Source organism: Panthera leo, chromosome D2 (genome assembly GCF_018350215.1).
Source record: "Panthera leo isolate Ple1 chromosome D2, P.leo_Ple1_pat1.1, whole genome shotgun sequence".
NCBI lineage: Eukaryota > Metazoa > Chordata > Mammalia > Carnivora > Felidae > Panthera > Panthera leo.
The window spans coordinates 30,935,709-31,057,604 of NC_056689.1; the positions used below are offsets into that span (position 1 = coordinate 30,935,709).

General features: G+C 53.6%; 2 protein-coding genes across 3 annotated transcripts; one reads left to right on the forward strand and one right to left on the reverse strand.

Annotated features, from left to right (window-relative positions):
• Window positions 1–2,445: 2,445 nt before the first annotated feature.
• PRF1 (perforin 1) lies at window positions 2,446–8,130 on the reverse strand. Of its 2 annotated transcripts, none has more exons than XM_042908807.1 (3): window positions 7,564–8,130; window positions 5,467–6,042; window positions 2,446–4,574 (listed from the first exon to the last, which is right to left on the reverse strand). In XM_042908807.1, the coding sequence occupies exons 1-3, from the start codon at window positions 7,572–7,574 to the stop codon at window positions 3,446–3,448; spliced, it is 1,716 nt and encodes a 571-aa protein (XP_042764741.1). In that variant the 5' UTR covers window positions 7,575–8,130; the 3' UTR covers window positions 2,446–3,445. The 2 variants fall into 2 exon arrangements, with proteins under 2 accessions (XP_042764741.1, XP_042764742.1); XM_042908808.1 differs by lacking the exon at window positions 7,564–8,130 and adding an exon at window positions 7,364–7,518.
• A 32,848-nt stretch (window positions 8,131–40,978) lies between these two features.
• Window positions 40,979–121,631, forward strand: ADAMTS14 (ADAM metallopeptidase with thrombospondin type 1 motif 14). Its single transcript, XM_042907790.1, has 22 exons — window positions 40,979–40,982; window positions 41,934–42,412; window positions 63,861–64,017; window positions 71,441–71,631; window positions 86,385–86,468; window positions 87,179–87,326; window positions 89,609–89,714; window positions 91,442–91,585; window positions 92,078–92,210; window positions 93,633–93,746; window positions 96,027–96,175; window positions 98,020–98,195; window positions 100,722–100,855; window positions 101,233–101,356; window positions 102,355–102,435; window positions 107,850–108,013; window positions 109,421–109,589; window positions 110,085–110,217; window positions 111,940–112,147; window positions 116,433–116,562; window positions 116,690–116,800; window positions 119,369–121,631. Exons 1-22 carry the CDS (start codon window positions 40,979–40,981, stop codon window positions 119,848–119,850), a joined length of 3,621 nt encoding a protein of 1,206 aa, XP_042763724.1. The 3' UTR covers window positions 119,851–121,631.
• Window positions 121,632–121,896: the final 265 nt, after the last annotated feature.

Here is a 121,896-nt window from a genome sequence, read left to right on the forward strand (position 1 = left end):
ACCAGGGTTTTTATTGGCCAAAAAGAGATGCTGGGTCTGGGTGAAATTAGTAGAAAAGGAATTTAGCTCTAACCAATGACCGATGGGAGGTGGTGTCCTGATGTCCACCTCCCTCCACCCTGAGCTGGGATGACCCTGAGGTGTATGTTCATTGGCCACTTGCTGAATGTGGGCCGCCCTCCCCTCCCCTCCCCCCTACCCGGGCCAGGCTTCCTGAGATTGCCTGTCACATAAATCACCTGGTTGCAAATCCTAGGCTCACTTCTGCTTCTGCCAGGACCCCACACGGGGGGCGGGTGCATCCCACAAGTCCCGTCATGTGTCCTTTCCTAGCTGCAGAGGACGATGGGGAAGCAAGAATCAGGCATTTTCAGCCGCAGGCAGTGGGAGTGGCTCGCTTCTCTGCGATCAAATCCCACAGACCGGGTGGCTTACAAACAGGAGAAATCTACGTCTCATGGTTCCGGAGTCTGGAAGTCTCAGCTCAAGGTGCTGGTGGATTCGGTTGGACCCGTTTTCTGTTTGTAGACAGCACGTTCTCATGTGCCCTCAGAAGGTAGAAGGGCCTGGGATCTTGGGGCCTCTTTGGTAGGGGCTCTATTTCCACTCATGTTCCCTCCCAAAGCCCCCCCCCCCCCCCCAAATCACCTCAGGGACTATGATTTCAGCATATGAACTTTGAGGGGACACAAACATTTAGACCATAGCAGAAGCCGATGGCAAATTCAAATTATAATAATTTCCGGAAGGTCTGTTCATAAAGGGCCCGTTTACAAAGGTGTGGGGAGCTGTGGAGAAGCACAAGCCTAGTGTGACAACTCAGGATTAGTCCGGTGGGGGTCTGAAGGATGAGAGAGGGTGCGGTTGCTGGAGCCCGGAAAGAGGGGGACAGGCAGAGGCCTCCTGGGGAGGAGTAGTGACCCGGCTAGCCCATGGCCACCTCACGGGGGAGGGGAGCAAACGCACTCTCCGTGCCCGCATCTCCTGCCCACTGACAGACGGTGCAGACAGATCGGCGTCCCGGGCCAGAGCAGGGTGACAGCGTGGGGACAGAACCTCAGAAGGACAAATGGAAGCTTTCTGGCACGGCACAGAATCTCCGGAACGAACAAGTGGCCTCAGGTGTGACAGTCTCCCATTGTCTGCGTGGGGATAGAGGTGAACAATGTCATACTGGGTCTTGAATTAGGGCTGAGGGTGCCAGAGCCGCCCCTCAACAACATCGGGCCGTTCCTCATCCTTGGTCATCCCACACCTTTTCACCAGTCTCTCCAAAGCTGTGCGTGCCTGGGACCCAGAGCCCCGGCTCTGCCAGGAACTTCCGTAACCACGGTTCCGTCCCTCCCTCTGGGTCTCAGCTTCCCTATGTGCAAAACCAGGAGGGTTAGCAAGATAACCGCTCAGTACCCTTTATGTGGCACCGACCTTCTAGAAAGGCTCGTGGCCCCCTGCCAAAGCATCCTAAGATGGGAGTCAAATGAAGAGTGTCCTTTTGGGGAAACCCAGGCCCAGGGAACAAAGGGATTGCTGGAGGTCAGTGATCATGTGGGCACGTAAACAAGTCTCCCCTCTTTGGTTGGGGCTGTCCCCTGGGCCGGGCCTGCCCTGCCCCGGCTCTCCCCAAGGGGTACGGCCCACACCCGTGTTTATTTTCAATTAGTGCAGCAGCCAGCATGACGTTTCAAGGTTTTTCTGGTGCTCTTGTTTGTGTGTGTGGCTGTGAACAGAAAGGTGTAAAAATGTTGGCTTCCACCAGGCTTTCAGAGCCAGCCAGTCCCTCCTGCCCTACTCGGGGATCCAGGGTGAGAGTGATATCACTGCTGAGCTTTTGAGAGTACAGGTCCACCCAAACCTCAAAGGGCTTCATTTGTAGGGAGTTTCAAAGACAGTCAGGAGGCCGTGCCAGCAAATCTGAGCCCCTCTGACGGCCGCCCCGCACAGCCAAATCCTGCTAATTCTGGGAGGCAGGGATCTTGCCACCCACCCCCGAGGGCCCGTGTTCTATAAGGCCTGTGTCCCAGGCGCCCGAAACAAAGACCACTTCATTCGACGGTGCAACCGGAGACTCTGGGGCTTACCGGACGCCAAGGCCAGGAAGCCTCAGCCACCACCTTGTTGGAACCACCGCCTTCTCCCCTCGAACTGTGCGACAGGGGAGAGAGAGCCCTCCGCCTTTCAAATGGGTTCTGTTGAAATTACAGTTTTCAAACCGACGGCTCTGGGTCAATCATGGCCCGCACACACGTTCTCTTTGGCTTGGGCCATGTTTGGCCCTGTAGGTTTATTTTTATTTTTATTGCTTCTTTATTTTTGAAGGAGACAGAGAGAGAGAGAGAGAGAGACAGAGCATGAGCGGGGGGAGGAGCAGAGAGAGAGGGAGACACAGAATCTGAAACAGGCTCCAGGCTCCGAGCTGTCGGCACAGAGCCCGACGCGGGGCTCGAACTCACGGATTGCGAGATCATGACCTGGGCCGAAGTCGGACGCTCAACCGACTGAGCAACGCGGGCGCCCCTGGGTTTATTTTTACAAAGGGAGATGCATTGCCAACAATCAAAGAAGTGAAGTTGGGGTTTCTGGTTGCTTTCAGAAACTGGAGGACCTGCCAGCCCCGGACTCACGTTGCTGCAAAGGGTTGCTTGGCGGGCACACAGCCTCCGGCCCCCTCTAGATAAAGCATTTGCTGTTCAACTCCACCTGGTCCTCGCCATTTCCCGATGCCTCCCGGCCGGGACCTGAGTGTCTGTTGCCTCTGATCACTGAGCTTGTGCTGCTGTTTCTTGAATTAAGAGTTATGAGGGAAGCAAACTCTTTGGGGTTCCCCCCCCATTTCCAACCAAAGTGGAAACCTGCCCCAGGGCGAGCCGCCTGTCCTAGCGGATTGCTGATGTGGAAGTTGGTCTCCAGGGCCACGTTCGGGCCCCTTCCTCCCCTCTGCCACAACCGTCACCGTCGTGGTCAACGTCACGTCATGTTTCTTAGTCCTCTGTCAGGCTGTGCGCGCATGAGGCAGGTCCAGATGGCCCTTGATTTGCCGGAGGGGCAAAGCTTGGTGCGTAAAGACGACAGACCAAGGAGAGCAGCTGGGGCGGGCAGGGTCAGACCCGACTAGATGAAGGACTCGGCCGCCAGCAAGGGCTGCGAAAGGAAGCCGTGCAATGATACCACGTAGCCTGGGAGGAAGAGTCTCCTAGCCAGCTCTTGGCCTGAGCGGTGGCCTGGCCCCGGCTCATTTCCAGGGCTCGAGAAAATCAGGAGGCTAAGGCAGTTTGGACAGCAGTCTCAGGGCTGGCCTGTGAATTCAGCCACTTCACTGGGGGGGAGCAGGGTGGGGGGGAAGTAAGCCTCAGTTTTCCATCTAATGGGTATATGAGCATCGGTCCTGGCTCCCTCTGTGAGAACCCCTTCAGGCCAGGCCCACGTGTCCTCTCAAGGCTGGCTCTTCTCACCACACCGGCCCACTCCGGTTTCCGGGAAGCTCCCCCAGAAGACCGTGAGGGGCATACTCCAGGCAGGTGGCCCCCTTCAGGTGAGGCAAGCACTTGGCATGGTAGGAGAATCTCAGGCGACCGTGGGACAGGCCACACTTCACCTCGTGCAAGCCAGACTGTGGGTTCTGGTCACAGGTGCCGAGGAGGTCATCGTCCCAGCCGTGGTCTTGGTCCCAGACCTGCACCCTCAGGGGCCCCCCCGTGGACAGGATCACGTCCCCGAAGTCCAGCCGCGTCATCCACTTGGGGTTGTTATCGTTCCACACTGTGCTCACTCTCAGCTCCTGGCCTCCAAAGAAGACCTTCAGGTAGGCGTCCGTCCTAGTGAAAGAGTCTCCCCACAGGCCTGACGCCTGGAAGTTCATGACCTCCAAGTGGGCCAGGCCCCTCTGCCGGGGACAGCAGTCCTGGTTGGTGACCGCTGAGCCGTGGCAGACACACTGGCAGGGGTTGTGGGGGCTCTTCTTCTGCCCCAGGGGGCAAGGCCTGCTACAGTCCTTCCAGCGGGCCCTGTCCATCACGTACTTGCTCACGGCCTGTCGCAGGGCCTCCCGCCGCGGGTCCTGGCTCTCCAGGAGCACATGCAGAGGCTCCAGGGTGTAGTCCACCAGGCTGGGTCTGTCCAGCAGCGAGGCCACCCAGGCGGAGAACTGCTCGGGCCCGGCCTGGTCCCCAAACAGCAGGTCACTTACGGAGGTGTGGTGGCCACCAACTATTTCGGAAAAGCGCTCCCGATAGGCCTGGTGGAAGGAGGTGGTTATCTTGTGGTGCTTCTTCTTCTCCTCGCAGGCCTTGAATTCCGATGAAGAGCTGGCACGGCCACTTATGCTGACCTGGGCCTCGACGGCCAGGCAGTCCTCCACCTCTTTGGCCCCGAGCCCGTCCAGGGCCAGCTCACAGGTGCGCAGGGCGGTGAGGGCCGAGATCCGGCCGCCCAGCTCCATGGACCGGATGAAGTGGGTGCCGTAGTTGGAGATGAGCCGGAGGTAGTCGGCCTCGGTGGAGGTGTTGAAGTCGGGGGGCAGGTCTCTGACGACCCTCTGGAAATTGGGGTGGAGTGGGGGAGAGTGTACCAGGTGAGAGCTAAAGGGAGAGAGAAACATCAGATGGCCAGCGGTGGTTAGTTTCCCCCTCGGCCATCCCTCACGGTTGCCCAAGGTCACGTGGAACTGGTAGAAAGAGAGCTGGAACCCAGGCGGCCTGGCTCCAAGCCCGAGCTCCGAACCAGTGAGCTGGCGGGGAAGCCCATCCTGTCTGTTGTCCCTTGGTAACCTAGGTATGCTGTACAGGTATTTCTGCGTGTCCTTTCCAAAATAAGGTTTTCTTCTTTCCTTTTTATTTTCTGGTTATAAAAGTGACGATGCTGCACCGATGATGACCCTCTAGCTTTGGAAACTAGTCCTGTGGCCTTTGTCCATCTGTCCCCTGCATTGGGTGCCTGACTACTCTGGCCACACGGGAAGATGGCACCCTGTCTCACTGTGAGAGGAACGAGGGTGGTTGGCTCGGGGCCTCCACGGAGACCATGCATTTCTGGGGTGTGGGACCTACGTCCCGGAGGGCTGGGGTTGTGACCGCTGTTGTTTGGTGCCGTGGCCCGAATTCCCAGCACAGAGCCCGACACATGACAGCCACGAATTGTGGCTGAACGTGCGAATGAGGCCCAGCGGTGGGGAGTCTCCTGCCAGGTCTCCTGCCCACAGGACAGAGGGGACTCAGTAGATCTGAATGGCACCGTGTTGGGCGTCTTAGCAGGGCCTTGCTTGCTTCTTCTCCGCCTGTTCTCTCCCGGGGCTCTTCCTGTTCAGGGTCACCGGGGAGGAGGCCCGAGGGCACCGTACCAGCCAGTGTGCAGGTTCCCCTGCCGAGTTCCCCCCGCCACCATTCCAGGGCTCCCAGACCACTCTGAGTTTCCCACACCGTTTCCCAAGCCCCTTCTCACCACCCCCCAGCCCCCACCCCCCGCGGCTCTCACCTGTAGAAGCGACATTCCACCAAGTCAGTGCTGAAGCTGTACTGGTCGTGGAAGGTCTTCTGGGCCGCGAAGTTGGCCATGTGGGAGTGCGAGCCAGCCACGGTCACATGCACATTGGCGCTGGGTTTGGGAGACACGTCCAGCCCCACCCGCCAGTCGTTGCGGATGTTGCTGGCTGCTTCCCTGGCCACGCCCTCGGTGGAACTGGCCTTGGCCCTGACCACTTGGCGCTGGCAGCCTGAGCCCTGGGCGCGCCAGTCAGTCAGTGCCAGAGGGAGGCGCTGAAGGGCGCCCCCCTTCAGGACGTTGTGGCAGAGAGTGCAGGTGCCGTCGGGCCGCAGGAAGCTCTCGGTGTCCACCGGGAAGGAGCCCGAGCGCCTGAGGCTGGTCACGTCCACGCCCTCCCCAGCCAGCATTGAGCCGGGCACAAACGGACGGTTGCGGCGGCACTCGGAACGGGCGGCCGTGTGGCAGGGGGCTGGGGCGGGGGGGGGCAGCAGCAGGAGGAGGAGGCCCGGGAGGAGCACACAGGCACCCATGGAGCTGCGGAGACGGGGGCGTCTGGGCCTCGGGAAGCTGTGGGCAGAGGTACGGAGGGTGAACTGTCAGGCCGTATGGGATGGAGAGGGAACGCGCTATCTCCGAAGTGACTGAGTGTCCGAGCCGCGATGACCTTTGCAGACCTGGCCCATCCCCCACATGTACGGATGGGGCCAGGATGGGAAGTGACGCGCCCGAGGTCACACAGCCGGGAGGAGCCCCTTGCTAGGATTTCATTATTTAATCCTAACGGGGGATCCAGATTGATGGCTTTGTCCCCAGGACCACAGCTGCTGCTTGTGGGGACGGGGCTCTGCACACAGAGGAGGGGACAGAGAGTAGATATAGCAAACTTGGGGAGGGACCTGGGACCCTAAAGAAGCCCGGATTCTGGAGAAGGGTCATGTGGGCCCCAGAACAAGCATGTTTTTCCCGCCCCACCTCTCCCACTCTCTGTCTGTCTGTCTGTCTGTCTCTCTCCCACGAGGCCCTTAATGGGATTGGATAAGAAAAAACGCACTGCCCTTATTCTCCCCACCTTCCCTTTGCGGTCCACTCTCGAGCTTCATGGGAGAGCGGCAGCCTGAATTCGGATGTGCCTGTGCCCTCGCATCCCGTGTGGGGAGGCCCGGCAAGTCCCCTCTCCAGATCTCCTGGCGTCCACACCTCCTTTGGCATCGCCTTGCCCTGTGGCACTCAGGCACTGTATGTGAGCTACCTATGTGTTGCCTCCTATCGGACAACCGTCAGCTAGAAGCTTCTTCCCTGTTTTGAGGTGGCTCGGGAGCCTCACGTGGACCTGTTTGTAATCCGGGGTCTCCAGGCCCTACCCCTATCCAAACTGGACGCCTCAGAGGCCTGTCCCTTCCAGCACCTGCCAGGGACCCCAGCTCCTCTGAAACATGGGGACTCACCCACAGGAGTCACTGGGATGGTGGGGTTCCGGCCCCAGAGAGATAAATGGGAGAAGGGCAATCTTTCAAAGGCCCTCGGGCCATCCCACTTAGGAGGCCAGTACGGTTCATAACCTTAATCCACGGAGCTCCATCTCCATCCCGGTCCTCCTCGTATTCTCTCCCAGGGAGCCTCTTTTCAGCTTTCTGAGCGGCTCTCCCCGTCAGCATTGGACGGGGCCTTACGGACGATGCCTTGTAACCTCTCCGTTTCCTATATGAGGCAACTGAGGCCCAGAGTGGGCGTGAGGACGCTCGGCGAGTCAGTGACAGAGCACAGTCTCGTGGGTCCCGGCACTTCCTGCTCCATCAGGCTCCTCCCCGGACAGAGTGGCCTCACTCCCGCGCCTCTCCATCCCCATCCGGGGGCTCCCAGCCTCCCTGCCACCCGCCTTCCTCCCTACCTGGAGTCCTGTGTTGAGACGCTCCCCCACGGACACTGTCTCCCCGACGAGAGGCTCCTGAAATGGTGGTGTCAGCCCCCGGGGAGGCTCACCACACAGCTCATCACCCAAGCCACCGCTCACATCACTTCTGCTTCCTGCCCCGCCCCTCCAGCTGTGGTCACGGGTCCCCTCTGCTCTCCCCTCCCATCAGCACCCACCTTGTGCTCATCTCCTCATCCGGCCTTTCTGACAACCCTCAGGAAATGAAGCCGCGACGGCCAGTGTCTCATCCAACAAGTTGAGCTGCCCGGGCCGTGGGGGGCCTGGGCAAACAGGCGAGGCTTGGTGTGGCACTAACACAAGGACTTTGAGCTTCAGCTCTGGGTTGCTGAGCAGGCCGGCAGGGCCCATTCCCCCGCTTCTGATCTACGGCATCACATAAGACACGTAAGGGGCGGTACAGGGGAGGAGCTCGCCGCCGAGGCTTAGGAGCCCACGGCCTGGGCCTGGGCCAGCTCAGTTATGCTCTCGCTGTGTGGCCTGGCAAGCTACTTTGGCCTCTCTGTGCCTCAGCTAGAAAGGGAGATCCTTGGAACCCAGACCCTACGGGTTGTGAACAACAGGGGGTTACTATGGGTGAAGTTCTTAGAACCGTGCCTGGCCCTGAGCAAGGGTGACCATTCCCTCCTCCCCAAACAGGGGGCGCTAAATAACCCCCCTGGCCCACTTCCTAGCCACACCTGCGTTCTAGCCCGGCCCCCGGCTCTGAACCCCAAACACTACTCCAGGAGACGGTTTCCTGTTCCCCCCTTTTGTGAGGCGAACTGGTGGCCACACCGGTCCCCAGCCCCTCCCCAGCCTTGGCCTGAGGTCGCAGCCACAGGGTGGGGGGTGGGCCGAGTGGGAGGGAGATGTGGGTGGGACCAGAGGCTTGGGGTCTTCTTCATCCTTTGTCCTACCTGAAGTCAGGGTGAGGTGAGGTTTCCATGGGTCGAGTGACTCACAGGGCAACTTCTGGGGGCCAAAATCACACTGGTCTGAGGTGAAGACAGCTGGGTAAGTGGGGGACTGTTCTCAAGAGTTCATCTTCCAACCGTGTACGTGACAGGAACAGATAGCCGCAGGCCCCAGACCACGTGTGACACCGTGGGGTTCATCCCTTGAGTTTGTTGTATCCCCCCCCCCCCCCCCCCCCCCACCACCGAATGCCTTGCTTTTACGGGAACAGCGGCTCACGCTGCCTTCTCGGAACTCGGCCCCATCTCCTCCCCTCCGTGCCCCCCTCCAGAAATCGCGGCCTCCTGACCCCCTTCTCTCGGCGCCTTGTTTCAGAACAAGGGCATAAACAGGAGCCAGGTAGTTGTTTGCATGACAGCATGAAGACATATATTACGATCTTTGGAACTTTTGAGAGACTGTTATCCGGTAAGTGCTATTGTGAATTAATATTTCTGGAGTGGTATTCAGAGAAATGTACGCCGTTTTTATAAATGTAACAGGAATCATGATTAAAACAGATTGACCCTTCTCAAAATCAGATATTCAGAGCGAAATTAAATTTAAACACGGGGGGAGAAGGCCCTCCATGTTGAATAATACCGATACTATCGCATGAATAAAATTATGTGTCAGCCTCTAAGGAACGGATCGGGACACGATCCATCGGGAACATAAGAAATGAAAAAGTATTTCGAATCTAGTCTGGTTCAAAACATATCTGTTGAATGCCCCCATGTTATTGCTGCTGTCATCTTCACATAAAAATAACATGCAAATAACTAAAAAAAAAAAGGGGGTCAGGCTGCTGAGGCTGTGAGTTTAGTCCTGTAGGAAGAGACAGTGAGGTAGAGGGAACAGATTCTAGTCTCCGCTTCGCGGGAAACTTGCCGCGTGACACTTGCCGGTAGTTTTAACCCCTTTCCAGGTTAGTTTGCTCATCTACAAAATCAATGGGAGGACTCTGGGATTTCTTTTTTTTTTTTTTAATTTTTTTTTTTAACGTTTATTTTATTTTTGAGACAGAGAGAGACAGAGCATGAACGGGGGAGGGGCAGAGAGAGAGGGAGACACAGAATCGGAAGCAGGCTCCGAGCCATCAGCCCAGAGCCCGACGCGGGGCTCGAACTCACGGACCGCGAGATCGTGACCTGAGCTGAAGTCGGACGCTTAACCGACTGAGCCACCCAGGCGCCCCAGGACTCTGGGATTTCTAAGAATCCTTAGATTCTTGATGACACAATGTGCATTTAGCACCTTTCTAGTGGCATGTGAAGTCGCTACTCTCCACGAGATCCTGGTGGGGTCGGTCCATCAAAGAGCAAGGATGTCGCGGAGGTCTACCGTGACCGTTTGGGCCTCTGTGACGGACGGCAGTTGTTCTCTCCAGATGACGCTTAGAATAAAAAGGGACTAAACACACTTTTGCGTCTGATGCCTAAGTCTTAATAAGAGCACAGTTTGTTCAATTGCCAGACTCCATCTATACGGTTTATATTAAAAAATGTAATTCATGGGGCACCTGGCTGGCTCAGTCGGTTGAGCGTCCAACTCTTGATTTCAGCTCAGGTCATGATCCCAGACCCATGGGATTGAGCCCCCCAATGGTTTTGAGCTCAAAACCACTGAGTTGTACATTTCATTTATTCTTTTTGGCAGCTTATTTATTTATTTTGAGAGAGACAGAGGCGGCGCAAGTAAGGGAAGGGCAGAGAGAGAGGGAGAGAGAGAGAATCCCAAGCAGGCTTCACGCTGTCAGCTCAGAGCCCGACGCGGGGCTTGAACTCACAAAACCGTGAGATCACGACCTAAGCCGAAACCAAGAGTCGGATGCTCAACCGACTGAGCCACCCAGGGGCCCCTGACCTGTACACTTTAAATGCTTGAGTTGTATGTGAATAATACATATATATGTATATGTGTATATGTATATTATTTGAATTGGGTTATTTGTCTTTTTGTTGTTGATTTCTAATAGTTCTTCATATATTTTGGATTTGAGACCCTTTTCAGATATATGATTTGCAAACATTTTCTATTCACTCCCTTCAGAGTGTCCTTGGAAGCACAAATCTTTCTAACTTTAACGAAGTCCAACATTTCTGTTTGTCCTTTTGTTGCTTATATTTTCAATGTCATACCTAAGAAGTCTTTGCCTAACCCAAGGTCATGGAGATACACTCCTATACTGTCTCCTAAGAGTCTTACAGTTTTAACTCTTACATTTAGGTCTATGATCCACTTAGAATTTATTTTTGTGTTTGGAAAAGTGTCCAGCTTCATTCTTTTGCGTGTTGGTATGATTTGGGGGTACATTTTCCTAGGGCTACAAAATATTTACCTTTGACAGAAAAGCTCCATGGATAGTCTACACAGAATGCATGAGGAAGCTCCTGACCCTGACTGCGTCCACTTACATAAACTCTACCTACTCCATGCTCTGTGCATATGAACCATAATCAGAGAGGTCCTTCGACAACACCAGTGTTTATACTGTAATTATCGTGCCTGTTTTAAAGATACCAAATGCAGTCCCAGTGGCATTCTTTTCCTCCTGTGATTATTCTCGGTTTCCTCTTCTTCCTGGGTTCTTCTTCCTCACCAGCCTGATGTGTTGCTATGGTTATGTCGGTTTTCCCCTCAGCCTCACGAAACGACCGGAGGGGTCTTTCCTCTGCTTCCATTCTGTGGAAGAGTCTCCAGAGATTGGCACCCAATTTTTGTACTTGGGCAGATTTTTAATACTGAGTCCGTATCTTCAGCAGTTATAGCTCTGTTTGAGTTTTCTGGCTTTTTTTTTTTTTTCTGATATCAGTTTTGGCAAGTTACATTTTTCTAGGAAAATGTCCCATCTGTCTGAAATTTCACCATTGTGGCCATGACATTATTTATAGTTGTCTCTCACACTCCTAGAAAAAATGTCTTTCTGAATCAGTAGTCATGCCCCCTATTTGATCACAATTTTTTTTTTATCATTGTTTCTCTCTCTCTGTTTTTAGATGAGTCTTGCTAAAAGTTTTTCTATTTTTTATTAATTTTTTCAAAGAACTTGCCCTTGGCTTCATTGATCCTCTCTATTGTATCATTATTTCCATTCGATCAGTTTCATTCTTACCTTTTCATTTCCCTCCTTTTCCCAGTATTCTTTGGGCTCCTTCTATTATTCTTTTACTAACTTCTTGAATTGAATCCTTAGCTTAATTTTCTTTTCTTTTTCTTTTTTAATGTAAATACTTAAGGCACTACATTTCCCCCAAAATCTTTTATACTGCCTCTTGATAGTTTTGGTGGGAAGTATTTTCATTATTGCCTGTTTTCTTAATATTTTCCAAATTTCCTTATGATTTTTCTTTACCTTGTAAGTTATTTAAAAGTATGCTCTAAGAGACTGTTAAAAACTGAGAACAAACTGAGGGTTGATGGGGGGTGGGAGGGAGGGCAGGGTGGGTGATGGGTATTGAGGAGGGCACCTTTTGGGATGAGCACTGGGTGTTGTATGGAAACCAATTTGACAATAAATTTCATATATTAAAAAAATAAATAAAATAAATAAATAAAAATAAAAAAATAAAAGTATGCTCTCTACATTTTCACGAAAATGGTTTTTTTTTTTAAATGCTTATTTATTTTTGAGAGAGAAAGCATAAGCAGGGGAGGGGCAGAGAGAGGGAGACACAGAATCTGAAGCAGGCTCCGGGCTCTGAGTTGTCAGCACAGAGCCTGATGTGGGGCTCGAACTCACAGACCGCGAGATCATGACCTGAGCCAAAGTCGGATGCTCGACCGACTGAACCACCCAGGAGCCCCAAGAAAATGGGGTTTTAAGTACTATCACTTGAGTAGTGATTTCTGATACAGTTGCACTGTAGCCGGACATGTCTGTCTGTATGACAGCCATTCTTGGATGCTGGCTGAGATTTTCTCCGTGGTTTAATAACTGTTTTTCGTAAATGTTCCTGCATACTTGAAAAAAATACCTGTTTGCTGATTTTTTGACGCAGGGTACTATGTTCAAATCTATGGTCTCTTCATATATTAATTACTGGGAGGATCAGGTTAAAATATCCCATTGTGAAGACAGATAGATTGTTCAAGAAAGACCTGTAGATTTCACCCTGCAGCGAGAGTTCTGTCAACTTTGGCTTTCCATGTTTTGAGGCTATCTTATCAAACAAGCTTAGTATCGCTTTGTCTTCCTGGTGAATTAAACCCTTTAAACTTTTTAAATCCCAAATTATGCTTTTCCCTGGGATATCAGTTTTGTCTGATGTTAACAGAGCTATCCCAACTTTTTTTTTTTTTTTTTAGTATAATTAGTTTTAGTTTTGGTAAAATACACATAACGTGAAATTTACCATCTTAACAATTTTTAAGTATGACAACCTTCTTTTGATTAGTACTCACGTGCATATCTTCTATCTTACTCTTAAATTCCTTTTGTTTTCGTGTTTTAGCTGGGTCTCTGTTAAACATAATTAGTTGGCTTTTGTGATGTCATCCAGTCTGAGTAACTGGCAGTGTAATTCTGCATTAAGTCCATTTATAATTACTGTTCCATGAGTTTGTTTCTATCACCGTTATGTTTGTTCGCTGTCCTGCCTTTCCATGCTCTCTCCCCTCTTTTCCTGCCTTCTTTGAGGCTGACTGAACTTTTAAAAAGTTACATTCTTTTCTCTCTAGTGGTTTACTCTTAGAGCCTTTCTGATTCTCTCGTGGTTGCCCCTAAAAAATGCTAACACGCATTCCTAGCAAGGTCTTAAGTTTCCTGTTTTTCTTTCTAGGGATTTCAGGATCTTAGAACGTTGTTAACTAGGGGCACCTGGGTGGCTCAGGCAGCGAAGCATCTGACTTTGGCTCTGGTCGTGATCTCATGGCTCATAAGTTCGAGCGCCAAGTCGGGCTGTGTGCTGACAGCTCAGAGCCTGGAGCCTGCTTCAGATTCTGTGTCTCCCCTCTCTCTTTGCTCCTCCCCTGCTTGCACTCTGTTTCTCTCTCTCTTTCAGAAATAACCCCCCCCCCCCCCCAAAAAAAAAGAATGCTATTTACTAAAATCACCTTTTCTCCTTCTCAGGGTTATTTTTGTCTGGTATTTTTGCTCAGTGTTACTTTTCCTGCACCGGCTTAGTCGTGGGTACTCTTGCGTGATACAGTCAACATTTGTTTACATTTACTCACATGCTGATCAATTTCTTTGCCTGTTATTTGCTCAGCTCCGAATTTCCCTTGAAGATAAGTTTCTTTTTCTTAAAGTAAACCCACAAGAAGCGCCTTCGGTGGCTGCCTCTGGCAGCCCATGCTCTCAGTTTCCGTGTGCCTGAAACATCTCTATTCTGCTCTTTGTTTTGAATCATAATTTTAGCAAGTTGGCCCTTTGAAGTCCCTGCCGGTTGACACCTCTCAACGCTTTGACATCACTTCGCTGCTCCTGGCTTTCATTGTTGCTGTTGTGTAACTGTTATTCCTGTACAGAGAATTTATTTGGGGGGGGGGGGTGTGGCGGAGGAGGAACTGGTTCAAAGATATTTTCGTTTTTGATTTTCTGAAATTTTACCGCAAAGTCTGTATCTCAATAGGAATTTCTTTCTAATTGAAGCTGTTTGGGATTTGTTCTTCTTGAATCTGAGGTTTCACATCTGTCGTTGAAAAATCTCACTGCTGCCCCATTCCAGCCTACCTCCACAGCTACAACCTTTTCTCCTCTTCCTATTTCTTTCTTGGTTTCTTTGGTGTCTTCTCAGAGTTTTCTTCCCAACACAAATATAAATAAATACTAGTATGAATGTCTTATTTTCTTCCTTCCTCACATCAAAGGAAGCATATTATACATCTTGCTTTGTGCCATTATGTTGTTTTAAAATCGTATACTTTGGAGATCTTTCCTTATTTGCATTAGAGAGCTTCCTCATTCTTTTATTTATTTTTAATTTAATTAAATTTAATTAAAAAAATTTTTTGAGCATATATTTATTTTTGGGAAAGAGGGAGAGAGAGAGAGAGCAGGGGGAGGGGCAGAGAGAGAGGCAGAGAGACTGAGAATCCCAAGCAGGCGCCACACTGTCAGCACAGAGCCCGACATGGGACTTGAACCCATGAACCCTGGGATCATGATCTGAGCCAAAACTAAGAGCCACTCAACCGACTGAGCCACCCAGGCACCCTTAATTTTATTTTTTTAAGCTTATTTCTTTTTTAGCAATGTCTTCACCCAATGTGGGTCTCAAACTCACGACCCCACGATCAAGAGTTGCATGCTCTTCTGACCGAGTGCCAGGTGCCCCTCCTCATTCTTTTATCTTTTAAAATGGTTGCACAGTATTTCATTATATAGATGAAACATAATTTGTTTGACCAGCCTCCCATTGACAGACATCTGAGTTATTTATAGTCTTTTGCTCTTACAAACAATGTTGCAATTGAATAACCCATTCATTTGCTGGATCAGAACATAATGTGTATTTCATTTTGTTATCTGGAAGTGTATATATATGTTCACACACACGAACATTGTCCATAGGGTTGGCACCAGTATTCACTCTATCAGCAATGCACGAGTGGCTTTTCTCTCAGTCTTACCTTCAGAACGTGTGGTCTTCCAGATTTTTCTTCCATTAATTTTTACTTTCAGTGATGTATTTTTTTTAATGTTTTATTTATTTTTTTGAGAGAGAGAGAAACAGAACACGAGCAGGAGAGGGGCAGAGAGAGAGGGAGACACACAGAGAGAGGGAGACAGGCTCCAGGCTCTGAGCTGTCAGCACAGAGCCTGACGCGGGGCTCGAACTCACAAACCACGAGATCGTGACCTGAACCGAAGTGGGCCGCTTAACTGACTGAGCCACCCAGGTGCCCCATCAGTGATTTACTTTTTCTTTATAAGATCTCTGTTTCATTCTGTTCCAAATTTGTGATTATGTTTTCATTCTGTTCCACATTCTGTGATTATGTTCTTTAAAAAGTTTTCTTTCTTTTATAATTTATTTAAAAAACATTTTGTAAATCTTTTTAATGTTTATTTATTTTTTGAGAGACAGAGCACAAGTGGGAAAGGGGCAGCGAGAGAGGGAGACACACAGAGAGAGGGAGACAGGCTCCAGGCTCTGAGTTGTCAGCACAGAGCCCGCCACGGGACTCGAACCCACAAACCACGAGATCGTGACCTCAGCCGAAGTCGGACACTTAACCGACTGAGCCACCCAGCCACTCCTTTATTCTTGAAAAACTTTTAAAGCATTCAAGCATACTTATTTGAACTTTTACATCTAGGCTTGCCAATACACAAAGACTTTGGTGCATCCGATTTTTTATCTTGTTACGTCAGTGGAATCTCCCCTCTTGGTGACTTGTATTCCCGGGTATTTCGCCTGCACTTTAGACCGTGATCATGCTTGGCTGCAACTTCTCTGTGGGAATCCTGCCTGGGTGAAGAATAGTGTCTCGAAGCAGGCTTGCACTTGCTTTTGTGAGGCATCTGTCAGTGTACTACCCTATTTATGTTTATTTGTTGACTTGGCATATTTCCCCCTACCGGTGGTATAAATTTGAACCACACATGTAGGGAAGGTAGGTCTGTGGTTATCATGCTTTAGGAGAGACTCTGTCCTTTTACTCAAAACAAGCGTCTTTCTTGATTCCTTTTCCTAGCAAATAGATCCTTTTTCTAGTGTACACTTTCATTGACATTATTAGCTCACGGAGAATGTATTTTAATTCTATGTGGGATGATCTCAGCTTCCATTCCGCCCCCCCTCCCCCCCAAGATATCATTGCCTTTGATGCCTGTGGTCATTGTAACTTGGGATCTGCTTTTCCTGGATCAGCATATGTCTCAGGGCATCCACGGTTGATCTGCCTGGTCTTTTCTCTAGTCACTTCTTTGGTTTTTGACCCCTTGGGATTTCTCTTACTTATCTTCAGTTTCATCCATGCTTTGTGATACATGTCATGATATTCAACTCAGCCTTTCTAGGTGTTTTTGCAGCAGTGTAGGTTTTAAGAATAACTATTCTGTATTATTGATTCAATAAATATTCCATTCAACAAGCATTCAATGAAATAAATGTTGGTTGATTGCCTACTATGTGCTAGACTAATCCATTCTATTCTATTTCATTCCAAAAGACTCAAAAGACTGTTAAGTGTAGCAACCGCAGTTAACTCACCCATCATTAGGTGAAGGGGAAATTTTTTCCTGCTTTAAGAAAGAAGTCTAAATCCATGGTGGATGATGGCTGTGACCAGGTTTTGGGTGGCTACGTACCGACAACATTTTTATATGAGATTGACGCATACTAAGAGGGCATTGGTAATTACCCTTGGTTTGCTGTTTATCCCACCATATTAATGTCTATTGATTAATAAGACAGGAATCTAGATTGCTAACGTACTTATCATGGAAATGAGTAGTAGAACTCGAGTCTCTTGCTTTTTTTAAATGGATGAAGATAATGAGGGCTGCTATAAGGATGGCCTACTATAGAAATCTCCCAGAAGGCTGGTACTTACGGAAACTGGAAAGACAGCAGCCTCCTCACTCGGTCTGTTCTTTCTTATTTATTTATTTATTTACGTTTATTATTTTTTTGAGACAGAACGAGACGGAGCATGAATGGGGGAGGGTCAGAGAGACAGGGAGACACAGAATCCGTAACAGGTTCCAGGCTCCGAGCTGTCGGCACAGAGCCCGACATGGGGCTTGAACCCACAGACCATGAGATCATGACCTGAGCTGAAGTCGGACGCTCAACCGACCGAGCCACCCGGGTGCCCCTGTTCTTTCTCTTTTAGACTACATAGTCCTCATCTCCTTTTCTTCCTCTGCTCTATTCTTCACTCTTCACCAGACTGCCTTCTTGGCCCGCTCATCTGCTTCAATGGTCCCATGATGCCTGTTGAAAGATGGCTGCCCACCCTTCCCAACTGGCTCCCCTGGCTTACCCTCTTGATTTTGTATAGCACAGCCTATAGCAAAGAACTTCACATACATTATTTCATCTATGCCTGACAATGGTGTGACATAAGCAGAACGTTGTTATCCGTGATTAATTTTTTAGTGAAAAAACAGAGAACCAGCAAGGAGAGGTACTTGCCCAACATTACTCAGCCAACAAGTGGCAGAGCAGGGACCAAGCCCTGGTTTTCTGGCTCAAGGCCAGTGCTTTCTTAAGAGCCCAGCTCACATACAGCTGCCTAGTAAATCCACATCCAAGTGAAATTCCAATGTCTGGAAAAATTGGATTTCTAACTCATCAGTGACCTTTCAATTTTCTGATATTTCTATTAAAGAACAGTAGGTCTGGGATTTCTCTGTGAGAGCGGTGGCCTCAGATTATAGAGCTTTAGAAAATTGGTGTGGGTTTTGTGAATGTTCTGAGGGCTGGGCCTGGCCATGTCTGGGAGTTTTGCGATGAGTTATTAGTGGCCAAGGGCTTGTGAAAACATAAACATCTCACTGAGCTCAAACCTGAATGGAAAAAAGAAAAAAAGAAGTTCTGAGTAAGAGTCTGACTAATGACTCTTTGGAAGGAATTGAGCAGTGTCTGAGACTTTTCCATTTGCCTTTCAGCTAGAAAAGTTTCTTCCTAAAATCCCACAGCCCCGTGCATTTAACCCACACAACGTCCTATGCACACCCATCTATTGTAGTTCATCGAGGAAGTCTTTGCTGAACCCTTACTCTGTGCCGGGTACTGCTAAGAACTGATGATCACAGAGAGAGTTACAAAGGCATGCAAGCCAGGGCTCCATCCTTGATGGAGACTACAATCCAGAGATGTAGCACCACGTTCAAACTCGACCAGACTGCCTGGTCAAAATTCCTGCTTTATCACAACCAACAATCAACCTTGGGATAAGTATCTAGTCTCTTTCCACCTCAGTGTCCATCTATGTAAAAGAAGGCCAATAATTGTATCTACCCAACTGGGCCTTTAATCAGAGTTTTGTTGTGGAGATTAAGAGGTAATATATGTAAAGGGCTTGGCATAGAATAAAAAAATCTAAATAAAAGTTATGCCACTGGGGTAAAATCTCAGAGGAGGTTTGGGATGTATGGCTTAAAAATGGGGAGCTGCGGTGGTCCAGGGTGTTGGTTGGGTCCAGTTAACCCACTGATATAACCAGAATAGGATGCTCTTAAAGGATCAGCGAGTGGCAGAGACTGTGCAGAGGTTTTTCAGGGAAAGGAGTAGCAGGCGCAGAGGTACGGAGGCAAGAAAGAGAGACTCACATCAAGGAAATAGCTTATGTTTACGGATAGGACTAGTATGTATGGTAAAAGGGGGTAGGCATTAATAAGCATCATAAGTATCCCATGTGTAATACTATCTGCCAGACACCTTGGGAAATGCTTTGTAATTATGATGTAAATTAATCCTTCCAAGAGCACATGACATCTCCCCATGAAATGGTGAAGCTCAGCAGCCAAACTAGGACAAAGCCCTACACTGAGGGGAAATGGCCAGAAGTAAGTAACAGAACAATGAGGAGCCAAGTAGAGAGAAGATCCACATAAAGATAAAGTAGGGGATCCTGGCTTCTGTGAATGCACGCATCACACACACACACACACACACACACATAGTGGGGGAGAGTAACAGAGGAAGCAGCTCTTAAACTTCTCTGAAGCTAATTTCAAAAACATTTTTCAGTACAACAGAAGATGGAGCCCTAGAGTCATGAATCTTGGCCAAGAAATCTTCACCTACTCATCCCACTCAGGAGTACAGGGAAGCCTGTCTCAAACATGGGCAATCGAAGGGTGCCTGGGTGGCTCAGTCGGTTAAGCAACTGACTTCGGCTCAGGTCATGATCTCGGGGTTCACAAGTTCCAGCCCCGCCTCAGGCTCTGTGCTGACAGCTTGGAGTCTGGAGACTGCTTTGGATTCTGTGTCTCCCTTTCTCTCTGCCCCTCCCCTGCTCTCACTCTGTTTCTCAAAAAGTGAATAAACATTAAAAAAAAATTAAAAAAACATGGGCAATAGAATAAGATTGCAGAGAAGGAATCCAGTTCCATTCAGGTGTCTTATAAGAAAAGAGACTAATGAGCATAACAGGCTATCAGACCATGAAGTTCTCTAGAAAGACTTGCCCACAATACAGATGCAAATTTTAATTAAATATTTGAAAATGAGCTAAAAGAATTTTTTAAAATGACTGAAACTATGAAACTAAAGCATAGCTCAGGATCATAAAAATGTATAAATGAGAAGATTGGACAAAAGGAAGACTTGAAAAGAGCTTACATAGAGTTAAGAAAAATGGTTTTTTTTTTTCTACAAAGAAAAACCATTTCAAAAACGAAAAAAAATATAGAACGAATACAAGAGTGAACAAATAACACAAATAATACCATAAGAGAAATAGATGAAAAGGAAGGAAATTAAAAAGAAATATAAATAAACTGGAGAGTGAAAAAGAAAAGATATGAGAGAAAGTGATAGGTATGGAAGACAGAGAAGATCCAACATCCATGTAAAAGAGAACCTAAAGAAGAAAACTCAAGCAGTGGGACAGAGTAGACACACAATCAGGTGAACAACTTTAACCTCCCTCTCTCTGTAACTAAGTAGACAACAATAAAATCAGTAGTGATATAGAAGATTTGAACAACACAATTGATAGGCTTGCCCCCACTGACCTGTATAGTACACTGCATCCATGTGCTAAAGAAATACAATTTCCTTTGTTGTTGTTGTATAAAACATTGTCTTTATATAGAAATCAACTGATTTATTCAGGGTCATTGTCTCCATTGTGATGCCTTCCTGAGAGATTTTTAAGAAAATTTGGATTATAAGGATGCCTGGGTGGCTCAGTCGGTTAAGCGTACAACTTTGGCTCAGGTCATAATCTCACAGTTTGTGAGTTTGAGCCCCAGGTCAGGCTCTGTGCTGACAGCTCAGAGCCTGGAGCCTGCTTCTGATTCTGTGTCTCCCTCTCTGTCTGCCCCTCCCCTGCTCATGCTGTCTCTCTCTGTCTCTCAAAAATAAATAAATGTAAAAAAAATAAAAATAAAAAAAAAAGAGATACATACCATAGAAGTCATTCTTTTAAAGTGTAAAGTTTAGTACATGCACAATATTGTGCGACCATCACCACCGTCTAGTGTCAGAACATTTTCATTACCCCAAAAAGAAATCTCATATCCATTAGCAGTCACTCCCCATTTTCTCTTCCCCTCCATGTGCCTGTCCCTAATCTACTTTCTCTCTCTATGGATTTACCTATTCTGGACATGTAAAGGGAATCAGATGACAAGTATATGAGGTCTTGTGTGTTTGGGTGCATTCTTTCAGCATAAGGCTTTCAAAGTTTGTCCATGTTGTAGCATTTAACAACGCTTTATTCTTTGTGTCTAAAAATATTCTATTCCATTGTCTGGTTATGCCACATTTTGTTTATTTAATTATCTGTTGATGGATTGTTTCCACTTTTTGATTGTTACGAACAATGGCACTATCAGCATTCCTGTACCAGTTTTTGCCGGGACCTATGTTTCCATTTCTCTTGGATAAATGCATAGGTGTGGAATTGCTGGGTCATAGGTTAACTCTAAGTTCAACTTTTTGAAGAATCGTCAAACCGTTTTCCGAAGTAGCCGCACTGGGTACTATGTTACGTTCCCACTGGTAGTGTATGAGGATTCCAATTTCTCTGCGACCTAGCTAACACTTGTGGTTATTTGTCGTTTGGATTATACCATCCCAGTGCACAGGAAGGAGCATCTCATCGTGCCTCTGATTTGCATTTTCCTAAGGACTAACAATGTTGAACATCTTTTCATGCATCTGTTGGTCACTGTGTGTATCTTCTTTGGAGAAATGTCTATTCAAATACTTTGCCCATTTTAAGAGTAAGTTATTTTTCTTATTGCTGAGTTGTAAAAGTTGTTTATATATTCTGGATGCTAGACCCTTTTCAGATACATGGAAAGGATTTGATACAATTCTAACACCCATTCGTGATAAAAACTCTTAATACTCTAAGAATAGATGAGAACTACAGCTAACATCATACTCAGTGGTGATATTGTAAAAGCTTTTCCTTGGAAAATGAGAACAAGACAAGTGTACTTCCTGTCACCAAGTTTATTCAACATTATATTGGAGGTTGTAGTCGGTACATTAAGCAAGAAAGAGAAATAAAGACATAATGATTGGAAAGAAAGAAATACAACTTTTTGAAGATGACATATGAAAAGAATCTAATAATAAACCATTGAATTAACAATAAATTAGCAATGTCCCTGGATCCCAAGTCAATGTATCAGCAGTGATTATAAAATAAAAAATTTTTTTAAATGTTTATTTATTTTTGAAGGAGAGAGAGACAGAGTGCGAGCAGGGGAGGGGCAGAGAGAGGGGGAGACACAGAATATGAAGCAGGCTTCAGGATCTGAGCTGTCAGCACAGAGCCCGACACAGGGACGCGGGGCTCAAACCCACGAGCTGTGAGACCATGACCTGAGCCGAAGTCAGATGCTTAACTGACTGAGCCGCCCAGGCACCTCAGATGATAAAATAGACTTTACAGAATGATTCAATTTATCATAACATCATAATACGTCAAATTCCTAGAAAAAATTAAAAAAAAATTTTTTTTTTCAACGTTTTTTATTTATTTTTGGGACAGAGAGAGACAGAGCATGAACGGGGGAGGGGCAGAGAGAGAGGGAGACACAGAATCGGAAACAGGCTCCAGGCTCCGAGCCATCAGCCCAGAGCCTGACGCGGGGCTCGAACTCACGGACCGCGAGATCGTGACCTGGCTGAAGTCGGACGCTTAACCGACTGCGCCACCCAGGCGCCCCCTAGAAAAAATTTTAACAAAGAATGATTGCTATACAAAAACCTACAAAACAGTACTGAGACCGATAATGTAATAGTGCATTGGAGATAAATAATATACCACGTTTATGAATTGGAAGAGTCAAGATTGTAGAAAAGTCATCGCTCCCCACTTTGATCCATAGATATAATGCAATTCTACAAAAGCCTGTTTTAATATGAAAATGTATAGGCCAATGCTAAAAATTATACGGAGGGGCATGTAGGTGGCTCAGTCGGTTAGGCATCCAGCTCTTGATTTCTGCTCAGGTCATGATCTCACGGTCGTGAGATGGAGTCCTGGTCAGGCTCCTCGCTGGATGTGGAATCTGCTTAAGATTCTCTCTCTCCCTGCCCCTCCCCCCTCAAAAAATATTAAAATTTGTTCTTTTTTTTTTTTATAATTTTTTTAACGTTTATTTATTTTTGAGACAGAGAGAGACAGAGCATGAACGGGGGAGGGTCAGAGAGAGAGGGAGACACAGAATCGGAAACAGGCTCCGGGCTCTGAGCTGTCAGCCCAGAGCCCGATGCGGGGCTCGAACTCACGGACCGTGAGATCATGACCTGAGCCGAAGTCGGATGCTTCACTGACTGAGCCACCCAGGCGCCCCCCAAAAATATTAAAATTTATATGGAAATGCGAAAGGCCAAGGATGGTCAAGAATACATAGATGCAAAACAAAGCCGGCATGGAGAACCTTTACCATCAAATATAAAGTCTTATTGTAAAGCTGTAGTAATTGAGTCAGTATGGTGTTGGCATGCATATGGAAAACTAGACCAATGGACAGAATAGGGTCCAGAAACAGACACCCATATATGGTTACCAGATTCCCGAGAAATGTGCCACTGAAATGCAATGAAAGAATGTTCTCTTCAATAAATAGTATATGAAATTTGGATATCCATATAGGAAAAACATGCATGTTGAACCTTACTATACCTTGGGTAGAGAAAAATTCTGGATGGATATAGAACCAAATGAAAAAATTAATAAAGCTTCTAAAAGATAACAGACGAGATTATCTTTAAGACCTTGGTGAGGTAAAGATTTATTAAGTAGGATTTCAAAAGGGATTACTAAAGGAAAAATGGATAAATTAGATTTTATGAAAATAAAGAACTTTTGTTCATGAAAAGATATGAAGAGTGAGGAGACTAAGCCACAGAGCAGGAGAAATCATTTTTAATAGAAATGTCCAACAAAGGATTAAAATCCAGGATATAAATAAACTCCCACAAATCTGTAAGAAAAATGCAGACAACCCAAGGTCAAATCATTCAGACAACTATTTAGTAGTATCTTTAAATTTTTTTTTAACATTTTATTTATTTTTGAGAGATAGGGACAGACACAGAGTGAGTGGGGGAGGGACAGAGAGAGACGGAGTCAGAATCCAAAGCAGGGTCCAGACTCTGAGCTGCTAGCACAGAGTCCGATGCGGGGCTCGAACCCACGAATCATGAGATCATGACCTGAGCTGAAGTCGGAGGCTTAACCGACTGAGCCACCCAGGTGCCCCTATTTAGCAGTATCTTTTTAAAAATGAACTTACGTGTATCCTATGATCAGGCAATCCCGATCCTGGGTGTAGAACCCCCAGAAATGATTGCTATGGCCAACAGATACTGTGCATAAGAATGATCATAGCAGTGCTATTTATAACAGCCCAAATGGAAACCACTCAAATGTCCATTTATAATAAGATGGGGGAATAAACGGTCGTGTATGCATGCAGTGAAATTCTACACAGCAACAAAAATTAGCACATAACCAATACAGGAAACAATTATGTAAAATATTGAGTGAAGGAAACCAGACACAATAGAATATAAACTGTATGATCCCATTTATATGAAGTTCAAAATAGGGAACACTAATCTATGGTGACAGGGGTCGAAATGGTGGTCATTTTGTGAAGGATTAGGGATGGGGAGACTACATGGAGGGGCTTCTAGGGAGCTCATGATGCTTTATTTCTTGTTCTGGGAAGTAGCTACATGAGTTAGGTGTATATATTTTTTTTGTATTTCTTGAGCACTTTTCAGTATATATGTTACACTTCAATAAAGAAGCTTACTTTCTTTAAAGAGATCTTATGGGGTGCCTGGGTGGCTCAGTCGGTAAGGCATCTGACTGTTGATCTTGGCTCAGGTTATGATCTCAGGTCTGTGAGTTCAAGCCCCACATTGGGTTCTGTGCTGACAGCACGGAGCCTGCTTGGAATTCTCTCTCCCTCTCTCTCTGCTCCTTCTCAACTTGTTCTCTCTCTCTCTCTCATTCTCTCAAAAAATAAATTACACTTAAAAAAAATAAAGAGATCTTATATTTTCGAGACATACCGAACTATTTATGATTTGCTTCAATATAATCCAGCACGGATGGGGTGTGTGTGTGTATAGGGGAGTGGGGAATGTATAAATGAAGGAGGTTAGCTACAAGTCAATTATTAAAGTTGGTTTTTGGGTGCATGAAAGTTTATTATCCTCTTTGCTTTCGTATATATTTGAAAATTTTCATCCCCAAAGTGAAAAGATAAGAGCAAAAAGCCCCAAACCACAGGGTTTATGGAGGGACATGGTAGAGATGAAATTTGCATATTCATCCACCTTGGAGAGGAAGGGAAGTCACTAGAATTGTCCTTTGCAGAAGGATCCAGAATCCCACTGGAAGAATATGTTTCAAGGATGGGAATTAAGTCCCTGGCACACAGTTGGCTGGAGAGTTATATATAAAAGGGGTTGAGGGGGGTGCCTGGGTGGCTCAGTTGGTTAAGCTCAGGTCAGGACCTGAAGGTTCAATTCGGTTTGCGAGTTTGAGCTCCCCGCTGACGGTGCTTTAGAGCCTGCTTTGGATTCTTTGTTTCCCTTTCTCTCTGCCTCTCGCTTGCACTTTCTCTCTCTCAAAAATAAATAAACGTAAAAGCAAACAGATAAATAAATGGGGTTGAAAATCAATCCCGTCCCAGTAAGACAGTTAGTGAATTGCCCAGGAGTCAGAAAACTCTCAGAGGACAAGACCTTCAGCTACCAGGAGTCAGTCTTGCTTTAATTCCACCCGCAAGCCTCTCTTTGGACTGCGCTCGCCCCCGCAGTCAGCTCACCAGCCTGTGTACCCAGAGGCTGACGATTCTCAGATCTTTTGTCTCCCAGGAACGCCAGGCCTGGGTGCTCACTGTATGCCAGGTGTGGGCTCCCTTGGTTGAGTCCCAGAAACTTCAGACTCACCTCGTTCCAAACCAGCTCTTCCCTTTCCCTTCCAAACTTCCCTTCTCCATTTCAGGGGATGCTTCGGGAAGAACCAGTGGGATCATCCTTATTTGCCCCTCCTCCTCCTCCTAGCCTCTTCCCCATCAACTGCTAGGAACTGCCTAGCATATTCACCCAACTTCTTCTTAGATAGCCCCCCACCCCCCCTTTTTTTTTTTTAATTTTTTTTTTTTAACGTTTATTTATTTTTGAGACAGAGAGAGACAGAGTATGAACGGGGGAGGGGCAGAGAGAGAGGGAGACACAGAATCGGAAGCAGGCTCCAGGCTCTGAGCCATCAGCCCAGAGCCCGACGCGGGGCTCGAACTCACGGACCATGAGATCGTGACCTGAGCTGAAGTCGGAGGCTTAACCAACTGAGTCACCCAGGCGCCCCCCCCCCCACCCCCTTTCTAAACCTGCGGCCAGCGTCCCGGATCAGACCTCCCCATCTCTCCCACCCCTGTCCAACCATCGTCCATGCCTCTAGAGGGTACGGGCTCACTGGGGCAAGGGAGCTGGCAGTGAGGGGAGGTACATATAGTAGACTTTGGGGGATTAAAGCCCCAATTAAAAAATACTGTGTTGAGATCTGTTGGGGGTGGACACTTCCGTAAGCATTTAATGTGCCCTCGTCAGCCATCCAGCAGCCCTCACCCCTGTGCCTGACAACCTCCATCAAGTTTGTGTTGAAGTTATACCGCTCCCGGCACATCTTCTGGCCTTGAAGTTGGCTGCCTTGGAGTGGGGGCCAGCCCCAGCTACAGTCACGTTGACCCCTGGACCCCGGGCCACGTCCAGCCTGACCTGCCAATCATTGTGGATGCTATCAGTCAAATCCCGGGGCCACTTCTTTGGGAAAGATGGAGCAGTGGAGCTTGGCTGGGGCTGAGGACGGCTCCGCTGAGGGCACTCGGGGGCCCTCAGGAAGGGAATAGGCACCATTCTGAAGCCAGTGGGTCACAAGTACAGGACCAACCATTCCAGTGTGCCCAGGGCAGGGCCTGTCCGTGCCCAAATCGGAGAAGCCTGGGCAAACCAGGATGAGCTGGTTACCCCAGCCATGCACCCAGCCAGTGCTTAGTCCGATCCGTGAGAAGTAGGTCCGAGGCCCTCTGGACGCTGCAGAGTCACCTGGCTCTGGCCCCACTGTGGCCCCAGCACCCACGGGACCTTGGGACCTCCGACAGATGGCTGTGGTCATCTTCACCCCCTTTCTCGTGCTGCTGGGGGACCCCAGAGGGCTGAGCGCAGCTGGCGGCCGCCATGTCCTTACCCCTCTGCGGCACTGTGTCCTTGCTTTGCTTCCAGGCCTTTCCGATGGCCAGCACCCTCTCACCCGCACACGTTTATACGGTGTGCAGAGAGCTTTCCTGCCTCCCCACAAGCTCATCTGCTGGCTTCTCAGTTCCTTACTTCTGGAGCACAGAACCTACCAAACCCCCCAGATCTGGGTGTGTCTTTTACAATCTTCATTCAGAATAATAACGCTAAATGCAGTCAGAGTAACAGCTGACATCTGTTGAGTCCTCACCACGTGCCAGGCACTCTGCCAAGCATCTAGGAATCCTCACCGCAGTCCCATAAGCCAGCTCTGCGGTTTTCCTACTTTACGGATGGGGAAACTGAGGCTCAAGGGGGTTAAGAAACGTTCCGCACATCACAGAGCTGGTAAGTGGCAAGCCAGCGTCACCGACTTTCCTGAAGCCCTTCTGGATTCTGCATTCGACAGGGACAAACCACGGACGGCGTGTGGAATCCCCTTGGCAAGGTAGCTACAGCCTAAGGTGGAGGGTGCCAGGCTGCCGAGGTTGGAGAGAAGTGGCAGAAAGAAGGGGGCGGGGTGGGTGGAGAGGGCAGATCCAGTTGGAATGGGCGTCCTGGGAAGGAGGTCGGGCAACCTGGGTTGGAATACCAGAGCTTATGTTCTCTGGCAGTGTCACCTTGCACGGTCCGTCACCACCAGAGCAGTCGCTGGGACATCAGTGGTCACCATTCACGGTGCTGCCACTGGGTGATAGCTTAGCACTTCCCGTGGATGGTTGGATTAATCTCTACAAGAGCCCTCGTGAGTAGGTACCTTTATTCTTTTGCATAGAAGGAAAGCGAGGCACTTGACAGGTGACGTGACTTACACCAGGTCACCAAGGCGGTTGGTCTGCATCAGCACTGGGCATGAACCTGGGCCAGTCTTATTCCAGGGCCCAAGGCCCTACCCTCTGGGCTAACTTTGTGGAGCCCTCAGGTTCCTACTAGCTGGATGAGATCTGGATTCTCCCGACGACTTCTCTTTGGCTGGGATCAGGGAAGTAATGTGCATCGAGCAGGGAAAGGAGTCCCAAGGGTGGGGGTCCTTTGGGGGTGGACACAAACAGGTCATCTAAGTCAGAGGCTGGACTCTCAGGACCCCCCTTATCAGTTTGATGTGGTTCTGGAAGTGCCTGCCCCTTTTGCGGCCTCCTGTCCTCTCTTGGGCCTCAGGTACCTGGCTCCCCCACCAGCCTGCACCTGGATTGTCTCAGACCCTGCTTCCCAATGATCTAGTCCAAGGCAGGGCTCGGCCAAGGGTAAAAAAGGACGTAGCTCCCCACTGCCCTTGCACTTATGGAGACAGATGCCCATTTTCTGCTCAGCTCACAGGCTTAGGTCACCTCCACAGTATCTGCTGGGAGATGATTCCAATGGGTCCCCGTCTGTCTCCTGAATAGCTTTGGTTCTGGGCTATATTTTTGAGGACTTTTGCATAACAAATGGCCCCGGAAGATAATGATCTTGCCTTTCTTCTTGCCTGTTTGCTAGCAGCCCCTTTAGAAGACTGGCATTGCCTAGACTCAAGGCTCCTCAGCTGTGGCACAAACCCATTGTGGTCACAGCACCCACCAGGGCCCGCCTCCGGCTTGGCCCCGCGGGACTTGGGGGTGAGGGAACAGGAAGCTCACGCTGCCCGCTGCGCCATGAACAACAAAGTCCTTGGTCTCTGACCCAGGCAGTTAGCATCTTCCTCTGGAAAAGTGGATTAGCCTCCAAGGAGGGTAACATCTCAGACCTTTACAGCTCTTTATAGTTGCCGTTGTGAGGGTGGGTGCTCCAGAGACATGGCTTTCTGGAAGAGAGAAGAACAAGGGCCCCATGGGGGATAGGAGACCCCAGGGATGCTGCCGCCCAAGTGGTGGTGGAGGGTTGAGGAGTAACGGTCCCTCACCATCCTTCCTGTTACTGAGGCAACGGGGCTGGAGGTAGAAGGGAAACAAGGTGCCTGAATGTCACTTCGGCTATTGCTCAGGGCAGGCAGGAGGAGGCACGGCCAAGGAGTCCCCAAAGCTGACAGCTGACCACTCTGGGCATTTCTAGTCGAGCCCAGACCCCTACAGGGCAGCTCGACACCCAAACACAGGATGGGCAGCGGCTACTGACATTTCTTCAGGTGACTGTAAACCCATGTGGCCCCACAGCTAAGCTGTGGCCTGTGTTTGGCTTTCTGGGCCATTTGTCCTTGGATAGAGGTGCTCCTTCTAGAAGCCACTCCCCAGGGCCTTCTGCCTCCTCCTGGTGCTCACAGCTCAGTAGTGAGCAGTGAGGTCACTGGGTGTGGCTGCCTCCAGGGAGGACTCATCTCTCAGCTGCCCTGCTCTCTGGGCCACGGGGCTGGGAGACGTATGTGGACCTATTTGGAACATTCGGTGGAGGTCAGTCGCGGCCAAGTGGGAGGAAGCTTCCTCCCGGCCGGCCAGCTGGAGGGGACTCGGGAAAGCACACAGCTTGTAACGTGCAATCTGCAGCCCTTTTATAGCTCATTCCGGATTTGGATCTTCATCGTGTGCTTTAATTCTCTGTGCATTTTGCTTTCTCTGTGACCTGGTCTTCCTGGTCTCCGTGACCAGGCTCAACTCCACTGGCCCTAAGTAGCTCTTTGGTGTCCGGGAGGGATTTCTGACCCGGTTCCCACCCCACAAACCTCCCAACTTCTCAGCACTGACTCGGCTAATTGACCTGGAGGTCTTGCCAAAAAGCAGATCTCGGAAGCCTGTGGAGCATAAATGTGGGGCAGGTGTAGGGCCCCAACTGCCTGGAGTTATAAAAAGAACAGAAGTGCCTGTGGCGGATGAGTGACTAATGGTGACCGCAAGGGTGTCACCATCAGCTGTTGGGTGAGATGATGTGTATCAAGCCTCAGTTAGTTCCCAAGGCCTGAGTATCCCTGGAGACCTATATCCTTTTTCACCTCCCGGCCTTCACGGTGAGGGGTTCAGACTCTTGCAAGAACGATTTAGCCCTTAGGAGAGCGACGCTCACCCAGGGTAGAGGGCGGAGGGAAGGGACCTCAGTGCTATCCAGTACAACACACTTTTATTGAGCACCTACTGTGTGCCGGGTCTTAATGAGACAACACCTGAGCCCTGCCCTTAAGACAATTTATAAGAAGGGGCGCCTGGGTAGCTCTGTTGGTTAAGCATCTAACTTCGGCTCAGGCCGTGATCTCGTAGTTCATGAGTTCGAGCCCCGCATCTGGCTCTGCACTGTCAGTTGCAGAGCCTGCTTGGGATTCTCTCTTTACTCTTCCTTTCTCTCTGCCCCTCCCCCACTCATGCTTTTTCTCTCCCTCTCAAAATAAATAAACTTAAAAAAAAAAGAAAAAAAGAAAGTGTATAAGAAATGCTTCCATAAGAAATATGTGTCGGGGCACCTGGGTGGCTCGGTCGCTTAGGCGGCCAGCTTCGGCTCAGGTCATGATGTCATGGTTCATGAGTTTGAGCCCCGCGTTGGGCTCCGGGCTGACAGCTCGGAGCCTGGAGCCTGCTTCAGAATCTGTGACTTCTCTCTCTGTGTCCCCTCCCCAGCTCATGCTCTGTCTCTGTCTCTCAAAAAATGAGTAAACATTAAAAAAAAAAAAAGTAATATGTGTCATAATGGGTCCAGGGAGGAAGTGCCTGCTGACAGAGAGTCTGAAGGAGGAGGCATAGCTTGCCAGGTGGAGGCATGGGAAAAGGCACCCAGCCTCAGGAAACAGTGTGTGCAAAGCCCTGGGGGCTGAGTCATGGGTGGTGGGGGCTCAGAGGCACCGCAGAGGTGATCTCATCCCTACACTCACGGTACAGGGCAGGAAGGGGACTGCCCAGAGCTCCTCAGCCTGTCAGCAGCAGAGTCTTGACCAGGACCCTGGCCTCCCGGCGTCCCAGCTGAGGTTTTTCTCTTGCTAGGCAAATGTTAGATGCCATACAAACCACCACCTTCACCATTGGAATCACCAGCAGGCATACATTCAGGTCACCCGAGGAGCTGACGTTTCCCGGGGCCCAGGCAATGCTTTCCACAGTGCCCCATACACAGTGCTCAATAAAAGTCTGTCCCTCTTTTGGAGAACACAGCTGACAACTGTCGACTCCTGACGATTTTGAAGGTGGGGCTTGTGAAAGCTCAGTGCCGATGGAAGGCAAGAATTCCATTGGCAAAGTGTGGGTGCCTGTGTGTCCCCCCCCCCACACCCCGCCCCTGTTTTAAAGAGGGTGGGTCATCCTGGAAATGAGCAAATGTAGGTTCAGCTCCCACCCACCTGAACTTTGAGTGGCAGGGGGTGAGGACTCTTAGTCACTCAGGGCATTCCGTTTTAAGGGCTAAGAAGGAAGCAAAATGCCAGTAACATTATGCCTCCTCTGCCCCGGCTCCCCAAAGGGCTTCCAGATATATGGCTGGCATTGTGTTTATCCATCATTGACGGGAGATAGATATTTCTAGTCTCATGTTCCACATTTAGAAACCAGCTCCAAGAGGGGCCATAGCCCAGCACAACCTATTGGAGCAAAGGTGGCTTTGGGTGAAGAGAGAAAAGGCACTACCTCCGAGGCATCATTTCAGAGACTCAATTCCATCGTTAGGAGGCTACCCTGTTATGTATCCCATTACACAGAAAATATATGGACCTAGAAGAATATTCCGCCTTTCTGAAATATGTCAAATACATATTAAGATATATGTCTGGGGGCGCCTGGGTGGCTCAGTCGGTTAAGCATCTGACTTCGGCTCAGGTCATGATCTCAGGGTTCGTGGGTTCGAGCCCCACACGGGGCTCTCTTCTGTCAGCGCAGAACTCGCTTTGGATCCTCTGTCTCCCTCTCACAGACCCTCCCCCGCAGCTTAAACAAAGCATCTGGCTTACACCCAGAAGATTTCATATCAAACTGACCATCCTGACGTGCACATGGGTGTGCACCCTGTCTCTCAAAAATTAACATGAAAAAGATATACGTCTATATTTTATATTGATACATAATTTAATAATTATATAACAATATATAAATAAAATTATATATTAAATATCGAATAAATTGTGCATTTAAAACTCATATCATTACATAATTTACTCAGTAATATATAATACACAAATTATACATTAAAACAGATTATATGATATGAAATACAATATAAAGATATACATTAAAAATATATATTTGATATATCTTGAAAAGACAAAACACTATTACAAGCACCCCTCACACTATATCTTGACCCTTTCACCCCCTGGGCTCGAAATAGCCCAGTGCACCACCATGGGTGACTCATGCCTCAGCGGGAGCGAGGAACTTGAGAGCAGATTTTACATCTCACTCGCTTTTTCAATCCTAATGCTGCTCCCGCCCCCTCATAGAAGCTTCCAGGGGCTGTGAGAGGCTTCTGGATGGGCCAGATCCCTTAACACAGCTTTTCGGCCCCTGTGAGGTTGGATCCCGCACCACCCTCCCCACAAGCCCCTGGGCACCCCCTCCAGGAAACGTTTTCCAACTGCACAAATGTAGGTTTGGCACGCCTTCTCTGTGCCCTCGTGGCCCCTGTGCCTCCCTCCCAGCTTGGGAGCACCCTCAGTAGATGAGGAGCTCAGAACCCACAGACTGGTCTGCCATGGTCACCTCTGGGTCCCTGGTGTCCAGCACAGAGCTGGGACAGGGGGCGTGCTTGTTAGATGCTGACCACGAGCTAGAAGATGGAGCGGGGAGGATCCGGGTCGGGGGCTGGGAGGGCATCTCGCGAGCAGCCATGTGCTTCCGAGGAGGGCCTCGGGCCTGGTCAGGGATTGGCTGTGAGGGATTCTGGGTATCAAGACTCAAAGGCAAAGTGGGTGATAGGCATTGAGGAGGGCACTTGTTGGGATGAGCACTGGGTGTTGTAGGTAAGCAATGCATCCCGGGAATCTACCCCTGAAACCAAGAGCACACTGTATACAATGTATGTTAGCTAACTTGACAATAAATCGTATTAAAAAAAAAGACTTGAAGGTAAATGCTCTGGGTGGGCTGGGGCGGGGGTTGCTCTGGAAACCTCTACCTTGCTCCTCAAAAGGGGCACCAGAAAATGCAGGATTCTGTGGGACAAATGTCCTCATTTCTTCAAACCAAAAACTGGAGAGGAAAAAAAAAAAAAAGATAGGGGAATTATTTAGATGAGGGGTCAACGAACCTTTTCTGTAAAGGCCAAGTAATAAATATTTTAGTCTTTGTGGCTCATCCTGGCTCTGTAGAAACAACTCCACTGTGCCTTTGTAGCATGAAATGGGGCCAAGAATGTGTAAACAAGTGAAGGTGGCAGGCTGTGTTTATAAAAACAGGCCGTGGGCTGGGTTTGGCCCCACGTGCAGGTTGCCCACCCATGGATTTGACTAAAGGAGTCTCCTGAGACCCGTCAGCCAAACACATTGTGGGAACTTATTTTGGACCCGGATTTGAACAATCCGTGCCTTCAAAACAAAACGAAAGAAGACGAAAATTTTTGTGGAGGAATTTAAGCAATAATCAGATATAAGATGACTTTAAGAAGTTGAGATTAATTTTGTCAGATGTGACTGAGGCACTATGTTTTTTGTTGTTGATGTTTTGTTTTTTTTGTTTTTAAAGACGAGTAAGTCTTTCTTAGCTACTGATACTAAACAGGAGGTGATGTCTGAGATTTGCTTTAAAATTTTTTTAATGTTTTATTTTATTTTTGAGAGAGAGAGAGAGACAGAGACAGAGCATGAGCAGGGGAGGGCCAGAGAGAGAGGGAGACACAGAATCCAAAGCAGGCTCCAGGCTCTGAGCTGTCAGCACAGAGCCCTATGTGGGGCTTGAACTCATGAACCTCGAGATCATGACCTGAGCCGAAGTTGGATGCTTAACCAACTGAGCCACCCAGGTACTCCTCTGAGATTTTCTTTAAAATAACCCAGAATGTTGGGAATGCAAGCTGGTGCAGCCACTCTGGAAAACAGTATGGAAGTTCCTCAAAAAACTAAGAATAGAACTACCCTACGACCCAGCAATTGCACTACTAGGCATTTATCCACGGGATATAGGTGTGCTGTTTCGAAGGGACACATGCACCCCATGTTTATAGCAGCACTATCGACAATAGCCAAAGTATGGAAAGAGCCCAAATGTCCATCGATGGATAAATGGATAAGGAAGATGTGGTATATATATACAATGGAGTATTATTCGGCAATCAAAAGAATGAAATCTTGCCATTTGCAGCTACGTGGATGGAACTGGAGGGTATTATGCCAAGTGAAATTAGTCAGTCAGAGAAAGACAAAAATCATATGACTTCACTCATATGAGGACTTTAAGAGACAAAACAGATGAACATATGGGAAGGGAAACAAAAATAATATAAAAACAGGGAGGGGGACAAAACAGAAGAGACTCATACATATGGAGAACAAACTGAGGGCTGCTGGAGGGGTTGTGGAAGGGGGGATGGGCTAAATGGGGAAGGGGCATTAAGGAATCTACTCCTGAAATCATTGTTTCACTGTATGCTAACTAATTTGGATGTAAAGTTTAAAAAATCCCACCAGGATGTGTGGTGGGAAGGGGGTAACAATGAAACAAGACCAGTCTTGTGCTAATAATGATCGAAGCTGAGTTGTGGGCAAATGTGGGCCAGAGGGGGATTTGGGGGTAGCTTCATGCTACTGTCTTCTTTCATGTTATGTTTGAAAATTTGCATAATAGAAATTTTTGAAAGAGGGGACAAGAAAGAACTCCCTTTTCCATTGCCTCTGGTCACCATTGCAGCTGGTGAATATACGCATTTGGCTGGCGCTGATGCAGCCATTTTGTGACTAAGAGGGGACAAGACTGAGGACAAGAGTAACTGCGAACATGGCAGAGCAGAAGGAGGAAGGAACTAGGGTACTGGGTGAGTCTGTTGGGCTGCCAAATTAACTGGGCATGCCCAGGTCTCTTTCAGTATTCTATATTATGTGGGGTAATAAATTAAGCCATATTTATTTATTTGGTTACATATAACCCAACTGATCTAGAGAAAGGACGGGAATGGAGGCCTGGCCCGTCTTTGCTGGCAGGATGCCACCATGGCATCTAAGAGGACACCAGGATTAGAAGACAGGCTGGTGAGAAATGAGTCCTTGCCAAATCTCTTTAAGACCTTCTATTACAACCAAGGGGCTCCAGGAAATAGGAGAGGGTCTCTGTTTTCTGCCTGCCTCTCTTGAGCCCCAAGGGGCCAATATCAGGGGCTGCGCTGGACTTTGATTTGCAATTATAAACCTACAGTTTCGGGAGAGTGAATGGCAGAAACAGAATTCCGGAAGGACAGCTGGCTTTTCTGGCAGCCCTCCTTACTAGGACAAGGAGACCTCCTCTCCCTGAACCCCTCACCATGCAGTAACCACAACCATACGACATCTACACACAGGGCACAAACAGCATTGTTTCTAACTGATCTCATGGTTCAGCCGGTCTCGGGGGTGTCAGCTGTTCTGTAATGTATGACAAATCACTGTGGTTAACTTAACCCGTCCGGGTCTCTTAGATACGGTCATTAGACACTCGCCAAGAAATGTGCAGAGGGAATGCGGGGGTGGGGAGGAGGAGGAGGAGAAGGGTGATGCGGAGAAGGACCACAAGGCATGGTCTCTGGTTGCTCTGGATGCTCCTGGAGCTGTGTCCAGACCCAGACTTCAGATGCGGCTCAAGCCCAAGCTTTAGAAACTGGGGATAGGAGGTGAGGGTGGCAGCCTTCAGTGAGGAGCAGGTCACAGATGAGTTTGTTCTCATCCTAATTGGGCCTTGATTTGCAAAGCTTTGCTTAGAATAGTGATTCTCATATTGAGCATGCACCAGAATCCATGGAGGGTTTGAAAAAGTTTGCTGGGCCTCACCCCCTATTCTGGTTGAATAGGTCTGGGGTAGGGCCTGAGAATTCTCATTTATAACACCTAAGTGATGCTGATTCTGCCGCTGGGGGACCGTGATTTCAGAACTATTGACGTAGAACTTTTTTTTTTTTTTAAGATTTTTTATTTTTAAGTAATCTCTACACCCAAGGTGGGGCTTGAACTCACAACCCTGAGATCAAGAGTTGCATGCTCTACCCACTGAGCCAGCCAGGCGCCCCTGGCCTAGGACTTCTTAGTGGGACTGTGGTTCTCAGGTGTCAGGAGGAAGAGATCCACACCTTTCTTTTTCCCTTAGGAATGAGGTGGGAGCCAACGATGAGTAGCCAAAGGGCCAAGGTCCTGTGGTGGGTGGGGGCGGGGAGTGGAGAAACCAACAGGGTGGTATTCTAGAATCATCTTACCAGGAGCAAGGAGTCTTGGGGTGTTATCTTGCCCCTGAACGAACCCACTCTGAGGTCTCATGGAAGTTACTTCTGCTTTCTGGGCCTCGGTTTACCCCTCTGTAAAAAAACAACCAGGTGGCACTTTTCTGTAAGTGTTCTAGTTTCCACAGCAGAAAGGTATTTATTTAATTTAAAATTCATGTATTTATTTTTTGAGAGAGAGCGAGAGAACGTGCACTTCTGCCAGTGAGGGAGAGGTAGGGATAGAGAACCCCAAGCAGGCTCTGCACCGTCAGCCAGGAGCGCAACTCAGGGCTCAATCCCACGAACCTCGAGATGATGACCTGAGCCGAAATCAAGAGGCAGATGCTTAACCAACTGAGCTACCCAGGAGCCCCTTTCTTTTATCTTTTTTTATGTTTATTTTTGAAAGAGAGAGAGAGAGAGAGAGAGAGATTGAGAGCACAAGCGGGGGAGGGGCAGAGAGAGAGGGAGACACAGAATCCGAACGAAGCAGGCTCCAGGCTCTGAGCCGTCAGCACAGAGCCCGATGCGGGGCTTGAACCCACAAACTGAGATCATGACCTGAGCTGAAATTAGTTGCTTAACCGACCGAGCCACCCAGGAGCCCCTTCCTTTTATCTTTTTAAAAACCTTTCCAGGAGTGCCTAGGTGTCTTGGCTGGTTAAGCGTCCAACTCTTGATTTTGGCTCAGGTCATGATCTCACGGTTCGTGAATCCGAACCCCTTGTCAGGCTCCGTGCTAACAGTGCAGAGCCTGCTTGGGATTCTCTCTCCGCACCCCTTCTCCCCCCTCCCGGCTCCTCCCCTGTGTGCACACGTGCGGTCTCAATCTCTCTCTCTGTCTCTCAATAAACATTTTAAAAAAAAGATGATGGAAGACAAACAGAACCATGTGTACTCTAAGGACTATGGGCTTTGGCTTGGACCCAACCCTTCCACTGAACTTGCCCTGAGCCCCTTTCCTTCTGGAATCCCCATAACGCTCACCCATGACTCCGCACCTTTATCCAGCCCACTCTCCTTTTTCCTGTCTTACCCGGTTTTCAGGCTTTCTCGTGCACCTGTCATATCTTCCAATTGGCTCCTGACTGTGCAGTGCAAGCTCTTTGCGTATCCCTCTCCGCTGCCAGCGCTTTGGACAGAAGGAGCGTTGGATAAATGTTGGAGAACCATCAGCGAGAGAAACACCCAAGCCGTATTCCACTGTGCGAGAATCCCAAGGTGAGAGTCAGGGAACCCAGAACTTCCCTCTCTAGCAGGATCCCCAGCTGATGCCTGTAGATTTCCTGGCTTTGGCCCTGTTCACCTACAGAAATGGGGCCTGCCACCCAGCCCTTTCCTCCACCTTCTGCCCAGACTCTGAGTTATGTTCCCTTGTCCGCTCTTCCTAACAAGGGTTCCTCAGTGGAAAAGAGCCTGGACATACAATACTGGCCAACAAAAGCAACCGTTATAGCCCCAGGGAAGGGGGCGGGGGGAGAGAACCGGGGTGAGGTTTTGCTCTCTGCTTGCCAGGACTGGCTCTGGGGGAGGCCCCAGCCCACTGCTCATGAGTCAGGCTGCTGGGGTCCCAGCTGCAATCTGTCCCTCTTGACTTACCAAGTCTAAGGCAGGAAGAATGGGGTGGGGCTCAGGGAGGGGGCTAGGCAAGCTTCTGGGATGGCAAGGGAGAAAGTCAGCCATCATACACCGTGACTCTTCCCTTCTGTCCCCATAGGGCCCCCACTCTGCAGCTGGGAAAACTGAGACCCTGAGAAGGGAAGGTCATTTTATCCTGAGCTCATTTAGTGGATTTGTGGGGGGCCAGAATGGAGACAGTTCCAGCCTGGTCACCTCACAGCCCCTCCTCCACATTCCCACGGACACACACACACACACACACACACACACACACACACATTCTTGCTCCATCTGTCCTCACACACAAAACCACAGTCTGGCTCTTGACTTAACAGAGCTTAAAGGACCCAAAAGAGTGAGAAAAAGGAACTCTGTTTTTCCTGAACTTAATACAGGTCAGTTTGTGATCCCAGGGTGGTGGGACAGGGCCCCAAATTGGGCTCTGTGCTGAGCGTGGAGCGTGCTTAAGATGCTTTCTCCAGGGGCACCTGGGTGGCTCCATGGGTTAAGCGTCCGACTTCGGCTCAGGTCGTGACCTCACAAGTTGTGGGATCTAGCCCCACGTCAGGATCCTGTGTCTCCCTTTCTCTCTGCCCCTCCTTCGCTCACGTTCTGTCTCTCTCTAACTCTCAAAAATCAACAAAACATTAAAAAAATACATAAACATTAAAAATTTTTTAAAAGATTCTTTCTCCCTCTCACCCCCTTGCTTGCATCTGTGCACGCACACAAAGTCTCTTTCAAATAAATATATATATGTGTGTGGATTTGCTGGTGCCATTTGCAAATAACTGGATGGTATTCCTTGGAATTCTTGGAATTCCTTGGAATTCTCTTGGTATTCCTTGGAATAGAAAATGCTCTGCATTTCCACAGGACGTCAGAGTTTGCCTTGACTCCCGTGAGCCTCGTGGTTACCCCTTTGACAGATGAGGTACCGCCGCCCAAAGAGGAAAATGACTTGCCCTTGGTCACAGACTGGGTTTGGCAAAGCTCAGCCTTGAATAGTCTACTGACCTTTCATCTTGTCTCTTTCTCTGGCTCAGCACTAGACTGGGATCCCAGCCCCACTGCAAATGAGCTATGTGACATGGGACACCACGTCAGCTCTCCGAACCTGCTTTCAGAAACCCACCGGCCCTCCAATACCGAGGATGAGGAATCCTGAGGAATCCGGGTCTCTGTCCACAAGGCAGGAAGGTATTCAGAGCCTAACCAGGGGGTAGACTGGGAAGAGTGCAGGAACCCAAGTCCTCTCTCAGGGGATCCAGGGATTCCCCAGAGAAGTGTGTTTAGAGAATTTCCACCCGCAAGCTGGCCTCCCTTTAAGAAAGCCCCACAACAAAATGTCTGGACTCAAAAGCAGAAAGATTGGGGGTCTTTATACACTGTATACAAAGATTCTTTATTCCACAGTTCTTAAAAAAAACAAAAAAAATCCTTTCTCCAATTCCCACCTCTGGCTTACTTGAAATACAGTTCATTTGCAAATTGTTAGGAACACATTTATACAGCGAAGCAGGGGTTGGGCTATTTGCCCCGACTACTGAACTGGTCTCAGCAACACTGCAAAACCGGCAATCCACACTCGTCCCTGCCTCTGGATTGTTCCCACCTCGGGCGGCGGAGAAGCTATTAGTGCCAGAGGTGGAGGGTGCCTTATTTATGGAACACCTAGTGCGTGCTATAGTTAACTCTCCCAGGGAGGCTCCCGGCTAGGATTCCAATCAGGTCTGTCTAAGCACAAAGCCAGGGAGGGCTCTCTCTCCTCACCTTGTTCAACCACACTCTTGACTCGGACTCAGGTCACTCCCTGCAATTGGGGGCCCAGAGGCGTGGTCTGCAAAACGTGTAGATAAAGTTAGTGGAGGGCATCCACTCCACTAGGAGAGAAAGGAGATAGAAACCCCCTCTAGGGAAGGAGAGGTGGTCACCGTCTCATCACCCAAACGGAGTTGGACATCCCTTCCGCCCGGTGGCTCTGGAGAGTGGGCCCTGCGGTCAAGTAAGGGGAGCAGAGGGGACAAGGAAAGCGGCTACGGACCGTCACTCCGGGGGAGCCCAGGCGGCTGGCTCCGCGTGGCACTTCCGATCAGGCAGGGCCGCTCGGCGCTGCACTCCCCAGCCCCGCGCTCCGCCCCGGCCGCGCAGCGCCCCCCGTCCGACCCGCGCCCGGCCCCGCCCCGCCAGCGTGCCCACCCCCGGCCCGCCCGCCCCGCCGCCCCCTTGGCCGGCTCGCGCCGCGTCCCCGAGCGTCACGGCGCGGGCGGACCGACCGGCCCGCGGCAGTTGGCACGGGGGGCGCTGGCGCGTCGGCCGCTCCGCTCTCCCGCCGGCAGCCTCGGGCGCGTGGAGCCAGCGGTCCGGGCGGTGGCGCGGGGGACCTGGAGCCGGCAGGCCGGCGGCGGCGGTGGAGCAGGCGGAGGGCGGTCGGCCCGCGCTCGGCAGTCCGGGGCGCGCTCCAGCCTCGTCGGCAGCCCGGAGCCCGGGGCTCGGGCGCCCTCGGGCCCGCGTCCGCGCGCGGCCACATGGCTCCGTTCCGCACGCTGCTGTCCTGCCTGCTGCCCCTGCACTGGGCGCTCTGCGCCGCCGCGGGCAGCCGGACCCCAGGTGCGTGCAGGTCGGGCGCACGGGGGCGCGAGGGGTCCGGGGTGCCCGGGAGTCAGGCTGGCCCCAGGGGGCCCGAGGGGCCGGCGGCATTCCGGGGAGCAGGAGGCGGTGCGCGCCCTGGGCTTGAGCTCTTTCTTCCCCTATGGCCCGGTCGCTGACCCGAGCTTGCTCTTCCTTTCTGGCACGAGAGGTGGAGAGACCCCGGAGAGGTTTTGGGAATCTGGAGTCTCTTCTTAGGGGCTATATATTTGTCTCTGTCTCTGTCTCTCTCTCTCTCACGCGCCCGCGCGCGCGTGCACACACACACACACACACACACACACACACACACACACACACACTCTCTCTCTCTCTCTCTTTCTCTCTCTCTCTCTCTCTCTCTCTCTCTCTCTCTCTCTCTATTGGTCTGTTTCTGTCCCGTGTGCCTTTAACTTTCAGTGCCTCCTGTCTCTCCAACTTGTGTGTGCGTGTCTCACTGCTTCATCCTCACGGAGTCAGGCTGGCAGGTGGTTGCCCACACCCAGTGAGCACCTGGCCCTTACACTCCTGCTGGGAAACACACTGATAGCTCTCTCCTCCATCATTCTCAGGCTCTGTGCAGACACCGTCTCACACACAGACCAGACGCCCCACACCCTCACCTGAGCATGGGGAGGGGGCTCTGGTCATTTCTAGGCGGGACATCTGCTTGTCTGTGAGCTCTATACTCATGTACTGAAGTGGGATCTCCCTAGCAGAAATCCTGGGGGTCTTAATGGGTAAAACCAGAGGAGAGTCAGTACTCCCCCACTGTTAACTGCCATGAGCATGGGGGGTTTTCGGGAGATGTCATTTTCTAGGTTTCATCGGTAGCGTGAAGGGGGCTAGGGAGGCAAAAGATGGAGCCATGTGGAAATGAAAATCCCTCCAAACTCCCGTCCCTGAATCACCAAGCCTGGAAGCCAGCGAGCTGTCATTCCTGCTGGGCCTGGCTGGGCTCAGGGAGAGCTGTGTGAGGACCGGGCTGCTGGCATGCAGCCTGGAGCATGGGGCCATGACCTCACACTTAATTCAGTCCGAGTGGGCAGGTCACCCCATGCGTCTCTTTTTTATTTTTGAAGATCTATATTTACCAGGCTTGGTGCTGGGCCGTGTCGAAATCTCAGCAGCCTCTGTTTACTTTAAAAAGTTTTCTTTCTAAACTTGGAAAAACATAGAACCTGTACTCCCTCCCTCCCTTCTCCAGCTCCTGTCTCCTTGACACGTGCCCAGGATCCCCTGGGTTTCTAGGTGTGTGTGTTTTGCTGGCTGGGCTCAAAGAGCTTGGCGAGGAGGGCCCTACCCCAGGCTGGGCTGGTGACTTCAGCACACTGAGGGAGTCTGGGCAGATCCCGCCATCCCTCTCCTTGCCCTGGGGGCTTTCGGGGAATTTCAGCCCTTTCCTTGGCAATGCCCAAAGTTGGAAGGCTCGTGGCTAGAGTGACAGACAGGACTCTGGCATCATTTCTTTTCTTCTGTTAAGTTTAACAGGGCCTTGGGGACTACAGAAAGCAAGTTATGTGCACAGAGTACTTGAACACCGTTCATCTAAGTACAGAGATCCAGAGGCTCAGGAAGCACTGGATGGCTATCGGATGAACTTGGGCTAAGAGGTCCCTCCGAGGTGACGCTGAGGGTTGCAGAGCTCTCTCCGCCCGTGGGATTGCCGGTCTCCCCTTACCTTTGCACAGACTACATTGATGTAACTCCTTGTTTACTTCCAGCAGAGCTGCGCCTCTCCGGAAAGCTCAGTGACTATGTTGTGACAGTGCCATGCAGCACAGATTTTCGGGGACGCTTCCTCTCCCACGTGCTGTCTGGGCCAGCAGCAGCCTCCTCAGGGAGTGCAATAGTGGATGAGCCACCCGCGCCACTGTCACGCTCAGGTCGCCTCCGGGTGGCCCGCAGCCCCCTGCGCCGCAAAGGAGCCACCCTGCAGCCTGGCCGGGCGGGGCGCTCCTCCCTCTACTTCAATGTTACTGTTTTCGGGGAGGAACTGCATTTGCGCCTACGGCCCAACCGACGGCTGGTGGTGCCCGGAGCCTCCGTGGAGTGGCAGGAGGATTTTCGGGAGCTGTTCCGACAGCCCTTGCGGCGGGAGTGTGTCTACACCGGGGACGTCACGGGCATGCCAGGGGCAGCTGTCGCCATCAGCAACTGCGACGGATTGGTAAGGGACAAGCCTGGCTACCCGAGCCAGGCTGGCGTGGTTTTCTCCTTGGCTCCCTGTGTTTGGGACTCCTGGGGGCACAATGTGTGGTTTGGGCCAGTCACAGGCCTCACTGCCTCCGGAGAGCTCTGCATGCCCCACTGGCCACCAGGTTCGCGCTCTGGCAGGTGCGGAAGATCTGGTTAGGATGATGCCTTGTCCATTCCCCCACCGGACGCGCTGGGACCACGGCTTAAGCTGGCAGGATTCTCTGAGCCCAGACACATGCAGCGGTAAGGAAGGCGGGCTCTGCTGGGGCTGAATCCTGGCTGGGCCACCCAGTAGCCCTGAGGCTTTGGAGATGTTAATTACTCTGCCCTGCCTTCCCTTCTGTGTGAAGCAAGGATTTACGCATAATGCACACATTTACTTTGTGCGTCCTATGTGGCCAGCCCTGTTCAGGCTCTGGGGGATGCCACAGACATGGTCCACGCCCTCCCGGGGCTGAGTGGCAGTGACGATAATAGGACCTACCTTACCGGGCAATGTGGTGGGTGGTCAGCACCTGCCTGGCATGGGGTCAAGGCTCTGTTGGTGTTAGCTGCTGTTATTTTTGTTATTGTTACGTCCTTCCTCATCCCCCACTGTCTTTGGTCTTAAAGTCAGCCTGCTCTTTCCCAGTGCTCCCCTCTGTGAGTGCTCCCCTTTTTAAAAAAAAAACAGATTTCTTGGGGTGCCTGGGTGGCTATGTGGTGACAGTGCCATGCAGCACAGATTTTCGGGGACGCCTCCTCTCCCGCGGTTGAGCGTCCGACTTCGGTTCAGGTCATGATCTCACGGCCCGTGAGGTCGGGCCCCGCGTCGGGCTCTGTGCTGACAGCTCGGAGCCTGGAGCCCGCTTCGGAGTCTGTGTCTCCCTCTCTCTCTGCCCCTAACCCACTCGCATTCTGTCTCTGTCTCTCTGAAAAATAAATAAACATTAAAAAAAAAAATGAAAAAAAAAACAGATTTCTTTTTTAAAGTTCATTTATTTTGAGAGAGAGAGGGAGGGAGAGCACACACGTGCGTGTGCGGATGAGGGGCAGGGAGAGAGGGCAAGAGAGAGAATCCCAAGCAGGCTCTGCACTGTCTGTGTGCAAACCCCAAAGCCGTGGGTGGCCCTCTCGGAGCCTTGACTTGTGCTGGAGTTCAGCTCCATCCCCGGTGTCTCAGGCGCTTGCGAGCCCGTGTGGCAGTCCCAGGCTTTACTTTGTCACACTTTGTCAGGTATGAGCTGACGCGTCTCAGGAAAGGACCCCCGTGCTCCTCTGCCCTTTCTTTAAGTGAGGGATGCATCAGATCGGGAGGATGCTAAGGGGGAATCTTTCTTCGCTAGCAGGGCTGGGAGCATTTCTCCCCGTGTCCCCGTCCTTGCACGGTGTCTTCCTGCTGATTGTCACACTGCCTTGATGTGGGCCAGGGCTTCTTGTTCTTTTTTCATCATCACCCCCCTAAGGGTGACTGATGTTTGCAGTCGCCCAGGGATGCGGTGTCTGTGCAGAGGGAGAGACAGAAAGTGCTGGTGTGGACCGGTGGCTTGACCGAATCACACCGTGAACTCCCTCTCCGGTCCGCAGCCACAGAGGCCGTTGGCTCTTCAGTGACAGGGCTGCGGCCACCGCCTCTCCCGCTGCCCCCACGAAAGTACGTTGGGGCCTCAAAGCTGTCAGTGGGTGATCAACAGCATTACTACCTGTGGTATGACTGCCACTGCTTTGGCTTGCCCCCAGGCCACTGCTGCTGCCTTTGGCTGTCTCTGGAGCCAGTCCCTAGCCACAGCCCAGTGCAGAAGCCTCCCCAGGGCAAGGATTTCAGAATTTCCAGCCCATTCCGGAAAACTGCCCCGTGTCCCATGAGCGCAAGGGGCTGTTCACGGTGACCCAGCTGAGCCCCCTTTGGACCCAAAGGCCACAGTGCAACATTTCTTTCTTTCTTTCTTTCTTTCTTTCTTTCTTTCTTTCTTTCTTTCTTTCTTTCTCTTTCTTTGTTTCTTTCTCTTTCTTTCTTTTTCTTTCTTTCTCTTTCTTTCTTTCCTTCTCTTTCTTTCTTTCTTTCCTTCTTTCTTTCTTTAAATTTTTTAATGTTTATTTATTTCTGAGACAGAGCATGAGCAGGGGAGGGGCAGAGAGAGAGGGAGACACAGAATCCGAAGCAGGCTCCGGGCTCCGAGCTCCGAGCTGTCAGCACAGAGCCCGAGGCGAGGCTCGAACTCGCAAACCGCGAGATCACGATCTGAGCCGAAGTCTGTCGCTCGACCGACGGAGCCACCCAGGCGCCCCTACAGTGTAACATTTCTGATCAGATTTGAGTCTGTATCTGTGTGTGGTCTTTGGATTTAAACCCCATCTTCTTTAGCACCTCAGGTCCCAAAAGGCCTTCTTTCCAAAAAAATACGTACTGACCACTGGCCGTGGGTGAGGTCCTCAGGGAGACGTAAGAAAATGAAAGTGACCCGAGGAATATAGCAGCAACAGCCCCGGCCTGCACGCGGAGACATGCACTCATTATCTTCACCCGCTGTGTAGATGGGGAGACTGAGCCGTCGGGAGGGGGGGGGAGATCTGAGGATAGGCAGAGAGCTTGTTTGCCCAACGCCGTATGGTTTGTAAAGCCCGCCGGTCGTACGCAGTGTGTATGCAGATGTTGTTATTACCCTGCTTTGCAGAGAGCCCCGTCCCTGCCCTCAAGGAACTTGGGTGCCAAGCAGGAGAAACACCTCTGGTAGTTTCTGCGTTAACTTGCTGCCATTCCAGAGCACGATGGAGATGGTGCTCAGGAGATGGGAGCGATTGTTGTCTTTGGTGCCCGGGAACGTCACGTTTGAACTGGGCCTTGAAGGGTGGGTAGAAGTTTGCTGAGGCCAGAGGGCGAGGAGGGCGTTCTGGGCAGAAGCTCTTCCTTCTTCAAGCCACTGAGGGTACATCCCCATACTGGATGGAACCGGGGAGGGGATCCCAGAAGACACACTGGGAAGGTGGGCCTTGGCCTGACCTTGAGGGAAGGGCAGGATAGGAGAGGGGTCCTCGAGTAGGAATGGGGCAGCCTGTTAACTGCAAAGAGTCTGAGCTGGGAGTTGGAGACGTGGCTGTGTGACCCTGGGCATGCTGCTCTCCTTCTCTGGGCTCCACTTGCCTCTTAGGTGCACCTCAGAGGATGGGATAGAGGGGCTCAGAGCCCCTTCCAGCTCTGGCATTGGTGCTTTGGGACTCGGGGCAGGCCAGCTGAAGGAATTTGAAGCCAGGCCTCTCTAAACCTATGGTTGAGGCCTCCTCGCCTGGTGGGTTCTAGGACATGCTCTGTGCCAGACCAGGCTTCATTGCAGGTACCAGGAGGAAAGACAGCCAGCCCTGAGTTTGGCCCTCATGGCCAAGCCAACCTTCCAACTGTGAGAAGGGCTTGAACAAAGACGCTTTGTGTGGATAGACTGCAGCCATTTGGATCTTAGCTGCGCTGGGGGAAAGCGCCATGTCTAAACTGGTGGCTTGGTCCTCATTGCCAACTGGAACCCACCCGGGGGTAGGGGGCGGGCAGCAAGTGTCACTGCCATCCCATAGAGCCACTCCCCCACGGACACCTGGGACAGACGCTGGGAGGGTGCTGTGCCCTGCGGTTAATTCATGTCAAAACTGACCTCGTTTCCCACCTGCTCTTCTGGAGGGTCTTGTGTGTCACAGTGGCGGGGAGAGGGTCAGGAAGGACCCAGGAATGAGGAAGCTGGGACCTCTGCCCTGGATGAGTTTGTGGGATAATGGGGACCCAGACATACGAGCAGACAAATCACAATTTTGTGTGAGGCAGCAGCAGAAGGATCCACTTATTTTGGTCAGGGCATCTAGGAAGCCTCCCTGAAGGAGGTGGCATTGGCTCAAGACTATTCAAACATTATAAACGTGAAAGGAAGTGCTGGGCCTCTGGCCAGCAGAGAGAATGACTGGCCCAGGGCAGGCTTGTGCGGGGGGGGGGGGGGGGGGGGGGGGGGGGGGGGAAGGAAATAAGGGATGTGGGCGGCCCCTTCTACCTGCAAATTGTTTCCCCTGGGGCGGTGGGGGGGTGGGGGAGCCGTCAGACCCTAGGATACCCAACTGGGAATGTGCCCAGGCAGGACCACTCTTCAGAGCCTGTCTCGGGGAGCCCAGCCAGTCAGTGCAGTGGTTCTCCCGACACTCCTGTGACCCCCAGCCTCTGAGGGCCTGTGGGCAGGGAGGACCCAGGTCACCTCAGGACCCCGGGCTGGGGGCCAAGTGCAGAGCAGGTCCCCTGTTAGCGATTATGGCTCTGAATTCCTGGGAGGAACACAGAGGCCTGGGGCAGGGGCCAGTTCTTTGTGGGTCAGGAGGGATTGGGGGTGCAGGAATGGGGTCAGCAGAGTGGGGCCCCACGAACCATCTAGATCCCAGACTGCCCAAAAGGCTCCTTCCCCCACTGCCTTCTCTGCCTCCCTGAGTCCTGGGCCTCGCTGCCCCTGCACTGGGGGTGGCGGGGACTTGTCTGTGCTGTGCGTCCCCCCTTTGCCTTCAGTGACTCTGTGAGTCACGGGCCTGGTGTGGAAGCAAGGCACATGTAAGCTCTGTCACCATCTGGTTCCGTTTTTCACCCTCTGCAGATCATGCATATTTAAGGGGTTACAGAGTAGACCCCTGGCAGGCTGTGTGAGGAGGGGCAGCGGGGCTGGGTCCCAGCCTTGCTTCTTACCCCTGCCTAATGTACAAATCACAGCAGCTCTCTGAGGCTCTGTCCTTTGCCTTTAGAATGGGCTTACAGTGGGGTAGGGAGCAGATGGGGAGGGGGTTTCTTTACGGGGTGGTGAAATTCTAAAATTGATTGTGGGGCAGTTGCACGGCCCTGTGCATATACTAAATACCATTAAATTCTACGCTTTAAATGGGTGAATTGTATGGCATATGAATTATATTTCAGTAAAGCTGTTACAAAATGTGCCCGGCCAGTAGAAAGGCCTAGACAGGTGCTGTTAGTAATTGTGAGGAGACAGTCTAGGGCGACAGAAAGTGCGGGGTCTCTTCGCTCTGGTCCAGACTGGCTGCGTGACCCTGAATGTGTGTCTAAATCCCTCTGTGTATAGATTCCTCACCTTCAAAAGGAGAGAAGGGCAACCATTTGTAGGCTTGTACAGAGAATTAAATAAGATGATATGAAAAAGCGAAGCATCTGGTGTATGGTGGGGTCTTAAAAAAGGAAATTATTTCAGTGGCTCTTGATACTAATATTTATTACTTCTCATAGCATTTACTAAAGTAATTACAGTTATTATTAATAGTGGAAAACACTGTAAATATTATCAGATGCCCTTGCGTTGCAGCAGGATGTAGATTAGCAGCGTTCTCTGGTGTGGGTTTGAGGCCACCTCTGGTCCCCGGGCTGGCCAAGCCCTGCCTTCCCTCTGCTTCGGCAATCTTAGCACGATGAGCCGATCAGCACCGGCTCCACGCGTGGAAGTGTCAGTATCACGACTGAGCTGAGATAATGCAGCTGCCTTAATCCGTGGGCCCTTGTCCAGAGCCCGGCCCTTCACCAGGTCCTGGGGGTGCAGGCATGAGACTCAGCCCTGTCTCCCTGAATTCTAGAAGCCCACAGTTTGAATTTTTTAATGTTTATTTATTTTTGAGAGAGAGAGAGAGGGAGAGAGGGAGACAGGGAGCGAGTGGGGGAGGGGCAGAGAGAGAGGGAGACACAGAATCCAAAGCAGGCTCCAGGCTCTGAGCTGTCGGCACAGAGCCTGATGCGGGGCTCGAACTCACAGACCGTGAGATCATGACCTGAGCCGAAGTGGACCCTTAACCGACTGAGCCCCCCCCACCCCCCGCGGGCTTGAAGCCCACAGTTTAAAGGCTGACGTGCCCAGTGGACAGTGCGAAACCAGACAGACCACACTAAACTTCAGTGTTTTATGGGAGAACAAGGAAGCATAATGCACTTGGTGGGTGGCCTGGAGGGGACTATTGAAAAGGAGAGGTGCTCCGAGAAGGCTTCCGAGGGGAGAGGCCATTTGGGCTGCATATTAAAGCCTCAGTAGGAGTTTTTAAAACCCGGAACTGTAGGCATTCTGCAGGAAAGGAAATCCTGTGTCTTTGCAGGATTCGGGAAATGGCGAATCATCCCAGCTCTCCATAGGAGAGGGGGAGCAGTGAAAATGTAGTTTGGAAAATCTGTGCCTCACCGTGGAGCTTAGACTTGCCCCTGTGGCCATAGGGAGCCATGGGGGGTCTGGAAGCAGGAGTTACATTAGTATTGGTGGAAGATGTTGATCTTTCCAGATGCACGTTGGTACGGTGCTGCCATTGCACATTTGCCTGTGGCTCATTGGTGTCCCTGTCAGCACCTGTTCTTGCCCTGGGGGCCACTCCTTGCTGGCTGGGGAGCCGGTGGGCTGAGCCAGTACCTCCTTGGGAAGCCCCTGGCTCTGTCCTGCTGTCCACCCCTGTCCTGGGGATGTGGAGTGTGACGCCTGGAGTTTCAAGAGGTGCCCTCATCCAGCCACCCAGCTGGCCTGTCTCTGTACATCTTGGCCTGCGGGCTGCCTGCCCTCACTCGGCTGTGCTGTCAACCCTGGAAGGGACAGAGGTTGGTCTGGTCTCACCTCGTTGCTCCTCCTGCCTCCCTGGCCTAGATAGTGGTTCCTGCTCTGCGGACCCCCACCCTCTCCCCAGCCATGCTGATGTGTTCTCACCTGACTTTGCAGCCCTCCCCGCCCCCCTTTGCTCAGGCTGGTTGCTCCTCCTCTGGTGCCTTCCCCTTCCCTCCACTCGCTTGTACGTCCCTCACATTAGCCACCTGGTTCCCAGAATCCAGAGGCTGGCTTACACCTTCTGTTTATCTCAGTGCCAAGCATGGGGTGGGGCTCACGTTGCACAGGAGGTGGTGACTTCAGTGCCTCCAGGAGCAGGGAGTGACACAGAGAAAGGGCCCCGTATAGTAGGGGAGGGGGGACTGTGGCAAACAGGGGGTGTGGGGGTATGCCCTGTTTAAAGGAAGTACCCATCTGGCTTTGTAAGATCTTTAAGTATTTGAAGGAGAAATTTGAAATAGTGACCTAAAAAAGTGTTTGTTTAGTTTGCTTATTTTGAGAGAGAGAGAGGGAGCTCACGGGAGGGGCAGAGACAGAGAAGGAGAGGGAGAGAGAATCCCAAGCCCTGACAGCACAGAGCTGGATGTGGGGCTTGAACTCATGAACCGGGAGATCATGGACTTGAGCCGAAACCAAGAGTCGGCTGCTTAACTGACTGAGCCACCCAGGTGGCCCAGAAATAGCGGTTTTGAAGCAAAGGGTCCTATTAAGACAGCGTGTGGGCCGGTCACAGCAGGACAATTAGCTGGAGGCCTCTGATCGCCGGTGGGGCGGTTCGTGAGGGGACGAGAGAGTGACCCCTGCAACCGCATCTCCCGGGTTGAAGTCCCAGCTCTGGCTTTCACACATGCTGTGTGGCCTTGGACAGTTACTGGGCCTCTCTGTGCCTCCGTTTCCTCACCTGTGAGGTGGGCATCGTAAAGGAGGTCACTTCCTAGAGGTGTCCTGTGTGCTCAGTACGCGATATGCTGCCGCTGTTGCTATGGGACGGTGTGAGCTTGTCGGCTGAATCTGCTGGGTCTGGGGAGGTGGGTGGTGGGAAAGAAGAAGAAGGTCAAGAGCAACCTATTGCTCTGCTTGCCACCCCCAGAGAGGTCCCCGGGCTCTCAGCTGGGCAGGCAGAGCCCGTCCCCGTCCTGACCTCACCAGGCCTGTTAGTTTTCCTCAGGCTGCAACTTGCTCCTGGCCCCAGTTTGCGTCCTTACCCGGACCCGTCCCATTGGGTTCCCAAAGGGCGGGGTCCGAGCTTAGTCACCTGTGTGTCCTCGGGACCCCGCACAGGGCCTGCCCTGGGGCAGACTCTCAGTGGCTGCGGGGTGAGCTGACCCTGTGAGGGAGTGCGGCCAGCCTGCCGAGGTGGCACAGAGCCGACGTTGGCGCCCTCTCAGCCCACAGGAGGAGGAGGAGCAGAGCGTGTCTGCCGTTCCCACCGTGGCTGACTGTCCCCCTGCCCTCTGCAGCCCCTTCAGCTTTTCTGGAGGGAAAGGGAACTCCTCACGTCCCACGTCGCCAGGGTGAGTGCAGCTCTTCCGGTGGGACGTGGCCTGTGGCCCTTCTTACGCCTTGTGGTGCGTGCAGCATCTGGGGCCAGTCCCGGTTGCCGGGCACGAGGGCCTGGGGACCGCAGAGGCAGAGGCAGGGGTCGGCATGGCGTGCCTCGGCCCCGGCCAAATCCCAGGAGGCGGGTGGCTCAGGTTTTGCTGGGGAGACAGGCCGTGCGGGGAAACTGAGGGGCCGGCCCAGTCACCCACAGCTGTGTAACAAGCTTGCGTAAAACGGAGGCACTTAGGGCATTCTTTCTCCCCGTTCTGTAGCTTGATTCTGTAGGTTGGCTGCGAGGTTCCTCTGCTGGCTGCTCCCGGGCTCCCCCGCAGCTGTGCGCAGCCAGACGGCGGGCTGGGCTGGACGGTCCGAGCTGGCCCCGTTCCCACATCCGGCGTCGGTGCCAGCCGGCGGGCCCCAGCTCCCTCCGTCCGGCGGGCAGCACTGGTTTCGGCACCGCGGTCTCCGGAGAGCACGGCCGGAAGCTGTGGGACCTCTTCAGGCCTGGTCCGGGCAGTTGTGTGACTGCTTCTGTGCATTCCGTGGGTCAAAGAGAGCCACAAGGCCAGGCTAGGTTTTCCAGGAGCGGGGAAATGGGTGCCACCTCTGGAGGCCGGTGGCGGCAAAGTCTCACCGCAGAGAGGCGTGCGGACGGGGACAGGAGGACTGCAGCCCCCTTTGCCATCGCTCGTCCATGGTGACTCTGGGAAAGTCGCTTGACCTCTCTGAGCCTCAGTTTCCACATCTGTGAAGTGGGTGTCCTACCTTGTTTTATTCACTGGAAATCAAACATATAAAATTCTGCCATAGTGCCTAGAACAATATCATGGTAGCGTTTACTCACTCTTGCTGATCTCTTGGAATAAATACAGAAACTGAGGCAGGATCCACGGTAGGTTTGTTTCCAGACCGCTGGTCACCCGTTCCAGTGCTCTCCTTGCTTCCCAGAAGCCCCTGTCCCACCGGGGCCTCTGTCTGAGCAGACTTGCAGGGTCTGGGGCCTGGGTAGTTTTCCAGTCCTCAAGGTGGTCTGGTCTTGCAGAGTTTCACCTCCCCGGTCTCCCCATGGCTGTGCCTTGCTGTCTGCCCTGGATTAATAACTTATTTATGATATGGAATAAAAGCCAGACATCACCTCACTGCTGCTCCTCTCGAGCAGGGCCAGTGGGGGCTGGTCTGGGGGCTGGTCTGGGGGCTGGTTTTATTTTTCTTCCCTGGCGTCCTCAGGCGGGCTGGAGGGAGGGCGGCCTCTGGGCCCGTGAGTGTCTTCGGGGCTGCGCTGGCCTTTCATCTGTCAGCCGTGCTCAGTGGGGCAGGGACCCAGGGGTGGGCTTTCGGAGGGGGCCCAGGGGATTTGTGCATGACTCTGGGAAAGTCGCTTGACCTCTCTGAGCCTCAGTTTCCACACCTGGACCCTGCGGTGGGACGTTCCCAAGCCATCTGCAGGGCCTGGCATTCTGTGTTCAGCATGTAGGCCTTGCCTGCGTCCGGAGCCTGAGAAACAACAATGACCATGACGAGCCCAATAACAGTAATCTTTGCAGGCTGCCTGGGCTCTGGCAGCTCCGTGTTTCCTGTTAGCACAAATAATCCTGTGTTATGAAAACCTCCAGGGGTGAGTTCAGCTCAACGTCATTTCCATAGGCCACCCTGACTTTGGCCTGAGTGTGGACAGCTGTGGTTGGAGGAGGCTTCGGGGGCCTCTGGGTCCCCTCCTAATTCTCCAGACAAGGAAGCTGAAGCCCACGGAAGGGAAGAGACTCACCCAGGGTCACAGGGTGACTGTCAGGGCCCCTGACTCCCAGTCCAGTGCTCCCCCACCATCCCACTCGGCCTCTTCTGAGTCAGTGGGAAAGGACTGAGTAAATGTTGACAGTGACTCAGGGTTGTAAGCCCTGTGCTGGCCAGTGATGCAGTGGCTGTGGCAACAGCTTTAGAGCCCAAAAAGGTGTCCTACACCGTTGGTCTGGTGCTTGCCCTCTGGGGCCCGGGCTGGCAGTCCTCGGGCCCGGGTCCCACTGGGAGAGTGGGATGCTCAGCTTCTGCGTGTCCTTGTGTCCCCGAAAACTGGGAAGTCAGCTAAGAAAAAACAAGTGTCAGCCTCCTGGTTAACAGGATTTGAAGGTCGAACAGAGCCTTTTGGTGTTTCTAGGCCCTAAATCACCATTGCCACTGTTTTCTCCATTTTCAAAATATTGGAGGGCAATGGGCTGCTATTAGGCACATGTTACTTGTCAGAGAATATGAAACACCCTGCAGTCTCCTTTTCTTCTGTTCTCTGTAACACGGGCTGAGGGGCCTGTAGCACAGCCCCCTTTTAGAGAACTGTTCGAAGGTGGGAGCATTTGTCAGGACACGGTTGGTCTGGATGCAAACCCTGTTCCCCAAGGGTTGCCTGAAGCCCTTTGTCAGCCTTTGCTTTTAAGCCAACCAGATATTTCTACCTTTGATCTGTCTAGAAAATGCCCATACCCCCAATCACCTCCACCCCACAGCAGAGGTTCATTTCCGCCCCTTGAGGCTGGCAGGAGCCCACACTCTGAATTAGCTCCTCGAGCCCAAAGAGGCCTTGTGTTCTGTGGCCCGACAGGCTGCTGGCCTGGGAGCGCTGACTGCTTGATGCTTTGTTACCTCATAATTCACGGTCCGTAGATGGGGAGACTCTAGGTAAAACATGCTGTCCCCTAAGCCATGGCCACATTTTATGGGAGAACAGACCTCTCATTAAGGGCGACGTGCCCAAGGGAGTTTGTTAAGGAGGCTTGGCCCCAAGGATGCTTCTTTTAAGGGGGTTTGTGCCTCAGTACTTGTCCTCCTGAAGCTCACATTTCAAAGAATAGACAAGAAAATCCCCTGGATGGGGACAGAGCGCTGTCAGGAGCCACTGAGGGCACAGGGGAGGGAGCGGCCATGGGGTGACGTTTGAGCTGGGCGGGAGGGGCGTTCCTGGCAGAGCTCACAGCAGGGACAGAGGTGTGGAGGCCCACGTGAACACGTGTGGTTCCAGGTACGGAGCAGGGCCCGTGTAACAGTGTAACACTACTTAAAAGTGTAACACTACTTAAAAGTTCCAGATCCCATTTCTGTGCTCCGTGTAAACGTTCTCCCCCACCACTGTTTCCACTTGGTATGCCCTAGTTTTACTTATCGATTGCCTGTCTCCCCCCTCGATAGAACGTTAGCCCCAGGTGAGGAGGAATTTGGGGCTGTGTCCCCAGTGCCCAGAACAGGGCTGGCTCAGTCATTATCTCTGAATGAATGAATGAATGAATGAGTGAATGAGTGAATAGATGAATGGCACCGCAGACAGAGGTTTAGGAGAAACTGCAGAGACGTACGTGAATGTGTCAAGTGAGTCGGGAACCTGGTGAGCGGCCCTAGCGGCTGGGATGTGGGCCTTTGCGTTGCTAGTAACCGACAGGGCTTAGCAGAGACAAGGTTTGGTGACGTGTCCGAGTTCTAAGAAATCTGGAAGACGGGGCCATGGTGCCAAGCCCAGGTCAGGAGTAAGGACAGCCACGGGGCCCGGCAAATACGGATTCGTCGCCACCGCCACCGTGCAGAGGAGGGCCGGGATGCCTGGAGGGCCTGAGTGGTCGGGAGCCTCCCGGGGGGGTTGGGGCTGGGCCCTGCACAGGAATCTTGAGCGACGAACGAAGCCCGCTCCCCCTTCCGTCCTTCCATCCTCCTCCACCTTGCCTGGGAAACTGTCCCTGCTGCCACCGCAGCCTCCGTGTATCGCTGGCTGCAGTCCTGCTGTGTGTCAGACTCCGTGGTGAACATTTCACGTGCGTGATCTCGTGTAGGGAGAACATGGCTTAAAACCCAGTCAGCGCCCCTCTGGGCCGGGGCGACGTCGGATGGCCCAGAGGGGAGGTTGCACCGGGACAAGTGACCCGGTGGGGGCTGGCCCCCAGCTGTGGGAGGGACTGGCCACGCTCCTTCCTGGAGCTGCCCCACTGTCCGCGGCTCTGCCTCTGAGCTGGAGGTTGGAGACTGCGGGGCCTCGGTGCAGGGAGCCGCCCCTCCGCCCGGGGGCCTGGCGTCCACACTGCCCCCTGGCATGCGAAAGCCGCTTCCTGCCTCCTTGTCCTGAAGCTGCTGCCACTGCGGGGACTCAGGGCCAAGCGGGCAAGGTCGAGCTCCCAGCCCGAGCTTGGTGGGCCACAGTGGTGATAGGAGGGGGTGCCTCAGAGCCACGTGGCTCCCGGGCGCAGGGAATGGAAAGGACGGGTGGCTGCTAGCCTGGCAAGGTCTGCCCTTAACTCTGGCTGGGCTCCAGGGTGGGGGTTTGCTGCAGATGGGGAGTCTCTGAGCACCTGCAGGCGTGCGTCCCTGCCCTGCCCCCGGGCCAGGATCTCTGCTGCTGGGGAGGGGCGGGGGTTGTCATAAAAGTGAACACCCTTCATTTCAAGAATATTTACCAAGCTTTTGAAGACCCGAGGAACTGCTCCCCACAGTGCCAGAGGACAATCAGCACTTTCATCGTGGTCATTGAGGCCCGCTACTAATTGTTTTCACTGTCTGTGCTGTGGACTCCTCAGCTTGGGTGGCCGCGACATCATTGGCTTGCCACTGGCCACCCAGCAGATCACAGCCCCCTCCCCAGCTCCCCCCCCCAGCTCAGGGCAATTTTGGGGAGTTATTCTTCATTCGAAGTGGAGCCGCCCCTCGAGGGAAGGAGGTGGTTGGGTCCTAAGACAGCACCTGTACACAAGGTGGGGACTGGCCTCGGTCAGGCTCAGCCCCAGGAAGTGCTCACGACACGCCCTTCCCAGCCCCGCCTGGTCCAGGGCACTTTCTCGTCCTCTGTCCTCTCGTTCCCTCTCTGTCTTGCCCGTTTCCTGCATTATGACCGGCTGATTCTCGTCGAACAGCCCCAGCTGATGCCACTCTCTTTGTGAGACATGGACGAACCCTTAAACATTCCATTGTTGGGAAGCTTCCGGAGTTTGGATGAGTGGTTCCCAGGCCTGGCTGCACAGTAGAATCACTTGGGCAGCTCGGAGAGAATCCTGATGCCTGGGCCACATCCCCTGAGATCTGATCCGTTGGCCTGGGGTGTGGTCTCAGTGCCAGTAATTCTGCAAATCCCTCTGATGATTCTAATGGGCATCTAGCGGTGACACCCGCTGCTGTGGCCTCCTGGAAAAATCTATTGTGTGCTTGATGGAAAAGCTGGGGTCAGGTCGGGGATGCCAGGAGAGCCAGGCCAGAGAAGGAAGGAGGGGAAGGAAGGGGCTGGCCGCCCTGCCGTGGGCAGGACCTCGGTGGTGGGAGGGAGGCATTTGTGCTTCGTGACCTCAGTCCATCCTGCCGGTGACCCTTTGGTTTCAGATGTGGAAACTGAGGCTTGGGGAGGGCCTGGCTCCCAGGAGCAGCCTCTACACCACTTGCAGGGAATTTGGGTGACAGAAAAGGGGGGGCTTCATTGGGTTTGTCTCCTTTTTTAAAACTTTGTTTGAAAATAATTCTTTTTTTTCTTAAATTTTTAATTTATATTTGAGAAAGAGACAGAGAGACAGAGCGTGAGTGGGGAAGAGGCAGAGAGAGAGATGGAGACAGAATCCAAAGCAGGCTCCAGGCTCCGAGCCGTCAGCACAGAGCGCCCACACGGTGCTCGAACCCACAAACCGTGAGATCATGCCCTGAGCTGAAGTCGGACACTTAACCGGCTGAGCCACCCAGGTGCCCCTGTTTGAAAATAATTCTTATGGAACCATTACTTGCTCGTTGTAGTAGGCAGACATTCTGTGCAGAATGGACTTTCCTTTTCAGATGGGGAATCCTAGAAAAGTTAGAAGACACCTACAGAGTTTAAAGAGAAGGAAATGGCAACAATTTTGCCACCCAGAGACCGCTCCCTAGCAGCTGGGTGCGTTTCCACTAACCTTTGACAGGCCCTTTGTCACCTTTAAAACTCCCCTAAACCAGGAAGGCCTTTCCTTGCTAAGGACTTTTCCCCTTAAGGGTGCTCAACCCACGGTATTTTTTCCCTCGGGCAGTTCCTTCTGTTTACGGCACAGATCTGAGCGGGTGAAAGCCAGGTCGTGGTGGCACCAGGAGTTAGAGGCTAACCATCCTGTGGTTCCAGAATGCTGCTCCCGGCACTGAACCCATGAGCCAGTGGGACTTCCAGGCACATGGGGAGTTGATCGTGATAATTCTGGCAGCAAGCGGGAGCATTCGCACAGTCCTTGCCGCGAGCCTGGACCGTGCTAGGTGCTCTGTGTATATTTCTCAGAGCAACCCACAGGATCGGTGCCGGTATAATCCTGAGGCACAGGGATGTCAGGTAACTTGTCCCAGATGACACGGTTTGGGAGGGCAGCGCCAGGGATCCTGGCTGTCAGGTGTCTGCATTTACCCGCCTCACCGACCACATTGCTTCTTCCCCGAAAGGATTCTTGCTGCAGGGGAACTAGGCCCAGCAAGCCTTTCACCCAGCACCTCCCAGGGTGTGGGGCCTGCAGAGGCCATGACCCTGGGAAAGGGGGGCCCAGCGGTCGCCCCGGATAACGGCCTCCAGCTGGTGGAGGATGTCCGCTTCCTGGTGTTTCTCCCGAGACTTTGGCCCGTTCAGGGAATTCTGAGGCTGCCCACGTGGGGCACGCAGGGCCGGGCACACCGGTTGAGGACAAGCCTGACGGTTGTCCACTCCGTCCTTCAGGGGCTCCTTCCTCCTGCCTATTCCCAAGGCTGCAGCTCGGGGAGAATCGGCTTTCAGACTTGCCCTGGCTGGGGCCCCGGCCTTGGCCGTGCAGCCTGCGGCAGAGCTCCTGTGGCAGAGCTCCTGCGGCTCGGGGCTTCCACATCAGGTTTGGATTACTCGGAATCTCGGCATCCATGGGCTTTTATCCCAGCCGTGCTGACTCACGCTTCCGTGGTCACGGGCAGCCTGTGCAGCTCGTGCGCGCGTTGTCGTCTGAGTGCCTGTGTGTCGTCTCCACGCAGACGTGTCTGCTGTCTGCCCGCGCGTGTGCGGGTGTCAGCCCCAGGGGCACGCGTCGTCCCTTCGTGGGGCCCCGTGGGGCCCGTGTGTCCCCGTTTGCACCCTTGTGTCATTTCTCCTCTCCCTGAATGTGTCGTGTTTTTTAAACAGCTTTATTGAGATACAGTTTATGTACCATGCGGTTCACCTAATTTATTATAATTTTTGTTAATTTGACAGAGAGAGAGAGAGCACGAGCCGGGGAGGGGGCAGAGAGAGATAGAGAATCATAAGCGGGCTCTGTGCCAAGTGTGGACACACACCGAGCTGCCTGACGTGGGGCTTGATCCCATGACTCTGGGATCGTGACCTGCTGAAATCAAGAGTCAGGATGCTCAACCGACCGAGCCACCTGGTGCCCCTCACCTAATTTAAAGTGTACAACTTAAGGGCGCCTGGGTGGCTCAGTCGGTTAAGCATCCAACTTCGGCTCAGGTCATGATCTCGAGGTTCGTGAGTCGGAGCCCCACATCGGGCTCTGTGCTGACAGCTCGGAGCCTAGAGCCTGCTTCAGATTCTGTGTCTCCCTCTCTCTCTGCCCCTCTCCTGCTCACGCTCTGTCTCTCTCTCTCTCTGAAATAAACATTTAAAAAAAATTTTTTTTTAAAAAATGTATAGTTCAGTGAATGTTCATGATATGGATAGAGTTGGGTAATTATCATTCAATTTGAGTTTTCAAATTTTCACCATCTCAAAAAGAAGCCCCGTGTCCTTTTTGTTATCACCACCCCCCATCCATTACCCCAGCCCTTGGCAACCGCTAATCTTTCTGTCCCTATGGATTTCCCTATTCTGGACATTTTGTTTGGATGGAATTGTAGAATATGTGGCCTTTGGCGCCTGGCTTCTTTCACTCGGCATTATGTTTTCAAGATTCGTCCGTGTTCCAGCATGGACCATTGCTTCCTCTTTTTTTGTACGTGGATGCATTTATCTGTTGATGGGCATTTGTGCCTGTCCTCCTTTCTGGCTACCGTGAGCAGGGCCGCAGTGAACATTCAGGGACAAGTTTTTGTGTGGACATATGTTGTCATTTCTCTTGGGTGTATACCACGGAGTGGAATTGCGGGGTCATATGGTAACTGTGTCGTGTTTTGTGGAACCGTAGACTGTTTCCAAAGTGGCTGCATCACTTCACAGGCCCAGTCGGCCCAGTCGTGCGCGGCGCGGAGGGAAGCAGGGACTCTGGCACTGGCTGGCCGGGGCCCGGGACGGAGTTTCACAGAGGGGAAGGTCCCTGAGCGCCTGTGTGTGCCAACCAGAATGGCGCAGGAGAGGGTGGGCACGGTGATCCTGGGAAGAGGGGCACCCACTGCAGGAGCTGCGTTCTGCAGAGGTAAGAGGGAGGCGAGCGGGAGGTGAGGAAGGGCACAGGGTGCCCGCAGGATGGGAGTTCATAGGGTGGTGGCAGGGTAGGGGAGAGCCCGCCCGACGGTGCCTGTTTTCTCCTTGAGAACAGGAGACCATGAGGTGGGGAGAGTGTTCGAAGTCTAAGCCATCAGTGTAGCGGGGAGCCACAGCAGAATCCCCAGCCAGCATCATGCTCACGGGAGAGCTGTGGCCGTTGATCTCAAGTGAGACCAGTGGGCACCACGTGCGTCAGTGTGCAAACAGGGAGAGGGTGGCTGGTTGGGTTGAACCAGGGCAGAGGCTCTTCTGAGACGGTGAGAAGGAGGGAAAGGCAGGGAGAGGGCTGTGGGCGTTCACAGAATTATTACCGTGTCCAGGGTGGTAAGAAGGGAAGTGAGGGCTTGGTCGGGGGTATCGGCCGTGATGAAGCAGTGGGGCCATGCACTGGAGGTCACGATGAGCTCGGTGAGAGGGGACCCAGTGGATCGTCAGGCTGTCATCTTGAAAGAAGTCCTCCTGGGGGTGGTGGGAGGGAGGCAGACACCTGCAGTTGGGGTTTCTGAGCTCTGGCTGGTGCCGTGGTCTGGGGAGGGAGTGTGGCCGGGCACAGAAGCAGGTTGCTGGGTAGGGGGTGAGCCTGAGGGAAGCCATTCCGGACTCTCTTGCTGTTCCCAGTTGTGTGTATCACCCCAGCCTCCACTTGCTGGGCTTTCTTTCATTTCCTACAGTGGAACAGTTTCAAGCTGAATTTGCTGGAAGCCTAGAACCTGAGACAGCACAGCTGGCAGTAAAAAAACCTTGGTAATGGAATTTCCAGAACGAGTTCGGGCCCGAGAACGTGCTCTCCTTGGGAGGTGGTGGGCTGGTTGGTTGGAGGCCTGTTCTGCTTCTTGCTTCTGTGGGAAGGCCCCACATAGGCTGACCTTGGAAGGAGAAGAAAGAGGGGACCTGGCATACCTCTCACCTGGCTTCGTCGGGGCTCTCATCTTGAAATAAGCCCTCCTGGGCATTCTGCGAAGGTTGGCAAATCTGAGGGCACAGCCAGGAGGCTCTGGATTACTAGGAAAGGCTCTTCCTTGTGAGGAAGGGCTCCCCTTTCCTAGAGGGAGGGCCTGCAGCTGGCCTCCTGGAGTTCCCCCACTTACCCGTGCCTGGACCTCAGGCTGGGTCCTTGCTCCTGCCCTGACGTTGACGGGAGAGCTTCTCAATATAAGCCTGGAGCTCGGCACCTCCAAGGACACATATTTCAGTCCTTGGGGGTCTCTTCCCGTGGCCCCCAAGATGTATTGGTTTATTGTGCCATCACCTCCCAGTTTACGTGCAAGTACATGCGATTTTAGAATAAACATGTTTATATATACACATGCACATACACATACTCATTCTAAAATAACGCGGCTTCCGTTATCTGCTGAAATATTTGGGACTTCATCCCGATGATAGACGGTTACCAATGAGCAACTGAACTTGCTCAATTATGACCTAAGGCAGGATACAAGGATACGCCAACACCTACCTCCCCCATCACCACGTGACCCGTCTCCTTCAGAAGCCCTGGACTTCCCCTCTGGACCTGGGGCTTCCCCTGAAAGGAAGCAGGCCTAAAAAATCTGGGATAGCATGGCCTGGAGGCCTCTGGATGAAGATACGGCAGAAGGCATTACCTTTGCCACTAAAATGACGTCACCAGCCATCCTGGAAAAGTCCAACAGGTCCCCCTCCGCCACTCACCTCCCGGGAGAGGCCCCTCAGTAGCAGCTGTAGTAAAGGAGTCCAGAGCCTGGCTGATGGCGGCCAGGCCTGTGCACTGGAGAGTTTCCATTTGGAGAGAATCGCCTGAGGGCCTGCATAGAATGTGGCTCAGTTGGACATAATCAGCTGCTCTGGCTGTTTGTGTTGCATGAAGAACCTTTCTAATATATATTTCTGCCAATTGACTGTTTTGAAGAGAAGGAGGTATGGGTGAAAACGGCAATGTATTTTTGTCTTCCAGCAACATATGTTTTCCTCTTTTCTTGATTTCTTCTACAGAAATTTGATTTGATTTTAGTTCTTTAAAATTAGCCACCACTTTTCAGAAATATAAACATCTCATAAATTGAGAGACAGGAGTAATTTGGCAAGGGGGCAGAGAGCCAGAAAGTTCCCGTTGCCAATTTGTCTGCCCCAAGCGGTGCCTGGTGTCCCGGCCAAGGCAGAGCTGAAGACAGCCCGCCAAACCTCTCATGGTGTGGATGGGGAAACCGAGGGCCACGGGGGAGGGACCTGCCCAGCCCACTTCCTGATCTGGTGGCTGAGCCTGCCCGCCCATCGCTCTCCAGGAGGAGGCTCTCAGAGACCCGCGGGGCGCCCCATCCTGGGCAAGAACTCTCTGTCAGGGCCAGAAACGATGCACAAAATGGAGCAGGAGCGTTGCTGCAAGTGCTGTCTTTGACCCCTGGGTCCCAGAGGGATTTGAAACATATTTCCCAGGTTGTTATATCACAGGTCTTTGTCCTTACCAGTTAGCCAGGATGGGCAGGTAGGGATTTGGTAACTCTTGCCTGGGGAGAAGACTGTGGGCATGGGGCTGGACCAGACCCAGGAATCCTGGGGCTTCCACTTCTGACAGAGCAGGGCTGAGGGTGTGATGGGGATGGTGTGTGGGGTGAGAATCCTTTCAGGCTGGGAGTCACCTGGGGGATGGTGGGGTCCGTTCCCTTTAGGGCCATGTGCGGAAGTTTCTCCTCTGTTCTCACATCCATGTGGGAGGTGGCCTGGCTTCCGGGAAGCCCTCTGCCCAGAGGTAGGATGTGAACATTCTGCTTGCTCAGTAAGCTCAGACTAGATGGGAAGCCCAGGGACGTATAGATGGGGAGTATGGGAGGGAAGTTTCCTTGCTGAGTGGCCCCCGGGGGGGCAGAAGTGGGACCCTGGGATGGCCTAAGGTAACAGAGCCTCCTGGTTAAGAGCCACACGGAGCTGGGCTCTTATTCTAGTTCTGTCACTTACTTGCTGGGTGACTGGGCAAGTTTCTTAACCATTCTGAGCCTGTTTCCTCATCCATGAAATGGGTCTAATATTTGCATCTGCCTTACAAGGTTGTTGTAAAGGTGGGGTCATTTGGGGTTGTTGTAAAGGTGAAATATGTCAATATAAGTGGCTGTTATATAAGATACTGTTGTTAATCCCAGCGAGAATAAGACTTTGCAAAGGGTGGAATGTAGGGAAGTGTGTTTCAGCTCAGTAAACATCACCACTGTCCCTGCACAGAACAGGTTGTGTCTTGAGGGAGAGAGCTCTCTGTTGCTAGAGGCATCCAAGCAAAAGTTAAGAGCCCCCTGACTAGGGATGTTGTCAAGGGATTGAAGCCTCAGACTGGGTCAGGCCTGGTGATCTTTTTTTTAAAAATTTTTTTATTTTTTCAACGTTTTTTTATTTATTTTTGGGACAGAGAGAGACATAGCATGAATGGGGGAGGGGCAGAGAGAGAGGGAGACACAGAATCAGAAACAGGCTCCAGGCTCCGAGCCATCAGCCCAGAGCCTGACGCGGGGCTCGAACTCACGGACCGCGAGATCGTGACCTGGCTGAAGTCGGACGCTTAACCGACTGCGCCACCCAGGCGCCCCAGGCCTGGTGATCTTGAAAGGTGTGTGCGGTCCATCATTGCGGGCAGGAGGGGCGAATTGGATGGTAGTGCCTCGCAGCCCAGCCCTGTGCCGTGCAGATCATTCCGGAGCCTGCATCCCTCGTGTGAGGCACTGAGATCTGGTGGCCACACAGGGCAGGGGATGCCAGATTTCGAGGGGCTGCAGTAGCTTTGGCAGGAGAGGATTAGTGGCTGCTGACGCGTGCTCAGGAGATCTTCGAGGAGATGCCGCAAGAAGTCATCTCGGAACAGGGGGAGGTGGGAAAGCTGGTGGAGTTTAGTTGCATAGAACCATGGCTGCTCCTGCTCAAGTGGAGAACGTCTGATAGATTTATAAAAATAGTTCCTTCGTTCACCACCTTGTGTTCACAGCTGCCTTCCCGGGGTCTGGAGCAGTGCTGGTATGTAGAAGGCACTCAATAGATACGTGTGGAATGAGTGAAGGAATTCATTAAGGATTGCCTACTATTTTCCAGGCACTGTAGTAGGTGGGCTGGTCTGACTGCTTTATAGAGCTGACCCCAGGGTGTGGGCTGGGGGGGCTGCACATGTGTTTCACTGGCCCCTGTGATTATTGCCTTCATCGGGGGCTAATAACACATTTGTGGGGCTTGGCCAAGGTTGCATTTTTAATGTTTTTATTTCCCAGGCCAACAGCTGATTATTTTTACAGGACTATTTTGATGCAGGCAAAAAAAAAAAAAAAAAAAAAAAAAAAATTAGATTAAAAACAGAGCGTTCATTCCTGTGCCCTATCCTGGCTCGTTTATGGTCAGCAGACATGAACTGCGTCCCTGGTGGACGTGCCCATGTGCTTTAAATCTGACATAATAGCACGCTATGTGGGAGTGGAAACCGGCACCCATGTGCAGGATCATTAACCTTTACGGGTAGGAATTTCCCCCCCTTGTCCGGGGTGGGGGGGTTAAAGGCCAATCTGTGTGATGGCGCTTTGGGGTGGAATTCTGTGCCCGAGGCAGTGTGTGTGCGTATGTATCGCAATGCCTCTCCTGCCTCCCCCTACCCCCTTTAAGCTCTGGAGGCCTTTGGTGAAATGAAACGTTAGGTGGAACCCCAGGAGCGCCCCACAACACAGTACAAGCGGATCCGCTTTGCCCGAAATGGACCTGGGCCCCCTTGCTCGGCGTCCGACCACCCGCCCGCGCACTTCCCTGCTGGAATCCCAGGGCTCCCCGAGGCCCTCGAGGAAGGGTCCGCACCCGTGTAGTCACACACGTTCGCGGTCACAATTGCTCGCCTGTCCCGGGCTGTGTACTCACGCCTCTTCTCTCTCCCCCCTCTCTGCTCCCGCTTGCTGCGTTGCCCGGCTCAGGCGGGCCTCATCCGCACGGATCGCACCGACTACTTCATAGAGCCCCTGGAGTGGGGGCAGCAGGAGAAGGAGGCCAGCGGGAGGACACACGTGGTGTACCGCCGGGAAGTCGGCCAGCAGGAGTGGGCGGAGCCTGGCGGGGACCTTCACAATGAAGGTAGGCACTGGGCAGGTCCCTGAGCTCCACCTCCGCCGTAAGTCCCGCGCGGTCAAGTCCCGGCCTCAGCCTTCTCCTCCGAGAGGTGGGACTGGACCGTGTATACCAGCCGAGAAACCCCAGTGGGGCTTAGGGACCGTTACAGCTGGCGGGTGAGCTACTCGAGCCCCCCTGAACTGTGGCCCTAGGGACTCCGGAGGTCTCTGAGGGGCTCCACATTGCTTTGGAAGGCTGTCTTCCCTGCCCAGCAGAAGGTGCAAGGGTTGCAGTTAGCTCTTCCCCCTAAAAATTCACTCAGCCCGTGGGAGCCCCAGGAAGGAAGTTCTTAGGGCGTTTGTAGGGAGACTTCCAGGTATCAGGGCACCAGAGGTAGGTTTGTGTGCCAGAGCCCATTTTTATTTTTATTTTATTTATATTTTCTTTTTTGAGAGAGAAAGAGGGAGAGAGAGAGGGCACGTGCATGGGCAGGGGAGGGGCAGAGGGAGAGGGAGAGAGAGAATCCCAAGCAGGCTCCATGCTGTCAGTGTGGAGTCCTATGCGTGGATCAGTCTTCTCACGACCGTGAAATCATGGCCTGAGCCGAAGTCAAGAGTCGGATGCTCAACTAACTGAGCCACCCAGGTGCCCCCAGGAGACCATTTTTTCTCCAAATGTTTATTTTTGAGAGAGAGAGAGAGAGAGAGAGAGAGCAGGGGAGGGGCAGAGAGAGAGGGAGACACAGAATCCGAAGCAGGCTCCAGGCTCCGAGCCGTCAGCACAGAGCCCGACGCAGGGCTCGAACCCACGAACCATGAGATAATGACCCGAGCTGAAGTCAGTCACCCAACCAACTGAGCCACCCATGGACCCCCCAACAGACCATTTTTAAATCCTGCCTCCAACACTGTCTGCTGTGAGACCCTAACCAACTGACTAAAATCTCTGAACCTATTTTTCTAATCTGTAAAGTAGGGATGGTTATTATTGATCTCTTAAGATTGGGTGTATTAGCGATAGTGGGTATAAAAATTCCATCATGGAGCTTGGCACGTAGCAGGTGTTTGGTGAACAATTGTTCTTACTACAGTATTGTTCTTAGGGTAACCAGTGACACGTTAGGGTGAGAACCCCTGAGAGCAGGGGTGTCCTGGCACCCTGGCTGTCGGCACAGGAGCCCGCATACCACCAGTACTCAGGGCCCATGCTTGCGTGAATGAACCAGTGGATGCTACGCGTGCTAGTCTTGGGCCCATGGCCAGCTTCATTGTCCAACTTAGCTTTGTCCCAAAGCCCTCTTTGGCCAGGAGGACGTGAGAAGGCTTTGGGTGGAATCTGGCCGTGAGTGGACCACACCCTCCTGCCAGGGCCCCGGTGGGGTTGGGCATAGCGTGAAGGAATGCGTGGAAACCAGTTGTCCCCACATACACTACCTCCTTTGAAGTACCAGCTGCTCTCCCGGTGCCCCTCTTGAGAGAAGCCACGGCTCCAGAGGCTGAGCTGAGTGGTGGAGGGCTCTGCAGGCCTGGGGTGGGGGCACGGGAGGGGGGGGCAGGGACTTGGTGGAGTCTCGGTGGGGGGCTGGGGTGAATCTCAAGGGCAGAGTGGGACGGCACCGTGCCTTCTGTAGTTGGGAAGAAAGACAAGTCTCACTGGGCTCCACTTTATCTGAGGCCAGCTCTGAATCAAAAAGCATAAATCTCCCCTTTTGGGGAGACCCTGGGGAAGTGCTGCTCCATGGCCATGGGCCTGGAACGGTCAGTGGCAGGGAAACTCAAACCGCTGAGCTCACAGAGTTGGCGTTCAGACCCAGGAAGGCTGCCGGGGCTTGCGTCATCAGGCTTCTCAGCTGAACGTCATGGGCCCATGGGTGATGCCATGCCTCAGGCCCATGCGTGTCTTTCCTTAGAAAGACAGGTGGCGTTGGAGGGCGTTTTGGAAACCTGGGACGCTCACTCACTGTTCTTTCAAGACCAGCAGTGGGTCTGAGCCCGGTGAGTAGGTTAGCATTTCTAGGTGTGTCTGTCTCCATTTATCATTCGTGATTAGGACAGAAGGTTTCACTTCAGGGGTGGATATACTTCTTGGCACAGAGCAATGCCTCAGAGGCCTAGGCCAGCCGGTCGGAACCTGCTTAGCTGCCAGCAAGTGGGCTTTTGAGAAATCTGCCTCAGGCCAAGCACCTTCCTCCACCTCTGTCTGCCTCCATGCTGCCCAAGTGTCAGCCCAGCTCAGGTGTCCCCTCCCCTGGACCCTCGAGCCCCTTGGATTTCTCCCAGGACTTCTTCTTGTCCCAAATAGGCTGGGGGGTTGGGGGGAGGCAGTTCCTGGAGGACAGATACCGAGTCTTTGTTCCTTCACATGAGCTCTGCCACTCCCCAGGATATGTCTGGCTTTCCTCAAGGGAGGAGAGGAGGTGTCAGAAGACCCATCAGATTGGTTTTCGAGCTGAGCTGTGGCCTGTGGAAGGGCTCCAGGCACCTGGGCTCCACTGGAGAAGTATCTGGCATTTGCCAATGAACTTGGGGGCACACTAAACTTCAGAGTCTGGAGGTAGAAATTCCCTTGGCTGGACCTCCAGGTCTAGCTGGTCCCCACCCAGCCCCTCAGAGACTCCCCCGTGGACACTGCCTGGGCCTCAGGGGCTGTGCCCTGGATGCTGCCATGCTCCTAATGCTGCCCTTTCCCTCCTCAACCCATGGTCCCGCTCTCAGCAGCCCCTTACCACCCTACAGGTCCTGCCCGAGGAGGGAACAGTCTGCCTCGGGGCCATGTGCACCTGTGGCCAGAGTTCCAGCTCTGCGGCAAGGGAGGGGGGGCAGGCATCAGACAGCAGGGCGGCCCATCCTTTCAGGGGAAGCCTGCCAGGCTGGGGCTTGGGGCTAGTGCTGCTGCTTTTGTTTTTTTTTGTGGTTTTTTTTTTTTTATTTATTTTAATATTTTTAAGCGTTTATTCATTTTTTGAATAAAAATGGGGAGTTGCGGAGAGAGAGACACAAAATCCAAAGCAGGCTCCAGGCTCTGAGCTGTCAGCACAGAGCCTGATGTGGGGCTTGAACCCACAAACCATGAGATCATGACCTGATCCGAAGTCGGACGCTCGACCGACTGAACCACCCAGGCGCCCCAGCGTTTTTTTGTTTTTTTTAAGTTTATTTTTATTTACTTTGAGAGAGAGACAGGGAGTGAGTGGGGGAGGGGAAGACGGAGAGGGAGACAGAATCCCAAGCCAGCTCTGTGGTATCAGCGTGAACACGGGGTTCGAACTCACGAACCACGAGATCATGACCTGAGCCGAAATCAAGAATCGGATGCTAACCGACTGAGCCACCCAGGTGCCCCCTCTTTTTTTTTTTTTTTTTAACTTGAGATAAAAGCCATCATTTAAATCATTTTCAAGTATACATTTCAGTGGATTTTTACTATGGTTACAGTGTTGTGTACCCATCACCACTATCTGATTCCAGACGTTTCTGTCGCTCCCAGAGAAAGCCCTGTGGCCCATTAATTAGCAGTCACGTCCCTTTTCCCCCTCTCCAACCCCCTGGCGACCGCCAGCCTACCTTCTGCCTCTATGGATGTGCCTCAGGACGGCTCACGTAAACGGCATCACGCAGGCCTTCTGGGACTGGCTTCTCTCGCCCCGCATGTGAGGTTCAGCCGCGTGTGGCTCGTGGCATTACTTCACCCCTTCTTGTGGCAGTGTGGTCTTCCACTGCACGAATACACCACATTTTGTTTATCCCTTCACCTCTGGGTCGGCGTGGGTCGTTTCCGGTTTTCGGTTATTACGATAACGCCGCTGTGGACGTTCACGTACGAGTTGTTGTGTGGATGTCTGTTTTCAGTTCCCTTGGGTATGTAACTGGGAGTGGAATTGCTGGGTCCTATGGAAACGCCATATTTGTCTTTTGGGGAACTGCCAAACTGCTTTGCAAGAGCAGCTGCACCATTTCACATTCTCGTGGGGCGTCTTGGGTGGGCTTCTGGAAAACCCCCCCGGGGGCCTGCCGCCCCCACCCTCCCCTCTTGGAAGGTTACCTGTTTCTGGGCTGAGAGACAGAAGAGGGTGTGGGGGGCACCTCTCCAGGGCCTATGGTTGACGTCAGTAGGCCCTGCCCAGTGCTCCTCACTGTTTTTGCTGAGAGGGAAATCCGGGCGGGCCCTGATAGGGTGTGATCACGTGAGGGTGGGAGCCCTGGGTTTCCATTCTGGGCTTCTGCCATTAACTTTCTGTGTGACCTGGGATGAGTCAGGTGACCTCGCTGAGCCTCCCTTTGACAGGCCTGTGGCTGGGAGAGCCGTGAGGGGTCACGTCCACCTTTCACTTGCAGTCTGTCAACCTGTGGGCACTGCTCCCATGTTGGGAGTGGCCGCTCTTTAGTCTCCCTGCTCCGTGGAGAGAGCGCTTGCTCCTTCTCCTCCCCTCCTGGGGGGTCTCCTTCCCCTCTCCCAGGCATTTGCCTCCGGGCTCTGTACTCACCATTGGGCTCAGGCACCAGGCCGCCGGGAGTGCTTGTGTCAGGCCTAGTGAGGGCGACACCTGCCCGAGCTGGGCTCCCCAGGCTGTGCATCACTCGGAGGGCTGGCCGCGCGTTTCTGGTTTCTCCACTCAGCCAGTGCGCACACGCTTTCCCAACCCTTCAGTCTAGTGCTTTCCTTCCTTTGCACTTGAGAGCCCCGAACCAAAGGGAAGACAAAAAGAAACTATAGCAGGGTCCCGTGGTTCCCTGTTGCCCTGTCCTCAGATTTCAGTTCCTGAAGTATCCATATCAATAGAAGCTTAGAGGCAGCTCTTGGGTCTCTGCCCAGGTACCTGTCGAATCGTCCCCAAGGGTCACGCATATTGTGGATGGTTTCACCCCACACTTACTCACAGTGGGTTTTGCTAATACAATTCCCACTGCTGGGGACCCTCTGTTCCCCGTGTTCCAACAGGTTGTCTCCCGCTCCCCGTCTGGCCCAGTTAGATGTCCCCTCCTCCAGAAGCCTCTGTCAACCCCCCAGTCCTGGTTTGGGTCTTGGTGTGGAAGCCTTCCCTAGTCAGTCCTCCTGTAGGCCTTGAAGTCACTGTACTGTTACCATCTGGTTCTTTCTCTGTCACCCAGGGGAGGCAATGGGTTCAAGGGCGGGGCTCCCACCTTTCCCACTCACCTACCCTCCACCCACCAAGTAAGTATAAGGCCCCTCCTGCAGTCATTCCCCTTGATACATGCTGGGGATGTATTGGTGGCATTTTCCTATCCTTAGTTCCTGTCCCACTCTCTGGAGGATTCTCACATAACTGGATATTCTCAGAAATTAATGGTATGGGCACCTGGGTGGCTCAGTTGGTTAAGCATCCAACTCTTGGTTTTGGCTGAGGTCATGATCTCATGGTTCGTGAGTTTGAGCCGCACTGACAGGCAGGAGCCTGCTTGGGATTCTCCCTCCCCTCCCCTCCACCACTCACTCTCTCTCTCAAAATAAAATAAAATAAAATAAAATAAATAAAATAAAATAAATAAAATAAAATAAATAAAATAAAATAAAATAAATAAAATAAAATAAATAAAATAAAATAAATAAAATAAAATAAATAAAATAAAATAAATAAAATAAAATAAATAAAATAAAATAAAATAAAACAAAATAAAAAAAAAAATAGAAATTAATGGTACAAGTACCAGAACTTCAGGGTAGAATGGAGCGGAATCATGAAATGTTAAGGCTTTGGAGTCTTCTCAAGAGACCCCAGCCTCTTATCTGACTTTCTTAGTGTGGGGGAGGAAAAAGAATTTTCCCTTTACCCTTCCAGGTTCTGGCTGAGGCACCCTGTAATAAAAGACAGATTAACAAAGATAAAGTAATCAGAAGTTCAATTACATGGATACCTCCTGTGTATGTGGGAGAGACTCAGGAAAATTGAGTAACTCCCCCAAATGGTCCAAGCCACCACCCTAACATCAGCTAAAGACAAAAGAAAACGTTGGTGGGTGGGAAGGAGCGGTGAGTTGATGGGAGGTTACCAGGAAAACACGGCAAACAGGGGCAAGGTTGTTATGTGGATTTAAGTCATTTCCCTCTCTATTGATAAAGAGTTTCCAGAGATTTAGAGTCATCCTTCTTCCTGGTGCAGGGTGGGAGACCCCCTTACGAATGGAGATTTCCCTTAAAGGGTCACTTCTCAATTTCCAGAGCTTTTCCCGTGTCTGCTGTTTCTTTTTTTTTATTTTTTTTAAATTTTTTTTTTTTTTTCAACGTTTTTTATTTATTTTAGGGACAGAGAGAGACAGAGCATGAATGGGGGAGGGGCAGAGAGAGAGGGAGACACAGAATCGGAAACAGGCTCCGAGCCATCAGCCCAGAGCCTGACGCGGGGCTCCAACTCACGGACTGCGAGATCGTGACCTGGCTGAAGTCGGACGCTTCACCGACTGCGCCACCCAGGCGCCCCTCGTGTCTGCTGTTTCTTAAAAATAATCAGCCTGAAATAATCCTCACACCACAGAGACGTATTTTGGGGTGGCAAATTCTGCTCCCCTCCATTGGCTTTTCCCACTGTGTCCTCACGAACCCTCAACTCCACCGCCCCAACAAATGTTGCTGCAGTTTATTCAGACTATGGTGCAAATGACTGATAACGACTTAAGGTGCCACCTTTCTAAGTAGCAGCACCGATGGTGATGCTTCAAAGCCTGGTGTCTTGATGCAGACAGACCTGGACAAGCTACTCTGGACCTCAGTTTGTTTGCCTGTATATTGGGGGCAGTAACCTGAGAGTTGTAAGAATTGGATTGGATTGGATTAGACTGGAGGTCAGCAAACTAAGGCCCACCATGGGAAATTAATTTTTTTTTAAGTTTATTTATTTTGAGAGAGAGACAGAGAGAGAGAGAGAGAGGGAATGCACACAGGTACGTGTGGGGGAGGGTCAGAGAGAGAAGGGGACAGAGAATCTCAGGCAGGCTCCCCACGGTCAGCACGGAGTCCTGCCTGGGGCTTGGACTCACAAACCCTGAGATCATGGCCTGAGCCGAAATCAAGAGTTGGATGCTCAACCGACTGAGTCACCCAGGCGCCCCCCGACGTTTGATTTTTACAGCAAGCTTCTGGGTGAGAGATCAAGAGGGGCTCATCCTGTGTCACAGGAGGAGTGAACGGGCAGGGCTGGGTCACGCGGGGAAGATAGGGCTGAGTGGGACCTGCGACCTAGGCCTTCGAGTCCAGGCGAGGTCCCCCTTCTCCGTGTTCCTCGCCTCAAAGCCTCAGCCGTGGCCTGGCTCCTGGAAAAGGGCTTGTGCCTCCGAGCTGGCAGGTGTGGGAGGAACCCTCACGCTGAGTCGGCTTCTTACAGAGGCAGGAAGAGGGCACACGTGACGAGGCAGAGCGGGCTGGCGGGCGGCCTCCGGGCGACAGCTTCTCCTGTGGCTCTGACCTCTGTCTCTCTTCCCATCCCGGTTGGCAGCCTTTGGCCCGGGCGACCTCCCCAACCTGCTGGGCCTGGTGGGCAACCAACTGGGCGACGGGGAGCGGAAGCGGCGGCATGCCAAGGCGGGCAGCTACAGCATCGAGGTGCTGCTCGCGGTGGATGACTCCGTGGTGCGCTTCCACGGCAAGGAGCACGTGCAGAACTACGTCCTCACCCTCATGAACATCGTGAGTGTCCTCACGTCCCAAAGCGGGGGCGGGGGGGGGGGGGCAGGGCTACCAGTATTGCTCAGAACACGATTTCCCTCGGGCCGGTGTTCCCTGATGGATGCACTGCTCGCTCCTTAGCCCAGCAGTGACCCAAACCTGAGCTGGCCTGACCCCCGCCCCAGGCTGAGGTTTGGATTAGACTGGAGGGGCCCATAGGCCATCGGCGCTGGCCCCTGGCAACCTGGGGCCTGGGGCCAGTGGGTTCAGGGCTGGGACACATTCAGAGCCTGAGGCAGGCGTGGCCAGGGGCTTTGCTTGCCCAGGAGTTGAGGAGCCTTCCCTGGGACTCCCCTTCTGGAGAAAATGCCCAATCCCAGGCCGGGAAGATTGGCCAAGGAGCCTTCAATCTGCTGGTGGGGGGGCCAGATCCCAGGTCCCGAAGGGGGCCTTTGTTTGGTGCACAGGGAACAGAAAGGTGGTTGTGCAGATTGACGTCTTCACCTGCCTCGATAAGAGTTTCCGGAGACTGAATCATCCCCTGCTTTTGGTACAGCTATGAGACACCCTCACAGATGGACATTTCCCTCATACATGTAAATGTCTCCCACGAAAGGGTAACTTCCACTGGGGTTTTCGGAGCTTCTCATATGCCTGCAGTTTCTTAAAAATAACCTGCTTATGAGGCGCCTGGGTGGCTCAGTCGGTTAAGCGTCCGACTTCGGCTCAGGTCATGATCTCGTGGTCTGTGGGTTCGAGGCTCGCGTCAGGCTCTGCGCCGACAGCTCGGAGCCTGGAGCCTGTTTCAGATTCTGTGTCTCCCTCTTTCTCTGAACCTCCCCTGTTCATGCTCTGTCTCTCTCTGTCTCAAAAATAAATAAATGTTAAAAAAAAAAAATAAAAAAAAATAAGCTGCTTATGGGGCGCCTGGGTGGCTCAGTCGGTTAAGCAGCCAACTCTTGCTTTTGGCTCAGGTCGTGATCTCACGGGTTCGTGAGTTTCAAGCCCCACATTGGGCTCTGTGCTCACAGCTGGGAGTCTGCTTGGGATCCTCTGTCTCCCGCTCTCTGCCCCTCCCCCACGCACACTTGCTCTCTCTCAAAAATAGATACATGTTCAAAAAAATAATCGGTATGCCAAAGAGGCATCTCTTGGGGCGCCCACACCGGCCCGCCTTCATTGTTCTTGGAGCTGTACTGTCTGTGTGTGTGTAGAAGTGGTCCTTCGTCTAAGCCTCTGAAGGGGGGGGTTGGGGTCTTGTCTTATACTTTTTTTGAGCCCCAGCTGCACACAGCACAGTCCCGGACCCCTAACGGGTGATGGGTATGTGTGGAGTGGGTGAGTGGGTCGTTGAAGAAGCAGGGGACAGAAAGGTAGCAGGTTTGTGTCCATAATACGGGTGTAAAGAAAAGGGGGGTGGGGCTGGAAGTCAGATCCAATTACACTGAGCCCCAGGGAGGTGGGGACTGAGCCCCCGGCCTCCTCTTTGTTGGGATATGAATTCTTCTGTCCCTTAAGGAGCCTGCCGTGTGGGACTCTTAAGAGCAAAGGCTACCACGTTGGGCTGTTTGTGAGGCAGGGCAGGTGATTATGAATATGGACACACCCACCTCCCTGGAGCCCTTGACCACCCACCCAGACTCTATAGATGGCTAGCCCAACCTGAGGCCACACAGCCTAGTACTGGTCCCATCAGTGGGAAAGCAGGGTTGGCTCCTGGAGCCAGCAGGTGGGGGCAGGGGAACCCTTAGGAAGCCCTCAGGTGCTGGAAGCCTGGGTCTTGGGTCCAGAGCGGGGGCTGAAGACCCCAGGAGTGTGAGCCTGTGAACCAGACCCCATTCACAGCCCCAGAGTCCTTCCGTTTGCTAAAGGATACTTTTCAGGAAAAGGTCAAATCCTGACGCTCATACAGAAATAAAAGCAGGCGGGGCGCCTGGGTGGTTCAGTCGGTTAGGTGTCCGACTTCGACTCAGGTCATGATCTCACGGTCCGTGGGTTCGAGCCCCGCGTCGGGCTCTGTGCTGACAGCTCAGAGCCTGGAGCCTGCTTCGGATTCTGTGTCTCCCTCTCTCTCTGACCCTCCCCTGTTCATGCTCTGTCTCTCTCTGTCTCAAAAATAAATAAACATTAAAAAAAAAAATTAAAAAAAAAAAAAAGAAATAAAAGCAGGCAAGTGCGAAAGATTTTAGTTTACTCAGTAATCAGGGAGGGAACCAGGCAAGTGTTAACCACCCTTTCAGAAGAGAACCCTAAGAATGGAAACATTTACGATCAGGGATTTTGAAATGAATGTGCAAACAGAGAACGAAATTGGCTTTTTCACGGGGTAGAAGAGAAGACAGGATTCGTGCATCTGTAGACACTTTACATTGTTATCAAGTGTCTGGTTCTCAGTTGTAACGTAGCTTCCGTGGAATCAGATTCAGATAAGGCAAAAAGTGTCCTGTGGACACATAGTTTCCATCAAGGTACACGTTGTAATTATTTTCCGGGCTTGAGGCCTGGCCAGGGTCCCAGGTAGGAAGCCCTTCCCGGGGATGGCAGGGAGTCTGGTGGCCCGTCCGACTTACGGGCTGCGTCTTTGTTCCTGAAGCTAGAAGGCTAGCAACCTCACTGGGGACACACCCCTGGATTCTGGCTGTGTGACCATCCTAAGCAACTAAGTGGTGGGACCTCCCCCACCTCCCCCAAGAGCTGGCCTCGCCACTGTCTCTCCCTTTCTAGATTCTGGCCTGGGAATAGGGGTGAGGAGAGAAGGCCTAGGCGGGAGTGGTGGAGGGTTGGGAGTCTGGGGAAGACCAGAGGCTCTCTTTCATGGTCTGTGGCCTCCCGTCTGGGTGCCTCCAATGAGCATTCTGTTGCTTTCTTTCTCCTTAAATGTGCGTTGGTTGGACTAAAGTGTGAGCAGGTCAGCAGGATCTGGAAGGGTGGGACAGGCTTCCCGGAGCCCTGCTCCCCAGCTGGCCTCACTCTCCAGTGTTGATGGTCATGCGTTCATCGGTTCACAGCCAGGTGCGTCCCCCGTGCTGGGCATTGGGCATGATGGGAGTGGATGTTAGTCCGGTAGGGTGTTCTCTCTCTCTCTCTCTCTCTCTCTCTCTCTCTCTCTCTCTCTCACCTCCCTATTTGTTCTCTTGGTGATATAAGCCAATAGGAGCCAGGCTTTCTCTCCATGGCAGGAAACAGGCCCATTGGGCCACCCCAGGCCCCACACTTCCTGCTCCCAGGACACAAAGCCAAAGGAATCCCCCCGATGTTTCTAGGGAAGGCTGGCCTGGGTCAATCAGGTGGCTGTCCTTGACTAATTGCTATGACTGGAGGGTTGGCTTGGGTCCCCAGGTGGAGCCCAACACCTTGCATGGGGGCGAGGTGGAACAGAATCTCTTCCTAGATAGTGGGGAAGCCAAGCATGCAGACAAAAGAATGGCTTCTATAGTGGAGGGCTCAGAGGAGTAGAAAATGGGGTCCCTGCCCTCAGAGCCTTTACCTTGCTGCGTGTCCCCAGACAACTGCAAATAACATCCCCTTGTAAGTCATTATAGTCATTGAGCAAGCACTGGGAGCCAGACTCCTTGTAAATGTGACTTCATTTACTCCAGTCTCCCGACTACCCCGTGAGAGGTCTGGCTATCCTGTCTCCATCTGTTCAAGCCACAGGCCTGGGGTCTGAGGCCTGCTCTGTCACTTTGGAGCCAACCCTCTTCACATGGTCTCTGCATAGAGGTCTGAAGCCTCATGCCTGGTAGTGCTGTCTCTGGCTGGTGACCCAGATGTCAGGGAGGAAAGACAACTTTCCCTCTATCCTCTTAGGTTCAGTTCCAGGGGCTTGCAATTTAAACCGATGAAAGATCATCATGTGCAATACGTGTATTTGTGGGGATGCTTAGTGATGAGTCGCTCAAAGGGGTGATTTGAATTTGTAACTTATATACCTAAGGGGAAAGAGAGTTGGCAAAAGGCTTGTACGGTTAGGACAAATAAGCTTATTTAGGAAAGACAAGTAGGTTTTTAGGAGAACAAATGGGAAATAACATTTGCGGTTACACTTGTTTATACTTTCTGTCCTTTTTTATGGTGATGAAGTTGCCCAGGAGAGGAGGGGGAAAGTTAGAAAATGATGGGGAGGGTCTCCAGGAGCTTGTTCCCCAAGAAGAATTTGGGGGCTTGATGAACCATACAAGGCAGATGGTTCGCCATAGGGGGATCTTCTGGGAGGTTGTGTTCTGATGTCGCAGGTGCGGAGGGCAGCCAGCGAGAGCTCTGGCCCATGTTGGTGAGTGGATGGGTGGCCAACCACCTCTCCTCCTGGGGGACCAGCAGCTCATCCTGTCCATTGTGTGGGAACTTTATTTGGCTGGGATGCTTGAAGCTCAAAGCACTAATTTCCTGAGGGATTTCATGAAGCCAGTATAAAGGGTGTCCCTTTGCTGTCCCCTTAAAGTGCCTGCCGGCCTGTGACCATTTCTGATCCTGATTTGTGGGGCCGGGGCTGGCCTAGCAGGATCAGAGAGAGATCCGATTCCCGGGATGTATGGTCCTATTGTGCTAACCCTGGAGGAGGGGGAGAAGCCGTTAGTGAAACCCTCAGAACCATCTGATGGGGCCCTGCTCACTGGCAGCTCTCAGGGTATCCTGCCTCTCAGTTTTCCTTTGCATTAACCTGGGGATGTGCTATAAATATTCATGCAGCTGCACATGGTGGCAAGGACCCCCCCCCCCCCCCTCCCTCACATGCTGGTGGGCCCTTGAGGGACTTTATTTGCCCATGCCTCAGTTTACCCATCTGCACCAGGTCACTCTCCTTAAAGCGTCTTCAAGCCTCAGGACTAGGGAACCATTTGAGAGCTTTGAAACATAAGGAGCAGTTTTGTTCAGCATTTGGTGAGTGCCTAGTGTGACAGACCTTATTCTAGAAGCTTTGGTCTGGCGGCCAAAACAAGCCTCAGACCACGGAATAGTTTGGGAACCATTGAGGCCAGTGCTGAAGGAGCTTAGAGGAGGCAGCCGTCCCTGTGGACTGGAGGGAGAGGCTTGAGGTTTGGAGCTGAACCAGCCTGGGGGGAAAGGGTTTGGTGAGGTGGATCATCGTCGTATGGCGGGATCGTAGACGTAGGAATGAGGGGGCAGCCAGGCCTGCGGAGACCTCTCAGGAGTTTAGCTGTGGCGGGAAGGTCCCTCGGGCGACAGCATGGGCTCTGGCATGGAGAGGAGGGGTGAAGAACATTGCCTGACGGTGGCACTGGCTTGGATTTGGGGGGAGGAGAAGACGGAGCCTGAGCCTCCTCGAGCCTTCTCGAATATCACAGTATCGTTCCAGCACCTACCACATGTCCGGCACGGGGCTGAGAACCTCACAGACAGGCTCTGTGAATCCTCACAGTGGCCTTACGCCAGTGACATTCCTTTGACCGCTGTGGTTCTGAGAAGCCAAGCGACTTGGCTCGGGATAGTAAGTGGCAGAGTTAGGATTCGAACCCAGATCTGTCTGATTCCAAAATTCATGCGCCCCTCCCCCTCCCACTGTGGTAGAACCAGGGGCAAAATAGCTCTGAGGAGGAAGGAGAAGGAAGATCGTAGCCTCCACCCCCCGGCCTCTTCCCGAAATGGGTCTCCGTAGCTGAGTCAGGATCCTGAAGCTTCACCCCTGGGCCTGCTTCCTGCTCTCGGCTCCTGGCTGTGGCCAGGCTTGCCAGCCAGGGGCATGGAGAGAATCAGGCACTGTCACCGAATCTCTGCGGTGAGGACTCTCTGCGACAGGGGGATGCAGGCATCCTCAGAGGGCCCAGAGCCAGAGCAGAGAGAGGGCAAGGAGTCAGGCCCCTTTATCGGTCCTCACTGAGCCATTCCGCAGCCGGATCCCTCTTTCTTGGCAGTCCTAGGCTCCCTGCCTCCCCTGCTCTCACCCCATCTGGCCAGGCTGATGCCACAAAGGTGTTGGGCGTGGTTGCCATAGAGATGTTGGCCGGTGCCTCTGAGAGGGTCCTACCCTCTCTGACCTGCTTCCGGGCCCCTTCCTGAAGCCTCTGCAGTGCTCTGCTGGAAGAGCTTGGTGCCCCTTCGAGGCCCAGGAGGTTTGGCTGCAGATGACTGTCAGACCAGGGCCTTGGTGGCCTCAGCCTGGGAGGGTGGCGGCGTTCTCTTGGCACATAAGTGTGTTAAATATTCATCATAAAGGCCAGTTTGGAATGCCACAAAAACACTGCTTTCGTGCTGACAGAGAGTGTTGCTTTGCCAGACGTTTTCCGTTCGGGGATATGTGAGCCTCCGAGCAGCTCATCCTCCCTGCTCGTTGGAAGGACACAAATCCTCCTCCTCCCTCTCTTTTTAGGCCTTTCTCTTGTCTTGTCTCACCCTAAAATGCTTTCCACTGCTTTTTAGGGCAATCTGAGACCCCCCACAACTAGGAGCAGAATCTACTTACTTTGAGGTAGTGGTTCTTAATAGGCAAGTTTGCTTCCCAGGGGGCACTGGGGAAGGTTTGGAGATATTTTTGGTTTATTGCAGCTGGAGGGGATGGGATGCTACTGGCTATCTTGAAGGAGGAGCCAGGAATGCTGCTAAACATCCTCTAGTGCACAGGACTCCCCGCAGCCAAGGTGGCCCTTGTGGCCGGGAGTCCTGCCCTGAGGTATTAGCTCCAGTCGCCATATTGCTTTTTGAAAGCAAGCCCCCTTGGGCAGAGAACAATGCTTAACACAAAGGCGTGAATACTGGGATTCCTGGCAGGAGAGACACAATAACAATGAGGACAAATACCCCTCCTGGTAATGAGAGCTTTATGGTTGACAGAGCACTTTCATACCAGGCATCTCGGTCGCCATATTGGAGGTCACGCTCCTGAAATCCCATATTCCTGGGCTGACCTAATGGACCTCTCATCAGCTCCCCAAGTGGGAAGTAGAAGTTCTGAACCAAGAGAGGCCACTGATCGAGCACATATGTGTTCCAAGCCCTGTTCCAAATGCTTGACATTTGCCTCACCTTCTGTCCTCAGGCCTCTCTGCAAGGTTTATCAGTTCACACTCAGATGGGAGAGTCGGGCTCAGCAAGGTGAGGTCACGGCAGTTCGGGTCTTTCTGGGCCTCCACAGTGCCTCTCTTTGCACTCAGACAGGCCGACCTGGGGCATAAAGGCGGCTGCATTATGGAGACAGGTTGTGGGGGATAAATGCTGGGGACTCGTGAGCCGCGCCCTGGCCCGGACTCAGTGTCCCAACCTGGGGGAAGCTGAGGCCCAGCTCTGGCTACTGCATAGGCCAGCCTGGGGGGTGGGCAGGGATCCTGGGCTGCAGGCCGCACAGAGTTACTGGGGTACACCCCCAGAGAGTGCACACATGCACAGATGGAGTGCGTGTTTCCACGCACATGCGTGTGCACGCACACACAGCCACCCATATGTGTAACCGGGCTGTGTGCACATGGATGCATGTACCACACCAGACCAGGTGTGCCCACGCGAGGAGCTCACACACTACGTGTTAACACATCACTTGCCACGTTTCATCAAAACTGAACCCATCGATTGTCAGATGCTCTGTTACTTTACGTACTTAAGAAACAGAAAAAGTGCTATCCGTTAAACCCTGACGTGGTGTTTTCGTATCACTTAGAATTTTTATTTGTGCTCGTCGGAAGAACTCTTTCAACCTGATGGAGGCTTAGATTTTCGTCACGTGTTACTCACGTGCGCACGTAGATACGACGGTGTGACAGAGTCCGGTATTCCCATCACTTCTTCCATTCCGAGTGTTACTTGTCAGAGTCGCTTTCAGCCACAGAGCCATCCGCGTCCGTGTTTTCTGCACGGCATTGGCTCCTGTGCCGTCTGGAGCCTGGGTGATGCTGTGGGAGCCCCCCCACCACTCCCCACCCTTACCTCTGGATTTTCTCCAAGCCAGAACCCGTTCCGCGACTTTGATGTGGGTGCCTTCTTGATTTTACTGCAAGGTGGCAACGGAGGTTTTCTTTTTTTTTTTTTTATTTAAAAAAAAAATTTTTTTTTAACGTTTATTTATTTTTGAGACAGAGAGAGACAGAGCATGAATGGGGGAGGGGCAGAGAGAGAGGGAGACACAGAATCAGAAGCAGGCTCCAGGCTCTGAGCCATCAGCCCAGAGCCCGACGTGGGGCTCGAACCCGTGGACCACGGGATCATGACCTGAGCTGAAGTCGGACACTTAACCGACTGACCCACCCAGGCGCCCCCGGAGGTTTTCAGACAACCAGGACTCCCATTCCTTTCTCACGCCGTAAATGGCCCGCTGCCAGCAATGTCAGGGCGTTGCAGCGTCCTGTGAAGCCACCAGGAGTCACGTGAGAGTCTCGCTTGCACGGGCAGCGGTGACAGTGTGCTGGCCCCCTGTGACGGTCAACGGGGAAAGGAGACCGTCTCAGACGCGTGCCACGTGGTGCTGGTTGGAGCATCTGGTCTGCAGAGTTGCTCGTGCTCTCGATGAGAGGGGTCGGAGCTGGGGAGACGGGGGGCTAGTTCCAGGGCCTGGGACTAGAAAGGGCAGGAGAGGTGACTGTTGGCCAGGCCGCACCTTCAGGCAGGGCCACCCCCGTTCTGTTCAGGGTCAGAGGCCGGAAGCGACCAGGGAGGGCACGCGAGCAGAGGCTGCTTCCTTTCCTGTGGCCGCCGTGCTCACACAGGCTCGGCTGTCACTGTGGGCCTGCTTGTCTCCCGGCGAGACGGGGGGGTAATGACTCCTTGGAGCTCCTTCGAGGAACGGTTGGCTGTCACAACTGGAGCGGAGAACGTCCAAGGCGAGCCTCCCGTGTTGCCAGAAAGTAAGGAAGTGCCCAACACACAAAAACAAAACAAAACAAAGAGCCCCAGAGCCAACAAGAAGGGTGTGTTAAAGGGACACAGGAGCCAACTGAAGGAAAGAGCTCCCGGGGGCCAAAGCTGGGACAATTTGAGCGACCAGGTTAATGTTGCGTTGAAGTATAACCCAGAGTATAAAAACACACAGCCATGGGTTCATACTGATAAATAAGCGACAGAATAAATGAACAGCTGGGAGAAGGATTCCGAATAATTGACGTAGGTACTCTGCCCTCAAGGAGGTGGATTCTAACTCCCACTCCTGAAGTTCAGGCTGTGCCCGGTGACTTTGTCCTGAAGCGCACAGCACGGGGCCGGGAAGGAGAGAGTATGTTACGCAGGAGAAACCTGGCAAGCGCTGTCCCAGCAGGCGCTAGAGGTCAGCATTGTCGGTGACGGGTCGTGCTGGCGGCGGGTGCCCTTGGCGTCGTGTGGGGAAGATGGCCCTTCCCTCCTGTGGCCTTCCTCCCCCCCAAGGCCCGTACCGCGCATCTAATCATAAGACAAACATCAGCCATACCCGAAGTGAAGGATGGTCTGCAAAATGCCCCACTGGTATTCCTCGAAACTGCTTTAGGTCATCAAAACCCAGGAAAGTCTCCGGAACTGTCAGGAAGGGCAAACAGTCTGGAGCAGCCCAAGGAGGTATGGCAGCTAGACATAACCTTCTTCTCTTTTCAATTGATATATATTTTTGATTTTAGAATAGTTTCAGATTTACAGAACAGCTGCAAGCCTAGTCCAGAGAGTTCCTGAGGGCCCCACTATGTTCAACATCTGCCATTACCATGGTACATTCGTCACAACTACTGAGCCAATACTGATGCGTTATTGTTAATGAAAGCCCGTATTTGTTTCAGATTCCCCCTTTTTGCCCCTAAGGTCCTTTGTTTTTGCTCTAAGACCGCATCCAGGGCACCAGGTTACGGCATGCAGGCTGTGGCTGCATCAGCCTTTAGGTAGCAGTCACTGCCCTCTCCTGTTTGAGCATGGGGTGGGCTTGAGACCCTGGGGTCATGCTTCCTCAGCACGGCCCCTCCCTATTTGAGACCTGCCTGAACCGCTGCCAGGCTGGTGGATAGGCTGCTCCAGAAGTCCTTGGGAGCAGTGTTCCCTAGCATTGTGGGAACTTGGGTCTGGCTGGGGGGCCATTCTCTGCTGGACCCCTGTCCCCGCACTGCCAAGGAGAAGCCCATTTTGTCCTGGTCCAGAAGGGAAGGCTGCTACCTCCCCCCCGCCCCCCATGGGCTCCCCAGGGGCCTAGCTCTCCCCGCCAGCCGCAGTGGAGCCCCAGGCATTTCTGCTGTCGGTACCTGGGGTCTGATCCTCCCTTTGGGCCGGAGCACAGATTCAGAGTTCCCAACCCCCTTCCCTTCTTCCTGCTCCCTGGGTTTGGCCACAAGGCCCCCGGGAGGCCTGGCCATGCAGGGTTACAGCAGAACAGAGAAGGGGCTCTCGCAACGACTCCCTGGCTGGCCGTGTTGCTGTTTACTGGATGTGGAAACCCGCTTCGCTTATCTTCTCTCCTAGGCCACAGAGAGCCCACTCCAGCCAGCCTGCCACAAGAGCTGGTTCTGGAAAAACAGCTGTGTGGAGTGGCTCAGAGTCACAAAGCATCAGAGTTTAAATCTGAGCCTTCCCACTTTCCAGCTGGGTGGCCTTGGGCAAGTTACTTAACCGCTCTGAGCCTTGGATTTCTCACCTGTGAGACGGGAATGATTCCTCTCTCCGTAGGCTGGCGTGAGGTTGTATGCAAGCCCTCACATGGTGCCCGGCACGTAGTAGGTGTTCAGTGAATAGCGGCTCTTTCTCCAACCCTCGTGGTCTCTAGCTTCTGTTACGTTATCATGGACCTTCTCCCTTCTGCTCTTCTGTGCCCCCTTGACCAGAGCGAGTCCTGACGTTTGCTTGATTTTCTAGTATATACCCAGTGGCCGTCCCAGGCCAATATCTGATGTGGAGCCCTACCCTGGGGTCTTGGCAGGGGATGTTGAACTTGGCTGAGGTGGGGAAGAAGGACACCAGACATAGCCTTCTTTTCTGCCCTGTGGGCGTCTCTTGATGTATCCCGCTGGGACCCACAGCCGCGGGAAGCAGTTCCAGGTCTCCCCAGAGCTGGCGCACGGGCCTGACCTTTGGCATCGGGAGGGTGGAGGCCGACAGCCAGTTCTTGAGTGCACAGCCAGATTAGAGCCCGCCAGGGGGCCGCCTGCGCGTGTGTTCCAGAGGGCCGGGGTCCTGGGCCTCTCAGGAGGCTGCACCTCCTGGCTGTGGCTCCAGCACCAGCTCACGGCTGTGGCTGGGACCTGTGTGCCAGGCACTTCTGCAGCCCTGTCCAGCCCCCTCCTTGGCCTGTGGGAAGGGTCAGGACAGCTTCAGCTGAATCAGAGCCCTACTCAAGGGCTGGGGGTGATGGGGGTGTGTGCAGATGAGGGTGCCGGGGCACCCCAGACGGACCCCACTAGGGGATGTGGAATGGCAGGGCCAACCCCCCCCCCTTTTTTTTCTAAGTTTATTTTGAGAGAGAGGGAGAGGGAGCGCATGAGCAGGGGAGGGGCAGAGAGAGGGAGAGAGAGAGAATCCCAAGCAGGCTCCACACTGTCAGTCCATGGCCCGATGTAGGGCTCGAACTCACAAACTCACGAACAGTGAGATCATGACCTGGGCTGAAATCAGTAATCCGATGCTTAACCAGCTGAGCTACCCAGGGCCCCCCTCCTTTTTTTAATGAGGGAATAAGGGTGTGAAATAGAATTACTCTATTTTTATCTCCTTATTTAGCATAAGAAAAGACTAGACTTGCTCATTGCTGAACCCTGCTGCTCTCAGAGCTTCACAACTGTTCACCCACTCTTACACCCTGGGCCACCTGTTGGGGATCACTTTCCACCTTACTTTCCTGCAGACCTGCAGACAGTGGGGTCTGGGTGGCTCCGTTTCTGTTTCCTTGATTGACAATGGCTTCTTTCATCGTGGTTCTTAAAAGCTGGTTTGCTGGGCCCAGGATGGTGGGTTGACGGTTTCTTTATCTTGGGACTTTGGTGCTATTACTTCAGCGTCTCCCCTGGTCACTGCTGAAAACCTACCCCTAACCAGATGGATGGTCCTTCCTTGGCAAGTGGCCTGTCGTCTCTCTTGCCGCCTGGAAAGTTTTCTGTTTGACCGACGTGAGCACGGAGAGACGTCCCCTGAGAGACCGTGGCCGCCATCTCTCCCGGGGAAAGGAGCAGATACGCCCCTTGGGACTTCCAGAGAGAGACTTGAGGCCAGTGGAGGAGGCGGACGGGAAGGTTCAGTGGGGCTCACGGCGCCCAGAACTTTCTAACGGGCTAGCACACACGTTGCTGGAAGTGTGGGAGCGTGGGCTGGGAAGAGATTCCCATCGCGTGGGGGGCTGGCCTCAGCTGCCCTGATTACCACCGGCCTGGGGCTCTCTCGATGGTTCCGCATGACTCCTGCCTTTCTCTCCCCTGCCCTGAACCTCTGCCCATCTCCTCCGAAAGGCCCGTGACCTTCTCCAGCGGGATGCGTTCTGGGTCCTCCAGCAAGTCCTCCCTGACCCCTCCCTCCCACAGGTACACCACCTTCCTTTCCCCCAGCTCCTGGGGTCTATGTACATCCGTCCCTGAAGCATTTGGTCGCCAGATTATTTCAGAGTGCTGTGCCGAGTGGGGTCTCTCTGAATGGTGCGTCCCCTTCTGCTTGCTCAGTATTGCATTTAGGCCAGTTACCCGGAGTGGGAGGTGGCATCAGAAGGCCCCGCTCAACCCCCACCAGTGATGGACACTCGGGCTCTGATCCTACTTCTTGTTCAGAGAGGCAGCAGCCTCCTCCCCAGTCCCACCGCGAAGCCTTCCCCGTGTTCTGGGCCGGAGATGCCAGCCATTGGAGCAGGCGTCACTGGGGGTTTGATGGGTGGCTTTGGCCTGCTGAGTGTGGGGACAGTAAGGAAGGATTCGGGCAGCAACCTGCCTGGCCCGCTTTGGAGAGAGACAGAGCAGGAAGACAGTGGCCCCCTGAGAATTTCCAAAAGCCTAGAGGCCGTGCGGATGCCTCCACCCAAGCATTCCAGCGACTGATCTCTTTTCCTGCCCTGGGGCAACCGGTGGGGTTTACATGTGTACATGTGGGGCACAGATGTGTCTGTGTAGAGCGTGCCCTGCTTATCACCCCATCTCTGGTCTGCTTGCCCGCAGGGCACATCAGGGAGGTCTGAGACACTGACCACGTAGAAGGCCACGTTCTGAGCTGGAGGGGCTGAAATGTCAAGGTTATTTAAGAGTCACTCCGGTGCAGATTATTTTGGCAGAACAGGAGAGAATTCTTAGGTTGGACTTGTTTGGGAGAAAGTGTGTGTGTGGCCGGTCGGCACGCCCGTCTTCCACTGCACAGTTCTCCTATGACAGCCATTAGGATCCCCATTCTACAGAAACAGAAACAGAGGTCCAAGGAGTTGCCTGATGTGCCCTAAGCCACAGAGCTAGGACCCGAACCCGGGACTCTGGCCCCCAGTAACTGCATTGCTTCACCAGTGCTGTGCTCTGACACTGACCCACCGAGCGAGTCACTGAGCGAGTCTCGGGGGTTACGTCCAGCTAGGGGATTAATTATCTAAGTTGTGGCCCATCATACGCAGACATTAGAGATGATACTTTTTTAAAAAAGTTTATTTATTTTGAGGGGGGAGGGGCAGAGAGAGAGAGAGAGAGGGAGAGAGAGAACCCCAAGGAGGCTCCACACTGTCAGCAGAACCGACGTGGGGCTCGATCCCACGAACCGTGAAATCATGACCTGAGCCAAAACCAAGACTCAGATGCTTAACCGACTGAGCCACCCAGGCGCCCCCTAGAGGTGATGCTTTTAAACATACAGAATACTGTTTCATGAAACAACCGATGTATTAACGGTATATTCAGTATGATTACTGTTTTGTAAATTGAGCCTCCCCCTCCCCCCCGCCCGCCCACCGCGCACACACACACACACACACACACAGATACGCACCTGGCAAGAAGCATGTTAACTGTGGTTATTGTACATCTGGCTGATTGTAGTTTGGGCAATTCGATTTTCCTCTTTCACCTTTTTTTGTACTTTTCAAAGTTTACAGGGTGAAATGTTTTATATTCAGAAAAAAAAGTTAAAACGAAAAAGCTAGAATTGTTCAAGGGGCATCCTTAGGAGATGGGCACTCAGGGGAGGGTGAGCTGCCTGTCTCTAGGGGTGGACAGACAGAGCCTCGTCCATCTGTCATGGACACTGTTCCGGCTCTCCTGATTTAGGGAGTAGGAGGGATAGCATTCTTTGGCGGCCTGTGTGGGACACTGCCCCACGGACCCCTGGGCCTGTGGGAGAAGGGAGTTTTCCAAGGCCATGGTCCTCAAACTTGACCATGGCTGAGCATCCCCGGGGATTGTGTTCAGATTACAGACTCTGACTTGGGAGGTGGGTCCGAGACTCTGCATTTCCAAGGTCCTCGTATACTTTCCCTTGGATTTGCCGTGGAAAAGTGCCCGGGCACTACGGAGCAGACAGACGATTCCGGTGGCAATTGGAGGGGTACCCAGGGACTTGAGGGTGAGCGACCCGGGCCGGGGGACATTTGTGGAAGGACTCTCCCGAGCCGTGGAAAGATGAGTCTTTGTCAGAGGGCTGAGTGTGAGGCCAGCCCCTCATACTTGGCTTCGTGGAGAGAGTGCACAGGTGGAACTAGGCTGGGCAGGATTTGAATCCCAGGTCTGCAGCAACTTAGCGGTGTGGCCTTGGGAAGGTCCTTTTGCCTCTCTCTGCCTCAGTTTCTTCGTCTGTACAGTAGGGAGAAGAATGCTGCCTGAAAAGGCCATGGTGAGGATAACACGGGTCAGGTACCTGGCTCAGTACCTGCTGTGTGGTAGGCTCTTGACAAACGTTTGCTTCCCTTAAAATTGCATGCTCTTTTCTCCTTGCAGGTGGATGAGATTTACCATGATGAGTCCCTGGGCGCCCACATAAACATTGCCCTTGTCCGCTTGATCATGGTCGGCTACCGGCAGGTGACCACCTCCCTTCTGCAACTGGCAGGGTTTGGAGGGAGAGGGGGTGTGGGACCGGTGCACCGGACGGGCTGTGGTGTGGGGAGGGGCTGGTCAGCATGTAGGAAGCATTTTGTTCCCAGAATCAGAACCCTGAGACCGTTAGAGTTGAGGCTTCAGGGGCAGAGGCATTTGGGGATGTTGAGCGGGGCCTGGGGGATTCCCTGCAGTCTGGAAGCAGGCAGTCCTATGCCCTGGCAGCTGGAGATCCCTCTCCTTGAGGACCCTGTGCGGAAATGGGCTCTGAGCCGGGCAGTGACCGTGAGACAAGTCCTGCTCTGGTTGGACCCTGGGGCCCTGGGCTCTGCAGTCTTAGACCGACTGGTGGCTTCTTCTCCCCCGAATGGGGGTGGCAGTAGCACCTTCCTCCAGGGGCTGTTGTGAAGATTAGATGAGACCACAAACACAAGGCACAGAAGTGCTCAGAGCTACCCCCGCCTGCAGCTCGGTCGAGGGATGCGAGAGAATGCGTGTTGAGTTCCCAGCAGACAGGTGTCCCGGCACAGGGCCTGGCACGCGAGTGTTCCCTGAAGCGGGAGGGCTGTGCGCATGCACGGCGACCTGGGGACCGGCACCGCGTCCCACGGGCCTCGGTGTTCTCTGCCCCTGGGAGGGGAACGACGGGTGCCCGCTGGCAACCCCCTCTCTGTTGACGCTCTTGGCCCCCGCAGTCTCTGAGCCTGATCGAGCGGGGGAACCCCTCTCGCAGCCTGGAGCAGGTATGTCGCTGGGCACACTCTCAGCAGCGCCAGGATCCCAGCCACGCAGAGCACCATGACCACGTCGTCTTCCTCACCCGGCAGGACTTTGGGCCCTCAGGTACGCAAGGTACTGTATTTGCTGCGGCCAGATGTTGCAGCTGCAGGGCAGAGGCCGGGGCTCGGGGCTGGGCTCTCTGGAGCCACCCGAGGAGCTCTGAGGAGCCAGTCAACAGAGAGATTCATGGGACTCTGGAGAAGGACCTGGCCCATCTGGATGGGCAAGCTTTAGAGTGGTTTCCTCGGGGATCAGGGGAAGTGAATGGGTCCCCGCTCTGGTCCCTGCTGTCTGGGTCGAGCCTGCGGGTGGCCGCGAGTGGTCAGGCTTACTGTCCCAGAGCCTGGCTGCGGGAAGACCCGTCAGCATCTTCAAGATGCTTCTGTTCCCCAGCCCCCCCACCCCCCACCCCCGTATCGATATGGGCTCATCACAGGCCTCGGGGCACCTAGCAGGTGCCTGTGTGTGGACACGCTCCACACCTCTCTGTGCAGCGACCCAAGCTCACTTCTTCTCCCCTGGTCCTCCCACCTGCCGAGTGGGGAAAAAACAGTTGCCGCTTTCCCCCATTCCAGCCCGCTACAAGGGCTGAGGGAGGCCTGAAATAAATGCCTGTGGTCGTGCGTGCTCTGTAGACACGTGAAGCTTTGGTCACTCGCAGTTTTCCCGGTGGGGAAACTGAGGCACAGAGTGGCGAAGAGGCTTGCCCCTGTCCTCTAGCAGAGACGAGACAGATCTGCAGCTCTGACTGGATCTTCAGGCTCTGAGTTGAGGGCTTTCTAGTTTTTCCTGGTCTGATTCCAGAAGGGAGTCAGCTGGCCATGCCTCTATCCAAAGCCTCCTTGTCTGAATCCCCGAAGTGTCAAGTGTGAGGTTTGCTCTCACACACACACACATACACACACACACACACAGATATACATGTACACGGATCACATAGATACACACGCTTACGCATGCGGATACATGTACGTACTTACACGTGCGTGCTCATGCACAGACACATGTCCAACATACCAACACGCGTGCAGCTGTATCCTCACGTCTCACGTAGAGTAAACCTCAGAACTCCAGGACAGTAGAGGCCCCAGGAAGCTCCTTCACACCGCAGCCTCTCATTAGAGTCCCCCGAAGCGTCTCAGATACAAGTGCATTTGAGCACTTCTGAAGACCGGGTAGAGTTGTCTGGATAACCGCGGCCCCAGGCAGGAAGTGCTTTCTGCCCTCACCCCTTCTCCGAGGTCTTTCCCAGCCCAGCCTTCCCTCCCAGCCTATAACAGGGCCCCGGGGAGGCTGGGAAGCAGGCCCCTTAGAACGCAGGCCTCGTGGGGTGCCTGGGTGGCTCAGTTGGTTAAGCGTCTGGTTCTTGATTTCGGCTCAGGTCGTGATCTCACGGTTCGTGGGATCGAGCCCCACGTTGGGCCCTGCGGTGACAGTGAGGAGCCTGCTTGGGATTCTCTCTCTCTCTCTCTTTCTGCCCCTCACCCATGGACATGTGCTTTTTTTCTCTCTCTCTTCAAATAAGTAAATAAAAAAGAATTCAGGCCTCGCACACAGTAGCTACTTAGCAAACGTGACTGGGGCTGCTACGTGCAGCCCCCTGCACTGCCTTTCTGTGTCCCCCCCCAGCACGTCCCCCCATCCCCTCCCCTGCAGAGTCTTGCCTGTCCTCTGGGCCCAGCCCTGTGCCCGCCGCCCCCCTCCCCCGCCACGAGCCATTACCTGGTGGCCCTCAACCCCCTTAGTTGAATCTGTTCTCTCCTCCACATGCCCCCTGCACACGCATGATGCCCCTTGACTGTAGCCTTGCGGGCCCTCGTGTGAGCTGACCTCCTACCACCTAGTCTCTCTGCTAAGCCATCTGCTCCTTAAGTGTGGGTGTGTGGCAGGGGCAGGGACAGGGGCAGGGCAGGGGGGCTTGGATCTGATTCCTCTGGTTCCCCATAGAATGTAACACAGTGTACCCCTGCCCTCCCCATCAAAAAGTATTTGGAGTGTGTTTGTTGACTGACCAGCTGACTGGCTGGCTAGAGGGGCACAGCGTGGAAGTCGGGTTTGGGCAGGCTTGGGGCATCTGGAAATCCCACTGCCTTGATTAGAGGAGGCTGTGGGCCCTGAGGGGCTCCGTGGAGCTTTAGGGTGTGGGGGCATTTGGCTCGGGGTTGCTGTACTGGGTGGGGCGGGGGGGGGGGCGGGCCTTGCAAGGATCCTTCTTCCTCCAGGCAGCCTCTGGCAGTGACCACGTCAGGATGTCCCTGCGGTGGCTGGTCAGTCACAGACCTCATTGAGTCCTGCTTTACCTCCCCATGACCTCTCTCTCCGCCCTCTCTCCGTCTCCCCGGCAGGGTATGCGCCTGTCACTGGCATGTGCCACCCGTTGAGAAGCTGTACCCTCAACCACGAGGATGGCTTCTCCTCGGCCTTCGTGGTGGCTCACGAGACCGGCCACGTGTAAGTGGCGCCGGGAGGGCGGGCTGTGCCGGGAGCTCCGAGGGGTTCTGCGGGTGTGGGAGGCTTTATCCCAGATCAGGCCCCCATCCCAGTGTCCCCGGAGATGCCAGAGGAGCTGCCCACGCACTGAGGCCCAGCCCTGATGGGAACGGAGCCCAGGGGCCCAGATGGCAATTCTGGGCCTGTGTTGTTGGGTCCAAGCCCCTAAATCCCAGGGCCACGGAAAACCAGATGTGGCCCTGTCTTTGGGCAGGCGGATGCACTATCCCGTCATAGGAGGTGGTCTGTTCTCTGGACGGTCTCTCTCCCTCGTCCCATGCACAACTCAAGGCCCTTCTCAGAGCTGTCCCGGCCCACACTGGTGCTCGGTGCACACCGGGGCACTGGTCTGAGCCCATCTTCAACAGGTGCACAGAGGCTCCGGCCTCAGGCCAGGCTGGCGGCTTGCTGGCTTGATCCTTGGGCCTGGATTTTGTTGGGAGCATATCCGTTCCTGCGACCAACATTTCTTGAGCACCCACTGTGCGCCAGGCCCCGTTGTAGGGATGGACTGCCGTGGAGACTAGGCCAGAGAAACTACATTCCGGGAGAAAGCAGATAAGCCACTGACATGTAGTGTGTCCTCTGGTAATGTGCCCTTGCTACAGTCATGCCTCCTGGCGTTGTCTGCCCAGGGGGCAGAGCTGAGGGACGCACTCCTGGCCCGGCCCCTCCCCAGTGCACACGCGGAGGGAAGGCTGTGTGCTGCAGGTGAAGGGCCTGGGGAGCAGGGGAGTGGGCCAGCCCAGAGGGGTTCTGCCCCCCGCTGTCTGCCGTGCCCCTCTCCACACCGGCCCTGTCGGCACAGAGACCATGTGGACTTCATCCCAGCTCTTCCCCTCACCGGGCGGTGACCCCTTGTCTCCGGGGCCTCAGGTTCCTCCTCTGCAGCATGGAGGCTGGCACCCGGGGTATACTGAGGTCTCTTCCTGCCCATAGTTCCACATATTTTAGAGCTGGGAGTTTGTCTTCCTGTACGTGGGAGGCAGGGGGGTCCACTCTTCCCAAAGCAGAGACCTCTCCCCGTGGAGAGCCAAGGTCAGCACCAGAGGTCCCTGTGTCTGTCTGTCTAGTGGTCAAGGCCAGATGCAGCCACCTGGGAGTACCTGAGAACTTAGAACCTCTGGGCTTTGGCATTAAGTACTAATTATAAAAAGAACCAAGCTTTTAAATTTAGACTATCATCATGGTAGGTGTGTACCAGGCACAGAGCTCCGGGCTAAAGTACTACGGGGTCTCGGAGAAGCTTAAGTAAGCCACTAGGTAAATGAGGTTGAGCTGAACCAAATGAAGACCGGGTCCTTGTACTTGAAGGCCTTGGGTCTGGCGAAGAGACAGCACGTCGTGGCATGTGAGGTGTTAATGGTGGGGCAAGTGGCCGCCACCGTGGGAGGTCAGCCCTCAGTCAGGGTGGCCAGGGAGGGTGTCTGGGGTCGGAGTGGGGCTTGAGCTGGCCATGGAAGCCGTGAGGGCGGGGTGGGGTTTGAGGAGGGGGCAGGAGGTCAGAATGAGTCCAGCCCCACTGGGGAGCAGGGGGGACCCTCAGCTTCCGTCCAGTTTGAAGCCTGGTCAGGGCATGGTCTCCCACTGCTGTGCCACCTGCCTGTTTTCCCGGGGACGGGCTCCCTGGCATGACTCAGGATTCCCGTCTTTCCCCCTCCCCCCCCCCCGCCACCGCCACCCTCTAGGCTCGGCATGGAACATGATGGTCAGGGGAATGGCTGCGCGGACGAGACCAGCCTGGGCAGCGTCATGGCACCCCTGGTGCAGGCTGCCTTCCACCGCTTCCACTGGTCCCGCTGCAGCAAAGTGGAGCTGAGCCGCTACCTCCCGTAGGTCACCTCCACCTCCAGGCTGGGGACTGGGGAGCATGCAGCCTGCCCTACATCCCCCCCCCCCCCCCCCCCCCCCCGCCCAGCCATCTCCCTCCCTGTACCTCCCTGCCCCCGACACACGCTCAGTTCCCAGGTCATCAGGGGCCCAGGACAAGCTTTAGACTCAGGAGCTCAAGGCCAAGAATGGGTACAGAGAGGATTTGGGGGGGGGCAGGTGTGGGCAGAGACACTGTCACCCACCTCAGGCGGCAGCTGGCCAGGGCCCCGAGTACGTCCTGTGTAGCGGCCTGACTTTTCTTCCCTCGGTGCAATGAGCCCTCAAATGGTCCAGGGACCAAACCTTCCTCCCTGGAAGTCACGGCTCCTAGCAGAGGGCAGCAAGGATGGATTCCTGCAGGCCTTCTTTGCTCCTTAAACGCCCACCTCCAGGGAAGGAGAGCTGGGGAGCGCCGGCCTCAGCCTGGCTCACCTCCTTGTCTCCACCGGCAGCTCCTACGACTGCCTCCTCGATGACCCCTTTGCGCCCGCCTGGCCCCAGCCCCCGGAGCTGCCGGGCATTGACTACTCGATGGACGAGCAGTGCCGCTTTGACTTCGGCTCTGGATACCATACCTGCTCTGCGGTGAGTTCCCACCAGCCTCTGACTGCTGGAGAACCAGGGCCGTGTCCGTCTGTGACCCAGGCTGGTCCTGCACAGAACATCTTCCTCCCTCCTGGCCAGGTAGCCTGGTGATGGGCCCACAGGCTCCATGCCAGTTGCCATGGCGGGGGGGATCCAGGGCGACCGGCACCTGGCCCCGCCACCTTCTGCTACATAACTTCCCCACCCAGTCCCACCTTTGGGGGCAGGTATGTGCAGTGGCTCGGGGATGCTTTACTCCTGGGAAAGATGGAACATAGTAGAACAGAGCGGCAGGTGACTGGTGGGATCCTGGCTGGGCTGGGTTATCAGGGAGCTTATCTGCCAGGCAGATCTGTCACATCAGCCACTGGGCTCTCGCCTGATGGAGGAATACTTGCCTCTGTCTGCTCTTCAGGGATTTGGTAGGATGATTTGGGCTGATTCGTCACCCTTGTGAAATTCTCCTGTGTCGCCACATAACTCTTCTCCAGGCGGTGAATTGCATGCCCCCCCACCGCACCCCATGCCCAGGAGACACATATAAGGGGGCATAGCCCTTCCTTACTCTGCAGGACAGGGCGAGGGAGAGCCTGGCCCTGGGGATCAGCTAGAGCCACCCAGGAGAGAACGGAGCTGCTAACCAGCGTCCAGGCAGAGGCTCAGAGAAGGGACATCCTAGGACAGGGGTCTTTCTGAGGGGTCAGGCCTTGGTGACTCCAGCGCCTCAAACCTCCCATCTAGGAATGCAGCCCCCTCCTCAGCTCTGCAGGCCCAGGAGGCTCCGTGTCTGTCCAGGCCACACTGGGACACGTGCTCTCTGAGCTGGGGGTGGAGAGGGGTTTCAATGCCCAGGGCTGTATCTGGAGGACACTGGTCCGGCTGGCAGGGGGATGATAGGAGAGAAAAAAACTGGGCTCTCCTGGACAATGGGAAGCAGGAGAGTACCAACATCTGGCACAGCCTGGCGAGACTAGAGGATGCTGGGAGGTCCTGACTTTGTCTGGGTGCCTTGGGATCCCGGCTGGACCGACAGCCCCTTGAAGCCCCGATAGGCACTGGGCTCAGGGGACGTCGGCAGGCCCAAGCCTCCCTGGAGCCTCAGACCCTCGAAACCCTAGTCCCTGCCCAGTGTCACAGTGGCTTCTGCAAAGGCAAGGAGGGAGGCCTGGGGGGACGACAAGGGATGTGGGCTGTGGCCTGCCCCTTCTCGGTGCCCCGCTGGAGGGAAGAGGGGTCACCGGAGGCCATGGCGCTTGGAGTGGGGTCCAGTTTGAGGGTGTGGGCCCTCCTGCCTCCTTCACAGCGTTCTGGCCCCAGCGTCCACCGCACCACTCCTCTCCATCACTGCCCTTTGCCCCCCGGACATCTTGTCAGAGCCTGAGGGCCAGTGTAGCCGGTGACCCCCGTCCCCTTACCGCGCAGTTCCAGACCTTCGAGCCCTGCAAACAGCTGTGGTGCAGCCATCCTGACAACCCGTACTTCTGCAAGACCAAGAAGGGGCCCCCGCTGGACGGGACAGAGTGTGCCCCTGGCCAGGTACCTGCGTTCCCGGGGCTGCAGCAGGAGTGTGCAGGTCCCAGGGGAGCCCCTGCCCCCCAGGCGTGTGGCTGCGTGTGTGTGTGTGTGTGCGTGGAGCCCCCCATGAACTCATAGGTACACCCTCTCTCCCACACCACAGTCGCTTGCTTCACAGAGTTTGGCATCATCTCATCGCCCATCTGGCAGGAAGCCTTCCCCCCATTTTACAGATGAGAAGAGTGAGGCCCAGGCAGGCAAAGGAAGGGATGAAGGGAAGACTCCAGGTGTCCTGCCCGCCCCCCTCCCCGGCCCACCATGCTGGTTCTCCCACATGCGTGTTGCCTCCCCTGCCCCAGACCTGCCCTTTCACATATCACCCGGCATGTGTTTGCCCTCTTGAGCAGGTGTGGGTGCCAGGGCATCATTTGTATGGGGGACCTCATGGCCGGGTCTAAGAGCCTGAGGGGTTCTAAAATCCACTTCTGCTATATTGCTGGCCCTTCTCTGATTTCTGTGGCGACCTTGGGCCATTCATTGAACTTTGGGTCCTGCTGACCCCTGACCAAGTGGCCTTTCCACTCCTCGGGTTGTTCTGAAGTCACTGAGTCACGCTGGAGCAAAGCAGAGAGCTGGGAAGAAGCAGGGTGTTAAGAGAGGCTCCAGCGTTGTTACTCAGCCACAGGACCCGCCCCCCCAGCCTGCCCTCTGCCCTCTGCCCTCACGAGGCTCTGCCCGCTCTCATCACATGTGGAGGGCTTGCCTCCTCACAGATGGATGGGGCTTCCCACGGCTATGCATGGCCCAGTAGACTCCACACCTGGCGGGTTCTTACCCCGGAGACTCGGTACACTGGCTCCTGGTATTTGCAGAGTTCCAGGTCCTTCCGTCACAATTGCATGTGACAATCAATCCGTGGCTCTCAGTTCTGGCTGCATATTGGAACCATCCGGGGAGCTCTAAGAGTCCCCACCTCTAGAATGGGGAACGACTGCAGGTGGGCATGGAGATCTCTTTGGGGTGATGGAAATGTTCTAAAATTGGACGTGGTGACGGTTGCACAATGCTGTCGATTGTGAAAAATTGTTGGCTTGCACACTTGACCGGAGAGACTTTTTGTAGTATGTGAGGTATACTATTGCTGCTGTAAAAACTCCCCACTCCTAGAGATTCTGACTCACTTGGTCGGGGGTGAAGTCAAAGCATCTGGAGGTTTTTTTTTTTTTAATGTTTATTTATTCTTTGAGAGAGAGAGTGCATGCACATGAGCAGGGGAGGGGCAGAGAGAGGGAGACACAGAATCTGAAGCAGATTCCAGACTCTGAGCTGTCAGCACAGAGCCCAATGCAGGGTTCGAACTCATGAACCGTGAGATCATGACCTGAGCTGAAGTCGGACGCTTAACCACCTGAGCCACCCAAGCGCCCCAAGGCATCTGGAGTTTTAAAAGCTCCCCAGGTGACTCTAAGGCTGAGAGCCACTCTGTTATCTCTTAAAAAAGACCCAGGGAACTTTGGTGTACTTCTTACATGTTGCCCTGCAGGAGAAGGGGAGGGGGTTACTTTGGTCGAGCCCGCCTTTGTGCCTGGCCCTGAGCTAAGGCCTTTGTGGGTATTACTGCCTTTAGTTCTTAGAACAGTCCCATTTAATAGATGAGTAGACTGAGGCCCGGCAAGGCGAAGTTATGCCAAAGCCGCACATAGCTAGTAATGGCTGAGCTGGGGTTCCAGCCCAGGCCTCTCAGACTCCATTCGTATACCCCCTCCATTTGTGCATGGATGGACCTCCCTGTGGGGCTGGCTTGCCTCCCACAAACACACCGGCCTGTGGCCTCTGGGTGGTGATTTTGAGACACAGAGCCAAGATCTACTCTAGATTAACATGGTAAGACTGTGTCTTCTCTCCCCTATCAGCTCTTTTTTTTCTCCGGGGGTGATAAACCAAATAATTGCATAATTATTACCGTCATTAGCAATACTCTCTGCCATTTTTGGAGGGCTGTGTGTGCCCGGCATTGTCTCCTTGGAGGCTCATGGCAGCCCTGGGGGCAGGTGCTGTTATCCACAGTGGACACCAGAGGAATAGGCTCAGGAAGGGGAGCCCTTTGCCGGAGGTCACTTGGCTTGCGGTGTGGGTGGGATTCTGTCACCCTGGGGCTCGTCCTCTTAATGTCCCTTTCTCTGGGCTCACCTGTGGCACCCACCAGCTGTGCCACGTGCGCAGTCGTGCACCCTTCCTAGCAGGCTAGGCAGCGGGGGGCGGGGTGCCCAGGGTAACCTCATTCCCTCTGCTCTATCCCAGTGGTGCTTCAAAGGTCACTGCATCTGGAAGTCGCCAGAGCAGACTTACGGCCAGGATGGAGGCTGGAGCTCCTGGACCAAGTTCGGGTCATGTTCACGGTCATGCGGGGGTGGCGTTCGATCCCGGAGCCGGAGCTGTGACAATCCCCCGTGAGTGCTCTTGGCTGAGGTGGGCAGGGCAGGGGACCCCCTCCCTCCCTAGGCCTGAGGAGGGGCTGGGTGAGGAAGGCACCGAGGGGCAGGACACTAGAGAGAAGGACTCTACAGGTGCCTGTATCCTGATGGTGGGGACCCAAAATTGTTTGGGGGGGGGGCCACATCACTTCCACCCGGGCCCGACATCTCCCATCAGGCTGAGATTAGGTCTGAAGTGGTGATTCTCAGACTCTCACGTGCAGAAGACTCTGGGTGGGCCCAAAGACTGCGCCAGTTTCACGAGCCTGCCCGTGACCCGGATCCTCTGGCTAAGCTTTGAGAAAACACTGATCTAAATGCTCAGTAGCCATGTTTGTTTTCTACCCCAGGAAGCAAAACTTGACATCAACTCCTGCCTTTCACTGCCCCAGTAAATCCAACATTCTGGGGGACCGGTCTGTTTCTCCCCTTTTGTCCCCTCTATGGGGATCCCTCCCGTGGTTTTGGAACTTCCGAGGGCCAGCTGGCCATGGCCTGCCTCTCCCAGGCTGCTCAGAACAGCCTCGGGCGAGATGAGGGCTGGCGGTGTGGGTCACACGCGGCCGTGCGGGTCAGCGGGCTCCGGGGACCAGGGACGCCGAGACTCTGCTGAACAGCAGGCCCCCTGGATGCTGTGGCTCGGTGTTGGTCACCCTCCCTCGCATCCTCAGGAGGGGTCCTTCACACTCGACCGTTTACCTCCAGGGACGGGAAGCTCACTACCGCCCAGAGGAGCCTATTCCTGTGTCAGACGGCTGTGCTGACCTTTTGCAAACAGGAGCCCAACGGCCCGCCCCGTAACTTCCACCCGTCGGTGGGGGGAGAGCCGGGGTTGGGGCAGGGCCCTGTGGCGCCCACTCCGAGTAAAACACCTTCCAGGTGGATGGTTATCCCCTCCATCAGAGCTGCCCTCTTTCAAACTCCTCTGTGATAAGAACTATTTTTATTTTACGAGGCTTAAGCGAAAGAATTCAGCGCTGTGCCCAGCCCAGATTAGGCACTAACGGATGACAGCTGCTGTTACAATTATTACCGTGTATCGAGCACTTGCTCCGCGCCAGGTAGAAGGCTGAGCGCTCGGGTGCACGAACCCCCGTGACGCCCCAGCGTCCGGGAGCGGAGCCGCGGTCACCTACGCCTGGACCCTTGGCATCCGTAACGCTACCCAGTCCTCTTAACATGATGGCAGACGGTACAGAGTACGTCATAGGCCATTTCTTATTGATTCCTCACCGACACACCAGGAGGTAGGTGGCCGAAGAGGTATCCGGGTCCCACCTTTAAAGAGGAAATTAAGGCTCAGCGGGACTAAGTGACTTGCCCAAGATTTGCGTAGGCGGGACGTGGGGTTAGACCTAGCCAGGCCTTCTCATTCGGGACCCAAGTCTGTTTTTACCACTGCTTAGTTTATTAGGACGCGAAGCGGGTGCAGGAGGCACCTTGGGAGGGAGTGCCCCCGTGGTATGTCAGGCCGTGAGTCATGTGGTTCGAAGGACACACAGAGATAAATGAGACCGGTTTCTCTTCCAGCCCCATTGGAGAGGGTTGCTCATCCCTGGCTCCGTGCTTCTCAGCTCCCCCACCGCCCCTCGCGCCAACACACAGGGGAGCAGGTGGCATATGCCCCAGGGGTGGAGCGAGAAGAATCTGGAAGGGCTCAGAGCACGGCAGCCCCCACCACGAGCAGCCCTCTAGTTTACGTTCGAGCAGCCGCTTTATGTCCCCCTAGAAGGCCGAGCTGCCCCTGGGGGCCACGCGGGAAGCCTGGCCCTCCCCAGGCTTCCCCCGGCAAGGTCACCGGGTCTCTCTGCCTGCCCCAGCCCAGCCTACGGAGGCCGCCTGTGCTCAGGGCCCATGTTCCAGTACCAGGTGTGCAACAGCGAGGAGTGCCCAGGGCCCCACGAGGACTTCCGGGCCCAGCAGTGTGCGAGGCGCAACTCTTATTACATCCACCGGGACGCCAAGCACAGCTGGATCCCCTACGAGCCAGAAGACGGTGAGTGAGCCCCCCTCCCCCTCCCATCCGCCATGTCCTTGGGCATCTGCTAGGTGGGCCTCCCGTGCCTGGGGCCACCAGTGGAGGTGGAGGGACGGTGGAGGACAGTCGGCAGGCTGACCGCCTTTGTGCAGGCCCTTGTCTTTGGGCCACCGTCCTCCTTAAAGCCATCCCTGATGTGGAGGCTTATGAGGACTGTTCCCTGGCGGGGAAACGATCTGGAACCGGGGCATTTCTTTTCTTTTTTCTTTTCTTTTCTTTTCTTTTCTTTTCTTTTCTTTTCTTTTCTTTTTTTTTAAGTTTATTTATTTTTGAGAGAGAGAAAAAGTAAGGGGCTGAGGAGGGGCAGAGAGAGGGCAAGAGAGAATCCCAAGCGGGCTGCATGCTGTCAGTGTGGAGCCCGACGTGGGGCTCAAACCCACAAACCGTGAGATCATGACCTGAGCCGAAGTCAGGCGCTCAACTGACTGAACCCCCCCCCCCCCCCGCCAGGTGCCCTTTGAACCAGGGACATTTCACTCAGAGGTGCTGTTGCGGTTGGCAGCAGTGTTGGCTGTTGGGGTTGGTGGTGCCTCTCACACAGGTCCCTTACCTGTACGGGAAGGCTCTATACAGGTACAGGTGCCCTGGCTTTGCTGAGAGCCCCCGTCCCGTTAGATACCATAGTTTTAGGTTTTACTGACTGTGCTACTGTTTTAGCAGCTAATGAAAATGATTGAAGAGGCACACAGATGGGAGCCTGTGGCCAGGGATCCTCATACGGAATCCCTCCAGGCTGCTCTGGGACAGACGCAGGCCAGTGCCTGTCTGCTTTGGAGCCTTTCCACTGACGGCTCTTATAGCAGCAGCAAGATACCAGTGAAGGGGTGGGATTCACGGTCTCTTAGAGCCTTTATGCTGGATGGGCCCTTAACTGTCCTCTGTGTTCACCTTGCCTGCCAGCCTGTCCACGGTCCTTTGATGGACAGATGCTCACCCCCCACCACACAGCCCTCAGCCTCCGATGGCACCGACCAGAGCAGCCTTTCCTCTCCTGAGCCCAGGGCTGCCTCTTTTAGCCCCTGTTCCAAAGTATTAATTGCAGGGCAATTCAGCTGACATTTAGAATGACAGTCTTCAGATTAGAAGGGACATTAGAGGCCTCTCCGTTGCCCACCGGTGCACAGACCTCTCCAGAATATGATCGCAGAGAGCATTTTCCTTCTGCTTTGAATTCCTCCCATTCTGGGGAGCTCGCCACTGTCCGCTGGCTTCCATGGCTGCCTGCCTGCCTGGGGCGTACTGGTCAGGGTCCTACCTGTGTGTGAAGTTCAAAGTGGTATTGGATGCTGTGGCTCTGAACTTGAGCCCTGAGTACTGGGGGCAAGATGTATCCTAGGAGCCCAGGGACAAGGGGCGGGGAGCCATTTGGTTGCTGAGAAGTTTGGCTAAGGGGGTGGCTTGCTTTGAAAGCCTTGCAGATCCATTCAGATCCAAACAAGCCTCTAGAGGAAGGGGCTTCGAGGCCCATGGGGCAGCTGGGCTTTGGGCTTTCCCAGGACTTTTAGACAAATTCCAGAAAGTTAGCTAAGCCCCAACTTCCCTTTTTCTAAGAAACACAGCAAGTGTTTATATGTTACGTTTTTTGGAACCTTCTTTTAAGGACATCAGTAGCCCAGATGGGAAAGAGAACAATTAATTGTTAGAACTAGGAAGGGCCTCCTTTCCGCTCTCACTGCAACTTTGTTTTATAAACCCAAACCCAGCCTACTGCCCTGCTTTACTCTCACAGGGTGTCCTGATGTTTGCAATCATGTTGAGATACACTGTTATACATGAGACTGCTGAAGTGTATGTAGAGGTCAGTGTGGGACTCAAGCCAGACTGCCTTGTTTAGAATCCTGGAGTTGGTTCTCAGTATGTGGCTGTGTGGCCTTGGGCAAATTTCTTAACCTCTCTGGTCCTTGGTCTCTTCTAGAATGCTAGAACTTACTTCCTAGAACTTACTGAAAAGTTTAAATGAGTTAAGTCACACAAAAAATTTGAGGTTGTACATCAAGAGTGTGTAGGGGCACCCGGCTGACTCGGTCAGTAGAGCACGTGACTGTTGATCTCGGGATCGTGAGTTCAAGCCCCACATTGGACGTGGAGCCTACTTAAAAAAAAAAAAAAAAAAAAAAAAGAGTATGTAAAGGTTTTGGAAGTATTTGGTACATGGTAAGCATTCACTATATATTGGCTTATTATTATGGCCATTACTATTATTTTATCACTTGATTTTATTTAGCATCCTGATGTGGCATTTTATTGATCAGGGATAATAAGTAAGGAACGGAGACTCCGAGAGGTCAGCTGATTTGCCCAGGGTCACTAGGCTAATAGGTGACATGGCAGGGATTGTAAGTCCCAGCTCCATACTCAGTGCTCCCCCCACTGCCCAGAGCTGGCCCAGGAGCTTCCCGCTTGGGACATGCGCTGATGTCCTTCTGGGCCAGCCCGCTTTCTCCGAGCACAGCTGGGAATGCAGCACGGTCCCTTTCTCCACAGATGCCCAGAAGTGTGAGCTGATCTGCCAGTCGGAGGACACAGGGGATGTGGTCTTCATGAACCAGGTGGTCCACGACGGGACCCGCTGCAGCTACCGGGACCCATACAGCGTCTGTGCCCGCGGCGAATGTGTGGTGGGTTCCCTGCTCCGGGCCACCCACCTTCTGCCTGCCTGGGGAGACCGGAGGGCTATACTGCCCGCTTCTCCTGGGCCCTAGGGAGACAGGCATCTCCTCGCCTTCCCCACCCATGACACCCTTGGTCCTCAACATAACCCTGGGATCCTAGAAGGGGGTTATTGCCCAGCCCATTCAAGGGAAGAGGAATGGCCAGGTTTAAGACCTGCCCGTGTCACTTGGCGAGTTTGTGGCAGTGACGTGTCCAGGAATGCCTCTGGGTTCAGGGTCAACTCGTGGGGACTGGGGAGGGAACCAGGGGCTGCCGGCCTGGGGTGGGGGGTGGGGGTGGGGAGCACGGGAGCCTTATCCTCTGACCCCACCTCTGGCGTCAGCCCGTTGGCTGTGACAAGGAGGTGGGGTCCATGAAGGCAGATGACAAGTGCGGTGTCTGTGGCGGCGACAACTCTCACTGCAGGACTGTGAAGGGGACACTGGGCAAGGCCTCCAAGAAGGCAGGTGAGAGGCTGGGGCTGGGAGATGACCAGGAGTGGCTGGGGTTCTGGCCCAGCAGGGGCCCTTGAGCCCGAGTCCCTTGGGCAAGCCGTCCGTCCTCTGCTGGGCCACGGTTCAGGGCGGGGGAGGGAAGAAGGCACCCAGAGCCTGCCTCCAGACCTTCCCGGGCTGCCCCAGGCCACTGAGTCAGAAGCTGCAGCTGGCCGCAGTCTCTTCCAGTGAGCACTGCCTGCATTCGGGCCCAGGACTTCAGAAGCATTTTTCTGCTGGCCAGTGCGCTGTGATAGGAACTCAGCCATCTCTTTGGCCCTGGGGCTATTGTGGGAGTGAGAGCTCAGACACGTCTGAGGATGTGGCCCAGACTGGACTGGAATTTTTTTTTCCCTCTCTCCCCTCTCTCTCCATTTTTTGGTCAACTTGTGGTGCCTCCTTCTAACTCCTGGTACCTTGAGTTCCTTGACTTCCCTCCCTACCTTCCATCGGACCACACTTGGCTGTTGAAAAGGGCCAGATATTAGTCCTTTACACTCTAGGAAGAATTAGATCCATTTCCCCTTTGGGACTGTCATAGCTTTGCCTCATCTCTCCTTGTGGGGAGAAAGTTGGTGGCTTTGAGAGGGGTTTGTTTCCAGGCATGGGATTGGGAGGGCCATGGGGCCCAGGGCAGCCATGATGGTGGCTCAAGGTATGAGAAGAAAGGGGGGGGAACATCAGAAGAGAAAAGTAGGCTCAAGAAAGTGGAAAATTGTAGCAACAAAGTGTCTGCATACTCTCCCCCCCCACCCCCCGCCACAGCCCTTAGAGTTTTTAGGGCATTTTAAGCCATAGCATCTCATTTGAACCTCTCGGCACCTTGTGGGCAAGGGTCCCCCCTTCCTGTTGTACAGATGAGGAAACAGGTTCTTAGGCACGTGCAGGGGCAGGGGGTGACGGGGTGTGCTGGGCAGTGGGGCCACCAGCTCAAGATGCTCACGGTTTTTCCGGATCCTGCTCTGTGGCAGGAGCTCTCAAACTGGTCCAGATCCCGGCGGGTGCCAGGCACATCCAGATCGAGGAGCTGGAGAAGGTTCCCCACCACATTGGTGAGTATGGGGAGCTGGGAGGGCAGAAGAGAGCAGTCTAATGCAGGGAACCCTTAGAAACATTTTTTTTAAACTTAGGTTGAGTAGACAACCCGTTCCATGCTTCGAATGTCAGAAGGTGTGAATGGGGATCCAGTGAAGATTGCCCCTCCCACCTCTGCCCTCCAGGATCAGTTTCCTTCCCCAGGGGCAGCCACGGTCCATCTGTTGTACACAGAAGAAAACCGTTTTCATAGAGTGTATCCGTCAACTTTTGCTTGTCTAACATCCCATCCCCAAACTTTGCGGTTTCTAACGAGTGTTTGTGTTAGCTCATGGTTCTGTGAGCCATGAGTTTGGGCTGGGCCCAGCTGGAGCTACTTCTACTCCGGTGGCTGGACTCACTCCTGCGAATGCAGCATCTGGTGGGGCTGTAGGTGTTGTTGGTACTGGCTGTCAGCGGGGGTGATGGGGGTGACAGGGCCGCGTCCCTGGCAGGCTAGCCTGGGATTATTCGTGTGGTCTGTCACATGGTCCTCAGCGGGGGCAAGAGCAGGCAAGCCCCAGCGTGCAAACACTTTCCAGGTCTCTACGTGTGTCATGCTTTGTAGCGTCCCGTCGGCCCAAGCAGGTGTCATGGCCAAGCCCAGACTCAAGCTGTAGAAACAGACGATCTCTTGGTGGGAAGTGCGGTAGAGTCCCAGTGCAAAGAGGCCTGCACGTAGGAAGAGGAGGAATTTGCAGCCAGTCTGACACACAGACCCTTAAATCCTTCTTATCTGATGACACATAAACACAGTCACTAAGGCACTACTTATGAGAGTTATACAACTCTAAAGCCAAGAGAGATGAAAAATTCTGGCCCCAAAAGAAATCGACAGCATTCAAATTGAGAACATTAACGTAAGGGGAGAGATTTTTGTGCTTACTTGTTTGCTTTGTTCTGTTTGTGCTGAAGCCAAGTTGGTGGTTAAGAAATGAACATGTCCAGGGCGGGCAAATCCGTGGACGCAAGAGAGTAGCTTAGTGGTGGTCAGGGGCCGGTGGGAGGGGGATGGGGGCATCTGCAAATAGGCGTGATGAAGTGTCTTGGAATCGGGCAGTGGTCCGGGAGTCAGTGAGTTGCACACTTTCAAAGGCTGAGTGCGTGCTACGTGAATTACATCTCAATTGAAAACACGTAAGCGTGGTTTGGAGCAGGGTCCCGGGGGCAGGCAGACAGAAGGATGCTTCCCTGACACTGGGGAGTGGCTGCATCCTCCCGCACTTGTCTGTTCAGACCCCTTACAGAGGGCATGGGTGCCGTGGTGTCGCCGGGCCTTACTTAGCATGTCCCAGAGGCCCCTCGAGTCGACTGTGCTCGCCAGGCCGCACCGCGTGTCACCACCTCTTCATGAACGTGAATGCAAAACGTAACATCTCTGGGCAGGCTCACGTATTCCAAAAATGCCGATATTCGTATTTTTAGATTACCATCACAATGACAGAAAACGTGTGAAAGCCTCCCGGGGAACTCACGCCCCCTGCAGAATACCCCCTAACCTGCTCCGGAAGGCACCTGAGAGGGTGTAGTGCAAATAGACACAGGGGGAAACTGAGGTCCACAGTGGATTGTGGGCCCTCTGTGTACCCTGATTCCCCCACGTGGTGAGCCAGTCTGCGCCAGGCTCTCCTGTCTCCCAGCCCCGGGCCCTTGCCCACAGCCCCACTCTGCATGGGTATGAGTCAGGAGGGCTTGGCTTGGCCAGCTCCCTGCCCACTTGCCTGTCTGGCTCCGGGGGATTGTGCCAGAACAGGGGCCAGGGGAAGGGAGGGGAGGGGGCAAGGAGAGAAGGGCCGCTGACTCCAGAAGAGGGAGGAGCTTGCAGATGCTCCTCCTGCTACACCCCTACGGTTGATTCAGACGATTCCATAATACTAGCAGCCCCTGGGGCCTCCCCAGCCAGCCCTCCCACTCCTCCCCGCCCCCACCCCTGTCTGCGGACGTCTAGCTCCTCTGTCTGCTGGCAGCGAGGAGTGCTCCATGGAGGCTGCAGCCGGGCTTCCATGGGGGTCGGGGCAGAGGCTTCTAGAACCCAGGGCAGGTTCAGTGTGGGCACGCTCGCCTGTGAGCTCCCTGGAGGGTTAGAACTCCCAGGAGCTGGGCGGGGAGGGAAGTGGGACGGAAACCTGACATTGGCACGCACTGTGTGATTGCACAGTTGTGAGGTATGCGGCAAGCCCGCCGTGGAAATGTGCAAGCTGCACGTATTGAGAGTGAGCGTGTGTATGTGCACGTGCCTGACAGGGTATGTGCGTGCTCTCTGGAGACATCCAGGACAGGTGGCCGTCTTGGCAGTGAAAGCCAAGGCCCCGTCCAGGCTCGTTAGACTCTCCTGGAATTTGGGGGCTTTGATTCTTTGAAAGGAAGTCAAGGGAAGAGAACCATGCTGTTAATATCTACTATGTGCCAGGCCTGGAGCTGGCACTTGTCATCCATTACCTTACGTAGGCCTCGGGACAGTCCACGGACACTCCTCTCTAGCCGTGAAAGTTCTAGATGGCATCTCCTTCCAACAGAAGGCTGTCTCATCTACATTGAAAATCTGTTGTTTGTAGTGACGTTCGTGAATTATCTTAGCTGGATCTTCTGGAAAACTTGCTGCAGTTTCGACATCAGCACTTGCTGCTTCCTTCACCTTGTGCTTTTATGGCTTCTTTTCTCCAACCTCTGCTGTCTTCAAACTTTTGTCTGCAGCTTCCTCGCTCTCCTCCTCTTCCTCTCTCAGCCTCCATAGAACTGAAGACAGTTAGGGCCTTGCTCCACGTTAGGCTTTGGCTTAAGGGAATGTTGTGGCTGGTTTGATCTTTTTTTTTTTTTTAATTTTTTTTCAATGTTTATCTATTTTTTAGAGAAAGAGAGAGCGCAAATGGGGGAGGGGCAGAGAGAGAGAGGGAGACATACAATCCGAAGCAGGCTCCAGGCTCTGAGCTGTCAGCACAGAGCCTGACACGGGGCTCGAACCCACAAACTGCGAGATCATGACCTGAGCCGAAGTTGGCTGTTTAACCGACTGAGTGCCGCCCCAGGCCCCCCTGGAGTAGCACTTTCAATTTCCTTCAAGAACTTTTCCTTTGCCTTCCCAACTTGGCTGACCGTTCGGCACAAGAGGCCTGGCTTTTCGCCCATCTTGGCTTTTGACATGCCTTCTGCGCTAAGCTTAATCATTTCTAGCTTTAGATTTAAAGTGAGAAACATGTGACTCTTCCTTTCCCTTGGACGCTTAAAGGCCATTGTAGGGTCATTAACTGACTTGATTTCAATAGTGTTGTGTCTGCGGGAACAGAGAGGCCCGAGGAGAGGGACAGAGATGGTCGATTGGGGAGCAATCCGAACACACTCATGTATCCGTTACGTTTACTGTCTTTTTTTTTTTTAATTTTTTAAAAATGTTTTTATTTATTTTTGAGACAGAGAGAGACAGAGCATGAGCGGGGAAGGGGCAGAGAGAGAGGGAGATACAGAATCCGAAGCAGGCTCCAGGCTCCGAGCTGTCGGCACAGAGCCCGACGCGGGCCTCGAACTCACAGACTGTGAGATCACGACCTGAGCTGAAGTCGGACACTTAACCGACTGAGCCACCCAGGCGCCCCAAGTGTGCTGTCTTAAATAAGTGGGGTTCATGGTGTCCCCGAACATTTGCAATAGTGACATCAAAGATCACTGGTCACAGGGCACCGTGACAAATTTAATAATCGTGAAAAAGTTGGAAATACTGCGAGAATTTCCAAATTGTGACCCAGAGACCCAAAGTGAGCAAATGCTGTCAGAAAAAAGGCACCAAGAGACTCGCTCGGCGCAGGGCTGCTGGGGGACGGTGGCTGCTGAGAGGGTAGCAGACAGAGCCATGGGGAGATTTGAGGCCGGGCCCGGCTCTGGCTCCAGGTCTGGCGATTCTGGGGGCAGAGAGGGATCAGGCATCGAGAGATGAGGGGCATCTGTCCTCTCGCTCAGCAGGGAGGCCGGTCCTCCAGGCGGCTGGGCCACCAGCGCCCTGTGTGTCCAGGAGACACCTTTGCCCCTCGCGGGTCTCTAGGTCCCCATCTGGGGCAATAATAGCACCAACCTCGGGATGTGTGTGAGGATTCCACCGAGGCAGGTGCCAGAGTGACCAGTGCATGGTGAGTGCTCTGAATCGTTGGCTCTTATGGTCTCGTCATTACCCTGGATGGTTTTTGTCGGCACCAGGTGGGGCACCCCAGGGCTCCGGAGCCTTTGCTCCCCCGCCTGGGCTGAGGGGCTCGGGTCCGAGGCGGCAGCCCTTCACCAGCCTGCTCCAGGGCGGCCAAGGCTGTGATGCAGGGGCCTCTGCCAGGCCGTCTGCACCTGCACACCTCCCACCCAGCTGCCACCTGATACCTTTCGATAACAAGTTACGGGTTACTCACTCAGCGGGACTTTAAGGGGTGGACATTTACAGGTGTTTCTAAGACTCAACTCTGTGCCAGGCCCCAAGGACACCAAGACAGAGGAGATACACTGACAGGCTGTGGGGGAGACAGGCACCAGTGCTAACACTCGGGCCCTGTTCTGATGGCAGTCATAGTGCCTCCCATTTATTGAATGCCAGCTGCATGCCATGCACTCTGCCTAGCTCTTTACACCTATGGACTCCTTTAATTGTCCCAAGGACCCCATGATGGATAGGTGGGACTGCGGTTATCCTCATGCGGCCGCAGCCCTATGAGCTACGGATGATTAGCATTCCCATTTTACAGATGGCGAAACTGAGGCAGCACAGGGCGGCTGAGTAACTTCCCCAGATCAATCTGGTGCCAGGGCCTGTGTTTTTAGCCTCGTGCTCTGCTGTAGAAGGGAGGGCAAGTCCCCGAGGACTGGGCAATCAAAGAAGGCTTCCTGGGGGCGCCTGGGTGGTTTAGTTGATTAAGCGTCTGACTCTTGGTTTCGGCTCAGGTCGTGATCTCTTGTGGGTTCGAGCCCTGCCTCGGGCTCTGTGCTGACAGCATGGAGCCTGCTTGGGATTCTCTGTCTCCCTTTCTCTCTGCCCCTACCCCGCTTTCTCCCTTTCTCTCTTAAAAATAAAAAAATACATACATAAAAGGAAAACTTACTTTTTTTTTTTTTTTTTAAAGAAAAGAAGCCTTCCTGGAGGAGGGGAACGTTGTGCTGGGCCTTCCATATGAGTGAAGATTAGTCAGACAGGAAGAAGGGAAGACGGTGGGAGGAATGGGTGCGCCAGGGTCTAGAGGCAGGGGTGCTGCGTGCAGCCGGTGCATTGACTCATCTGACTGAGGAAGGTTCTGGTGGAAAGGGGTGACAGGTCATAGGGAGCCCCAGGGGATCCACTAGGAAGGTCTCGAAGCCCCAGAGGAGGTCTGGCTAGTGTTCCTGTGGAGGGGAATAGAAATCTGTGTGACCCTCTCCCCATGGCCAGCGGTGAAGAACCAGGTCACAGGCAGCTTCATCCTCAACCCCAAGGGCAAGGAAGCAATGAGCCGGACCTTTACTGCAATGGGCCTGGAGTGGGAGTATGTGGTGGAGGACGCCAAGGAAAGCCTCAAGACCAGTGGGCCCCTGCCCGAAGCCATCGCCGTCCTGGTGAGCCCCCACCCTGTACGGTGGCCCCTGCCCACCCCCTTGCTGCCCCAGCCCAGTCTCCCCAGTCTTCACTGTTGAGCCAGCGCAGCCCCGGCGGAAGCAGTGTTGCAGTGTCTTTAGCAGCCTGGCCAAGGCCAAGGCCTAGATGCCCTCTGTGCACAAAGGCTGGCAGGACGCACGTGAGGAGGGAGAAAGAAACGGTTGTCTTGCTATGAGAGGGAGTCTGTTCTCCGTCACGCAGCGTCAGAAACAGGGCCTGGGAATGAGAGGAGGCACCTGCGTTGGTTCCCCCTGTTGCCCTGGCGTCATCCAATGTCCGCTTGCGTTATGGCATTGCCCACAAGTGACCGGGGGGTGCCAGCTCACGCTGCCAGCCTCCGGAGAAGGGGATGCGGTCACTGTCCTTTCTGGGGTCCACCTCTTCCCACACCCCCTCTTCCTAGGCCATAGACCGGGGCTTATGGAGCAGGGATTATTAATGCAGGAGCTCAGACCAGGAGGGGCTTTGTCTGTGGTGCTCCTGACACTGGCTGATTCATGCCAGGGAGAGCTTGGACAGGCTTCTTTCCTGGTGCGACCGTCACTAGTCGGGGAGGTCCTAGAGGGCAGGGTCTGAAGCCTATTGGTGTCAGTGTATTATTTCACTCTGCATGTATCTTCTATTCACCTTATACGTACTGGCCACCCATACACCTATGCCAATGATGGAGGTTACCAAGACCCATTCAATGGGCAAAGAATAATCTCTTCACCTAATGGTGCTGGGACAACTCGATAGCCACATGTAAAAGGATGAAGTTGAACCCCTACCTCACTCCATATACAACAAGCTCAAACCAGATCAAATATCCAAGTAAGAGAGCTAAAACCATAGAACTCTTAGAGAAAATAGAGGGGGGAATCTCCTGACCTTGCATCTTATGATACCAGAAGCATGAGCAACAAAAGAAAAATAGGTAAACTGGTCTTCATGGAAATTGAGGACCTTCGTACATTGGAAAGACATCGTGAAGACAGTGAGAAGACAAGCTGAGCAGAATGGGAGAAGGTATTTGCAACCATATACCTGATCAGAGACTTACAGACCATCTTATATCTGATCAGAGTCCTATAGACCTGGCCATAGGTCCAGACCAGATGCCCTGGTAAGCAAGACAGACCAGCAGACACGGTCCCTGTCCTCGTGAGGACTTATGTCTGGGAGGAAAATGATCCCAGGTGAGCACGCAGGCTGTTCCTGCTGCTTAGCCTGAGTTTGCTGCGTGGCTGCTGGTCTGAATGGTCTCCCAGGCCGTGCTCGGTGCTGACCCCACATCCTTTCCTTTGACCCCCTCCTCCCTGTCCCCCCCATGCTGGCCCTGTTTCTCTGCTCTCCAGTCCTGTGCCACCTGCTCTGTCTCCCCTCAGGTGCTCCCCCCAGCTGAGGGTGGCCCCCGCAGCAGCCTGGCCTACAAGTACATCATCCATGAGGACTTGCTGCCCCTTATTGGGAGCAACAACGTGCTCCTGGAGGAGACGGACACCTACGAGTGGGCGCTCAAGAGCTGGGCCCCCTGCACCAAGGCCTGCGGAGGAGGTACGGGCCTGCCCAGCCATCTGGCTGCCTCGTGGGGCAGCCCAGGGCTTTGCAGGGGAAGAGTAGGAGTGGCTGGGGGCCAACACTGTCTCCACCTGATGTGTCCCTAGCTCGTGCCTCCGTTTCCCCTTAAAGATCTCTGAGGTGTGGCACCTGCCTGGCCAGAGCCTTGCGGATGGGGCTGGGAGTGGGGGAGCAGCACCGGGGCAAGGCCTGCACCCTGTAAGGGCTCCCCCGCTATGCAGGGAGGCAGCCGTGCAGAGCCAGGCGCCTCCCCCACCCCAGCCCCTGCACCACTGGCACGACATCAGGGACACATGAGATGGGCTGGCCAAGGAAGGCTTCTTCAGAAGGAGACTTGGGCAAGAGGGGTGCAAAGGCACGGGAGAGGTAGGATTGGCCCTCTGGGCCCTCCAGAGCGTGCCGTCCCTGAGACCCAGTGGAGCGGCGGGGGCCTGGCGGGACCTGGCCCAAGTCAGCCTGTCCTCCCCCCAGGGATCCAGTTCACCAAATACGGCTGCCGGCGCCGGCGAGACCACCACATGGTCCAGCGGCACCTGTGTGACCACAGGAAGAGGCCCAAGCCCATCCGCCGGCGCTGCAACCAGCACCCGTGTGCCCAGCCTGCGTGAGTGTCTGGGGGACGGCCAGGAGCCTGACCCCTTCCCATGGGCGTCACTGACTCTCTCGTAGCCCTGGGCCCGGGAGGAGGGGCTGCTTCTTCTGGCCCTGAGTGTCCAGGGTCACGGCCCCTGCACCCGGGACTCCCTGAGCAGAGCAACCCACACACCGGACTCCGTCCGTGGCCAGTGCTGCCCTCCATGCCGGTCTGGCCGCATCCGCCCCCGTCTGTCCCCCTGTGGGGTTTGCGGATTAACTTCCGCTCCCAGAAGAAGGACAGTGCTTCCTTTGTTCTGCCCCTTCCAGCATTCTTTTACAGATGGGGAAACAGAGGCCCACTTTGGGGACACAGCTTTCCCTCTATGATCTGAGGGGACGTTGAGGTGAAGTCGATCTCAGTGCTTCTAGACTCTGGGGCATAGGCCAGGATGCTGTCCGGCGGCCCCCACCCATAGTCTAGCCCCTGAGTGGGTTCCCTGACCTGAGGAGACAGGCTCATTTGGGCACAAGATCATGTTCTTGGGCTTATTTGGAGGGGGCTTCGTGGAGGAGAAGAGCTATGACTTCGGGAAGTCGAGGTGTGGCCTTGAGCCCGTCACAGAGATGGCCCCAGCGCCTCCCCGGCCCCAGGCAGAGCGCCCAGTCCACTTTCCTGCCTCCCCAGGAACCTTCTGGAGTCCGAGCCGTCTAACTCGGCCTGGCTGATTCACGGCAGCTCTGCTCCCTGAGGCTGGGGGGACCTCAGGGCCAGGACAGGAGCTGGGGATCAGTGCAGAGTCCACCGTGGCCTCTCCGCGCCTGGCCCAGGCGGGATCCCCTGCCCTTCAGTCCTCCACGCTCCCCCTTTACATGGCATGCCGGCCACTGTCCCCGCCAACGTCTGTGGCCACAGAGCACGCGGCGCTGACTCGGCTGTGGTCCTGGGCACGTCACCGCCCGCCCCCCCCCCCCCCCCCACCCCCAGCTTCTCATCCGTAAAATGCCAAACGAAGTTTGGGGCCTTTTTTCTCTTTTAAAGGAAGGGGTTGGCCAAAAGAGCCCTCATTCGCTACAAGATGTCTCAGGAACCTGAGAGGGGAGTGGGTTGCGGCCGCCCCTCCCGCCACCCCACCAGAGCCATTTTCGTCTTTGTCTAATTCATCCAGGGGTGTCTGCTTACGGTGCTCTTGGAAGCTGCTCCGTGGCCAAAAGACGGTGGGAGACCACCAGCTTAGCTGATCGGCACCAAAACTCTGCAGGTGCTGACGGCGATAGTAACAGTGCCTGTCTTTATTACATGCCTACTGCATGCATGCACTCTGCCAAGTGCTTTTAAGTATACACGTCCTTTAACTGTCCCAAGAGCCCCAGGGGCGGGGGTTCAACTCTACCAGCCATCAGTCTCGTGCTGTATCTCAGCACCTAGGACAGTACTGCCCACACTCCAATATTTACGAAGTGCTGAAAAGAATTCTGATGTTCATAACTTGCCTGCGGACATGCAGGGTGCCAGATGTAAAGGTACATCATACCCGTGCATTTTTCAGATGAGGAAGCAGAGGAGATCATAGGCGACCCCCCTTATGGCAGCTGCAGAGCCCGTGGACGGTTGTCTTGGCTCCCAGCATTCTGAAGCTCAGACCCACTTGCCAGCTCCTGCCCGCAGCGATTCAGGGGGTGGGAGAGACCCTGGGAGGAAGCGTCCCCATAGTCCCGCCTCTCCTTCACCTTTTGCTTTGTCTGTCTCTAGGTGGGTGATGGAAGAGTGGGGTGCCTGCAGCCGGAGCTGTGGGAAGCTGGGGGTGCAGACCCGGGGGGTTCAGTGCCTGCTGCCCCTCTCCAACGGGACCCACAAGGCCATGCCGGCCAAGGCCTGCCCTGGGGATCGGCCCGAGGCCCGGCGGCCCTGCCTCCGCGTGCCCTGTCCAGCCCAGTGGCGCACGGGAGCCTGGTCCCAGGTGAGTTGTTCTCAGAGGGTGGGAGGGGCTGAGCCAGTGGCCACCTTCTCTGGGGAGTCCGGGAAAAGGTGGGTCTGGGTAGGGAGCTGGATGTGGTGCTCCCTGCTGGCAGAGAGTCTCCACCTGAATTTCCCTCCCCACCTCTGATCTGATCTGATCTGAATTTTCTCAAAACTGAGTCCAAGAGCTCCTATGTGTGCTGGGCCATGGACCTGGGCTAGGCCTTTATATTCATTCACTATGTGCTCTGACCTAGAACTGGGTCAGAACTAGGAGGCATGGGTTAAGACCCCCGTGATACAGGTGAGCAAACTGAAGCACTTTCTTGCATTCAAGAAATATTTACCAAATGCCAACTACGTGCCAGGCACGCTGTGCTAGGAATGCCTGGAATCCGTCACCGACTTGTCCTCATGTAACTTACGGTCCAATGAGAGAGACCTAAACCAGTAACAGAAGCATTTACAGATGGCGGTTGGAGCTGTGCGGAAGTAAATGGGGGTAATGTATCTGGGAGGACCTCCCTGAGGAGGTGACGTTTGTGTTGAGACTTGAAGGCTGAGCCACAGGAAGACCCTTGCCGTGTTCCAGAAACCAAAGGAGAGTGGGACTGGAGCTGAATGGAAGGGACAGGATGACAGAGAGGCAGGCAGGGATCAGTCCCGCAGAGCTTTGTGAAAAGTTAGAATGTATTCCAAGTGGGGCTTCTAGGTGGCTCAGTCAGTTAAGCGTCTGAGTCTTGATTTCGGCTCAGGTCATGATCTCACAGTGAGTTTGAGCCCTGCGTCGCTCTGTGCTGACAGCAGGGAGCCTGCTCAGGATTCTGTCTCTCTCTGTCTGCCCCTCCTCTGCTTGTGCTCTCTCGAAATAAATAAAGACAAACTTGAAAAAGAATGTATTCTACGAGCAGTGAGAAGCTGTTGAAGGGTTTTAATGCAGATGTTCCAAGCCCTGATTCCAGGTTTAAAGGTCACCTAGCAGCTCTGTAGAAAGTTCACTGCTGGGAGGCCAGGGTAGGAAAGAGGAGATACTAAGAAGGCTGTGGAATAGCCAGTCCAAGTGCTCCTGCCTAGGCCCTCGAAGTGGCCACAGGGAAATTTTTGTCTTGAGTTTTCTCTAAAAAATTCATTTGAAGGGTGCCTGGGTGGCTCAGTCGGTTAAGCGTCCAACTTTGGCTCAGGTCATGATCTCAAGGTTTGTGGGTTCGAGCCCTGCGTCGGGCTCTGGGCTGACAGCTCGGAGCCTGGAACCTGCTTTGGATTCTGTGTCTCCCTCTCTCTCTCTGCCCCTCCCCTGCTCACGCTCTGTCTCTCTCTCTCTCTCTCTCTCTCTCAAAAATAAACATTAAAAAAATTAAAAAAAAATTTTTTTTAATGTTTATTTTTGAGACAGAGGGACACAGAGTGCGAGTGGAGGAGGGGAAGAGAGAGAGGGAGACACAGAATCTGAGACAGGCTCCAGGTTCTGAGCTGTCAGCACAGAGCCCGATGCGGGGCTCGAACCCACAAACCGTGAGATCATGACCTGGGCCGAAGTCAGACGCTTAACCGACTGAGCCACCCAGGCGCCCCTAAAAATTTTTTTAATAAAAAATTCATTTGCTGTGACACTTGAAGGCATTATGCTAAGTGAAATCAGCCAGACACAAAATGATAAATGCTGTATGATTCCACTTACCAAGAGTGGTCAGGTTTATAGAGACAGAAAGAAGGGTGGTGGGGAGTCCGTGTTTAATGGGGACAGGGTTTCAGCTTAGGAAGAAGGAGAAAGTTCTGGACGTGGAGGTGGTGATGGTTGTACAACATTGTGAATGTACTTAATGTCACTGAACCATGCACTTAAAAATGGTTAAAATAGTGTTATGATATATATATATTTTACCATAATTTTTAAAACCTCTGGTCACAAAGATAAGTACAACGCTTAATTGTAATAGCAGAATATCAACAAATACCCTAAATGTCCATCTCTAGGAGAGTGGACCAAAAAAATCATGGTCTGGGTGCCTGGGTGGCTCAGTTGGTTAAGTGTCTGAGTTTGGCTCAGGTCATGATCTCACGGTTCATGAGTTCGAGCCCCGCATGGGGCTCTGTGCTGACAGCTCAGAGCCTGGAGCTGCTTTGGATTCTGTGTCTCCTTCTCTTTCTGCCCCTCCCCTACTCTCTCTGTCTCTGTCTCTGTCTCTGTCTCTGTCTCTCTCTCTCAAAAATAAGTAAATATTTTTAAAATGTCAAAAAAAATCATGGTCTGGTCATACAATAAAAGCTTGGAGTATACTTACCAATGTGGATAAACCTCAGAGGAATAGGTAAGAAAAAGCACTGAAATATGAAGGCAGATCACTTCCAATGAGATACCATGCACATAAAGTTTAAAGAGGCACAACACAGTATTTGAAAATCTGCCAGAATGCTGATATATTCAGGCTGCTGGCGGTATGTGAACAGGCTTTCGTGACCAGGCTTCCTCATACTTTTCTGGATGCTTAGAATATTGCATAAGGAAGAGTATTTTTAAATACCCCAAATCCCCGCACAATGTAGGCAGATTTTGTTTTCTTCTCCTCAACACACAGCTTTATTTGTTTGAATATAAAACAGAAGACTGCTGGCCCACAAAGGGCCCTTAGGTAACACTGGCAGTGAGGTGACAGGTGGTGGAAGACTGTTGCCCCTGTGAGACCGACAGAGCGTTTAGGAGCTGTTGGCATTATCCATCCTTGGGGGAGGAGCCATCCAGTCCCATGGTTTGTGTGGCCCTTAACGCTCGTGTCTCCCTCGGGCCCAGCAGGAGAAGTACATTTCTGTGGCCTCTTCCCCGTCCTGTGGCCTGGTCACACGGTACAGCCTTGCTTTTGGGGAGCCCCCGCCACCAGCCTCCGTCTCTCAGAGGAGGTGAGGCCTGGGGGTGACGTGCACAGCAGGCCCTGCAAACTGTTTGCCTCCGGCTCCTTTGTGCCCACACCTTTCCCTTTTGGGGAAGAAGATCCTTTTTTTTTTTATGTTTTATTTATTTTTTTTTTTTGAGAGACAGAGTGTGAATGGGGGGGGGGCACAGAGAGACAGAGAGAGAGAGAGAGAGAGAGAGAGAGAGAGAGAGAATCTGAAGCAGAATCCAGGCTCTGAGCTGTCAGCACAGAGCCCACGTGGGGCTCGAACCCACGAACCTTGAGATCGTGACCTGAGCCGAAGTCAGATGCTTAACCTACTGAGCCACCCAGGCACTCCAGGAGACACTTTTTTTTAAAGTTTACTTATTTATTTTGAGAGAGAGAGAGAGAGAGTGCATGAGCTGGGGAGGGGCAGAGAGAAAGAGAGAGAGAAAATCCTAAGCAGCAGTTTCCATGCTGTCAGCGGAGTGCCCGACACAGGGCTCAAACCCATGAACCGTGAGATCATGTGTGACCTGAGCCGAAATCAAACGTCAGACGCTTAACCGACTGAGCCACCCAGGTGCCCCAGAAGACACTTGTGAACATGCCTCTGCCAGCTGAGTTTTGGTATGTTGAGGCACAGAGTCACCGAATGTCAGAGCTAAAGGGGTTCATAGCGACCCTGTCACCCAGGTCTCTCAGTTTAGCAAGTGTCACAATCCGGGTCCTTACATCCCATTATTTAAAAAAAATTTTTTTTAATGTTTATTTATTTTTGAGAGTGAGAGAGAGACAGAGTGTGAGGGGGGAGGGGCAGAGAGAGAGGGAGACACAGAATCCGAAGCAGGCTCCGGGCTCCGAGCTGTCAGCACAGAGCCCATGCGGGGCTTGAACTCACTGACCGTGAGATCATGACCTGAACCGAAGACGGACGACCAACCGACTGAGCCACGCAGGCGCCCCCCCTTACATCCCATTATTAAGATATCATCAAGTGAGTGGACCTACTTCAGGTCCCTCAGGCTGGTGGATCACAATAGGGGAGTTTGCCAGAATGATCCACAAAATATTTAAGGACCCAGGCACAGGCCAGATATGGTAGACACAGGCAAACGTGCTGGAATGGGGTTCTGGAGGTCCCCTCCTGAACCAGGGTTAACCATGTAGGTGACAGGGAGGTTCGGCCATTCGCCTGGCACAGGAATACGGACAGCTGGTGTTCTGTCCTCCTGAGGCTACTTGGAGCGGTCCTTGCATATCCCTCTGGTCAGTAGAAACCCGGGGCCCTCCTCTGTACCTTTCCGTCCTGGGCATTGGCTAGACTCTGGAGCTCACTGCTCCCTTCCTCTTGTCTCTCCACCTACGCCTCCCCGGCCACCGTGGCTTGACCGGGCCCCGGCCTTCCCGCGACAGTGCTCCGCCACCTGCGGGGAGGGCATCCAGCAGCGGCAGGTCGTGTGCCGGACCAACGCCAACAGTCTTGGGCAGTGTGACGGGGAGAAGCCGGACACTGTCCAGGTCTGCAGCCTTCCCCCCTGTGGAGGTGAGCTGGATAGGATGGGGGAGGGGGGCAGGCCCAGCTCCTCCGGCCTAGACCTGAAGCCCAGCCCAGCTTGCATCCTTGCCCCCTAGAAATCCCCAGTGCTGGAACTGCTTGTCCCCACTCACAGGCAATCTCCAGAACTCTACAGCGAGAGCTGACATTCGGGAACTTGTGACCCCAGAAGGACAGTGGGTGCCACAGTCTGGGCCCCTACATCCCATTAACAAGATATTATCAAGTAAGTGTGTGTCTATCTGGACCCAACCGCCACCCCAAACCTTCCAGCGGTCGCCATGTCACAAGCACAGGCCATGCAGTGGAACGGCCCCAGTTTCCAGGCTGTCCACGTGACCTCAGCCTCCTGGAGCCTCAGCTGTGAGCTGGGGGTGCTACCCATACGGGTCCACAGTCCCTTACCTGCAATTCCAAAATGTTGAAAGCTTCAAGTGGTGCCCTGAATTCGGTGCAGACTCATTTCGCAGCAGAGTCTGGCCTGACCCAACAAGAGATCAATTATTCTTTTGCTACAGAAACATTGCTGTAGTTATAAGGGGATATCCCACTCCCTATGACAGATGTTCTATAATATGAATAGTACTTTTCTAACCTCAGAAGTTCTGAATTATCAGTCATACCTGGTTTCAAGGTTTTGGGATAAGCAATTGTAGATCTGAGCTGTCTTCGTAGGGTTGTTGAATTAAATGAGATAATGCACGCACTCCTGCCTAGCTGTCAGATAACAAAAATGGTGGTAGTACTTTCTCTCTGCCTCATGATCAGGAGCCAGTTAGTCCATCCTCCCCTCTATCCATCCATCTACCCATCTCTCCATCCATTCATCCATCCATCCATCCATCCATCCATCATCCATCATTCATCATCCATGTATGCATCCATCCATCCATCTACCCATCCATGCATGCATCCATCCATCCATCCATCCATCATCCGTCATCTGTCATCCATGTATCCATCCATCCATCCATCTACCCATCCATCCATCCATCCATCATCCGTCATCCATGTATCCATCCATCCATCCATCCATCCACCCATCTATCCATCCATCCATCCATCCATCCATCCATCCATCATCCGTCATCTGTCATCCATGTATCCATCCATCCATCCATCCATCTACCCATCCATCCATCCATCCATCATCCGTCATCCATGTATCCATCCATCCATCCATCCACCCATCTATCCATCCATCCATCCATCCATCCATCATCCGTCGTCTGTCATCCATGTATCCATCCATCTACCTATCCATTCATCCATTAACGTTAACTGAGCATCTGCTATATACCAAGCCATATACTTCCTTCCTAGATTCTTTCTCTCTCTCTCTTTTCCTACTTCATCTTCTCAAGGACCAGGGTCTGACAAGACAAGTAGCAGAAAAATCACAGACTGTAAATTCTAGCTGGAGGACCAACTGGCTATGTGACCATGTGCAGATCCCTAAACCTCTCTGAGCTCAGCTCATCATCTCACTCGATGTCCACAGAGGATCTTCTGGCTCCAGCCTGGCTGCTGCTCCGCCCCTGTTCTGAGACCCAGGCTGCACAAGTGCCAGATTTCCTTCCCTTTTCTGTCCAGGAGCAAAGGGTCGGCTCTGATTCTGGTCCTAGAATTCTGGCGCCATCTAGAGGCCACTGGCTTTCCTATTTTTTTTTTTTTTTTTCCTAATTTTCCTGTTGCCCTAAACCAGCCCTCAACCCTCTGCCCCGTCCCTAAATACACACACACACACACACACACACACAGAAAATTAGCAGAAAGCAAAGTTCCTGCCTTCACATTGTCTGGAGAGACCTACCTGGAATTATCACAGAAACACAAAACGATTTTTAGATATCTGAACCAAAGCAAATGAAAGTTATATAGTGGGCACCCCTATATGCCAGGAACTTTATAAATGTTATTTATAATCATAATGTTATTGTTCATTGGTAAGTGTCTAGCATTATCCCCATTTTATAGGAGAGGAGACTGAGGGTTGGAGAGCTTCAGTGACTTGCCCAAGGGCTCACACTTTTTCAGTGGTGGAGCCTCAGTTGGAACCCAGATCTGCTTGATTCCAGATTTATCGGTGGAGGGCTTAGTGTTCCAACTGTGTGTTGACGGGTGGCAGGATGTTGCCTCGGCTTGTCCCAAGTGTGGGTTACCTGGGCATTTGCCTGGCCCTGGCCCAAGTGGATCAGTTCCTTTGGGTGGGTTGGGAGGGGACCAGGATTCCTACTTCACTGAGAGCAGGGTTTCCAAGCTTTGCTGCAGGTCAGAACCACCCAGCGCCCAGGCCACACTGGCCGTCCAGTCTCCCCGGGCGTGGGAGGTGCGCAGTGCCTATTTGTAAAGCCCCTGGGGGATTCCACTTGGCAGCCACATCTGACGACTACTGATGTAGGCCCGTGGTTCTCAGATTGGTCCACGCACTGGAGTCACTTGAAGGTTTCGTTGAAACGCAGAACTAAGCCCCACGCCCAGAACTTCTGATTCGGTAGGTCTGGATGGGGCCTGAGAACTGGCATTGCCCACCAGCTTCCAGACGATGCCGGTGCTTCATGTGTGGAGACCCTTTTTGAGAACCACTGCTCTAGGGGATTTCAGTTCCTTTTCCGTAAAATAAGGGCTCTTACTCTGGCCAGTCTCTCCCTTCAGGCAGGCCCGTGGCGCCCTCCAGGGCAAAGCTTTAGAGCAGGTCCAGCAAGGGCGGGAGCTGGAGGCCGGCGGTTGGGGGGGGCCGAGTGGGAGATGGAGGCCTCCTCCCGGCAGTGGTCCTTGTGCCATATGCGTGCAGCGGAGCCCTGCGTGGGGGACCGGTCCATCTTCTGCCAGACGGAAGCACTCGATCGCTACTGCTCCATCCCCGGCTACCACCGGCTGTGCTGTGAGTCCTGTTCCAAGACGGCCCTGGGCCCCGACACCAGCCCGGACCCTGGCCTGACCTCGCTGCCACCATTCTCTACTCCCGGGAGTCCGAAGTCCCCTCCAGATGCTGTGGAGCCCACTGTGGGAACAACAGGGTCAGATGCCCATCAGCACGGCCAGCCCACACAACTCCCGAGACCTCTGGGCACCAGCTCCCCGGTGACCCAGCACCGCTTTACTCCCCAGACACTGGGCCCCAGAGCAGCTGGGGGCACTTCCCCTGGCACCCCCCGGGGACTGCCTTGGGGCTGGACCAGGGCACCTGTGCCAGTCTCCGAGGAAAAAGGGCGGCTCGGGGAAGACCCGAAGCACCCAGGCACCAGCCTTCCCGCCACCTCCCTGGGGACATGAGCCCCGCCTCGCCTATCCCGCCAGTCAAGTTTACACTGTGTGCTGCCTCAGAGACCGCCAGCTCAGAGGACACGCAGCGGGGGCAGCGGCAAACACAGACTTCCTTCTAAATTATTTGCCTTCTTGTTGTTCTAGTTTTGGGGCTGTGACACTTGAGCCCGTGAAGCGGGCGCGTGAGGAAGAAAAAGATCAGGGGAAGCCCTAACCGGAGATACCTCAGCAAGCAGCCAGGGGGCAGTCGCACCTCTCAGGGGCTCCCCGTCTGTCTCTTGGCAGGACTGAGGGCCAGCTAGCACCCCCTCCTCCCACCCCGGATCCTTCCAGCTGCCTGCCTTTGCCAGAACTTGTGGGGTCCACTGTGGAGGTCCTGTCTATCTGGCCCCTCTCCCCAGAGAGGCAAAGCGGGACCAGGGAAGGTGAGGGGGGGAGCACTCTCAGGGCAGTCCACGAGGAAGGGGGCGAGGGGTGAGTGTGGTCATGACGCTCTGGCTGTGGGGCCGGGGTGGGTGGGAGGCGAGTTTGTCTCAGGCCCAGCTCTTCATAGCAAGAGCGCCACACAGCTCCTCCAGCCAAGGCCGAGGCCAAGGCCAGAACCCACCTCGCCCTTGCTGGCCGGAAGGCAGTGTTGGTGACCACCTCTGCCCCGTGCACATGGCACCTCCTGTTATCTCCGGTGCATCCCAACCTCACCCGGTCCAGCCCAGAGAAGGGGGCCCCGGACAGTCTGGAATGCGTGTTCTCGTCATCCGGGGCGTTCGCAACTGGTGCTAGACCCCTGGCTGCACCAGGAATGTCAACTTCGGTCGTCACTTTGCAGCATGAAAGGAGCCCGGCCCGGAAGGTGACTCTCTGGGACACGGGGATGTGAGTTCTCAGGTTGTGCCCCATCCATCATCGTTCTCTGCCAGAGACCACACCTGCTGGAGTCAGGGGTCTTCTCCCGCCTGGCCGGGGCTGGGCCAGAAGTTTGTGGTGCTAGGGTAACGGGGTGCAGTCAGGTCCCAAGGCTGAGGACCACAGTCCACCCAGGCCCAAGCCCCAGGGCAGGATGTGAGCCTTTGCCCCATGCCTGGCGGGCGGGAGGGAGGTGACATGACCCACAGCGCTGTGGGGCCTCAGCTACCCTCCGTGTTACCTCCAAAGGCAGGTAACTTCCCTAGACCCCCTGGCTCCCAGGAAGCCCCTTGGGGTGCCAGGATTTCTCCCAAGGGTCCTCATTCCCAGTCACACAGAGGGTGTCCCGGACTCCTCAGCAGGTGACAGAGGTGCTTGCCTGCCTTCCTTCCTGGGGGCAGGGGGGCTGTTCTGAGCCAGGCTAGAGGCCTAGGAGCAGTGGGTCCCCACCCCCACAACCCCTGGAGAACAGAGGCCCGGAGGGGGCTCCCCAGCCGTCCTCTCCACCCGCTGCCACCCCCTCCCTGGGCCGCTGGGGCACACACTGAAATCATTCCTGTGAGACTCAGCCTGCCGGCGTTAGGGGTGTAACTTCCCGTGCCTCTGAGATCCGGATCTTTACACGTTTATGTATTTATTAACATTGTCCTTGGTGTTTCGTTTTGGACCCCCAAATGGCGTGTTGTGTTTTTCTCGTTGTCTCTGTTTTAGAGGAAAAGGACGGTGAAGCCTCCCTCTCATGTACTCTGCTGGGCAAGGTGCCTGGGGGTAGGGGATGGATGGGGGAGCAAAGCCGAAGAGGCTCGACCCTCAGCCTCCCTGCCTCGGCCTCACTCGCTCTTGGGCTCCTCGGAGCACCAGCTCAGGGAAGAGAGGCCAGAACAGCACCGGGGGCCGGGGGGGGGGGGGGGGGGGGGGGTGCCGCCCTCGAGTAGCTCTGTGGCCTCGGGCAGGTCACCATCCGCGTGGAAGTGCCTGGGAGGTAGTTTTGGGGTGTGCATAGGGACAGCAAGGGGTGGCTTCCCTAGAGGGGGGGCGAGCACTCTTTCCCTGGAAAAGTCCAGGCGGAATGAGAGTGCCGGATAGGCGGGGGAAGGGACGTGACGCCGGGTGAGCAGGGAGGGCTGGCACGTCGCAGGAATAACTTAAAAC

Excerpts from the sequence above, each read along its gene's own strand:
- ADAMTS14 (XM_042907790.1), top strand. Across the intron at positions 102,436-107,849 it reads GAAGGTTCCCCACCACATTG|CGGTGAAGAACCAGGTCACA; the intron begins GTGAGTATGGGG and ends CCCCATGGCCAG. Across the intron at positions 108,014-109,420 it reads CCGAAGCCATCGCCGTCCTG|GTGCTCCCCCCAGCTGAGGG; the intron begins GTGAGCCCCCAC and ends GTCTCCCCTCAG.
- PRF1 (XM_042908807.1), bottom strand. Across the intron at positions 4,575-5,466 it reads GTGGAATGTCGCTTCTACAG|CTCTCACCTGGTACACTCTC; the intron begins GTGAGAGCCGCG and ends CTCTCCCTTTAG.